General features: G+C 42.5%; 1 protein-coding gene across 1 annotated transcript; it reads left to right on the forward strand.

Annotated features, from left to right (window-relative positions):
• The first annotated feature begins 37,631 nt into the window (after positions 1-37,631).
• Positions 37,632-100,297, forward strand: LOC142141213 (retinol dehydrogenase 16-like). Its single transcript, XM_075199435.1, has 5 exons — positions 37,632-37,964; positions 62,855-63,178; positions 85,980-86,238; positions 98,450-98,613; positions 99,806-100,297. The coding sequence occupies exons 2-5, from the start codon at positions 62,866-62,868 to the stop codon at positions 99,994-99,996; spliced, it is 927 nt and encodes a 308-aa protein (XP_075055536.1). The 5' UTR covers positions 37,632-37,964; positions 62,855-62,865; the 3' UTR covers positions 99,997-100,297.
• The last annotated feature ends 43,882 nt before the right edge of the window (positions 100,298-144,179 follow it).

Raw genomic sequence — 144,179 nt, forward strand, 5'->3', positions numbered from 1 at the left:
TGTTTAGGACAAAGTAAGAAAAAAAATAATAATTGGAGCCAAGTTCCTTGGGGTGTTTCTTAGATGAATGATTAAAGTCCACAATCTGCACACAGATGTTTTGGGTATGCTTGGTATTTGAACTCATGACTGCAGTTTTGTGAGTCCAAAGGGCTAACCACTAAGCTACCTGTGAGATTCCGACTTTATATGTCTTTTGTATGAATAATGAAGAGTACGATTAACTATCACTTTCCTGTGTAGCACGCATGCTGTATTGTTGCTCTTCTCCCTGGCTGTATTGTAAGAGAAGTTGTACCATGACGTTATCCTTACGAATACAGTAAAGTAATAACAGACAGAGAGAACTACACCCAGCATACAGAACAAAATAAGTGGTACTGTGCATTTATCCTTACATATACAGTGGAATAATAACAGATATTGCAACTTACACCCAGCATACAGAATAAAAAAAGTGGTGCTAGACAGTTGTCTGTATACAGGATAAAAACACATACTGAGAATTACACCCAGCAAACAGCAAAAGAGAAGTAGTACTATGTATTTGTATATACAAACAAGATAACAACAGATACTGAGAACTACATTGTTATGGAAACATCTATAAGTCAGTGTCAGTTGTGCTCTCAGTGTGTAAATGTCGCCCACATGGTAATGATTCAGGAAATGCTTTTTGCAGGAGGTTTATAAGGCTCAGTGGGGCCTAGTCAGACGGGTGCTATGTTTTTGTTGTCTCTCTGTCCTAGTAAATCTTTATGGTAAAATTATTTCCCAATTGTAATTCACTGAAATAAAGACGTCACCACAAAACGTATGTAAGCATTAGCTCCATACATGACATACACTATTACACGTGGCATCCAGCTATTGATCCTCCATTTTATCCGTCCACAACTCTCAGACATGGGAGTGCCACACGGGGTAACCATCCACCGAAACCCTCAATACGGGGTAGACCATCCACTGAATCCCTCAACACTGTGTAACCCATCCACTAAATCCCTCAACACTGTGTAACCCATCCACTGAATCCCTCAACACTGTGTAACCAATTAACCGAATCCCTCAGCACTCACAGCTCTAACAGAACTATACTGCCCAAAATCTTGTGTATAAGGGCACATTTTATTGAACTTATTTTTATATGTAAAATAAGAGAAAATGGGTGGGAGGAGAGGCAGAGGACAAGACCCAGAGAAACATTACATCCCCTATTTTCTATGTTATGACTCCACATGAATGGTCAGCAGGGGCAGGAGTGGTAGTAGGTTAGGGTGGTTATTTCCTGCTGTGACATGATAAACAATTCACTGTAGACCACCTGAGTAAGCACAGCCTGCAGGAAACATTGCACGACAAATGGCTGCTTATCACATGTCTCTTCCATCAGCCAAGACCCAGTAGAGAGCAATCCGGTCCTTTCAACTCACTTCTCCCCTACACTTCTCTTGGTTCTCTCAATATTCCCTCTCTGGGGTCTCTCTCTAGTCCCCCTCTTCGGGCTCTCGCTATTCCCCCTGCACTCCTCTTGGGACCCTATATTCTCCTCTTTACCCCTCTTAAGTTTCTCTCCTCCCCTCCTTTCTCTCTCCCTCTTACCCCTGTAGATTGTCCCTCTTTGAATTTCTCCCCTACTCCTGTCTGCTTCTGTCTTTCCCCTGCTCTCAGATACAGCTGTCTCTCCCTGGTCATCATTCCCATGTGTTTAATTACTAACTGACTGTACAGCAAACAATTCGTTTTGAAGGTGAGGTGAGGACAGAGAGAGCAGAGGGAATTTAAGGACAGGGAAGAACAGGAATAGAGGAGGCTTATACAGGAAGGGCAAGAATTTAACAAAGTACTAACATAATAAAGCATGTGTCAAAGTCGTATAATTGGATGAACGAAAGTATATTGGTTTAATATTGGTTTGCCGTGCGTATTGCGAAGCGTACGCCACGTGTTACGTGACGTGGTGCGTTCGCATGGTAAAATACGCACGCACACACTCGCATTACAACAGTTAGTTATTTATATAATTTCATATTGGTTCTGTTATACTGTAATTCAGGAGCAGATAGTATTCGGTTTATTATTAGTCTATATGTATATATATATATAAATATATATATATATATATATATATATGTTGATTATATGTACATTGTAGTGTTATTAAAGGTTTAGGTAATAGGAAAGGTGTCATGCCTGATATCATATTGAAGCCCTAATCATCAGCAGCTGTCCGGTGCAGTCGGCGAAGAGATCGCACATTGCATACTTTAGTTATTGATATTAGAGAGTAAAACCTTTGTATGATACTGGCTATGAAAAGGAGCAGACCCCCTGGAGAGAAGACCCCCACCTTTGGATTCCTTATATTGAATCAACCTATTACCTGTCTGGCCTGGACCCACCCAACGTCTGGACCTATAGAAACAATCTACGTCATCTCTATTGTTCACAATAAAACACTGATTGTATATATATTAGCTGCATCTCACTGGGGCCTCAGTCAACTCTGACACAATATTCTATACAGCATATTGTCCATCGGGTCCGGTGATTGCGCAGCGTGCGCAAGCGATTGCATTTGGTATGTACTTATCTTTTGGTATTGGCTGTGCTGTACTGTACTTTATCATGATATAATAATGTATTGAATTGTTGACTATTTACATCTGTTAAAAATAAATCACTTTGTGCTTTGGACACACATTCAATTGATTGGGCAATGCTTATTTTAAAACGATAGAATTACTTTAATAATATGGGGGCTCGTGAGTTAGGAATTACGTTACCGGCAGGTATGCAACGCTTACGATATTCGGTTCCTCAACAAAGGGTGGATGGACGGACGCATCGTATAAAGCAGGAAAGAACGTAATACGTCTAATACCTGTGGTTCACTGTGTGTTGCGAAACCGAATGTCCGTTGTTGCATAGACTGAAGGAACGCTAATTAGAATCTAGGGACAAGAAAGAAAAATGTTTCTTTTTATTGTCGTTTTAATGGTTTAAAATGTATTGCATTGCTGTGCGTATGTGTACTTCCTGCTGTGCGTACGCAAACTTCCGGTAGATTTGCCACGTGGTTGAACAATTGTTTTGATAGTTATTATACATGCATAGTATAATTACTTGTGAAAGCCTCTGAGACATTATTACTGTTGTTGGGAACTTTTGATTTTCTGCGCAGAAAAGGTGTATAGTGTGTGATGTTGTAACGTAGATACACTGTTTTATTGTTGAGGTGCTCAGTTGCTGTCTGACGAGGCGGATTGCCCAACTGAAGGACGGTATACAGGGCAGGTATACCGAATGCGAAAACGAAGTTTTCGCAAAAGCGCTACCAATAGATCGCAAGGTTTGCTAATAATTAGTATTGGTAGGCAGTGCGATCCGGTCGCACCGTTAGTGCGAATTGGTGAAGCAGCTAGGAGGAATTATACTGGAAAGGCAGGTTGATTGTATCGACTTTGCGCTCCCAGCGATAATAAACTCAGCAGATTTTTGTGGTTTAGCCAGGGTATCGAGGAGCTGATAGCCCTTGGGGCCCACAGTGATATTTCTGTATTAGGGACCCTCGCCAAGGGCGAGAAAAGCGAGTGAACGCGGCTAACAGGAAATACGTTCACCGAGGATTATAGATCTCTAGCGGTGGGTATAGCAACAGAGTTGAAATTATTTGGTGGAAAGAACAGAGCATTGCGGTGTGTCTGTGTTTCACATTTGGCCGGAAGGAACAGAGCATTGCGGTGTGTCTGTGTTCCGGGTAGAAAGTATATTGTGCAACATGGGTGCTAGGCATACGCTAGAGATTGCCAGTTTACTGCCTAAGGAAGGTCTTATTGAGTCAGCGAGGTTTCTCATGTGTGCAAAATATGGTGCATACGCAACTGTGTATTGTGACACGTGGGTCGAAATGACCAAAGAATGTGATAGGCCTTTCCCAACAACAGGGAGTTTTAATGCAGAGGTGCTAAATACCGTAAAAGATAAAGTACGGTTGATTAAGTCAACGAAAGTGAGAAATGCACATAATCATTGTTTAAAATCGTGGCAAATGGAAGGTAACACGTGGCAGAGCAGCGAACGCACAGCGGAAGTGAGTGTAAGGAAAAACACGTGTTCAGCGGAAGTAAGCGTACCGGAAACAAGCATTCCGGAAGTGTGCGTTGCAAAGCGTGGCGAACTGAGCGCAAACACGCCCCCGATAAATTCGGTCGGGGCGGGAAGTACAGCCAATACCTAAAATGTAAAAACTGTAACTAGTAACTTGTATGTTGTTTTAAGTAACGTTAAAGGTAATGTTTTCAGGACAAAGAAGAGGAACGGTCCCACCAGCAGGGGCAGCTGCTGAAAGTGGTGAGAATAATGAAAAGGTTAACACAGGGGGAGACATCCATTGTACTGCAGCAGCAATTTCAGCAACTAGTTTCAGTGATTTTGGCAGACTTACATCCAATCTGCACAGCAGCAGTTCCCAATGGGAAAGCAGACAGGAATAGTGATGTTCCCTTAAAACATGTAGCAAAGCATGATCCATGCACTAGGTCTATAACATTTTCAATTTTGTCTGATTTCCCTGATCCTAGGAAAGATTTCACCAAATGTCAGCAGTTTATTAGATATTATGGTAATGTGTATGAGCCAACTAATAAAGATTGGCGAGTATTATTGAAGGCCTGTCTTCCTCTCAATACTGATATACAAAAGTTCATTAATGATTGTATGTTGGAGGAGGATGAATCCTTAACCGAGGATAATCACACAGTTGGCCATATATTTCCCAGTGATAGTGGACTGGAGTAAAATTTTTAGTATCCAGCAAAAAGATAGTGAAAATGCAACAGACTACTTTTGCAGGGCTCTGATGGAGATGGTCAAATATACTGGGGTACCAGACATAAAAGATAATGAAGATTACAGAGAGGTTGCTGTTCACGTTCTAATGGATGGACTCAGGGAAAACTTGAAAAAAAGGGGCAAACTTCATTACCATACTGGAGAGGAAGTACTGTAAGTGTTCTCAGGGAGTCAGCTATAGAACATGATAGAAGTATGAATAAACAGAAAGAGACACTAAGTGATAGGGTAATGATTGTAAGTATCCCAGCACTAGAGGGACTGCACACACGACCACCAGCATACAACCCACATAATAAGAAACATAGAAAAATCAGGTGTTTTAAGTGTAACGAAGAAGGCCATTTCGCAAGAGATTGTAAAAAAGAAGAGAAACAACATGAGTTGAGAAAGTGTTTTAGATGCACTAAAATAGGACACCAAGCACAGGACTGTACAATGACAAGAGCGGAAGCAAAGGGACTTGGCCCATCTAAGGGGGAATCACATAGACACCCACAGAGACGGCGCACACAAGTCTCGGAGACTTCTCAACAGTTTCCTGTGCACCTCATAGCAGCCAATTCCTGGGGGAGAAATATAGCCGACCCTAGAGTTAATCTGTGGTGAGCATTAAGGAGCAAAATGTAGAAAGAAACTTATTTTTTTAAAGTAATCTTTGTTGATTTTGTTTGTTCGTTTTATGTTGTCACATGTTTGTTTTCCTAAATCACTAGCCGACGGCAAAGAATAGAAATGTTTGTTTTGTTTGCTGTTTTAAGATAACTATCTTGTTTTTCTTTTCACAGATAAAGGGGACACAAAATAAGTATAGACAAGTGTTTAAAAGGGGTGAGATAGAGAAATAGAAGAATTACTCTTGAAAGACTAATTAACAATAGACAATTGGAACCCTCTTTTGTTTTAGGCTGCAGTGACTCATGATAATTTGTTTGGCTGAGAATCATTATCCAACAATGAAGTATGTACATACTTTGCTCCAAAATATCGTTTTATGTATCTCAGAGAAAATATGAGTCACTAAGAGTACATTTTTCACATTTCTCTATTATAAGTTAGAAAAGTCCGTTGAAAAGGTATGTAGTCAATGAGATACCGAGTTCTTAATGAACAAATGACGGACGACACTGGATTGCACTGTTAAGAACCCCTAGTCAAGTATGGGGAGGGGTCATAGTTAGCAAATAGCTAAGGGGAACAGTGGAATGAATACAGCCATTTCCCCATAGAGTCAGAGTCTAATCCAGCTGTCATTTTGTTGTAAAAAAATCTCCCTTTCTACATGTATGTTTGTATTCAAACCTTTGTATTCCCATCATTCATTGCTTTCCTATTTCTCATTCTTTACACAAACGCTAGTCTCTCTCCCTCCCTCTCTCTCTCTCCCTCTCTCTCTCTCCCTCTCTCTCTCTCTCCCTCTCTCTCTCTCTCTCCCTCTCTCTCCCGCTCCCTCTCTCTCTCTCTCTCTCTCTCTCTCTACCTCTCTCTCCCTCTCTCTCTCTGCTCTGGTAGAGATAAAATCAGACAGTCTCAACAATGGGGCTAAAACATATTTTTATGTTTTTACATAAGACAAATTCAGAGATACACACACTAGATTGACATAAGTCACAGAAACAGTCAGGGGTTTTGTTTTCATGTGTATAGAAACTGCTGATTTTTAAGCAGAAAGGTTCTGTTGTGGAAATATGATTCATGTTTTATAGATTGCATATCTGTTTTGTTTTTTGTTTTTTTGTTGTTTTGGTTCGTGCCTCCTGTACAAAAATGTGCCTTTTTATGGATGCACAAAGGGTGGAGACAGGAGATTGCTAGAGGATAGGCATACAGATATGCATCTCTGTGTAGAACATTGGAGTAGGATTTTTACCACAAGATACGACATAATGTGAAACCCTAGAAAATGTAGAATTTTCATGTTTTATAATTTTCACTGTTAGACAGGCATGTACTGGATACTGTTATATTTGAAGAAAGTGTTATAGAAAGAGACCTCTTTGCCTTTCCCACTTAGTCAAGTAGCTGAATATGAGGTACTGAGAATGACGTGAGTTGGCAGAGGGAAAATCGATTGATATACATTGGTCTTTAGCATTTTTCTAGTCTAGAGGGCGATGTTGAGGTGACTGAGAAATCGTTTTATAGCAATACCAGCACATGATTAGGACACTACATAGAGGACTTTATACAGTGACACAGTTACCAACTGAAGTAGCTGCTAGTAAGGTCCACACTTACACGCACAACCATACATGGCTGTCACACCAGGGAGAACATAGCTGTCAAATAGACAGCAGGGTTTTATGTGACAGCTAACAAATCTATGTTTTGTTTTGTTTTTCGTTGTATTGTTTTAGTTTTAAGAAAGGTGAACACACACACACGTGCACACATACACATATTGGTTAATATAGGAAGATTTGTGTTACCTGAAGGATAAACTGTCTGGAAGGTGAAGAGATGTGGTGAGGAGTCTGGTGGACTCTGGAGAGATGGACAAGGTAGACCAATAGAGCCATCCCATATCCCTCCTGCTGATGGGTTTTCCTCCAGGTAGAACAAATACACGTCATCCAATTACCACCATGCAGGATCCTCAAGTATACACAGGTGTACCAATGAAATATGTCTGGGTAGAGGTGTATTGAAATGTGTCTAATGTATTACTGTATCATACTCAAAGCTTTTGTTATTTAATGTGATAGTCCTAGAGTTATAATAGATGATAGGGTATTCATGTTATTGATAATAGATGTATAATGTATGAGTAGTGGTAACAAATCACATACTTTCAATTAGCCATGAACCAGTGTGAACATAAAGTAGTGGTACTCGGTAGAATGAATTGAATAGAATAAGAGTTGGAACTTGATTGAAGTGCCACTAGTCCTTTCCCGCTACCAAAAGATCACTCCTGGGCAGACTCCTAACCTGTCAGTTTTTGAAATGTTCTTGACCCCTCGTGAGATGAGATTGTAACTGGGAGGCTAGGTTAGACTTTGAGAGAAGGTAAATAGCGAGACAGTAACCAAGAACGTCCAAAACACTGTTTCCTGAAAGATCACACTAACTGTCAGGATGTTGGATCAGGAGAGTAAGTTGTGGAGCAGAAATTTCTTAAGCTTAGGTTATTTGCCAGACAGGTACCAGGTGTAGGCTACCAGCCTCACGGCTTCAAGGGTAGCAGAGACACACTGGTGCCCATACCACCCACTGCAGAAGGGCCAACACTCAGAGAAGGGTCTAAGGGCACTCATGAGTCTGTACTGGAAGGCCTCGGATGCAGTTAGTAGCACCTGAGCCAAAGGCTAAGACTGTTGTCCAGAATGAAGTTGTAGTTTTTCCTGTTTTGTGTTCTCTCATTTCATTCTCTTCTCAGGGTGGTTAATTCTTTTAATTATTAGCAGGTGACAGAGACTGGTTCGGGTAGTGATAAGGAGGTAGTGGGGAGGAAGAAGTTAGTAGCATAATCAGTCCAGCCAATTACTCTATTCAATTCAGGGGTAAAAGAAAATTTGGAAACCTTGGAGCTTGGAGAAAGTGCGAGGGGCTATTGTCTGAGTAGCATTACGTCCGTAAGTACGGCGACCCCATAGTTAAAAAAAAAGGAGACACACCCAGCGATGCCAGTCCAGTAATATTCGGACTTGAGCAGGCATCCTTGAGAATGATTATCATTTTTGGGAGGGTAAGGTTTTAGACCAAACAAAGTGCTGGGCGTGCTCACGCATGCCTCAGTGATTATATCAAGTAGGATTAGTTCTCTTTCCACTAAATATTCTTGAGGTACCCGAACTATGGGTGGGAGGTCACTAGGGGAAAAAGTAGGACACCTAGGTCCCTTAGTCTGAAGTCTCCCAATGCTTTACAAGCCGATCACTGTTAAATCTGAGTATTGGGAGACTGGGAAGAACGAACAGACAATAGCCCGCCCACAAGTGTTGATGAAAAGAACGGGTGACATTATTAGATGTGTGTATATTAACGCAAGCTGAAAGAGATTGCATATGACATTATTGATAGACATAGGATGATGCTATTGATGAACATGAAGTGTTTAAATATATTCTGAGCTTAAAGACATGCGTTGGACAGAAGAACCTGTTAAACTTGAAGAACTGTAGTAGAGAATTCTGTATAGCTGATACACGTTCTACTGTACCATGTACCTTTCCAAATAATGTATTAAGTGTTTTATTGCACCCTTGAAGGGCATACAAAAGGTTATCTCCAAGCTCCAGAAGTGTACAGTTTATAGTAAAAGAAGAAGTCGTTTAGAGGATTAAGACTCTCTCTTATGATAACTTGTTTAGATCTACAAACAGCATGGACATACACCAAGGGGGATTTGTATTGCATAACAATGAAACGTGGTACTGAGATCCTGCTTATAACATCTTTAAGGTGATAGTTTATTGTATTATCAAAGGGTGGACTGTCAAAGTCGTATAATTGGATGAACGAAAGTATATTGGTTTAATATTGGTTTGCCGTGCGTATTGCGAAGCGTACGCCACGTGTTACGTGACGTGGTGCGTTCGCATGGTAAAATACGCACGCACACACTCGCATTACAACAGTTAGTTATTTATATAATTTCATATTGGTTCTGTTATACTGTAATTCAGGAGCAGATAGTATTCGGTTTATTATTAGTCTATATGTATATATATATATATATATAGAAATATATATATATATATATATATGTTGATTATATGTACATTGTAGTGTTATTAAAGGTTTAGGTAATAGGAAAGGTGTCATGCCTGATATCATATTGAAGCCCTAATCATCAGCAGCTGTCCGGTGCAGTCGGCGAAGAGATCGCACATTGCATACTTTAGTTATTGATATTAGAGAGTAAAACCTTTGTATGATACTGGCTATGAAAAGGAGCAGACCCCCTGGAGAGAAGACCCCCACCTTTGGATTCCTTAGATTGAATCAACCTATTACCTGTCTGGCCTGGACCCACCCAACGTCTGGACCTATAGAAACAATCTACGTCATCTCTATTGTTCACAATGAAACACTGATTGTATATATATTAGCTGCATCTCACTGGGGCCTCATTCAACTCTGACACAATATTCTATACAGAATATTGTCCATCGGGTCCGGTGATTGCGCAGCGTGCGCAAGCGATTGCATTTGGTATGTACTTATCTTTTGGTATTGGCTGTGCTGTACTGTACTTTATCATGATATAATAATGTATTGAATTGTTGACTATTTACATCTGTTAAAAATAAATCACTTTGTGCTTTGGACACACATTCAATTGATTGGGCAATGCTTATTTTAAAACGATAGAATTACTTTAATACATGCAACATCGCTATAAGCAGTACTACAGTCATGGCCAAAAGTTTTGAGTAACACAAATATTAGTATTCACAAAGTTTGCTGCTTCACTGTTTTTAGATGTTTTTGTCAGATGTTGCTATGGTATACTGGCGTAAAATTACAAGCATTTCATAAGTGTCAAAGGCTTTTATTGACAATTACATTAAGTTTATGCAAATAGTTTTTTGGAGTGAACATCAGTAGGTTTAACCATTGTATCATGATTGCTATGCATAATCAGTGGGGAGAGGTGAAGCTGGGTGTGTCAGTAATGTCAGTAATATGCCTGTAATATCCCTGTCAGTAATATCCCTGTCAGTAATATGCAAAAGAGCTGGATGGTGGGGTGAAGGAATGGAGAAGGGGAGTTAAAGGTGAGAGCAGAGAGTCGCAGTTTATGTGATTTTGGGTGTCTAGAAAGAATGGTTTATATAATATTCAACTATTGTTCGACCTCATAATAATCTGTCCAAGATGACTCTGTGCAGGGCAGCCAAGAGGAATTTGAGGCCCTGGTACAGAAACTTTTTTGCAATCCATAGATGTAAACGGAAAGGCCGGAAGAGGGTGAGGCCACAGTTTTGGGGGCTTGGTCAACTTGGGGCATGGCTGCGTCACTTTAAACATGACATATTGGGGGCGATTCAATTAGACAAAAAAATATGTGCAATGTGTCTCCGGAACGACCATGGAGACACCTTGCACGTATATTTGTAGTTAAATATCCGCTTGTGCCCCATAGAGGTGTGAGCAAAATGAACAGATGTTTTTACTGTACTATAGGTGAATATAAGCAGCAGCTATGTTCTTGAATCTCCCCCATTATCTATTAAAAGAGTGCTCCTCTCACCTACCTGTTATTGCAGCTTTCACAACTGGACTGGACTGGATTCTTGTATGCATCCTGGAATGTTGGGACCTGTTTGAAAAATGTGTAGGTACATGAAATATTGAAAACGGGGCAATAAGTGAACACAGTACATGACACAAATAATGCAGTATATAATACATACATTAGAATAAAACATTACATTTATCATGCCACCCCCAAGCCACATCACACCAAACACCAGCAATATCACGGCAAACCACCCAGGCATATCATTACCCACCCACAGGCACACCATTAACCCCCCCAGGCACATCATTAACCCCTCAAATACATAATTAACCCACCCCAGGCAAATCATTAACCGCCCCCCCAAGGCACATCATAACCCCACCCAAATACACCATTAATCCCCCCAGATACATCATTAACCCACCCCCAAAAACATCATCATCATTACCCCCCCCAGGCACATCATTACCCGCCAAATACATCATTTACCCTCTCAACACATCAATACCCCCCCAGGCACTTTATTAACCCCACCCCCCTCATAAAAAGAATTTGGAAAAAAAAAATTATTTTAGAAATAAAAATACCTTACTTGCCAGTGGACCGGGCCCCCTGGCAGCCTCGGGCCCAGGTAATCTGTACTCACTCCCCCTCGGCGCCCGTGACCATGTGTTTTGGAAGCTTTTAGGTGTGTTATATATGATAGCTGTAATATGTTTCATGCAGTAAATTAACCAAACACTGTTAATTGTGGCAGTTAGAGAAAGGAGATTTGCGTTTTTTCCAACTAGATGTGATTTGGCATTTGACTGCATTCTAGATAGCACTATTTATTTATCACACATCCGGTTGTACCCACTTTTTATTATCTTCCCAAGATACACAAATCCCTCACTTCACCTATTGGGCATCCCATAGTATCGGGTTCAGGATCCCTTAGCACGCATTTGTCACATTTTGTCAATTCGTTCTTGCAAGACCTAGCTGTCTCTCTAAGATCTCATATGAAAGACACCATGCAAATTTTGAGATTACTTTGGGATGTATTATAAAAACCTTCCTACCATTTTGTCAAAATTGATGATACCTGCCAGCAGTTGGCGCTACTGAGTACTGAAGCGCAGAGTCTAACACGCCCCTGGTTATCACCAGGATCCCCCGCAAGGAGGTATGGACTTTGCTGCAAGGGACGTGCAGGTCGCAGCCCCCAGTATCAGTCAGCTGGCGAGGTAACAATTGAGGCAGCGGTGACAGCCCACCAGGATGCAGGATGGAAGAGTAGTCTGCAAGCCGGGTCAAAACCAGAGGAACGGATATAGCAAAATCAGAAGCAGGAGAATGGTCAGGAAGCCGGGTCAATACCAAATATCACTCTAAGCCAGAATCAAGAACCATAGGAGAAGTCAGGAACAAGCCGGGGTCAGAATCCAACACAGGAACAAACGCTGGAGCAAGGCTGAAGACCAAATACTCTGGCACTAGACATGTGTCAGAGGCTGCTTTATATACCCTGATGTGCCTCCTGATTGGGTTAGGGACATTTTGGCGGTAAGACATGCTGGCTGCAGACAGGTGAGCAGAGATAGCGTCCTGTTGCTAGGCAACAGGACGTGGTTGCTGAGAAGGTGCAGGCGTCCGTCTCCTGCACCAAGTGTCAGTACGGAGACGGCGCCTGACAATATGGCAGCATTATATCCAAACATTACACATGGAAAAGTATGTGTAAGTGACTGGAAGGTGATCATATAACAGTTTTTCATTGCCAGACTTGAATAAGACTAGATTCACAGTGCACGTGCAGTTATCCAGGATGTGGCAATAAATACAGGCACCAGCAACAACGATACCCCCCCTTTAAGAAGTCACTATAGTGACCTAATGCATTGGGCCGCCCCCTAGTTCCAGACAGCACAGAGGAAACAGGAAGTTATGCATGCATTCCACAGTGGAATGCACTCAGGGTTTCTTACTATCAGCAGAACAGAGTTTTCACCACCTCTCTCTGGAAATGCAACAGGAACTCTTAACAGCACCTGGGTGGCTGGGACTGGAGTAAATGGCGACAACTGTGGGGCCTCAACATCTTGGGAGTGGAGGCAGACATGCTGCCAACAAGGGGGCTTGCTGCTGCGTCCTTTACTACACGCAGAGGTCTCTCCCCACACCAACTCTCACATCTCAAGAGGAGCTGCTAGCTAGAAATTGCGCCCGCTACCTCCCATAGTTCACTGTGGAGGTACCCTAATAAATTTGTTTGGGCCCAAGGCTGGTGAGGCCCCACTCTGCTGTTGGGCCCCTTACTGCTGTACTCCCTGTACCTTCCTGATGGCGGCCCTGGCTAGCAGCATCGCTTCAATACCACTACACCATATAAATACACAGGATTGTTTATACACTGTCCCTTAGATACGTGAATCACAATACCTCATGTTCTATTTAATCTTTTTAGCATTCAATCAGCCTCTTGTGTGTTTATGTGAAATTTGGAAGGTTTTGGCAACCTGTAAATCTACAGCTGCTCCAGCTGTATGTTTTAGAGAGTTCCTTTGAAAGACAAGTGAAAGAAATTACAAGTTTTTGTAGAAAAGCGATATCCTGAGGGGATTTTAGAGGGAAAGGGTTAAAGTTTTTTTCAAAGTACAATATGAAGTCAGAGAGCATTAAGAGGATAATATGGAAAAATTATCTCTTATTAAAACAAGATTATGTTCTAAAGACGTTAAACTACATAGTTCAGATGCCTTGTTTCCATGCCTTAACCATTACCAGCATGTTATTTCTTATTACTTTACAGCATGTAATAACCGCATGGACACCATATATAACTTGGCAATAGGTCACAGTTTATTTTTATTTAAATGAAAGTAAAGTCTAAGATTTTTGCGGCGAGAGCAGAGCAGTCAGCAATCAAATGCAAAGCTAAGCAGTGTACTGTCATACAATTGCCCACTGATCCTAGGAGTAAACTCCTTTACGATTGATTGGTGTCAAATCGGGCTAACAAGGTAACTGCGCCCCTCCTAGACTCGACATTGGTGCCCGCTCAAAGCCTGTCAAGGGGGTCCTCAACTCAGAAGGACCAAGAGTCATGATTCTTCAGAAGGGGCAGTGACCCCAGCCATACCGGTAACACCATATGCTTATTTGCTGCTGACTGCCCGCTCTTCTACCAAAGCTGAGACTTCCTAAGGAAATCACAGTCCGCCACTCAGTGACCTCACTGCCGTACCCAGATGCGCAAACAATTGCTCAATAAACATCACTATTCACTCTTTATTCAAATGCACTCCGTCTTGCCAAAATAGGTGCCCTTTATCCACCCTTATTAAAAAGGTGAGTAACAGACATATCCCCTAGTTCCCTTATGATTCGCCCCATGGACCTGTTGAATTTCCTAAGGATGATGCCCATTATTTTTATTAGGGAGCAGCGACCTTCAGGAGATTCGGGGAATCATATTGGACCAGAGCAAGGTAATTGATGGCAATTGAGCCTGAATGATCCATAAGTCTGCCCTTATAGCAATCAGTAGGTCTAGCGACTTAACCTTACCTAGGTCGTTCCCTCCGAGGTGTATTACTAATATGTCCGGGGACTCGTGGTTCTTAGCTTCATCCTCTAAGAGGAGAATAAGCAACTACCATTTAAGCCCCTCCTCCTGACCCTGATGTTAACAGGAAGGGGAAAGGAATAGTGTCTGGCTGCCCAGTACACAAAAAATAGACCCATGATACAAATCTTGATCTTTGAGGGGCTGGAACCTAGGGAAAAGCAGATAAAGCTCTGTCATACAGCTAAATTCATGGCTGTGTTTTCCATACGTGCCCCCATAAGCGGTGAGCCGCTTCAGTAAGCCGAATCTTTACAGGCGAAGGGCATCTCGGGGGTGGGGGTTGGGAAGGGGCGGCGGGGCCACGGTAACCCAAACAAAGGTGAAAACCCATAGAAATCCCAGAGGCACACCACTAATCAAGACTTTATCCGAGGGGAAAAAAGGGGGGAAAGTACCTTCGTGCCCCCACTAAAAAGCGACAAACAGCATAGCCCTGGGTTATTGGCTGAGGTATAGGAGATGTTCACGGTTGGGGCCTAATGTAGCCCTTGCAGGCTGCGGATTTTCAGTGCCCAAGAAGCTCCTGTCTCGGCTGCAGCGGTAGCTGCCCCAATTCTGAACAAAGGGATGCTGTAATGTTTAGGGTCCAAACCTATTCGAGCCAGGAGAGCTTCATAAGTGCGTTAAATTTAAATTTTGTTAGGGGAGAGCTATCGGCATGCATCATCCAGATGTCCCCCCTGGGGGCGCACACTTGCCCATCGTGCGCATAAGGACACTGGGCATATACTTGGGTCATCCCGGGCAGGCAAAAACAGCCACTGTCCCTTACCAAATTGATCCATCTTGAACTTAACAACTGTACAAGACAAATGGAATCAGTGCTCATCATGTTCCTAGCTAAAAGAGCAGCACCATATCGTTCCCTAGACTGTGCAACTAACTAGCACACACGAAATGCTCCATGAAAAGCGAGGGAGGGTTTTCGTATGCATCGGATGTTATAGCTAGCAACAAACTAATGATTTGTTTAAGAAGGTGTTACGAGCCGCGGCAGTGCCCAGCCGCCGCGACTCACTCACCCGCGTCCCGGCCGTCGCCATGGCGACCGGGACGTCATTTCCGGCCATAACCCGGCCGTTGCCGGGGCAACCAGCAGACGCTTCAGAGCTGCGTCCCGGCAATAGGAGGAAGCCGGGCGCAGCGATTCTACAGCCTGTGGGCTAATTAATAGGGGCAGATCATGGGAGGCAATTACAGGCATTAGCCTGCAACTGTGCAGGCCAGGGACAAGCCCTGATTGGCTCTATTAGTGACTGCTCTATTAACCTGCAGGAGTGTGTTCAACCTGTGATTGGTTCAGCTGGGTATTTAAGGCAATGAGGTCTGCTGCCTCATTGCCGGTTATAGCTTCTGTGCTCCAGTCTGCTGACCTGCTTGTTCCAGTTCCTGTATCCTGTATCTACGTTTGACGTCCCGTGTATGACCCTTGGCTTCGTATTGGACTTCGCTTGTGTTTCCTGTGACCCTGATCCTTGGCTTGTTTACCCGTTCTGCTACTTTGCCTGTGACCTCTGACCTCAGCTTGTTCATCATTACTGTTACCTGCTGCCGGCCTTTGACCTCTGCGTGGACCTGACTCTTCTTGCCTGGGTTCTCCCCAGCCGGTACACACTTCACGACCCTCTGTCAGTCTGCAGCCCAGTCTGTCCCCACCATCAGGGGCTCCAGTGAACACCTGACTGGCAGAGTAGACTCCGGGTTGTGTTGTGCCGGCTGGAGGGGTTCCTAACATTATAACCGGCCACTCACGGAGACAAGATTAGGATGGATGCAAGTGGATCCACACCGTCTCCGGCACAAACCCTAGCAGGCCATGTTGAGTCTTTGTATCAGATGATGCAGGGATTGGCTGAGCGTATGTCTGTTCAAGAAGAAGCCACAAAAGCTTCACAATCTCCTCCAGATCCCATCTGTGAGCCCAAAATGAATTTACCGGATCGGTTCTCCGGAAATAGAACCTTGTTTCGGAACTTCAGGGAGAGCTGCAAGCTCTATTTTCGGATGAGACCCCGCTCCTCCGGTTCAGAGCAGCAACGAGTTGGGATTATTATTTCCCTTCTACAGGGTGACCCCCAGTCTTGGGCGTTTTCTTTGCCACAGACCAGTCCGGCCATGCAGTCCGTAGACTCCTTCTTTGAGGCATTGGGTTTACTGTACGATGACCCGGATCGAGTGGCCTCCGCGGAAGCTCACCTACGGTCCTTGAAACAAGGCAGACGGTCGGCAGAAGAATACTGCGCGGAATTCCGTAGATGGTCACCTGACAGTGGATGGAACGACCCTGCCTTACGTAGTCAGTTCCGTGTCGGCTTATCTGAACAGATTAAAGATTCGCTAGTGCAATACCCGTCTCCTAGCTCTCTGGAGGATCTGATGCACCTCTCCATTAAAATTGACAGGAGATATAAAGAGCGGAAAACTGAAAAGGAAACGTCATCACCTCCATCCGCCTTCGTTCCTATCTCCCAGGATGGTGAGGAACCAATGCAATTGGGAGCATACCGTCTTTCCTCTGAGGAGAGAGACAGGAGACGGTCACAAGGCTTATGTTTATATTGTGGCGCAAGAGGCCACTTCTCCCGTTCTTGCCCAAACAAGTCGGGAAACGAGCATGCCTAAGGAACGAGGGGAGAGTTCACTTAGGTCTACAAATTGTCTCCCAGAAAAATGCACTATTGGTCCCTGCACAGCTCACGTTCAGTGCTCGTTCTACGAAACTATCAGCCTTCATTGACAGTGGAGCTGCTGGCAACTTCCTTGACATCGAGTTTGCCCGCTCTGCTGGGATTCCGCGGATTAAACTCCAATCTGCCATTACGGTATGTGGCTTAGATGGTAGTCCGTTGCCAGGAGGCAAGATTACTTGGGAGACCCCACCACTACAGTTGAACGTTGGCGCTCTCCATTCGGAATCCATAGTCTTACGTCTTATCGAATGTCCATCGGTTCCTTTAATTCTGGGCCACCCTTGGCTATCCTGCCATAACCCCGTCATGGATTGGGCAAAAGGAGAAATTGTCCAGTGGAGCCCCCATTGTACACAGTCTTGCTTGACACTACCTCTACGTATTATTCAGTCTATTCCGGAGCAGCTCCCTTCTCAGTATCATGACTACTGGGATGTTTTCTCCAAAAAGGCTGCTGACACACTACCACCGCACCGCAATTTCGACTGTGCCATTGAGCTCATTCCGGGCTCTAAATTACCCAAGGGACGATTGTATCCTCTCTCCGGTCCAGAGACCAAATCCATGCAGGAGTATATTGACGAAAACTTGGAGAAGGGCTTCATCAGGCCATCCAAGTCCCCAGTAGGAGCAGGGTGTTTCTTTGTACCCAAGAAGGACGGTGGACTCAGACCCTGTATCGACTATCGAGGGCTGAACCTTATTACGGTTAAGAACACCTACCCCCTTCCCCTCATCTCCGTTCTTTTTGATCAATTAAGAGGAGCGACTATCTTCACAAAAATTGATCTTCGTGGAGCCTATAATCTCATACGTATTAGAGCAGGTGATGAGTGGAAGACGGCGTTCAACACGCTCTCGGGCCATTACGAATACCTGGTCATGCCGTTTGGCCTGAGTAATGCTCCTGCCGTATTTCAGGATTTGATTAATGAGGTGTTACGTGAGTTCCTGGGAAACTTTGTTGTTGTTTACCTTGATGACATCCTCATATATTCAAAATCGTTGTCTGCGCACCAGGGTCATGTCAGACAAATCCTACAGAAATTACGGGAACATCACCTCTACGCGAAACTCGAGAAATGCGAGTTCGAGGTCCAGAAGGTATCCTTCCTCGGTTATCTAATCTCCTCAGAAGGTTTCTCCATGGACCCAACCAAGGTCCAAGCAATTCTGGATTGGATTCAACCGAATAACCTCAAGGCGGTCCAGAGATTCCTGGGATTCGCCAATTACTACAGGAGGTTTATTGGCGGCTTTGCTGATATCGTGGCTCCTATTGTCACCTTGACCCGCAAAGGAGGTGATCCAACTGTTTGGTCACAACAGGCAATAAATGCATTCAAAACCCTGAAGAAAGCTTTTGTGTCTGCTCAGGTTCTCAGACATCCGGATCCTAGGATACCGTTTGTTCTTGAGGTAGATGCTTCGGACGTCGGTGCTGGGGCTGTCTTGTCACAAAAAGACCCCCAGACCCACCGCTTACATCCATGTGCCTTTTTTTCCCGTCAGTTCTCATCAGCGGAAACCAACTATGACGTGGGAAACCGAGAATTGCTGGCAATTAAATGGGCCTTTGAGGAATGGCGACACTGGTTGGAAGGCGCTGCACACCAGATCTCCGTTATAACGGATCATAAGAACTTACAGTATATACAGTCAGCCAAACGTCTGAACCCCCGACAGGCTCGGTGGTCGCTGTTCTTCACTCGGTTCAACTTTATTATCACCTATCGTCCTGGTTCCAAAAATATTCAAGCGGACGCCCTGTCTAGAAGTTTCCTGGCACATCATGCTCCGGTCACCTGCTCAGAGCCTATTGTTCCTGTGTCTATGATTCATGCCGCATTAACTCAAGATTTGAGCTGTACCTTACAAAGGTTCCAGAGGTTGGCTCCTGATAACACTCCGGCAGGATGTTTGTTTGTCCCAGTTCATCTAAGGAAGACAGTCCTTGCTGAGGCACACAACAGTCGGACTGCTGGGCATCCTGGAGTCTACAAAACACTGGAAATCCTTTCCCGTACTGTATGGTGGCCGTCTCTGTCTGCTGACGTCAAGAGTCACGTCCGGTCCTGTGAAGTTTGTGCCAGGAACAAAGTTCCCAGGACTCGCCCGGTAGGTCAGTTAGTTCCGTTGGCCGCCCCTGGTAAACCCTGGACCCATCTGTCCATGGACTTTATAGTCGATCTGCCACCCTCTGCGGGACACAATACCATTTGGGTCGTGGTAGACCGGTTCAGCAAGATGGCACATTTCATTCCACTCACTAGGCTGCCTACTGCTCGAGATTTGGCAGTTTTGTTCATTCAACACATTTTCCGCCTCCATGGACTCCCTACAGACATCGTCTCCGATCGGGGTTCCCAGTTCATAGCGCAGTTCTGGAGATCATTCTGTACCCTCCTGGGAATCAAGGTCAGTTTATCATCTGCATACCACCCTCAGTCAAATGGGCAGACTGAAAGGGTTAACCAGTCCTTGGAGAAGTTCTTGCGATGCTACATATCAGAGTTCCATGACAACTGGTCCTCCTTGTTGCCCTGGGCAGAATTTGCCTGTAACAACTCCTGTCACTCATCCACGAAAACCTCTCCGTTCTTTTGCAATTATGGTTTCCACCCCAGATCTAACTCTTTGTATTCACTCCAGTCCGTTGGTATCCAGGAGATCCGTTCCACTGCCAGGGATCTCAGAGTTGTCTGGAAGAAAGTACATTCATCTTTAAAACATGCCTCACTTATTGCAAAAAAAATTTCGGACCGACACCGTACCCCCTGCTCCCTTAAGGTTGGCCAGAAAGTCTGGCTGTCTACAAAAAATATCAGGCTCAGACAACCTTGCAAGAAATTGGGCCCTAAGTTCATCGGGCCGTTTCTTATCATCAAGCAGGTGAACTCCGTCGCATTTAGGTTAAAAATTCCAGGCTCGTTAAGAATTCCAAACACCTTTCATTGTTCTCTATTGAAGCCAGTGCTTTATCCTGGTCAAGCCCAGTCTTCAAGTGTGCCTAGGAGAGGTCCCAGTGGGCCACAAAAATTCGTGATTCAAAAGGTCCTTGATTCTAAAAATGTTCAAGGACAGGTGCATTTCCTTATACAATGGAGGGATCGCGGATTAGAAGAGCGATCTTGGGTTCCGCGGAGACAACTCCATGCCCCAAAGAAACTGAAGGAGTTCTTCAAAAAATTCCCTAGGAAACCAGGATGTCGGGGTCCCTCGACCCCTCCTCAAGGGGGGGGTACTGTTACGAGCCGCGGCAGTGCCCAGCCGCCGCGACTCACTCACCCGCGTCCTGGCCGTCGCCATGGCGACCGGGACGTCATTTCCGGCCATAACCCGGCCGTTGCCGGGGCAACCAGCAGACGCTTCAGAGCTGCGTCCCGGCAATAGGAGGAAGCCGGGCGCAGCGATTCTACAGCCTGTGGGCTAATTAATAGGGGCAGATCATGGGAGGCAATTACAGGCATTAGCCTGCAACTGTGCAGGCCAGGGACAAGCCCTGATTGGCTCTATTAGTGACTGCTCTATTAACCTGCAGGAGTGTGTTCAACCTGTGATTGGTTCAGCTGGGTATTTAAGGCAATGAGGTCTGCTGCCTCATTGCCGGTTATAGCTTCTGTGCTCCAGTCTGCTGACCTGCTTGTTCCAGTTCCTGTATCCTGTATCTACGTTTGACGTCCCGTGTATGACCCTTGGCTTCGTATTGGACTTCGCTTGTGTTTCCTGTGACCCTGATCCTTGGCTTGTTTACCCGTTCTGCTACTTTGCCTGTGACCTCTGACCTCAGCTTGTTCATCATTACTGTTACCTGCTGCCGGCCTTTGACCTCTGCGTGGACCTGACTCTTCTTGCCTGGGTTCTCCCCAGCCGGTACACACTTCACGACCCTCTGTCAGTCTGCAGCCCAGTCTGTCCCCACCATCAGGGGCTCCAGTGAACACCTGACTGGCAGAGTAGACTCCGGGTTGTGTTGTGCCGGCTGGAGGGGTTCCTAACAGAAGGTTTTTATTAACAGGTCTTCTTTTATCCTGAACTGTCGGGCGAACCTTTGCTCAGCCTTTAAGGGCTTTGGAAATGAGGAATTATTTTGGGGGATCTATCCTATTGTGTAAACGTGACATGAAAGAAATGCCCGCTAGGGCTGGGGACATAGATGTGTTAGACGTCCCATTTTTATATTTGGACCACATAAACTCAAAAATATTGTCTTGTTGTTGCTGAAGTGTGAACACTCTGTTGCCTATGAAGTTTACCCACTGACACCAGGCTGCTCGGTATACCCCTCTTGGTGCTGCTGGCCAATGATGACTCCGCGAGTCCCCTTATGCCGGCTCCACCATCTGCCAAACATAAGGACAGGGGACTCCAATCAGGTGAGCCTGAGTAGCTAGCTCTCTAAATAGGCGCCAATTGCAGCACGAAAGGGCGTCGCTCGGAATGTAATATCGTGGGTAAGACAACATAAAACTATTTTCTGTACCAAGTTGACTGCTGGCAAAAAGATGGCGCTTTGACTGTTGATTGCTTGCACTACCCCGAGGTTGTCGCACCAAAAATTGAAGATTAAGGGCTAAGTTGGGAATTGCTGGGGTAGACCATATGCGAACTCCTTTAAAATTCTGTAGAAATTCCAGCTCTTCAAAATACACAGGAGTGCAGCCTATTTAGACTTGCCGTAGCCAACTGCAGCTTCCTGCAAAATATTCTGCCCATAGGGATGACCCTGCAGGCAAAATTATAGGATCCTCAGAGGGACTAAAGAGCAACGAAGAGGGCTCGATGTAGATGACAGAACTTCCTCTATTAAATCCGATAGCTTCTTGACCTTATTGATGGGTAGCCTACAGCACCCGCCTGTGGTGTTAATCTCGATCCCCAAGTAAGACAAATGGGTTGTAGGCCCCTCTGTCTTATTTTGTGCAATGGGTACTACTATGGCCAGGAGCAAAGCCTTGGCGGATGATAGCACATCCGCGCACGCCAAGGATAATGCAGAACCCATAAACAAAAAAATCTTCTAGATAGTGTGCTATCCCATGGTGGTCCATACCTGCCTGGGGACACCACTGCAGGAAGGAGCTAAACATGTCAAAGAATGCGCATGAGATCGAGCAAGCCATGGAAAGACACATATCTATATAGAAACCGTCAGGTAGCCTAAATCCCAACAACTGAAATGATTCGGGTGAAGAGGCATAAGCCAAAAAGCGGATTCAATATCCAGTTTCGTCAACAAACAATGGTTTGACTAGTGTAAGGGCCTCGTCAAAAGATTGATAACTACTGAGCTATTTCTGACCTCGATAACATCATTAACCGAGCCTCCTTGTGGGTGGGAAAGATGTGGTATTAGACAAAAAATTTCCTTTAGTCTTTTTCGGAACTACACCTACAGGGAAAATTACTAAATTATCTATTGGTGGCGATTTAAAAGGACCAACCAATGCGTCCCAAGCTAACTTCCTTACAAACCTTCTCTAGAAAGATATCCGGTAACAGCTAGACAGATCTAAGGTTTTTCGAAGTGACCGCCGGTAATTCTTTACACGTGGGGATTCAGAAGCCGGATCAAAAGCCTTGTTCCAGAAAAGAGAGACTGGGACACATTGGGGAAAAACTAAGCTCCCTATTGAGTACTGGGATATTAATGGGTAAGGGGCCTTACCCAGTGACCCTCGGGGTGCTTTGACCTCTACCAGCATTCACTGTACCTCTAAGGCTAACTTTAGCCGTGTGGGCTCTGCAGCAGATCGATCACGCATATTGATGTTTGTATGATTCCCCCTGTAAGCATGTGGTGGAGTTAAATGTAAAACAGGGGTTCCTGGAGCTACGGGGAGGGCCACGCCTCCCCCTTGTTGGAAACCTGGTCTCCAAGGTTGTCTGGGCATCAGTTACACTAGGTCGCATCAGGGCCATCCAGTTCTCTACATCTTTATATGCAAAAGGAATTATAAGCTGGTCCGTAATACTCCCTCTGAAACTCTCATAGTATCTCCACCAGATTGTTGGCCTGTTGCAAATAGTCATTTCGGTGATAAGATGTAAGCAGCGCCACACATCTATTTTTGCCTGTGTTCTAGTCTCGAGGTAACATCCCGGGAACATACAGAAACCTGCCAGTAAGGGAAGCAACAAAACGCTTCTTTACCTATACCTCCTTTGGCACAGGCTGCTATGGATTCCTCTCTAGACTTTTCCGTGAGCAATAACATATCTACGAAATAACCCTTACATATCTTAATCCTTATGCTAGAGCGAATGGAGGTGAGAAGTACTGTGTTTTTGCATTTTACTAAGGGTCTGCCCAGCTGTACAGGGGCAGTCGTATCTAATGTTTACTTTGCACTTCTGAAGCCTCCAAAATGCTCATTCAATATTTTCATCAGCTTGCGTGGTCCATGTTCTGATTCTGATGAGCCATCACTAAATGTTGATCTAGGTGGGAAGAGTGTTTGTGCAGATAAAAATAACTTGAGAGTCATGCTCATCGATTTGACCCGATTGAGCCTCTGCAGCTGCTTCTTGCGCTGTCGAAGACGCCACTGGTGGGGTTGGATGAGTATTCTCCCCAGACTGGGCCCGAACCTGATTTCGGAATTGGGAGCAAAGCTGAAACAAAGGCAACATTATGCAAGCCTTGAGCAACTGTTAAGGGTGTACTTTGTAGATTCCGTGCATGGGGGGGATATTTATCTGAAGTGGTCCGGGACAGGGGTGTGGGCACATGTATCACTATAAAACCCGGGCCGGGGGTGTATTGAATCAGGTATGGGGACTAGGGGTGGGTGTCGGTAGGGTTTGAGATAAGGCTGAAACCATCTTGTTGAGGGAGGCCTGGATGTGTCCCCAAATGAAGGGTGGGAATGGGGGGGGAGGGGCTGATCAGGTGTATGAGGGGAGCCCATCCCTTGAACTGCTACGAGTGTTATAGGGGAGGGTGCAGGGAAAGGGTTGGGGCGTCCCTCTAAATTGGGACTCAAGTGAGAATAATAGCAGGATGTCAAAAGTGAGGCACATGATTGGTGGTGAGCAAGTGGATGGCAAGAATGAACTAGCCAAAAGCATCATGCAAAAGGAATGGGCTTGGGGGGTGAAGGGGGTTGGGCACCTAACAGTTCCATCCTCAAGTTTCTGTGTGCTAATGGGGGTGGCAATTAGAACAAACTAACCTTGTCCCCTTTGACTCATTAAAAGGAGAGGAATGGGTAGTGGCTCTAGACCCCCTTATTAATCAGGATGGTATTACATTATTCCTTAACAACCCACTATTATGTTCAGAAAGAATAAAAACCTAAAAAATCTGTTGGCTCCCAGTTTTTTTTAAACCTAAAACGGAAACAAACTAGTAACAGTTACAATCAAGGGGCTTTCTAGAGAAACCAAAAGGTAATTTTAAGTGTGGTAAATTAAGATAAGCAACATGTCACTATATAATAAAATAAGGAAGTTATTTCCCAGGTATCAGAGGATTTTTTTCAGATTTTTGGTTTCCACAATTGTAATACAACATATGCTATATATGTACTGCAGTGTCCTTGAGGGCTGCTGTAAGTCGAGAGGACAACTAGACCCTTATGAACTAGATTTATGGAACATAGGCTGATTATTAATAAACTTGAGGCCCCCAGTGTCTCTAGACACTTTAATGAAAAACATGATGCAACTTATATTAATCTCACTGTCCTAATTGTGGAATCTATTAATCCCACTGCAAGGAGAGGTGACAGATTCAGGATTCTCTGTGAGACAGATATTCTGAATATTTAAATTACGCACACTGTTACCGTAAGGGGTAAATTAAACTTTAGAATTCAATTCTAGGTAACCTAACATTTAAACCTGTCGGTTGAATCTATTTGAGCTTTATCATGGATACAGAAAAATAGGTTAAATAGCATGTGACCGTGTGAGGGGAGTAGGTACCATCTCCAGGGGTAGATAGTGATGAACAGCAGCAATAAGTTACTTGAATGCATGGTTTTCGTTTTAACTGGCCTCAACCAGTTTTATTAGCACAATCAAAGAAAACAAAACATAAATAAAAACCTTGTCAGCCTGGCACTTACTTAAACATTTGTGGAAACCCTCCTGTGCAGGACCTTATGTCCCACACACAAATCACATACATTAACAAAGTTGCTCACCACAGCAAAGCCTCTCAGGAGGCATTCAACCACCTCCCCAGCACTGAGACCCAGATTAAAGCAGACCTGAAACATTTTAACAGGCATGCTTCAGGTGCAGCTCCTAATCAATCTGCTGTGAGCCTGCAGATCAGAAGACCCGGACTGGGCCTTTGTATGGAGCCCAACTTGCTCTCTCCATACAAAACACCAGGGACCCTTATTGTTTTTTCCTGAAGCCGAACACTCTTTCTTCATATACATATCAATCTCCCTGGGTTTAAAAGCATGTAAGTCAGACAACCTGGGACATGAATACTTGCCATTCAAACCAGTGACTCTGTTACAAGTAGAATACCATATCTGTTTTATGACCACAGTGATATCAGGTGTACCGTACGTAATCAATATAAATATAGAAACTAGAGTGCACACCAAGATAGATATGAGTAGAAATAAATTTAGCTCTTATGCTTATTTTGATCAATTTTTTTGAGGGAAAAGGTGGTTGAATAATTGGAGTATTTTTGGGTTGGAATAGTATATACCATTGGTAGATATAATCTACTGCTAATTTGGTATAACCTGATATAGTGTTATAATATTGTAATAAATGTAATTGAAAGAATGGATCTCTCATAAGGTTTACTAGGCGGATTAGGGCGTATAATGTTAAATTAGATATCCTGAGTTTGCATCCCCCGTGGGATTGTTGCCTCTTCAACAATTCAGAATTTAAATAGGAAATTTGTTATTTTTAATACTTGATTGTATGTTATATGATTTATGATGGTTTTAGATAACACATCGGGTAATGTTTGGGAGTATTGTTAGTGAGTACGTGGTGGCTGCCATGAGGGTTAGTGTCAAGACAGAGGGAAAAAGCTCTATCAGTAACTGAAAACTCACAGCTAGAGAGAATCAGCAGGGGGATCCCCACCGTCAGGGGTACCCCCAAAGTAATACCACCACACAAGACACAGGTTGGCACAACAGGGAGAAAGGCAGTGAGAGAGTCTTAAAGCCCCTTCCTACAAGAACCCAAAGGAGTAGTCTTCTTGGAAAGATCCCCATACCATGGGGGCAGGGCCGGACTGGCACTTCTGGCAAATGCCAGAAGGGCCGGTGGCTAGATGGGCCGGCTGACACTTCTCCTGGCTTTCTAATGGCTGGCTCCTCTCCCAGGAACCAGCCACCTCCGTTGCGCTGGATCAATCTGCACTGTGCCCTGTAATGTGGACACAGTTTGCAGATTTTTATTTCTATGAATGAGGGAGCAGATTGCGCGTGGGCGCCATGATTTTTGCGGGGGGGGGGGGTGGTGCCACGATTTTTGCAAGGGGGGGGAGTTGTCAGGAGTGTGAGAGAGCCAGGGTGGAATGAGTGCATTAAGAGGACAGAGAGCCAGGGGGAAAAGGGGGTGCTGGAGGAGGGGTGACAGAGCCAGGGGGAAAAGGGGGTGCTGGAAGAGGACAGAGAGCCAGGGGGAAAAGGGAGTGCTGGAAGAGGGGTGAGAGCCAGGGGGAAAAGGGGGTGCTGGAAGTGGGGTGACAGAGCCAGGGGGAAAAGGGGGTGCTGGTAGTGGAGTGACAGAGCCAGGGGGAAAAGGGGTGCTGGAGGTGGGGTGAGAGCCAGGGGGAAAGGGGGTGCTGGAAGAGGGGTGAGAGCCAGGGGGAAAGGGGGTGCTGGAAGAGGGGTGACAGAGCCAGGGGGAAAAGGTGTGCTGGAAGAGGGGTGACAGAGCCAGGGGGAAAAGGGGTGCTAGAAGAGGGGTGACAGAGCCAGGGGGAAAAGGGGGTGCTGGATGAGGGGTGACAGAGCCAGGGGGAAAAGGGGGTGCTGGATGAGGGATGACAGCCAGGGGGAAAGGGGTGCAGGAAGAGGGGTGAGAGGGACAAAGGATAAGATGGTGCAGGGGCATAGCTAAAAGAAAGTGTAAAGGGAGAGACATCTTAAGAATGGGAATGTCAGGGATGCAGCCATCATAAAACACAAGTAGTAATGAAGAATGGGAATGCACAGAGGGGACAAGTGTTAAAAAAAAAAATCAAGCCTTCATACTCCATTCAGGTATATTTTCTATACCCCCACTTCTAAATTTCCACTTCGACCACTGCCCTTGACTCCTGCTCCCGACTGGCTGTGTGAGCTGACAGCTGCTGATCCCTCCTCGCCCAGCGCGCCCAGTAGAAGAACAGAACACAGGATGTCATATTCAGGTAAGTTCATATATTTTCTCGTGTCCAATGTGTTTTTTCACCATCCTTTCTTGAACTGCGGGCACTACTGTGTATCCAATGATGTTTAAAACACTATGTATTGCTCATTATTGCGCTGTGATGTTTCTTGCATATTTATCTGTACAGAGATTTTTAATTAAGAGGAAAAAACGCTGCTTGTCATACATTTTATCTGTGATTGTGTCAATATATCTATTTTTCTTTGCATTGTAAATGGGGTATTAAGCTGCTCCCGGGACTCAAACTCTCAGTATCTAATGTGCTGTACCAATTTTTATTTGTGAATGAATATTTGTCTGGTCACTACTATTGATTTGGGGGCACTACTGTATGGCATACTGTTATTTGGGGGCACTACTGTATGACATAATGTAATTTGTGGGCACTATTGTGGCATAATATGATTTGTGGGCACAATTGTGGCATAATATGATTTGGGGGCACTACTGTATGGTATATGATTTGGGGCACTACTATGCCATAATATGATTTGTGGGCACTACTGCATGGCCAAATATGAATTGAGGGTAATATTATGTGGCATAATATGACCTGAGGGCACTGCGATGTGACATAATATGAACTGGGGGCACTACGGTGTGGCATAATATGAACTTCTGCCAAAGGCAAGTCTCTCATTGTTGAATATGACGGGAGCCCAAAGAAGTTGCTGTACCGGGACCCAAAATTCCTGTTGTCGGCGTTGCCTGTGAGTCAAGGGGATAGACGTCTCCAGGTAAATAATCTAAATGTTTCCTATCTAATCAAACTGATGGATCACATCCAATTATCTCTCACCCACCTCCTTTACCCCCCTTAATTTATATACTGTGTTACTTAAAATGACTAGAAAAGACGCATATCCAGTTACTGTAGTAAAAAAAATATTTTTCTCTGACATTTTGCTGTAGATGGAAATACTTTTAATGCGGCCGTGTGGGTTCAAATGATCGTTCAATAGTTATGGTTTTTTTCTGATATATTTGTTTTATTTCATGTGGAATGATTCATGAAAATTCTGCCATTACTATTTAATTGAGGGAAAAGGGTACCTGTTACCTATATGTGTGTAAGTATTCTGTTGTTGCTATTTTGTGGGAGATTTGAAAATAGCAAAACATTGGTTTCCTACAGTGGCGCCTGTATAATTGGTGGTATTTCTGTAGTATGGGGTGACGTAGTGGTGGCAATGATGTAGTGTGTTTGGGGCTTAGTATTGCTAATAAGTAGGAGAGAGTATTGCTGTAATGTGGGGGGTGATGACGGTTGCTGTAATGTGGGGAGTGATGCTGGTTGCTGTAATGTGGGGGGTGATGCTGGTTGCTGTAATGTGGGGGTGATGCTGGTTGCTGTAATGTGGGAGTGATGCTGGTTGCTGTAATGTGGGAGTGATGCTGGTTGCTGTAATGTGGGAGTGATGCCGGTTGCTGTAATGTGGGGGTGATGCTGGTTGCTGTAATGTGGGAGTGATGCTGGTTGCTGTAATGTGGGAGTGATGCTGGTTGCTGTAATGTGGGAGTGATGCTGGTTGCTGTAATGTGGGGGTGATGCTGGTTGCTGTAATGTGGGAGGTGATGCCGGTTGCTGTAATGTGGGGGGTGACGACGGTTGCTGTAATGTGGGGGTGATGCGGGTTGCTGTAATGTGGGGGGTGATGCCGGTTGCTGTAATGTGGGAGTGATGCTGGTTGCAGTAATGTGGGGGTGATGCCGGTTGCTGTAATGTGGGGGGTGATGCTGGTTGCTGTAATGTGGGAGTGATGCTGGTTGCTGTAATGTGGGGGTGATGCTGGTTGCTGTAATGTGGGAGTGATGCTGGTTGCAGTAATGTGGGAGTGATGCTGGTTGCTGTAAAGTGGGGGGTGATGCCGGTTGCTGTAATGTGGGGGTGATGCTGGTTGCTGTAATGTGGGGAGGGGGTAATTCTGGTTGCTGTAATGTGGGGGGTGACAATGGTTGCTGTAATGTGGGAGTGATGCTGGTTGCTGTAATGTGGGGGGTGACAATGGTTGCTGTAATGTGGGAGTGATGCTGGTTGCTGTAATGTGGGGGGGGGCTAATGCTGGTTGCTGTAATGTTGGGGGTGACGACGGTTGCTGTAATGTGGGAGTGATGCTGGTTGCTGTAATGTGGGGAAGGGGGGGTAATACTGGCTGCTGTAATGTGGGTGGGTATTGCTGCAGTATGAGTGTGTGTGGGGGGTTTTTAACTGCTGTAATTTTAGTACAAATAATGTATTGTCATGGTATTTATTGATGTAATATGGGTGCTAACAATGTAATGTTGAGGGTCATTAGGAGAAATAAATACCCTCCCCCCCACACATACACTCATACTACATCATGTTGTACTGCACCAGCAACTTACACTACCCCAGCATCAGTGTGCAACAATATAGTGCATAAAGCCCACAACACGTGGGCCTGTGTGCTTTAAAAGCCAGGGCTGATTTTTAGTCCCAGTCCGGCCATGCATGGGGGAGGATCACTGCATGGTGCAGTGAGGGTAATTGGAAGTGCAGCTGTAAGGGAGAAGATTGCATAGCAGAGGAGTCCCTGGTGAGTGAGGTGGAGGTCCTGCAAATCTGAGAATTTCTGCAACTGGGTGAGCTGAATCAATTTTGAAGAGCCAGTGTGATGCACCTGTGGTCTATGTCTGTGGACTACTGCTCCCAGCAGAAGCTGGTATGTAACATGCTGTCAGTTTATAAGTACTGTGCAGGAATGTGATGAGAGGCAATAGCAATAGCATCTGCTGAACAAAAGATGTTTAAAAAATGTACACTTTTGAAACCGTTATGCTTTTCTGTACTGGAGGAAGAGAAGTTAATGAAGTTTGTTTCCTGTTTTAAACTGAGATGGTATTGAGCTCTATATTATTGTTATTGCACCACACACACACTAGTGTCCATTAGAGATGAGCGCACTCGGATTTTGTGAATCCGAGCCCACCCGAACCTTTCCGATCCGAGTCGGATCCGAGACAGATCCGGGTATTGGCGCCAAATGAAAACTTGAAACCGAGGCTCTGAGTCATAATCCCGCTGTCGGATCTCGCGATACTCGGATACTATAAATTCCCCGCTAGTCGCCGCCATCTTCACTCGGGCATTGATCAGGGTAGAGGGAGGGTGTGTTAGGTGGTCCTCTGTCCTGGTAGATCTCGTGCTGTGCTGTTTAGTTCTGTGCTGTGCTGTTTAGTTCTGTGCTGTGCTGTGTTCTGCAGTATCAGTCCAGTGGTGCTATATGCTGTGCTCTGTCAATTTTGAGTTCAGTGGTGCTGCTGGGTCCTGTGCTGTGTCCTGTTCAGTCCAGTGGTCCTGTGTCCTGTGCTCTGTGCTTCTAAGGGCATAGTTATTTCCCCATTATTCCCAAGTGTTTAAAAAATTACAAAAAAGTTATAAAAACAGACTAAAAAAAAATAAATAATTATAACTAAATTTGCAAAACCAATCCAGCAGTATAAGTCCATTGGTACTGTCTGCAATATTACCAAGTTCACACATTCTGCAGTATCTACATATAATGGAGACCAAAAATTTGGAGGATAAAGTAGGGAAAGATCCAGACACACTTCCTCCTAATGCTGAAGCTGCTGCCACTAGTCATGACATAGACGATGAAATGCCATCAACGTCGTCTTCCAAGCCCGATGCCCAATCACCTAGTACAGGGCATGTAAAATCCAAACAGCCCAAGTTAAGTAAAAGTAGCAAAAAGAGAAATTTAAAATCATCAGCGGAGAAACGTAAAGTTGCCAATATGCCATTTACGACACGGAGTGGCAAGGAACAGCTTAGGCCCTGGCCCGTGTTCATGACTAGTGGTCCAGCTTCACCCAAGGATCTAAGCCCTCATCCTCCCCCCCCCTACAAAAAATTTAAGAGAGTTATGCTGTCAGCAACAACAACAAAACAGCAAAGAACTCTGCCTTCTAAACAGATGACATCACAAATCCCCAAGGCGAGTCCAAGGGTGTTGTTGGTTGTGAACCCTGACCTTCCCATCACTGTACGGGAAGAGGTGACTCCATCCAGCATTTGCAGCACGCCCTTTGCATATGCTGGAAGGATCACCCACAGTCCAGTTACAGATTTGGCTAATGAAGGTGTGAATGTTGTACACCGGGAGGAGGATATTGATGTAGCTGGCACTGAGGAGGATGTTGATGATTATGATGCAGACAGATACCAAATTGCATTTCTCAATTTCTATTTATATTTTAGATTATATAACAGCTAAATAGTTTTCTATTTTACTCCTAGTGGAGAGGGGATCTGATGCAGACAGATACCAAACTGCCTTTGTCCATTTCTTTGTATATTTGAATTTCTAGTTCTACAGTCTATGCAGGCTGCTTTTTTTATATTCAACTACAAGTGTAGGGTGGGGGGGGGGGGGGGCATAGATAGCCACCAAAGTAATGTGGTCCATTTGATTTCACTTTCTAGCTCCACAGTCTGTGCAGCCTGGTTTTTTTATCTTCATAGTATTTACAAGCCTTGCAATCTAAATTAACTAGAGGTAGTGACGTGGTAGAACTCCAAAAGGCAGTTTGGAAGCCCCTGTACAAACTGGCTCTATTTTACCTGAGTTGTCCCCCCTCCAGTGTGTACTCGGAAAGAGTTTTTAGTGCAGCGGGGAACCTGGTCAGTGAGCGGAGAAGGAGGTTGCTTCCTCACAACGTTGAAAAAATGATGTTTATAAAAATAAATAATCAATTCCTCAATGAAGTACAGCACTGCCCTCCAGATAGTACAGAGGGACCAGTGGTTGTGGAGTCCAGCGGGGACGAATTGATGATGTGTGAGGAGGAGGAAGTACACACTGTAGGGGGAGAGGAATCAGAGGTTGAGGATGAGGACGACATCTTTCCTCAGTAGAGCCTGTTTAGTTTGTACAGGGAGAGATGAATTGTTTTTTTGGTGTGGGGGCCCGAACAAACCAATCATTTCAGCCACAGTTGTTTGGTAGGCCCTGTCGCTGAAATGATTGGTTTGTTAAAGTGTGCATGTCCTATTTCAACAACATAAGGGTGGGTGGGAGGGCCCAAGGACAATTCCATCTTGCAACTATTTTTTTGGCATTATGTGACCATTCACCAGTCGTTTGCCATGTTCAAAAAGTAAAAAAAAATGCAAACAAATTCAATAAATTAAATCAAAAGTTAAATGCCCTGTCATTATTTAAAACAAGAGGTTTTGACGTGCTAGAATTAGTGTAGTGTTAAGATGTTATAAACACTACACTTGGAACTTGGAGGAGGTATTGTGGCCCCGGTATCAAATTGTATACCGGGGCCACCCCACTACGCAGTCCAGATACTTGTTTGGTGGAATTCTGACAAGTTGAGGGTGTATTTATTTATTGTGGCCCCGGTATCAAATTGTATACCGGGGCCACCCCACTACGCAGTCCAGATACTTGTTTGGTGGATTTCTGACCAGTTAAGGGTGTATTTATTTTATTGTGGCCCCGGTATCAATTTGTGTACCGGGGCCACCCCACTACGCAGTCCAGATACTTGTTTGGTGGAATTCTGACCAGTTGAGGGTTTTATTATTATATTGTGGGGACCACTCTATACCACACTACCACTCTATACCACTCTATTTAATACTTTAATTCTATTTAATACTTTAATTCTATTACTAATTCCCATAAAGAGGAACTGTCGCTTCTATTTAATACTTTAATTCTATTAGTAGTTACCATAAAGAGGAACAAATTAAACAAATTTTACCAAAAGTATAATATGACTTACAAACACTACACTTAAAAGATGGAGCCTTTAAATGAAAAAGTCACTCTTCATTGCACGACTATCTGCAACAGGGACAGTTTTTTGGTTTACAAAGTCAACCAATAACACTTCGACCCTGTCTGTCTTTAACATACTTGATGGGATCTCAATGATGAATGCTCTGTACCATGGTTGGAGGAGGTACCAAATTGGGTACCGGGGCCACTCCACTACGCAGTCCAGATCCTTTTTTTTTGGAATTCAGACCCGTGGAGGTTTTTTTATTATATTGTAGGGACCACTCCTCTACGCAGTCCAGATACATTTATTGGTGTGATTCATACAAGTTCAGGGTTTTTAATTTATATTGTGATGACCCACTCCTCTACGCAGTCCAGGTACATTTTTTGGTGCGATTCATATCAGTTGATGGTTTTCTTATTATATATATTGTGTTGACCACTCCTCTACGCAGTCCAGATACATTTTTTGGTGCGATTCATACAAGTTCAGGGTTTTTAATTTATATTGTGGTGACCCACTCCTCTACGCAGTCCAGGTACATTATTCGGTGCGATTCATACCAGTTGATGGTTTTCTTATTATATTGTGGTGACCACTCCTCTACGCAGTCCAGATACATTTTTTGGTGCGATTCAGACCAGTTGATGGTTTTCTTATTATATTGTGGTGACCACTCCACTACGCAGTCCAGAAAGATACCTCGTTGCAACGTTTAATAACTATATTGTGAGGTGTTCAGAATACACTGTAAATTAGTGGAAATGCTTGTTATTGAATGTTATTTAGGTTAATAATAGCATAGGAGTGAAAATAAGCCCAAAAACTTGATTTTTGAACTTTTTATGCTTTTTTCAAAAAAAATCAGAATCCAAAACCTTAAATCCGAACCAAAACCTTTCGGCAGGTGTTTTGCAATATAAATCCGAACACAAAACATCACGAAAATCCGAATCTAAAACACAAAACACGAGACACCAAAAGTCGCCGGTGCACATCCCTAGTGTCCATGAATGTGTTAAACACCCATTTATTCAGGGGGGTCCTCTAGTATTGGTTGCCGTACCCACCAGCTAGCCAGGGTAACAAGGACTGCATATAAATGCAGCTAAGGCGACTAGGGGCACCTTTCACAGTTTAAGGCAGCGGTTCCTAAAGTGTGCGCCGTGGCCCCCAGGGGTGCTGCAGTGCTGTCTCAGGGGTACTGCGGCCAGGAAGTGAAAACAAAAACAAAAGAAAAATACTTACCAATCCGGCGGCGCCAGGGACCCAGCATCCTCCCTCCTCGCTTCTCACTGAATGTCGGGCGTGACGTTATCACACCCGACATTCAGTGACAAGCGGCAGGAGAGAGGAGGATGCTGGGTCCAGGGCGCCGCCGGATTGGTAAGTGTTTTTTGTTTGTTTATTTTTTTTCTCATCCTGGCCCTGGGATGCAGAGAGGGCAGAGTGAGGGGATGCAGAGGGGGCAGAGATAGGGAATGCAGAGGGGGCATAGTGAGTGGATGTAGAGGGGGCAGAGTGTGTGGATGCAGGGGCACAGAGTGTGTGGATGCAGGGGCACAGAGTGTGTGTGTGCAGGGGCACAGAGTGAGTGGATGCAGGGGCACAGAGTAAGTGGATGCAGGGGCACAGAGTGTGTGGAGATGAAGGAGGGCACAGTGTGAGTTAACTAACTTATTCTTTGACAGAAATATAATTGAAAAAATATATAAAAATATTATTTTCCTTTGTACTTATGTGTATTATTTTTGCATACAACTAAATAAGTATTTCTGTCCTGACCTAAATACTTTTTACGTTTTTTTGACCCAACTACTTATAAAACGGGATTGCTCAGTAATTAATTTGGAGGGGTGCCTTCAAAAAATTATGGAGACTCTAAGGGTGCCGTGAACTGAAAAAGTTTAGGAACCACTGGTATAAGTAGACACCTTTGGAAACTAATAGGGAATTGTGACTGTGCAGAAGTTGCCAGGTGGGATGGTACACCATGATGCTAAGTATCATTATATGTCCGTGCATAATGATAGACACCCACTGCCTATAAATATTGTCTCACATGTATGTATTGCCCATTGTAGATTAAGCTGCTAATAGTTCCATATGCAGACTTAACCTGAATAATTGACTTTGATTTAACCCCACTATCCTTAACCTTTTTTCTCTGTTTCTGAGCTTACCTCTGCCTGCTGATTTTGTACTGTCATTATTCTAGATGAAAAGGATGCGTAGTCATAGGAATTGGGTCAACAGAAGGGGATTTAGGGTCTTATATTACACATGTAAATCATATTAATCATCATATTGATGATATATCAGCACTGCCTTATTGCATGTGACACTTTTGTGTGTTTAAAGCGATATTTTGTGCTTCTCTGCTAATGTGTGAATAGAAGCTACAAAATGCATTCCATAAAAATACAGAATGAGACCTGCTCACCATCAATTTAGAGCACAACTTCTCTATCACTTTTGCTCATCCACATGAGCAGCCATCTTGCTCCGCAAACCCATGCACTTTTGGTAGAAATCAATGTACACATTGCCACACAAGAGGATTTAGAGCTGTGCATTTGTCGTTTTTTTTGGCGGGGGGGGGGGGGGGGGGGTGAACTCTAGAAGCACAGATACCAGAGCATGTCTGAAAAATGGTTCAATAAATGTAGGTTTTAGACTAGATAAGGCTCTGCAGACTTTATGCTGCACAAAGCAATGCACAATTGTTTTAGTTGTGAAGGAGCCACAATTTTTGTGCCCCTAGTAGTGTTAGTAGTCGCATTTCTTGCATGACTGGTACTGTAGTTACACTTCTGATTTTGCAACTGACAAAAGAATGAGCATACCATATATGGAACACTAACTCAATGGGATATGCTTAATGTGGAACTAAAAGGAATCGCAGGCGAAGCAATGGCGCCGAAGAGGGATAAGGGAGGATGGTCGCTAGGTGGTCCAATGCAAGTGGCATGAAGAAAGGGGGCAGACAACAAAGTCAGTACTATTTTGTTACACCTGAGCAGTGCAGGTAGCCACTCAGGGAAAGAAGGGGGCGAGACAGGAGGCAGGACAAGGTGAGGGTAGTTAAAGGAGAGGGGGAAGGAAGTTTATTATACATAGTTTTTCAGTCACCCACCCACCCATCCCCTACAGTTCATGCAGGTATTTCTTTAAAAATCAATAAATAAAAAGAAAATGTAAAATATAAAAATATATATTATATATTAACCACCCGATATGTGTAATCTTTGTTAGTGGTTGACACGTAATGTTGTTGTCATTGTATGCTTTGTTGCGGTGCCTACATGTAAGGCAGAACACGTCCTATTTTTCCAGATGGAACTGGAAAAATGTGGTAAATTTTATGAGCCTTGCATGCCGCTTGTCTGCCAAATACAAGTTTGTAAGTGTTTAATGAAACTGTTTAATAAAACCAAAATAATTTTGCCAAATACTTGTCTCAGAGTATTTCTCTATTAGCTCACTGCATGAGACGCCGGTTGGTCGGCCTATATTCCTTATCCATATTTTGCTGTAGGTTGACACCATATTGTCTTTCCTTGAATGTCAATACAGCTCTGGTTAATCAGTAATTGGCATGTTTAAACAACTCTGTTTACCCAGACACACCTACACCTTACTTTTCAAGCAGTTTTTTTTATAGTGGAGCAGGCAGATTTTTTTCTTGCTATATTCATTACAAAGGCACATGGGGGCCCACGGACATGCAGGGTCCTTTCTGCCCTCTACAAGCGAAGTAGCAACACAAGTTATATTTATGTTTGGAAGGAAAGATGAGCAGCCTGGCACTCATTGTATTCAGTGTTATGTAACATACAGCCAGATTGCTATGCAAGTCAGACAGGGGCGAACGCAGGATTTAGAAGGGGGGGTTTCCGCCCCCCCCCCCCCCCCCCCCCGGAAAAAAAAAAAAACATTGCGAGAGCAGCTCCATTTCGGTGAGTCTGAATTCTACAGCAGCCGCGGTGCTGTCAAGCAGCATCTGCGGCAGTGCTGTATTATACTACAATACAGCACTGCCGCGGACGCTTCTTTGACAGCGCCACGGCTACTGTACAGTACCGTTGGTTCGCGGAGGGGAGGGGTTTCTGGAGAACCAGAACCCCCCCCCCCTGCGTGCGCCACTGTCAGACTAAGGCACACTGAGCTCAGGAATCTGTTTTATCAGTCACTGGTGTACTGTTATCCACGACTGTGAATTGTGGGTTAGAATCCATATGAGATAACGTATCAAGTAAGCAAACTGCTACAAGTTAGTGTTTTGGTTTTCCTTTAGTCTGATTTTCTGCAGAATACAAACCTCCCCTTTTATTACGTTCTTTTATTGCTTGTGAAGAACTGGCAGCTGTAACTGGAGAAAGCAGATGCAGCAGCATTCATGTATTGTGCAGATGGAATAGGAGTGAGGACATAAATATATTCTGAGACCAGATTTGATATTAGCTGAACACTGCTGTCAACAGAGGTAAGGAAAGATCCTTTCAAGCCATGGTTACATCATGGCAATAATTTTAGCTTGATGTATCAACTCTTCTTATAAGAAGATGGCCACTAAAGATTGATTATCCACAGGGCCAGTGCAAAGTTTCTTCTTGCCCTAGGCAAAGCTTCAGCCTATCGCCCCCTCCTCTCCCCAATTCCCACATTCTAGACCATCACACACATGGCGTTTCCTAAATAAAAATAGTAAATCTTTCCCCCTCCTGGCTGGCTGGCAAGGCTGCAGTCCAGATACACTGATGTCTAGATGTACAGATGTCTGTCGCAGAATGCTGTCCAGGCATTACTGCTGCCCAGAAGCAGACACAGGATTTCTAAAGGGGAGGTTCCAAATTATAGATTTCAGAACAAAGCAAAGAAAACTTGACATCACTCATCTGTCACATACTGACATGTGCGCCGCTGCCCACCAACTTTACTCACAACCGCCTCCTGCCCACTAGCAATTTTTATACATGTCACCCGTACCCATCAGCTTTTGTCACACATGCCTCATCTATTCCACCAGCTTTTCTCACCTGCCCCCTGCCCTCTAGCTTTTCTCTCATATACACCCCTGCTCTAGGGGCCCTAGCCAGCTTTTTTCACACGTGCCCTCCCTCCCCAACTGCTTTTCTCACATGCTCTCTTGCCCACAAGATTTCAATAAATAACTAGCTTAATGCCACTTCCCCCTTGTTTCCGCTAGCATGGTGGCTTAGTGGTTAGCACTTCTGCCTCACAGCACTGAGGTCATGAGTTTGATTCCCGACCATGACCTTATCTGTGTGGTTTGTATGTTCTCCACGTGTTTGCATGGGTTTCCTCCGGGTGCTCCGGTTTCCTCCAAAAACATACTAGTAGGTTAATTAGCTGCTATTAAATTGCCCTTAATCCCTCTTGGTCTGTGTGTATGTTAGGAAGTTTAGACTGTAAGCTCCAATGGGGCAGGGACTGATGTGAGTGAGTTCTGTGTACAGTGCTGCAGAATTAGTGGCGTTATATCAGTAAATAGATGATGATAAAGCAGTGGCGACCAGAAGCTGTTTTTTTGTGCAACTTTAACTAATGAAATGTTGAAAGCATAGCGCAGATTAGTTGATGTGGGTTATTGTACTTTTACACCCCCAAACATGTCTCTTTACTATTAGAAAACCATATTCCATATTATAAGTCTATTATTTAATTCATTCTATAGTTTAAAGCAGAATGTGCAGTACATGGTTGTTGCTATTAAATTTGTTTTTACCTATTTAAAACAAAACAATACATGCATGATAACTACACAAATAACACAGCATTCTTATCATTGTGTACAGAAATCCTAGATTGATCTGCTTTCCTATGATTAGCTTAGTTGCAAGAACAGACTTTGAATGAGCAGAGAGAGGATTTCACAAGTGCTTAGTGAACTAATTATTTTTATGAGGGCTACCCAATATAAACATCTAAAATGCCATGTAAATATTTTAATATAAAGTAAAGCAGAAAATGTGTTTTAAATGTAGCACTTGGGGCCTATGCTATGTTTACTGAACTGATGTATGTCTGTAGGTATATTTGTAAATAAGTTCTCATCTCAGTCTCAGGCACATTTTCTCCAAATGAACCTTGGTTAGAGTCCTTAAAGTGACAGTTTGTACGAATTCTACAAGGGCTTGACTCAGGAAACCTTTGTCCGTCTCGTTGTGTGTAGGTATACAGTGAAGGCAAAGGCACAACTAACTGGGGCTAAAGCCTCCTTGAACATTTATTAAGGCATGGCATAAAATAGAGTAAGACAGGAAGGATTAGTACTAGAAATGCTCACACCCGAACTTAGCAGATCTGAGTACCGAGCCGAGCCTGCTCGGTACTTTCGCTCGTCCTCAGATTTGAAAACGAGGCAAAATGTCATCGTTACTTCGTCGGAACACGAGAGTTTTGGATTCCATAAGTACGGTCCTCCACGGCAATTCAGCGCCATTTCACAGAGGGACACAGAAGGGGTAGCACAGTTCTTGGCAGTCTCTAGAGCAGTTGGGCAGCGTCCTAGGTAGAAAAGAAAGAGGAGGGGTAGTAGTGTTCTTCAAAGTCTCCAGTGACATTAAGGAGAGCTCCATTGCTCCATTGCTAATTGTCATTGCTTACATAGAATTAATAGGTCTGTCAGAATTGGTGTTCTAAATCTGCAGTCACAAAATGTACTGTGTTATATAGGTAACACACTAAGAGGAGAGCTCCATTGCTCCATTGCTAATTGTCATTGGCTGAAATACAAATAATAGGGCTGGCAGTCTTGGTGTAAATCTGCAGTCAAATTGTACGGTGTTATATAGGTTACACACAAAGAGGAGAGCTCCACTGCTCCATTGCTAATTGGCATTGCTGAAATACAAAAAATAGGGCTGGCAGTCTTGGTGCAAATCTGCAGTTACATTGTACTGTGTTATATAGGTTACATAAAAAGAGGAGAGCTCCATTGCTAATTGCCATTGCTGAAATAGAAATACTAGGGCTGGCAGGCTTGGTCTTCTGAATTTGCAGTCAAATTGTACGGTGTTATATAGGTTACACACAAAGAGAAGAGCTCCATTGCTCCATTGCTAATTGTCATTGCTGAAATAGAAATACTAATGCTGGCAAGCTTGGTCTTCTGAATTTGCAGTCAAATTGTATGGTGTTATATAGGTAACACACTAAGAGGAGAGCTCCATTGCTCCATTGCTAATTGTCATTGCTGAAATTGAAATACTAGGGCTGGCAAGCTTGGTCTTTTGAATTTGCAGTCAAATTGTACGGTGTTATCAAAATGGGTGCACAGCACTACATAGAAGAGCAGGAGCACCAAGCAGCCGCTGGCACCATTCATGATGATAGTAATCCCTCTACGTCATCTGGTAAAGCCTATGTTAAAGTGCATAGTGTTTGTAAGTCAGGAAAACAAAAATGTAAAAAAACACCTTTCACCTTGGTCAAGAAAAAAGACCTGTAATCCAGGCAAAGTTATTTGCAGAAAAAAATAAAATTGCCAACATGCCATTCTACAAACGCAGTGGCAAGGTAAGAATGAGACCTTCGCCTTTCTCTATAAGTGCTAGTTCTGCAACTGTCACTGAGGCATCTTCTTGTACGGTCAGTCGTGACAAAGCAAGACCTTGTAATTCGAAAAAAGTGGTGTCCATATACTTTTACATGTATAAGCCGAGCTAGAAGAAAACTGTAAGGCATTAGAGGAAAATGTATGTTCAGATTCAGAAATGACACAAATCCCTGAGGAGAGTCTATCCATGAGTGCTATGTGTAATCCTGACCATTCTGATAGTGTACCCATAAAGAAGGTCCATTCAGCATTTCTGCAGATGTGTGCATGAACAGCCCAAGTATAGCCGGTGATATACAAATTGAGGATGCCACTTTGGAATTGCAACAGGATGAGGGGGATATTTGTGTAGCCGACGAGCACGCTAATGAAGATGAAGATGTTGATGAGGATGATGTTGTTTGTGTAAGTCCTGTACGGGTGGAGCCAGTTCTTGCACGTGATAAGAAGAAGGTCATTGTCATGCCTAGACATAAGACCAAAAAATCCACCTCTTATGTGTGGAAATATTTTTACCCAAATCCTGACAACATTTGTCTAGCCATTTTTTGGGTATGTAAAGCCACAGTCAGTCGAGGTAGGGACATTAACCATCTAGGAACCTCATCCATTTTACGCCATTTAAAGCGAGTTCATGGCAAGCTGTTGAGAAAATTGGAAACTTCTGCTAAAAAAATAACAAGCAGTCCATCATCAGCTAGATCCCTTCTGCTAGATGCTGACACCTGCAATCTACACACACAACACCGTCCTCATCAATATCCTCAGTAGCGATTTGAGTTAGTCCTGCATCCAAGTTAGTAAGGCTAGATGACTCCTACACTATCCTGGATTCCCCCGAAGAATTCTTGAGCGCTAGTCCCACTGCCGCCGCTGCTGCTGCTGCTGGGGATGAATCTTCATTCCAGAAGCAGACCAAGAAAAAGACTACTAGTAGTTTACAACAATTGACTGTTAAAAAATCCTTTGCAAGAGGAAGCAAGTATGAAAGCTGTCACCCAGTTGCAAAGAGGATCATAGACGCCATTTTGACTATGCTAGTATTAGATCTGCATCCAATATCCACTATTAATGCAGCTGGCTTTAGACAGTTACTTGAGGTCTTGTGTCCCCGTTACCAAATTCCATCATGACACCATTTCACCAGAAAAGTTATTCCTCACCTCTAACAGAAGTTTCGTAAAAATTTAATTATTGGACTACAAAAATGCCATTCTTCACACTGTACATTTAACCACAGATATGTGCACAAGCGGAACTGGGCAATCTAAAGATTATATGACTGTAACAGCCCACTGGGTTGGTGATTTGCCTTCACCAGCAGGAACATGTACCCAAGTACGTCACATTTGTCAGAGGCAGGCTACTCTGTGTGTCACTGGCTTCACTAAGAGGCATACAACTGACAATCTGTTACAAAAACTAAGGGATGTCATTGCAACATGGCCTATCCCGCTTGCACTCTCCTCAGGATATGTCATTTCTGATAAACGCCACCAATATTGTCAGAGCATTACAGCTGGGTGAATTCCATCATATTCCAATAAACTTGGTGGTGCAGAGCTTTTTAAAAAAAATGACAGGGACGTGCAGGAGATGCTGTTTGTAGCCCGTAAAATATCTGGATATTTCCAGCATTCGGCAACAGCATGTAGGAGATTGCAGCAGCTACAAGAGCAATTTAATTTGCCCTGCCACCAACTGAAGCAAGAGGAGGGGACAAGGTGGAATTCTACCCTGTACAGTGGCGCACCCAGGGGGGTTTCTGGGTCTCCAGAAACCCCTCCTCTCCGCTAATTAAGTGCTTCTTTGACAGCGTCGCGGTTGCTGTATAGTACAGTGCTGCTGAAACTGAGCTGCTGCGCATGCGTGGGTGCATGCGCAGCAGCTCTCTCGCGGGTTGTTTTTTTTTGGGTGGGGGGGACAATTCCATCTTGCACCACTTTAACCTTTCAGCTACCGCTGTATGCCAATGTTACCTACATGTGCTATATACTGTTGTGTACTTGGCAAAAATCTTAGTCATCCATTGATGATGCAGATGACTCAGCACAACATTTTGACATCTGGTCTTGTCTACTGTAAAAGAATTGACCAGAATTAGTGACACCTCTGCTGTAAATCCACCTGATCCTACTATCAACTATCAACATTCAAAGAATGGTGAGGATTATTTTTAATTTTTTTGAACGATATAAAGACAACAGTTTTATTAACAAAGAACAAAGTTGCTTGCAGAAGTAATGTAAGCATGGATGTCTAAAATTGACGTGTATATGTATTCCACTTTGCTGCTGTTTCATCAAGTGTTTGTAATCTGCACTTTACATCAAAGGTACCTAACTATATTATAATTTTGTGGGAATTGGGGCTGATTGGAAGCTCAGTGATGAAGTTGCTTTTTGCTGTAATCACAATGGCTCTTTTTTTAGTGCATTGTCTAGCACCCTGGATTGGTCTGGGTCTGATAAAAGCATGCATCCCGGGGTCAGTGCTCGGCACCATGCATTAGCTGTAGAATTACCACAGTTATCCAAGAAAAAGGTGGAGCGATCTAATGGACCATAACTGGTTTCATGATCCAAGGACAATTCCATCTTGCACCACTTTTCTTTTCTGCCACTGATGTTTGCCAATGTTTCCTAGATGTGCTAGGAACTGCCGTGTGTTTCACTTATTGCTCTGTCGCTTAGCACCCAGCCAGGTCGCTGCAGTCTTTGTTTGAAAATATATGAAAATAATTTTGTGACCTGTGAGATGGTCAAAATTGACTGCAAATTACTTGAAATTAGTGTTGAGGTTAATAATAATGTAGGGGGGAAAAAAGCAAAATTATGCAATTTTAGAAAAAAATATGGATTTTAGAAACAAAATAGGGATCCAAAACCAAAACCAAAACCAAAAAAACCGCAAGGGCGGTTTTGCCAAAACCAAAACCAAAACCAAAACACAAAGTTAATCCCGATCCAAAACCAAAAACCAAAACCAGAACACGGGGGTCAGTGAACATCTCTACTTAGAAGAAGGGATAACAGATACTGGCTATGGATACTGGTAGCAGTATTACTATACTACTGAGTCAACAGATGCAGTTCATATTATGCCACACTTTATTTATTTATTATGTGACCACAATTAATTCTATATTGTAAGTTTGCGAGCAGGGCCTTCTTACCTCTCTGTCTGTTTGTATTATCCTGTATTGTTTTATTACTGTGTTTGTTCCCAATTGTAAAGTACTATGGAATTTCCTGGCGCTATATAGATAAATGTTGATAATGATGTTTATGATATTATGCCACACTGTAGTGCCCCCAGTTCATATTATGCTACACAGTAGTGCCCACAGTTCATATTATGCCCAATTGCATATATAAATATACACATTATCATTAAACACATATATTAATAAAACATATGCTGTTGTAAATGGACCGTGCCTGTGCTCCAACATTAATGCGGCTGTGCATTAGGCATTCGTGAGTGCCTTGGCACATGCGGCACATCCTGTGTGCACACCTATGCCTGTGGCTCACTAGTAAGTGCATCCTCACTCTCACACCACATGTGATCTACTGGCAATCCACCTTCTCTAAATAGCTTGACAAACATGCATAAACTAACAGTTAGTATATCATTAGATTTGCAAAATCAGTGAGCTCAAATAAGGTGATGCCAGTGGTGTGTTGATGACTGTGACCCAGCCTTTAATTGAGCAGTGAAGCAGTCCATGAGCACAGAATAATACTGTTTCTGGTGATAGCTATTCACTAGCCTTTCAGGTAAAATGTGTGATTTAGACTGTGCAGGAACTGTCCAAGACAGCGAAATGGACCTTAACCAAGTGGAGTAGTTTGTGGCTACTGGTCCACTATCAGTGTGTTGCAAAATGCAGACCCCTGGTTAGGAAAGACAAGGCAGTCTCTCTCAACAGCACAATGTTTAGTAATAGTAGTTCAAAGAGTTACTCACACTGCCCCCAGGGTGCTGCAACACCCAATTTAACTTGGCTGGAACATTTTCAGTTACGCCAGGAAAATACCGTCAGCAGATGAACACTCTCAGCCGGTGTGTTTACATTAACATGAAATTATGGGGAGAAATGCCAATTGTTTTTTTGGGCGCTCAGATCAAATCTTTTAGCTCTAAGACAAGCAATAGTAAGTATCACATATATTGCCTGCATTAAACCGTGCATACTCCACCTCTTTGACTCCCCTAAATCATTTGTTGTAGTGAACCTTTTGTTTAACCTGTTCTGTGCATGCGCAGAATGAATTTGCAGAGGATACGCTCAAAAAAGCCAGTTACGTGCCTCATGCCCTAAGAGAGATGGAATGACTGAAGTAGACATAGCAGTCAGTGACTTTGGCTAGGTAGTGTTATCCACCCAACTGTTTTTCAATTTGGAATTGGCCTTCTAATTTTATTCTTTCCAAATTCCTATATTACATAATGAATTAAAAAAAGATGGTCACCAGTATGATGCTTGTGGTTCTCATATTGCCTCTAAAATTTGAACATTCAGAATAAATGTCCTCAATTAGAGTTAGGCATACGTCTGTTTTGGTGGCAATGAATATACTCCTTTACGTACTGCTTATGCACAACAAAATGCATTTGTATCTAGATTTGTGTGCAACGTAAATGTGCGACCCCTTACGAATGGAGTGGCAGAACTGAGGCAATCATCAGTTCATTACTGTAAAGTTGTATAGCTATAATTATAGCACGCCCCTTGGAGATGCAACAAAATTAGACCTAATTAGACATAGATACATGCCCAGATATATTTAATTTAGCTACTGGAGGGCTGGTGCAAAGATATTCATTGCACCATCTAGCTTATTCTGATTGGCTGATTGCATGCTGACCCCTCCAGCTGAGAGTTAAATCATTAGCGCAGTAGTTATCTCATTTCAAATGGTGGCATTAGTCACATTACTTAATTATATTTCCAATTGGACTGATAGAAAGAGGATTTCCCATTTCATTTTTAAAGGGGTAAAAGACGGATGTGGACGTTTCTGTATTATACTACATCTTATATGGAAACAGGAACCTTCACATTTATTAATTACTGTCTTGACACTATACTCTTGTGTACATGACATATATTTATATGTCTCGGGCCCAACTACTCGGGACTTACTACTCCACCACTTGATCCAAGTATGTACTGATGACTTTTCCAAAGTCCAAGCAGTGACACAGTGGGGCATCACCCAACAAACCACCCATCATTAGGAGACCATCCCCACCATATAGGGAGGAGAGCAAGACGACCAGCACGAGAATGCTCCTATCCATCCCATCCACAGGTACCCAGCATAACAGCATCTTTAGAAAAGTGAAACTAATCGGTGGAAGTGTCAGTGCATATCAGCAAAGCAACACAAGGCTAATTATTGTCTAGACCAGTGTTTCTCAAACCCAGTACTCAGGACCCCTAACATGTTTTCCACGTGATAAGGGAAATAATTATGCTACCTGGGGATCTGTTACAATATGTCAGTCAGCAATGAATACTAAGGCAAGTAGATATGGAAAACATGCACTATTAGGGGTCCTGAGGATCAAGTTTAAGAACCACTGGTTTAGACCATTCAGCACTCAGAAGACAGAATCTGGTCAGCAAAGAAATGGAGCAGTGAGTCAATAGCCCATTCTAACATCCTTGACTCACTGCTGCTCCCGTCACATTTGCTCTCAATGCAGAATAAGATGATCAATGAACTGAACACTTTCCTAAACTGGGAGCTACTGATTTGATAGAGAAGAAACCAGAGAATCAAATTCTAAGAGCCTGCAGGGCTACTTTCCCAAGAGGAATTCTTCAAAGTCAATCTGCCTGCAATATACAGAGGGTCTGATTCAAAAAAGAACTTGTGAGAAAATCACCCCCTTAGCTGGTATGGTGGTTATCCTCTGTGGGATTCAACTCACTCGGGAGGACCAGAATATATAAAAAATAAGGCTTTATTACAACAACATAATATCATAAGACGTTCACAAGATACAGGGTAAATGGTAACATATACCCTCCAGCAGCCTCTTGCAGTCAGCATTCCAAAGTAACAATCTTAGTATCCTTCAGAGTCATATCCTCCCACATTATTAGTGCTACCATTTAGCTAGACAGTTTCTGTGTCACCAAGCTTGGGCTACTAGCTCTCATAATCCCTGTCCTGGTAGGGTTTCCTCTGGCGGTATTACAATGCCTGGGCCAGAGTCAGTTGTGCAGGTGTTACATGCACCAGGATCCTCCAAGATAGAATGAATCTATTGACATTCTGCTCTCCTTATATTCCTGGCTGTCTACACAGGGAGTAGTGTCAAGATGTCCCAAACCTCCTTCTTTCAGCAGGGGTCTATCAGTGGACACTTAAATTATTTAACTGTAAGATATACTGTCTCTCTTACCTTGATTATATAATGGAATGGCTTGACGGAACTGCCTATTTGGCTGGATACATTTAAGAAAAGGTTACAATATTACATCAAAGAATAACATGACTCTTCACGCTTGCATGAAACATTAAAACATTTGACACATTGTATCTGCAGCGGTACACAGTCTAAGTCTGAGATACACTTTGATACAATAACATTTCTATTGATACATAATACTTTTTCCAATGCTATTTCAGCCAGTATAGTGCTGTGGAGACACATTGCCGATCATCTGACCTACTTACCACTCAGATTACCTGTTGACCTAGATCATTAACTTGGACTGCAAGCTAACTATCTGTCACGGGCACTAGGAGTCTTTACCCAGGTATCACCAGATGATGGACTTACCAGAGCAGAATAGGTGGTAATATGGTACTCTGGTAGCGGGGTGATCACGGAACAGGAGACAGCAGATGGTAAGAGAATGCTCGTGGAAAGTCTATGACTAGCAGCACTGGTAATATATAGATAACTGTACACGAGGAACTGGATGGACAAGGAAACGTGAGGGTAGTCAGTGGTCTGCGGGTAGCAAGTTGTACCACTGCTATAGTGAGGAGGAATGTCCAGAAGTAACGAGGAGGTGATGAGAGTCAGCGGTCTGCGTATAGCAAGTTGTACCGCTGTCTAGGTGAGGGAATGGAATCCAGGTGAAGGTATCCGGGAAGTCAGTGGTCTGTGTTAGCAAGTTGTACCACTGCTATGTGAAAGGATACTGGAAACTGGTGACTCAGGAAACAGGGAACAGTGGTCTGCCTCTAGCAAGTTGTACCACTGAAATATATATGTGAGGAGGAGCACGGGGAGATAAATGCAATGCAGAGTATACACGGGCACACTGAACTTGATCCCACGATGATATGCACAAAATAGTAATAACTGAGCAGCACTGCACAAATATACAAAGTCACAAGAACTATCCAGGCTAAAAGGTAACACAGTCAAATGATGGCAATAGTCTCAGTGGATAGGAAACTCCAGAGGAGAACAACTCAGTCCAGCTAGATATGCAATACACCAGCACAGTCAATGAGAAGTATGCATACCGTGGTTCAGGAGAGCAGGCTGTCAGAAAGGAGTGTAGGGATACCTGAACGGCTGGAGGCCGGCAGGATACGAAGTCCCAGGAGGGTGGAAGCGGTAACCAAGTAGGTGCAGCGCACAGTAGGTAGACCAGCAAGGATATAAACAATACTCAGGAAGCAGTAGTATATAGAACTGGACACCCTGAGAGCACAGGAGAGTAGAGGCGGTCTAGCCGAGATGAAAGCAGCGGAGCGTTGATCCGATGCAGACAGGCGAGTTGACACAAGCGGGAACACTGTAAAAGCACGGGACAGCGGATCGGCTGGCTGCAGACACGAGGAGTACTGGAGGGTTGCAGTGGACTGGAAACTGTAGATACACGGAGGCAGCGGATAGGAATCAGCTGGTGCAGTCACGATGAAACACGGGAGAGTAGAGGTGAGCAGGATATTGTAGATACACGGAGGCAGCGGATAGGAATCAGCTGGTGCAGTCACGATGAAACACGGGAGAGTTGAGATAAGCAGGATACTGTAGATACACGGAGGCAGCTAATAGGAATCATCTGGAGCAGTCACGATGAAACACGGGAGAGTAGAGGTGAGCAGGATATTATAGATACACGGAGGCAGCGGATAGGAATCAGCTGGTGCAGTCACGATGAAACACGGGAGAGTAGAGGTGAGCAGGATATTGTAGATACACGGAGGCAGCGGATAGGAATCAGCTGGTGCAGTCACGATGAAACACGGGAGAGTTGAGATAAGCAGGATACTGTAGATACACGGAGGCAGCTAATAGGAATCATCTGGAGCAGTCACGATGAAAGACGGGAGAGTAGAGGTGAGCAGGATATTATAGATACACGGAGACAGCGGATAGGAATCAGCTGGTGCAGTCACGATGAAACACGGGAGAGTTGAGATAAGCAGGATACTGTAGATACACGGAGGCAGCGGATAGGAATCAGCTGGAGCAGTCACGATGAAACACAGGAGAGTTGAAGTGGACTGGAAACTGTAGAAGCACAGAGGCAGCGGATAGGAATCAGCTGGTGCAGTCACGATGAAACACAGGAGAGTTGAAGTGGTCTGGAAACCACAAACGAACAACAGGAATCAGCAGGAGCTGAATACACGAGGAAACACAGGAACACCTTCAGAGGCTCATGGGGAATGAGATTCCAAGATCAGGCAACGAGGTATTGAACACAGGTGCTTTAAATAGGGAGTGTTGCCTGATCAGCCAATTAACTAAAAAGAACATGTACTGAAGGATTGAAAAGTAGGGAAAGATCAAGAACCACTTCCTCCTAATGCTGAAGCTGCTGCCACTAATCATGACATAGACGATGAAATACCATCAACGTCGTCTGCCAAGGCCGATGCCCAATCTCCTAGTACAGGACATGTAAAATCCAAAAACCCAAAGTTGACTTAAATTTCCAAAAAAAGAAAATTAAAAACATCTGAGGAGAAACGAAAACTTGCCAATATGCCATTTACGACACAGAGTGGCAAGGAACGGCTTAGGCCCTGGCCCGTGTTCAGTACTACTGGTTCAGCTTCACCCAAGGATCTAAGCCCTCCTCCACCCCCCCTCTCAAAAAAATTGAAGAGAGTTATGCTGTCAGCAACAACAACAAAACAGCAAACAACTCTGTCTTCTAAATAGATGACATCACAAATCCCCAAGGCGAGTCCAAGGGTGTTGGTGGTTTATAAGCCTGACCTTCCCATCACTGTATGGGAAGAGGTGACTCCATCCACCATTTGCAGCACACCCTCTGCATATGCTGGATGGATCACCCACAGTGTAGATCCAGATTTGGATAATCAAGGTGTCAATGTTGTACACCGGGAAGAGGCTATTGATGTAGCTGGCGCTGTGGAGGAACTTGATGATGAGGATGCTGATGTGGTTATTGTAAATGAGGCACCAGGGGGGGAAAACAGCTGTTGTCCATGGGATGAAAAAGCCCATCGTCATGCCTGGTCAGAAGACCAAAAAATGCACCTCTTCGGTCTGGAGTTATTTTTATCCAAATCCTGACAACAAATGTATGGCCATATGTAGCTTATGTAAAGCTCAAATAAGCAGGGGTAAGGATCTTGGCCACCTAGGGACATCCTATCATTTCAGCCACAGTAGTTTGGTAGGCCCTGTCGCTGAAATGATTGGTTTGTTAAAGTGTGTATGTCCTATTTCAACAACATCAGGGTGGGTGGGAGGGCCCAAGGACAATACCATCTTGCAACTCTTTTTTTGGCATTATGTGCTCTTTGGGGCCTAGTACTATCTCCATCAGAGATATTCCTGCAGGCCATGTCACCGGCACAGCTATGTTGGTGATAGACGTGCGCTGCATACTCTGTCTGATTTAGCAGAAGCTAGGCATTGCCCTTGATAATCAAATAGGCTTTCCGTGATATTACATTGTCAGGGATTAGGCTAAACAGAGTGTCATGGTATTTGAGATCCTTACCTTACCTACACACAGCGTATACAGCGCTGCTATTTGTTCTATCATATTAATGTTTAGATAGGGTCTCTACATATTAACACACTCCGCTTGCTCACATCACCCAGTGAAGCAAGCGCTATATAAGTGCCAACTTTTATACACGTTAGGCAGCGTCTTTAACGAGAATACAGTATCTATATAATTGTGAGTGCTTTAAGATCTTACATGACCTTTAATCAGGCCACTTTAATCGCTGCTCTATTACAGATCTCTGTACAGTGATCATCATGCATATTTTTGCAGAACCAATTTAAATATATAAACAGGGTCTCCTAGAATACGTACTATTTTATTTAAAGGAGTATTAAGGGGCATTACACTCTAATAAAGAGACTCATCATTTCTGAATAAAAAAAATGCTCTAATTCTTGTTAAGTTCCCAAAAAGAGGAACTGCCATTTCTATTACTACGTTCATTCTATTTGTAGTTCCCAAAAAGAGGAACTGCCATTTCTATTGATATTTTCATTCTATATGTAGTTCCCAAAAAGAGGAACTGCCATTTCTATTGATATTTTCATTCTATATGTAGTTCCCAAAAAGAGGAACTGCCATTTCTATTGATATTTTCATTCTATATGTAGTTCTTAAAAAGAGGAACTGCCATTTCTATTGATATTTTCATTTTATATGTAGTTCCCAAAAAGAGGAACTGCCATTTCTATTGATATTTTCATTCTATATGTAGTTCCCAAAAAGAGGAACTGTCATTTCTATTGCTATTTTCATTCTATATGTAGTTCCCAAAAAGAGGAACTGCCATTTCTATTTATATTTTCATTCTATATGTAGTTCCCAAAAAGAGGAACTGCCATTTCTATTGATATTTTCATTCTATATGTAGTTCCCAAAAAGAGGAACTGCCATTTCTATTACTACTTTCTTTCTTTCTGTATTTCCAAAAAAGACGAACTGCCATTTCTATTGCTACGTTTTGTTTTTTTGTAGTTCCAAAAAAAAATAACTGCGGCCTTAACTGCTATCTTGGTGTTAGACGTGCATCCGGTGTCCGCCATCTGTGCAGTGGTACTCAGACCAGTTGAGGGTTTTATATTGTGGCCCCAGTACCAAATTGGGTACCGGGGCCACTCCACTACGCAGTCTAGATAGATGCGTATCAGATATTAAACTACATTCAATGTTGGGGCCAAATCCAAAATTAATTAAAATGACCTGTCATCGTCAAAAACAAGAGGTATTGACGCTTTAGAACTACACCCTGTATATGCTGCAGAGGATGTAGGATCAGCCATCTGTAGAATGAAATTCAGACCAGTTGAGGGTTTTATATTGTGGCCCCGGTACCAAATTGTGTACCGGGGCCACTACACTACGCAGTCCAGACGAGTTGACACAAGCGGGAACACTGTAAAAGCACGGGACAGCGGATCGGCTGGCTGCAGACACGAGGAGTACTGGAGGGTTGCAGTGGACTGGAAACTGTAGATACACGGAGGCAGCGGATAGGAATCAGCTGGTGCAGTCACGATGAAACACGGGAGAGTAGAGGTGAGCAGGATATTGTAGATACACGGAGGCAGCGGATAGGAATCAGCTGGTGCAGTCACGATGAAACACGGGAGAGTTGAGATAAGCAGGATACTGTAGATACACGGAGGCAGCTAATAGGAATCAGCTGGAGCAGTCACGATGAAACACGGGAGAGTAGAGGTGAGCAGGATATTATAGATACACGGAGACAGCGGATAGGAATCAGCTGGTGCAGTCACGATGAAACACGGGAGAGTTGAGATAAGCAGGATACTGTAGATACACGGAGGCAGCGGATAGGAATCAGCTGGAGCAGTCACGATGAAACACAGGAGAGTTGAAGTGGACTGGAAACTGTAGAAGCACAGAGGCAGCGGATAGGAATCAGCTGGTGCAGTCACGATGAAACACAGGAGAGTTGAAGTGGTCTGGAAACCACAAACGAACAACAGGAATCAGCAGGAGCTGAATACACGAGGAAACACAGGAACACCTTCAGAGGCTCATGGGGAATGAGACTCCAAGATCAGGCAACGAGGTATTGAACACAGGTGCTTTAAATAGGGAGTGTTGCCTGATCAGCCAATTAACTAAAAAGAACATGTACTGAAGGATTGAAAAGTAGGGAAAGATCAAGAACCACTTCCTCCTAATGCTGAAGCTGCTGCCACTAATCATGACATAGACGATGAAATACCATCAACGTCGTCTGCCAAGGCCGATGCCCAATCTCCTAGTACAGGACATGTAAAATCCAAAAACCCAAAGTTGACTTAAATTTCCAAAAAAAGAAAATTAAAAACATCTGAGGAGAAACGAAAACTTGCCAATATGCCATTTACGACACGGAGTGGCAAGGAACGGCTTAGGCCCTGGCCCGTGTTCAGTACTACTGGTTCAGCTTCACCCAAGGATCTAAGCCCTCCTCCACCCCCCCTCTCAAAAAAATTGAAGAGAGTTATGCTGTCAGCAACAACAACAAAACAGCAAACAACTCTGTCTTCTAAATAGATGACATCACAAATCCCCAAGGCGAGTCCAAGGGTGTTGGTGGTTTATAAGCCTGACCTTCCCATCACTGTATGGGAAGAGGTGACTCCATCCACCATTTGCAGCACACCCTCTGCATATGCTGGATGGATCACCCACAGTGTAGATCCAGATTTGGATAATCAAGGTGTCAATGTTGTACACCGGGAAGAGGCTATTGATGTAGCTGGCGCTGTGGAGGAACTTGATGATGAGGATGCTGATGTGGTTATTGTAAATGAGGCACCAGGGGGGGAAAACAGCTGTTGTCCATGGGATGAAAAAGCCCATCGTCATGCCTGGTCAGAAGACCAAAAAATGCACCTCTTCGGTCTGGAGTTATTTTTATCCAAATCCTGACAACAAATGTATGGCCATATGTAGCTTATGTAAAGCTCAAATAAGCAGGGGTAAGGATCTTGGCCACCTAGGGACATCCTATCATTTCAGCCACAGTAGTTTGGTAGGCCCTGTCGCTGAAATGATTGGTTTGTTAAAGTGTGTATGTCCTATTTCAACAACATCAGGGTGGGTGGGAGGGCCCAAGGACAATACCATCTTGCAACTCTTTTTTTGGCATTATGTGCTCTTTGGGGCCTAGTACTATCTCCATCAGAGATATTCCTGCAGGCCATGTCACCGGCACAGCTATGTTGGTGATAGACGTGCGCTGCATACTCTGTCTGATTTAGCAGAAGCTAGGCATTGCCCTTGATAATCAAATAGGCTTTCCGTGATATTACATTGTCAGGGATTAGGCTAAACAGAGTGTCATGGTATTTGAGATCCTTACCTTACCTACACACAGCGTATACAGCGCTGCTATTTGTTCTATCATATTAATGTTTAGATAGGGTCTCTACATATTAACACACTCCGCTTGCTCACATCACCCAGTGAAGCAAGCGCTATATAAGTGCCAACTTTTATACACGTTAGGCAGCGTCTTTAACGAGAATACAGTATCTATATAATTGTGAGTGCTTTAAGATCTTACATGACCTTTAATCAGGCCACTTTAATCGCTGCTCTATTACAGATCTCTGTACAGTGATCATCATGCATATTTTTGCAGAACCAATTTAAATATATAAACAGGGTCTCCTAGAATACGTACTATTTTATTTAAAGGAGTATTAAGGGGCATTACACTCTAATAAAGAGACTCATAATTTCTGAATAAAAAAAATGCTCTAATTCTTGTTAAGTTCCCAAAAAGAGGAACTGCCATTTCTATTACTACGTTCATTCTATTTGTAGTTCCCAAAAAGAGGAACTGCCATTTCTATTGATATTTTCATTCTATATGTAGTTCCCAAAAAGAGGAACTGCCATTTCTATTGATATTTTCATTCTATATGTAGTTCCCAAAAAGAGGAACTGTCATTTCTATTGCTATTTTCATTCTATATGTAGTTCCCAAAAAGAGGAACTGCCATTTCTATTTATATTTTCATTCTATATGTAGTTCCCAAAAAGAGGAACTGCCATTTCTATTGATATTTTCATTCTATATGTAGTTCCCAAAAAGAGGAACTGCCATTTCTATTACTACTTTCTTTCTTTCTGTATTTCCAAAAAAGACGAACTGCCATTTCTATTGCTACGTTTTGTTTTTTTGTAGTTCCAAAAAAAAATAACTGCGGCCTTAACTGCTATCTTGGTGTTAGACGTGCATCCGGTGTCCGCCATCTGTGCAGTGGTACTCAGACCAGTTGAGGGTTTTATATTGTGGCCCCAGTACCAAATTGGGTACCGGGGCCACTCCACTACGCAGTCTAGATAGATGCGTATCAGATATTAAACTACATTCAATGTTGGGGCCAAATCCAAAATTAATTAAAATGACCTGTCATCGTCAAAAACAAGAGGTATTGACGCTTTAGAACTACACCCTGTATATGCTGCAGAGGATGTAGGATCAGCCATCTGTAGAATGAAATTCAGACCAGTTGAGGGTTTTATATTGTGGCCCCGGTACCAAATTGTGTACCGGGGCCACTACACTACGCAGTCCAGACGAGTTGACACAAGCGGGAACACTGTAAAAGCACGGGACAGCGGATCGGCTGGCTGCAGACACGAGGAGTACTGGAGGGTTGCAGTGGACTGGAAACTGTAGATACACGGAGGCAGCGGATAGGAATCAGCTGGTGCAGTCACGATGAAACACGGGAGAGTAGAGGTGAGCAGGATATTGTAGATACACGGAGGCAGCGGATAGGAATCAGCTGGTGCAGTCACGATGAAACACGGGAGAGTTGAGATAAGCAGGATACTGTAGATACACGGAGGCAGCTAATAGGAATCAGCTGGAGCAGTCACGATGAAACACGGGAGAGTAGAGGTGAGCAGGATATTATAGATACACGGAGACAGCGGATAGGAATCAGCTGGTGCAGTCACGATGAAACACGGGAGAGTTGAGATAAGCAGGATACTGTAGATACACGGAGGCAGCGGATAGGAATCAGCTGGAGCAGTCACGATGAAACACAGGAGAGTTGAAGTTGACTGGAAACTGTAGAAGCACAGAGGCAGCGGATAGGAATCAGCTGGTGCAGTCACGATGAAACACAGGAGAGTTGAAGTGGTCTGGAAACCACAAACGAACAACAGGAATCAGCAGGAGCTGAATACACGAGGAAACACAGGAACACCTTCAGAGGCTCATGGGGAATGAGACTCCAAGATCAGGCAACGAGGTATTGAACACAGGTGCTTTAAATAGGGAGTGTTGCCTGATCAGCCAATTAACTAAAAAGAACATGTACTGAAGGATTGAAAAGTAGGGAAAGATCAAGAACCACTTCCTCCTAATGCTGAAGCTGCTGCCACTAATCATGACATAGACGATGAAATACCATCAACGTCGTCTGCCAAGGCCGATGCCCAATCTCCTAGTACAGGACATGTAAAATCCAAAAACCCAAAGTTGACTTAAATTTCCAAAAAAAGAAAATTAAAAACATCTGAGGAGAAACGAAAACTTGCCAATATGCCATTTACGACACGGAGTGGCAAGGAACGGCTTAGGCCCTGGCCCGTGTTCAGTACTACTGGTTCAGCTTCACCCAAGGATCTAAGCCCTCCTCCACCCCCCCTCTCAAAAAAATTGAAGAGAGTTATGCTGTCAGCAACAACAACAAAACAGCAAACAACTCTGTCTTCTAAATAGATGACATCACAAATCCCCAAGGCGAGTCCAAGGGTGTTGGTGGTTTATAAGCCTGACCTTCCCATCACTGTATGGGAAGAGGTGACTCCATCCACCATTTGCAGCACACCCTCTGCATATGCTGGATGGATCACCCACAGTGTAGATCCAGATTTGGATAATCAAGGTGTCAATGTTGTACACCGGGAAGAGGCTATTGATGTAGCTGGCGCTGTGGAGGAACTTGATGATGAGGATGCTGATGTGGTTATTGTAAATGAGGCACCAGGGGGGGAAAACAGCTGTTGTCCATGGGATGAAAAAGCCCATCGTCATGCCTGGTCAGAAGACCAAAAAATGCACCTCTTCGGTCTGGAGTTATTTTTATCCAAATCCTGACAACAAATGTATGGCCATATGTAGCTTATGTAAAGCTCAAATAAGCAGGGGTAAGGATCTTGGCCACCTAGGGACATCCTATCATTTCAGCCACAGTAGTTTGGTAGGCCCTGTCGCTGAAATGATTGGTTTGTTAAAGTGTGTATGTCCTATTTCAACAACATCAGGGTGGGTGGGAGGGCCCAAGGACAATACCATCTTGCAACTCTTTTTTTGGCATTATGTGCTCTTTGGGGCCTAGTACTATCTCCATCAGAGATATTCCTGCAGGCCATGTCACCGGCACAGCTATGTTGGTGATAGACGTGCGCTGCATACTCTGTCTGATTTAGCAGAAGCTAGGCATTGCCCTTGATAATCAAATAGGCTTTCCGTGATATTACATTGTCAGGGATTAGGCTAAACAGAGTGTCATGGTATTTGAGATCCTTACCTTACCTACACACAGCGTATACAGCGCTGCTATTTGTTCTATCATATTAATGTTTAGATAGGGTCTCTACATATTAACACACTCCGCTTGCTCACATCACCCAGTGAAGCAAGCGCTATATAAGTGCCAACTTTTATACACGTTAGGCAGCGTCTTTAACGAGAATACAGTATCTATATAATTGTGAGTGCTTTAAGATCTTACATGACCTTTAATCAGGCCACTTTAATCGCTGCTCTATTACAGATCTCTGTACAGTGATCATCATGCATATTTTTGCAGAACCAATTTAAATATATAAACAGGGTCTCCTAGAATACGTACTATTTTATTTAAAGGAGTATTAAGGGGCATTACACTCTAATAAAGAGACTCATCATTTCTGAATAAAAAAAATGCTCTAATTCTTGTTAAGTTCCCAAAAAGAGGAACTGCCATTTCTATTACTACGTTCATTCTATTTGTAGTTCCCAAAAAGAGGAACTGCCATTTCTATTGATATTTTCATTCTATATGTAGTTCCCAAAAAGAGGAACTGCCATTTCTATTGATATTTTCATTCTATATGTAGTTCCCAAAAAGAGGAACTGCCATTTCTATTGATATTTTCATTCTATATGTAGTTCCCAAAAAGAGGAACTGCCATTTCTATTGATATTTTCATTCTATATGTAGTTCTTAAAAAGAGGAACTGCCATTTCTATTGATATTTTCATTTTATATGTATTTCCAAAAAAGACGAACTGCCATTTCTATTGCTACGTTTTGTTTTTTTGTAGTTCCAAAAAAAAATAACTGCGGCCTTAACTGCTATATTGGTGTTAGACGTGCATCCGGTGTCCGCCATCTGTGCAGTGGTATTCAGACCAGTTGAGGGTTTTATATTGTGGCCCCAGTACCAAATTGGGTACCGGGGCCACTCCACTACGCAGTCCAGATAGATGCGTATCAGATATTAAACTACATTCAATGTTGGGGCCAAATCCAAAATTAATTAAAATGACCTGTCATCGTCAAAAACAAGAGGTATTGACGCTTTAGAACTACACCCTGTATATGCTGCAGAGGATGTAGGATCAGCCATCTGTAGAATGAAATTCAGACCAGTTGAGGGTTTTATATTGTGGCCCCGGTACCAAATTGTGTACCGGGGCCACTACACTACGCAGTCCAGATAGCTTTGCAGTGGAATTGAGACCAGTTAAGGGTTTTTTTATTGTGGCCCCGGTATCCAAATTGCATACCGGGGCCACTACACTACACAGTCCAGATAGCTGTGCAGTGGAATTGAGACCAGTTAAGGGTTTTTTTTATTGTGGCCCCGGTACCAAATTGGGTATCGGGGCCACTTCACTACGCAGTCCAGAAAGCTACCTCGGTCCAACGTTTTGGACTAAAAACAATATTGTGAGGTGTGAGGTGTTCCAAATACACTGGAAATTAGTGGAAATGATTGTTATTGAATGTTATTGAGGTTAATAACAGCGTAGGAGTGAAAAACAAACAAAAAACTAGATTTTAGCACTTTTTATGCTTTTTTAAAAATAAATCCGAACCCAAAACCCTAAATCAGAACCAAAACCTTTCGTCAGGTGTTTTGCCAAAACAAATCAGAACCCAAAACCTCAAGCTAATCAGAACCCAAAACCCAAAACACTAAAAGTGACCGGTGCACACCCTTAATTTAAATACAATGTCATTACAGTCCCTGTTGGTGTAATGGTCAAGCGTCCGAATACTTTTGTCCAATTAGTGTATAAAATCACAAAAGAACACATGAAAATAAAAAACCTATTCATTTAATGTCACCTTTTAATATTATAGTCATTAATGAAAAAACATTTAAAAAAAAAGGGGAAAAAATGGGGGTCCATAAAATACATTTATGATGATGTTATAAATGTCTACTGTACATAAAATGCATTTTTACAGTTGCTCCTGATTGCAAACACGTGTTCAAACATGCATACACAGTCATCATCACTGGTAATTGGCACTTATACCAGACCTGTAGCTGGTGCAAGTGTTATGACTGAACAATACGTACCTGAGATGCCCAAAGCTTAATCGGACGCTGCTGTGCATGCTTGAGCTTGGCACGCCCTTACTGTAAATTGGCTACATGCATATGCTCATTCTTATCCCCTTTCTGCCTCTGAAATCGTAGTCTGTAGTAAGGGTTCTTTGCACCAGAGGATGAATTGGACATTGCTGCATTCTCTGGCATGTGGTTAATTCTTGGGCATGAGAAGTGTGATTTTATACAAAATACAGCATGGGCAGCACAGTGGCCTAGTGGTTAGCACTTCTGCCTCACAGCATTGGGGTCATGAGTTCAATTCCCGATCATGGCCTTATCTGTGTGGAGTTTGTATGTTCTCCCTGAGTTTGCGTGGGTTTTCTCCAGGTGCTCCAGTTTCCTCCCACACTCCAAAAACATACTGGTAGGTTAATTGGCTGCCTTTCAAAATTGACCTTAGTCTGTCTGTCTGTCTGTCTGTATGTGTGAGTGTGTGTCTATATTAGGGAATTTAGACTGTAAGCTCCAATGGGGCAGGGACTGATGTAAATGAGTTCTCTGTACAGCGCTGCAGAATTAGTGGCGCTATAGAAATAAATGATGATGATGATGTATCAGCATTTAAGTGCTTTAATGAATCAGACCCAGAAGCACATTTGCTGTATTTGTGGATATACTGCCATCTTGTGGTCAAATAGGAATTAACAGTAAATGACTCCAAAAGTGATACTACTTAGAAGATGTTTCCTTATTTTCCTGGTTGATGATCAGTTGATTTTCTAACCAATTAAAAACCATTCTATAACACAAGCAACTCAAATAACCTGCAGAGTATAGCTAAGCTATAGCCTCTCCACAGGTTACACACTATTTTACCAGAGAGTATAAATGGAGCTGCCACTATAATTGCATGTTCCAATGGAACAGAGTCACTGAGTCCAACTATGGCACTAAAAGGAAATATTTCAACTCTTCAAAATCTCATCACAGAACTAAACTGAAACTTCTCAAAAAAGTTTGCTTCAGTTTCAGAAAGACACAAACAGAGTCTACCTCAGCAGAGAGTTAGAAGACCTAAAATATAACAATAACGATTTCAAAATATGAAGAATGCCTTAACAAGAAAAGAATAAGAAAACTGCCAAAGAATGTAACCCAAAAAAGATTATGGGCCTGAGTCATTAAGGCAAAAAAGGAGTAAATGTTCTCCGGGACAAACTATGTTATAATGCAAGGGGTGAAAATTAGTTTATTATTTTGCACATAAGTTAATAACTGGCTGTTTTTTCATCCAGCACACAAATACTTGCTAGCTTTATTATTACACTGAAATTTAATGTTTATCTAGGACATATCCTACCCCAGCTATAAATCTGTCCCCACATTTTAAATTTACCTCCCCCTTAAATGCAACATGGTTTTGCCCAGGTGCAAATGTTACTACTTTTTATGCTTTGCTCTCCTTAATGACTCAGGCCCTACATATCTACAATGTATATTTGCAGCACTTGTTTGTGTAGCACTTATTTGAGTCAGGAGGAGCCAGAAGCATCACCATCAGTGAACCGCAAGAGATAGGCCAGTCAGTGCCGTGTTCTACTTGCCCGCCGTAGAGGAAGAACAGCGTTGTCTGTGATATAGCAAATACTTTGATATATTTTAACTTTTAGCATCTAATTATAAATCAGGTATTGTATATTTATATTGGTTATATATTTGCCACTCGCCCTCCTTCCTTCTTGCTCCTAGCTTCGCTCATATTCCTTCCCATCACCATTCCCTGCCACAGGTGTGCAAAATCTACTGTGCCTCCCTGCGCTGTGCCAGTGGCAGAGGATTTCACTCCCTGTTGTGTGTCTGCCAACAGTGCATAGAGCCACTCAGGGGCAAAGGGAACTGTGATGCTGCCTTCCTCTCTGAGCAGGAAGTGCAGACACAGCAAGACAAGGTCGACCCTGTGTTGAGGATGTGTGTTTATGTGGTGGTGGAATTGGTGTAGTGAAAAGGTAGTGTGAAACCTCTGCTGGTCGTGTGTTGAGCAGTCACTTGAATGTGGTACCTACTCGCTGTTCCTTCACTTCTGCTCTCGCTATGGCGTGGGTGTTTAAACACAATTAACATGGTGTGGACACCAGTGGTGTACAGTGTAATTGTCAAAGAACTGTTGGACACCAGACCAACTCATAGCAAAATTATTTTATTTTCCAATGCCTTCTCCTCCTGCACATATCATAACGCTTGCAATGGACATAGATTCAAACGCTAAACTCCTCCAGCACAGATCAAAAAGGTTACAAGCACAGCTTCTCAGCACATAAACTTCAGCAAATATTAAGATCTATATTACTCCTTTACTCCACCTGCACTTTACCTGCTTAAGTCCATTAAATATAACGACACCGTGACATAATTGGTGTTGCTGGGTGCAGTAGTTCCATACAATCTAGGAATACTCTCCCTCTGATAGGTGTCAGCACACAATGGGCATAATTCAGAAGTTTATGTTCACACTCCTCCAGTCCTCCAGGCAGCTTTCCATTCAAAGGCTCTCCATTCTGGGATATATATATATATAGTTCTCTCTCTTTCTCTCGCTCTGTCTCTCTCTCTCTCACACTCTCTCAGTCTCTCACCATCTTCCTCTCTCTCCTCTCCTCTCTCTCCTCCCTCTCACTCTCTTCTCTCACTCTTCTCTCCTCCCTCTCCTCCTCTCCACCCTCTCACTCTCTTCTTCTCTCTCATCTCTCTCTCTCTCCTCCCTCTCTCTTCCCTCCTCTCTTCTCTCCTGTCTCTCACATCTCTTTCTGACCCCTACCTCCTCCCTCTCTCTCTCTCATCCCCCACTCTCTTCTATCTCTCTCACACTCCTCCAGTCCTCCAGACAGCTTTCCATACCAATGCCTTCCACTCTGGGATATATATATATATATATATATATATATATATATATATATATATATATATATATATCTTACTTTCTCCTCTCCTCACCTTCCTCTCTCTCTCTCTCTCTCTCTCTCTCTCTCTCTCGCTCTATTTCTATCTCTTTCTCTCTTCTTTCTCTCCTCCCTCTCTCCCCCCTCATCTCTCTCTTCTCTCTCTCCTCTACCTCTAATCCCTCTCTCCTCCCTCTCTCCCACAGTCATGAGGAGATTTCACTTTAAAATAAAACAGAAAAAGAAATCCAATTGTATAGTGTATTCAAATGATAAGTTGTGTGTTAAAATATGTTTTTTTATCTGTATTTCCATTGCTGTAGGAATCTTCATCATGTGGGTCCCTCTGCTGGTGGTGTTGGGTTTGATCCTGCTGTACAGATGGTACAGACGGAGTCAGATACTGGAGAATCTTACAGATAAATATGTTTTCATCACCGGATGTGATTCTGGATTTGGGAATATGGTGGCGAGGAATCTGGACAGACGTGGAATGAAGGTTTTGGCTGCTTGTCTGACAGAGATAGGGGCTGAGGAATTGAGAAAGACCACATCAAGCAGACTGCAGATAGTAATCCTGGATGTCACTGACAGTCAGAGTGTAAGCTCTGCTGCAGAGTGGGTCAGTGATATTGTTCATGATAAAGGTTAGATATATGTATACACAAGCAGATGTTTTTACATTTTACAGAAATTAACCACATTATTAATTAATAATGTCATGATACATAATGCAAAATTATTCAGAAATATTCAAATGTTGTTGGATTAGTGTAACATTTTTGCCAGTCGACTTAAGTGTAGACATCCATAAATTTAAATAGTTACTGTATATGTCTAAATTGTTGCTGCACATGCATGGTCATATTGGAGCCATATTGCATATGCCACTTTTGTTCATTGCTGACATGTGTATGGTGGCACATACAGTCAAGTCCATAAATATTGGGACATTGACACAATTCTCATATTTTGGCCTCTATACACCACCACAATGGATTTGAAATGAAACAAACAAGATGTCCTTTAACTGCAGACTTTCAGCTTTAATTTGAGGGAATTTACATCCAAATCAGGTGAACAGTGTAGGAATTACAACAGTTTCTATATGTGCCTCCCACTTTTTAAGGGACCAAAAGTAATGGGACAAATTAAACAATCCGACATCAAACTTTCACTTTTTAATACTTTGTTGCAAATCCTTTGCAGTTAATTACAGCTTGAAGTCTGGAACGCAGAGACATCACCAGACGCTGGGTTTCAACCCTGGTGATGCTCTGCCAGGCCTTTACTGCAAATGTCTTCAGTTCCTGCTTGTTCTTGGGGCATTTTCCCTTCAGTTTTGTCTTCATCAAGTGAAATGCATGCTTAATAAGATTCAGGTCAGGTGATTGACTTGACCATTGCATAACATTCCACTTGTTAGCCTTAAAAACTCTTTGGTTGCTTTTGCAGTATGCTTCAGGTCATTGTCCATCTGTACTTCTGAAGCATTTGACTGAATATGAGCAGATAATATTGCCCAAAACACTTCGGAATTCATCCTGCTGCTTTTGTCAGCAGTTACATCATCAATAAATACAAGGGAACCAGTTCCATTGGCAGCCATACATGCCCACACCATGACACTACCACCACCATGCTTCACTGATGAGGTGGTATGTTTTGGATCATGAGCAGTTCCTTTCCTTTTCCATACTCTTCTCTTCCCATCACTCTGGTACAAGTTGATCTTTGTCTCATCTGTCCATAGGATCTTGTTCCAGAACTGTAATGGTTTTTTTTAGATGTTGTTTGCCAAACTCTAATCTGGTCTTCCTGTTTTTGTGGCTCACAAATGGTTTACATCTTGTGGTGAACCCTCTATATTCACTCTTGTGAAGTCTTCTCTTGATTGTTGACTTTGACACATATACACCTACCTCCTGGAGAGTGTTCTTGATTTGGCCAACTGTTGTGAATGGGTTTTTCTTCACCAGGAAAAAACATTCTTCTGTCATCCACCACAGTTGTTTTCCGCGGTCTTCTGGGTCTTTTGGTGTTGCTGCGCTCTTCGGTGTGCTCTTTCTTTTTAAGAATGTTCCAAACAGTTGATTTGGCCACACCTAATGTTTTTGCTATATCTCTGATGGGGTTGTTTTGATTTTTCAGCCTAATAATGGTTTGCTTCACTGATAGTGACACCTCTTTGGATCTCATATTGAGAGTCGACAGCAACAGATTCCAAATGCAAATATCGCAGCTAGAATCAGCTCCAGACCTTTTACCTGCTTAATTGATGATGAAATTACGAGGGAATAGCCCACACATGTCCATGAAATAGCTTTTGAGTTGATTGTCCCATTACTTTTGGTCCCTTAAAAAGTGGGAGGCACATATAGAAACCGGTGTAATTCCTACACAGTTAATTTGATTTGCATGTAAATACCCTCAAATTAAAGCTGAAAGTCTGCAGTTAAAGCACATCTTGTTAGTTTCATTTCAAATCCATTGTGGTGGTGTATAGAGCCCAAAATATAAGAATTGTGTCGATGTGCCAATATTTATGGACTTGACTGTATGTCAGGTGATACCCCTTGCTTCTAACTTCTTTTCTGCTTGGGAGTGGTACCTATGAGAGAATTGATAAGGAATATGAGGAAGGTTGTGAGTGTAGTTTCCCAACCATATAGGGGTATGGCAGGAGATGCTGGCAAGGAGATGTCAGATCTCATAAAGTGGTGATCAGCCAAGATAAAAATGAAAAAATTGGTGAGAAAATTTGTGGTATAAATTCCAGTACATAAAAATATCCGCACTAGATATGTGTTAAAGTATTGTTACTTTTGTACTGGTGTTAATGCGTCAAAGTATTAATCCCTCAAATAGGGGTGCACTCCCAGAACAATAGACGCTATCATAAATACAAAGGAGAAAAAAGTATTCTGATATTTGAGGCACTATTATTCTCTATACCAGTACAAGAACTATAGTCCTTTGTATTGTACAATTTTTTTAAAAACAAATTTTATTCTTCTTTCAATTTTATTATTATTTCAACTTGTTAAAATTCTATTCATATAACATGGTAATGATTTACAAAATATAGAGTATTAAAATAATAGTGATAAAGATATGAAAATTTGTGGTCCTGTTGGGACATAGTGGTCAGACATATTCAGCTGAAAAGCGGCACTGCAAGCCTTTTTAACAGTGATGGGATGTATCTGACAAAAAATTCAAACTTACATGTGTGATTTGAGTTGCACATATCTCAGTATAGATCACATTAAAAAATAGAAATATTCCTGCACATTAGGAAAACAAATGCATGTACCTATTCCATACTTGCCTACTTTGGAGCTCTCCCATCCGAGAGACCTTCCTGCTGCCTCCTGGGGCGTGTCAACAAGGATCTCGTCTTTAGGCCCCACTCTTTTCCTGAACCATACCAATTTCATTCCTATTACAGCAGGCGGCGGGGCCAGGATGACGCGATTAGCCCTGCTCCCACCCATTTTTGGCTGACTACTTAAGTAGACCAATAGTGGCTGGGGGAAGTTCAAATTGGTGGTTGAAGACAGACCGACAGTATAAACTAGGGGTGTGCACCGGGCACTTTTAGTGTTTTGGGTTTCGGGTTCTGATTAGCTTGAGGTTTTGGGTTGTGATTTGTTTTGCCAAAACACCTGATGAAAGGTTTTGGTTCTGATTTAGGGTTTTGGGTTCTGATTTATTTTTAAAAAAGCATAAAAAGCGCTAAAATCCACTTTTTGGGTTTTGTTTCACTCCTACGCTATTATTAACCTCAATAACATTCAATAACAATCATTTCCACTAATTTCCAGTCTATTCTGAACACCTCACAATATTGTTTTTAGTCCAAAATGTTGCACCGAAGGTAGCTTTCTGGACTGCGTAGTGGAGTGGGCCCGGTACCCAATTTGGTATCGGGGCCACAATACCTCCGCCTTCAAATGGTCTCAATTCCACTGCACAGCTGCCTGCTCCTACATCCTCTGCAGCATATACAGGGTGTAGTTCGAGCGTGTCAATACCTCTTGTTTTTGACAATGACAGGTCATTTTCATTAATTTAGGATTTGGCAGCAACAGTCAACGTTTTTTAATATCTGATACGCCTCGATCTGGACTGCGTAGTGGAGTGGCCCCGGTACCCAATTTGGTACCGGGGCCACAATACCTCCTCCCACTGGTCTAAATTCCACTGCACATATGGCTGCTCCTACATCCTCTGCAGCATATACAGGGTGTAGTTCGAGCATGTCAATACCTCTTGTTTTTGACAATGACAGGTCATTTTCATTAATTTAGGATTTGGCAGCAACATTGAACGTAGTTTAATATGTGATAAGCATCTATCTGGACTGCGTAGTGGAGTGGCCCCGGTACCCAGTTTGGTACCGGGGCCACAATATCTCCTCCAACCATGGTAAAGAGCATTCATCATTGAGATCCCATCAAGTATGTGAAATACAGACAGGGTTGAAGTGTTATTTGTTGACTTTGGGAACAAAAAAACTGTCCCTGTTGCAAATCTTCGTGCAATGAAGAGTGACTTTTTCATTTAAAGGCTCAAGCTTTCAAGTGTAGTGTTTATAAGTTATAAACACTACAGTAGTTCGAGCACGTCAATACCTCTTGTTTTTCATTATGACAGGGCATTCTACTTTTGGTTTAATTTGTTTAATTTGTTTTAATTTTGTTTTGCTTTGTGCTCATGTCAAACGACTGTTGAACGGTCACATAATGACAAAAAAAGAGTTGCAAGATGGAATTGTCCTTGGGCCCTCACACCCACCCTGATGTTGTTGAAATAGGACATGCGCACTTTAACAAACCAATAATTTCAGCGACAGGGCCTACCAAACAACTGTGGCTGAAATGATTGGTTTGTTTGGGCCCCCACAAAACGAGCTGGCAAAGAAAAAAAAAGGTGCAAGATGAAATTGTCCTTGGGCCCTCCCACCAAAAAAGCTATTCATCTCTCCCTGTACAAACTAAACAGGCTCTACTGAGGCAAGATGTCATCCTCATCCTCTGATTCCTCTACTCCTTCAGTGTATACTTCCTCCTCCTCACACATTATCAATTCGTCCCCGCTGGACTCCACAACCACAGGTCCCTCTGTACTATCTGGAGGGCAGTGCTGTACTTGATTGAGGAAATGATAATTCATTTTTATGTACATCATTTTTTCAACGTTCTGAGGAAGCAATCTACTTCGCCGCTCACTGACCAGGTTCCCCGCTGCACTAAAAACTCTTTCCGAGTACACACTGGAGGGGGGACAACTCAGGTAAAATAGAGCCAGTTTGTACAGGGGCTTCCAAACTGCCTTTTTTTCCTGCCAGTAACAATATGGACTGTCTGATATGTCTATTTGGATGGTGTCAGCAAAATAATCCTCCACCATTTTTTCTATTGTGACAGCATCCAATGCAGCGACAGTAGACATGACTGCAATGGTTAGCAGGTCCTTCAGTCCGGACCAGATGTTGTCTGCATCCCCGCCAGCGGGTCTTTTAGGAAAACTGAGCAGAGTGAACCAAACAGTAGCAAATGTTAAGAGGTTTATTATGATACCACACATGATATGATTCCTTCAACCTGTTCCATATATTTCACTAATATGCATATAACTTTAATATAAAACATATGTTTGTGCGAATGTATGGTAAAAGACCAAATACTGTTGCTGCCACGTGTAGTAGCTGCGTACGCCCTTTCACGCCGTAGCGTGCCCTTGTACGCCGTAGCGTACCGTACGCATCTTTTCAGACAAAGACAACCAAGTTTGCTCGATTTAAATTGAAATGACTTTATCCAATTTGCTGACTTCGACAGCTCCAACCTTTGATAGTGTAACAAACTATCACCCAATCACCGTTTCAAGTTCAGGATTATACAATACTTCTTCACAGACCATGATCTTGGTATCTGGTACCACCCTTTCAGTCTATTTCTCAGTGTTACTCCTATGAGACCGTTTTCCACACTTCAACACAGTAGGAACACATTTGACAACTAAACCAATTGCTAAGATGACACCCAGTATAAGGAGAAGGTGCTTACCTACACTAGCAACCATTTCCTGTACCCATTCCCCCAGACCAGAGAACCATTTCACAGGGTTCAACCATGAGAACCAACCTGCCACCTTTTCCCCGACCTCATATAACGAAGAATTATGGTTCTTTCGAAATTCCCATTTCAGTTGCAAAATTTCATCCATCTTCCGGTCTATAACCTCTTTAGGGTCATCCGTATTATTGGTGATGTACGTGCAACATTTGACACCGAACTGGGTGGCCAGTGTCACACAGTACCCACCAGTAATAGAGGTGAGATAATTTAGTACCAATCTATGTTGCACCAACTCCTTGTTGTACGCTTGTAGCTCCCTTCCAGTATACCTGAAAGTGTCATCATACATCTCGGTGATATTATCTATTAATTTAGCTAGGTCTTGGATATATTTAAAGTTTAATGTTCCCCGAGCGGTCCTGGTGAGAGCTAGGGCTACCATAACTTGAAAACCAGCAGTTTCACTAATCAATTTTGTAGCTATGGGTTCCTCACCAGGAATCATATTTCTCTTGCCACAGTGTTCATACTGTGTGTGTACGTATGGTGGTGATGTAGTCTTGTGAATACCAACCATTTCATCATGAGTAATAGTCATGATTTCAGGAACCAGTTTAGCTAAGAAGCACAGGCCCTTGGAACTCGGAGTCACCCAGGAATAAGCTTTCCTTCCACAAACAAAATACACGTCATCAGGGAGAACATAAGGAACAGTATGCCCATTAATTATATCACACAGAGTTTTGATAAAACTACCCATGCCTAGTGTCTCCATTTGCTCCAGACACGTGTCGGCATGGATGACATTCTTACAATTGTCTATAGAGACTTTTCCAATGGCTACTTTCTTATGTTTGGTTATACGCCCAAGTTTGTGACTTCCATCAACATTCCTACCTATTGGTGACCTTGTGAGTCTCCCTCTAAAATGAGAGTGGCGAGCCATTGTCTGATCTGATGGGTCAGCTTCCCAATTCTCCAGACGTTTTGCATGAGAGATATTTAGACACAGCAAAGATCTGTCTATGGAGTATTGTCGAAGCGTCAGACTAGGGGACCTAGTGTTATTGTACCTCCCGTCTATGGGCCTCCCACCCCTCAATTCGAGTACTTCGGATATGTTTAGAGGGAATGGCACTAGTCCTATATTATGCTGCCCTTGCGGCACGTGAGAGCACACCCAACACTCGGTTAGGTTTAGCACCTTACCCACCAGGGAGTGATAATCCTCCAAAGGATGCCTGCCTATATTCAGAGTACTGGGGGACTGGCATCGTTGGATGCATCTCTCTTCAACTAGGGAGTCGCAGAACTTGCAGATACAATACTCATCAGACAATAGCCCCTCACACTGCCTCCGAGTTCCTGAGCTAGCAGACCTTTTCATAACCCCTGGACCAAGCTTGATAATGGGCTGCTCTGAGTATTCTAATAACTTTTCCTCTGCCTCCATCTCATCCGTATCACTACCAGAACTCTCCTCCGTCCTCCATCCTCCTTCACAAAAATAGAATGTCCTAGAAAGAGTAAAAACAAAGAAAATTCTGGAACAAAACAAAAACAAAAACCGCCACTCCCTCGCTGGAAAGATAGTTCTGGGGCAACGTCTCTGGTTCAGGTGTCTCGACTGCAGGCTTTAGGTCTCCCGGAACAGACTCACAAGTGACAGATCTATGTCGTCGGTCTCAGTTTTATCTTGCACTTTCTCCGGATTATGGACTCTCCTGCAGTGGGTGGAATGGACCCAAGTGTCACTCTCTGCAACCTTCAGTGATGTAGTACTGGTCAGCAGCACTTGGTACGGGCCTTCCCAATGGTCTGTTAAACAACCTGAACGTAAGAAATTGCGGATCATAACATAGTCTCCAGGTTCAACATCATGACAGTTCGTTTCTGGCATACCAGGTGACAGCATTTTTAGTTTTTGTTGTTGTTGCTTTAGCTGTCTACTCATTCTTATAAGATATTGTACAGTCACTTCATTATTACACTTCAAGTCGTCTTGTGGACTCACGATCAAATGAGGTTGTCGTCCGAACCGTATCTCAATGGGGACAGATTAAGAGGAGGTCTAGGAGTGGTCCGAATGCTATGGAGGACCAATGGCAAAGCATCTGGCCATGCCAACCCAGTTTCAGCCATTACCTTACCAAGATTGTTCTTTATAGTACCATTTACTCTCTCCACCTTACCACTGGCTTGTGGTCGATAAGGGGTGTGAAGTCTGTTACCGATTCCCATGAGTTTACACATATTTTGGAAGATATCACCAGTAAATTGGGTACCCCTATCACTTTCAATGATTCTAGGGATACCGAACCTACACACAAAGTCTTGTACAATTTTCTTTGCAGTGAACACAGCAGTATTAGTGGCTGCCGGATATGCTTCTACCCAACCGGAAAACACATCAATACAAGCTAACACATACTTTAGATTCCTGTACGGTGGTAATTGGATATAGTCAATTTGTATTACCTGAAAAGGTCCGTCTGTAGGAGGGATGTGGGATGGTTCAGTTGGAATAGTTTTCCCGACATTTTTCCTCAAACAAGTAAGACATTGCCTTCTTACCAGACTGAGAGGAAAATCCGGGAGCACACCAGTATGCTCTCACCAGTTTGCACATACCTTCTTTACCCAGGTGAGTCAGGCCGTGTGCTGCTTCAGCCAGGCTTGGATAGTACGTTTAGGGAGCTACAGGCTTGCCTTGTCCATCCCTCCAGAGTCCTGAGGATTCTTGACCACATCCCTTCGCCTTCCAGACCGCCTTTTCCTGCAGGGAACACAAATCTTGCATTTCAATTAATTTCTGCATGTCTAATGTCTGAAAAACCATCATAGTCTCGGTCGATACAGTCATAGGTTGCCCTGCTGCCCATTTAGCAGCTTCGTCCACCCTGTTGTTTCCCAATGACACTGGGGGCTAGATTTACTAAACTGCGGGTTTGAAAAAGTGGAGATGTTGCCTATAGCAACCAAAAAGATTCTAGCTTTCATTTTGTAGAATGCACTAAATAAATGACAACTAGAATCTGATTGGTTGCTATAGGCAACATATCCACTTTTTCAAACCCGCCGTTTAGTAAATATACCCCTGGGTCTTCTTCAAAGGTATGGGCTTTGCACTTTATGACAGCTACTGTTCTGGGTAACTGTATCGCTGTCAGAAGTCCTTTTATGTGTTGTGAGTGTGCCACTGGCGTACCTGCTGCTGTCGTAAAGTTTCTAAGAAGCCAAAGGGCCCCAAAATCGTGCACTACCCCGAAGGCGTACTTAGAGTCAGTATCTATATTGGCTGATTTATCCTCTGCCAACTCACACGCTCTCCTTAGTGCTACTAGTTCCGCCACCTGGGCTGAGTGAGGTGGACCAAGGGGTTCAGCTTCTACCACATCCTGATCGTCTACAACAGCGTAACCAGTACATAGCTCTCCCGTCTCTGTCTGTCTATGACAACCACCGTCTGTATAAAACGTAAAATCTACATTTTCTAAGGGGGTGTCACGTATGTCTGGCCTTGCAGTAAAGGTCTGATTCAGGTGTTCCATACAGTCATGCGTGTCAGTTTTCTTGCTTAATTCATCATCAACCAGGGTCTCCTCACCTCCCACCCTTTGTGTCTCTAGAGACACATATGAAAGGTATGTAGCTGGATTTAAGGTGCTACATCGTTTGATGGTGATGTTTGAGAGTGCCATCAGGGCTAGTTCCCACTTTGTGAATCTAGCTGAAGAAACATGTCTGGTTTGGGCTGAATTTAACAGAGCTGATACGGCATGGGGTGTATAGACAGTTGAATTATGTCCTAATACTACGTCCTTGCTCTTACTTACCAGAAGAGCAGTTGCTGCTACACTTCTGAGACATGTTGGGAGTGATCTTGCCACATTGTCCAATTGTGCACTGTAGTATGCTACCGTTCTGCTAGCCTCACCATGTTTCTGTGTGAGGACACCTGCTGCACAACCATCAGCTTCTGTACAGTATAGCTTAAAAGGCTTTTCATAATCAGGTATTCCCAATGCAGGTGCTCTAGTCAGACTATCTTTAAGATTAAAGAACACTTGCTCTGACTCTTCTGTGTGTACGACACGTTCTGGTTTTGAGGAAGAGACTAGCTCCTGCAATGCTAATGCCAGAATAGAAAAACCTGGGATCCAGGATATACAGTATCCACACATCCCCAGGAAAGTACAAATCTGCTTCTGGCTCTGCGGCAGAGTCATGTGTTGTATGGCCTCAATTCTGTCGGTTGTCAGGTGTCTTAGCCCCTAAGTGAGGCAGTGTCCTAAGTATTTGACCTTAGTCTGACATGGCTGTAATTTATCCTTTGCCACCTTGTGCCCTGTTTGTGAAAGATGAAGCAACAACAATCATGTAAACATGACATAAAAGAATCAGAGCACAGCAACAAATCGTCCACATATTGAATTAGAACAGACCCATTGTGGGGTTGAAAGGATTGCAAACAGTCATGTAAGGCTTGGGAGAAAATACTGGGGCTGTCAATGAACCCCTGGGGTAGTCTGGTCCATGTGTATTGCACTCCCCGGTAGGAGAATGCAAAAAGGTATTGGCAGTCAGGGTGAAGAGGGACTGAGAAGAAAGCAGAACATAGATCAATGACAGTAAAGTGACTAGCAGACGGTGGAATCTGCATGAGGATGACAGCTGGATTCGGCACTACGGAGAATTGGCTCTCAACAACTTTATTAATTCCCCTTAAGTCCTGGACTAATCTATAGCCCCTCCCCCCACTTTTTTTCACAGGGAAAATGGGACTATTTGCTGTACTGGCTGTACGAATTAAAATCCTTTGTTGTAACAACCTTTCAATAACAGGCTATACCACTTGTTCCACCTCCGGTTTTAATGGATACTGTGGGATTTTTGGAGCTATCCTACCGCTTTTTAGATTGACCATGACAGGGGCTACGTTTGCCATCAGTCCAGTGTCCTGTCCATCTTTGGTCCATAGTGAACCTGGTATTTAAAGCAACATCCCCTTTACTTGAGATGGACTGTGTTCTATAACAGTAGAGTGTAACATTAACCTTTGAGGGGTGTCCAATATGTCCTGTACTTCATGAGCGACCTTCTCGGATATATCTAGGAACACACCATCTGAAGTACAGTATATGACACATCCCATCTTACATAACAAGTCTCTCCCTAGCAAGTTAGTAGGAGCCGCCGCAGCCAAGAGAAACGAATGCTTGGTATGCAGGGACCCGATAGTAACTTCAGCAGGTTTAGTTAGAGGATAATGTAACACTCTTCCCGTTACCCCCATAGCTGGAATAGTTTTACTGGTCACCTGTAGATTGAAAGGAGAGGTTATTACAGATCGGGCCGCCCCTGTATCTACAAGGAAAGTTTGTTTCCTACCAGCTATGTCAACTATCATTGTTGGTTCTTCACTCTGACTCTCAGTTAACCTCACTGGCTGTAGATTACAGGTATGACCTGACCCCTAGTGCTGACTATCATTTTCCCGCGCAATATTTGCTGTTATAATATGTGCGGGTAGATGTGAGTCTTCTATTCTATGTGAGTTCTTCCTTGGAGGATATCTATGTGTCCTACCTCTAGGGTTGTATCGGTCTTTTTTACAATCCCTCCTAACGTGTCCTTCTTCATTACAATTGAAACATCTGATCACTCTATGTTTCTTATGTGGGTTGTATGCTGGTGGTCATGTATGCATCCCCTCTAGAGCCTGCATACTCACCGTCATTAACCTATCACTTTTCTCCTCCTTCTTTCTGAAAAGGTTTTTGTCATGCTCCACAGCAGACTCCCTAATAGAATCTACTGTGATGCCTCTCCAATTAGGTAATGTGGTTTGTACTCTGGTTTTTAAATTTTCTCTAAGGTCATCCATTAATACTCCTACAGCTACCTCCCTATGATGTGGGTCCTCCCCTATGTTTGATATCCCAGTGAACCGTGTTATCGCTGCTATAGCTCTAATGAAGTAATATGCTGCTGTCTCACTATCTTTCTGCTTGATGGTGAAAATTTTACTCCAATTCGTTACTACCGGAAAATAGATGGCTAAATGTTTAACAATTTGTTCTATATTCTCTTGGTTAATCTCATCCGTCAAGGTGTCATCTTCCTCCAACGAACAATCTTTGATGAATTGTTGTACGTTCGTATTGGGAGGAAGACACGCCCTCAACACTACCCGCCAATCCTTATCGGTTGGTTCGTGTGCATTTCCTAAGTCTTTAACAAACTTCTGACATTTAGCCAACTCTTTTCTAGGATCTGGGAATTCAGTCATAATGGAACGTAATTCTGACCTAGTCCAAGGACAATGCATTGTAACATTTCTTAAAGGAACTACACCATCCTTATCCGGTTTCCCATTGGGAACTGATATTGTGCGGACTGGGTACGCACCCACTGGTTCACTGGTTTCAGAAGTGACTACCGGATCTGCTGTTTCAATATTTAGAACGCTTTCACTCCTAGTGATCACACTACTCTCACCTATCTCAGACATTGCTCCTTTCCCATACTTACACTGAACCTCTAGCATATTAACAGCATGAGCAATGGCCGAAATCACAGTGGGTTCATCTTCATCTTCTGATACACTTGTTTTAAACTGGCTTAAAACAGGATATAATTTAGCAATTTCTCTTTTTTCGGTTTTAATAACGGCTGTACTTACCCCTCCCGCCACATAAGGTGGCGGGGGCGCGCTTGCGCTGGGTACGCCACGCTTCTCAGCGGCTGCTTCCGCCCTGCGCGCGCTTTTAGTTACGCCTACTTCCGCTGTGTATTCGCTGCTCTGCCACGTGTTACCTTCCATTTGCCACAATTTTAAACAATCATTATGTCTATTTCTCTTTTTTGCTGACTTAATCAACCATACTTTATCTTTTACAGCATTTAGTACATCTGCATTAAAACTCCCTATTGTTGGGAAAGGCCTATCACAATCTTTGGTCATCTTGACCCACGTGTCGCAATACGCAGTTGCGTATGCACCATATTTCTTACACATGAGAAATCTCGCTGAACCAATAGGACCTTCCTTAGGCAGTACACTGGCCATCTCTAGCGTATGCTTAGCACCCATGTTGAAAAACACCAATCTATGCAGAACACTTTCAACAATTTGCTACAAACACTCTACCGCTAGATATCTCTTACTGGCCGTGGACGTATTTGCTCAAGCCGCGTCCACTCGCTTCCTCTTGTACTAAACAAGGACCCCTAACATAGACAATATCACTGTGGGACCCAAGGGCTATCAGCTCCTCGATACCCTGGCTAAACCACAAAAATCTGTTGAGTTTATTATAACTGGGAGAACAAAGTCGATACAATCAACCAGCCTTTCCAATATAATTCCTCCTAGCTGCTTCACCAATTCGCACTAACGGTTGTCGTGCGGTTAGATCGCACTGCCTACCAATACTAGTTATTAGCAAACCTTGCGATCTATTGGTAGCGCTTTGCGAAAACCCGGTTTTCGCCTTCGGTATACCTGCCCTGTATACCGTCCTTCAGTTGGGCAATCCGCCTCGTCAGACAGCAACTGAGCACAATGAATAGTAAACAGTGTATCTACGTTACAAAATCACACACTATACACCTTTTCTGCGCAGAAAATTAAAAGTTCCCAACAATAGTAATAATGTCTCAGAGGCTTTCACAAGTAATTATACTATACACATATAATAACTATCAAAACGATTGTTTAACCACGTGGTAAATCTACCGGAAGTTCGCGTACGCACAGCAGGAAATACACATACGCTAAGCAATGCAATACAGTTAAAACGCACAATGACAGTAAAAAGAAACAGTTTTCTCTTTTGTCCCTAGGTTCTAGTTAGCGTGCCCTAGACAATGCAAAACGGACATTCAGTTTCACAACACAGAGTAAAATTCAGGTTTTGAACACATTGCGTTCTTACCCGTATATGACGCGTCTCCACCCTTTGTTGCGGAACCGAAATCCGTTGTTCTTGCGTATCGTCCGGCAACGAAACCTCCAAAGCTGACGAGCCCCCAAATTGTTAAATGCGTATTGTCACTAACCAATAACGATTGTCGAACCTCGATTTGTGTTTCCAACGCACAAAGATTTATTCGCAAAAAGTAGTATAATATATTCAAGCAAAGTGATAATAAGTACAGCCTTTACTTATCGCAGGCGCTCTGGATCCAGTGTGCAGTCATTCAATCCTGAAGTCTGGGGACAAGATGTCTGAACACTAGATGAGAAGCTGCTGCTTATATGCACACAGAAATACAGTAATACAATGGAGATGGTATAGCTTGCTACTATTGGTCCAGGTTTCAGGAAGGTCCAAGGAGTTGTCATCATTGGCTAGTTCATACTAAAGAATCCAAAGGAGGGGATCATCTCTCCAGGGGGGTATGCTCTGCTCTTCCCGCCAAGATTCCTTAGTCTTAAGTAGTCCATAATTCCCTATCATTCATAACTTGCGTATGTACTCTGCGATTCATTCACAGAGTGCAAGCCGTAGCGTGCCCTTGTACGCCGTAGCGTACCGCACGCATCTTTTCAGACAAAGACAACCACGTTTGCTCGATTTTAATTGAAATGACTTTATCCAATTTGCTGACTTCGACAAAGGTTATTCAGGTGACGCCAAGATCCTTACCCCTGCTTATTTGAGCTTTACATAAGCTACATATGGCCATACATTTGTTGTCCGGATTTGGATAAAAATAACTCCAGACCGAAGAGGTGCATTTTTTGGTCTTCTGACCAGGCATAACGATGGGCTTTTTCATCCCATGGACATCAGCTGTTTCCCCCCCTGGTGCCTCATTTACAATAACCACATCAGCATCCTCATCATCAAGTTCCTCCACAGCGCCAGCTACATCAATAGCCTCCTCCCGGTGTACAACAATGACACCTTGAATATCCAAATCTGGATCTACACTGTGGGTGATCCTTCCAGCATATGCAGAGGATGTGCTGCAAATGGTGGATGGAGTCTCCTCTTCCCGTACAGTGATGGAAAGGTCAGGCTTCTCAACCACCAACACCCTTGGACTCGCCTTGGGGATTTGTGATGTCATCTATTTAGAAGGCAGAGTTGTTTGCTGTTTTGTTGTTGTTGCGGACAGCATAACTCTCTTAAATTTTTTTTGAGAGGGGGGAGGAGGAGGGCTTAGATCCTTGGGTGAAGCTGAACCACTAGTCCTGAACACGGGCCAGGGCCTAAGCTGTTCCTTGCCACTCCGTGTCGTAAATGGCATATTGACAAGTTTTCGTTTCTCCTCAGATGTTTTTAATTTTCTTTTTTTGGAAATTTTAGTCAACTTTGGGTTTTTGGATTTTACATGCCCTGTACTAGGAGATTGGGCATCGGCCTTGGCAGACGACGTTGATGGTATTTCATCGTCATGACTAGTGGCAGCAGCTTCAGCATTAGGAGGAAGTGGTTCTTGATCTTTCCCTACTTTATCCTCCAAATTTTGGTACTCCATTATATGCAGCACAAGAGAGCGTACCCCTAAACCACACACACTCGGCAAAGCCTTTACAAATTATCTGCGGCACAGGAGAGTACCACTGGACTGTAGTTATACAGCAGTATCTATTTTTAGTGACAGCTGCAAGAGTGAACGTAGTGTGACTTTGAATTAAAATAGTACTACCTATTTTTTGTGACAGCTGCAAGAGTGAACGTAGTGTGACTTTGAATTGAAATAGTACTACCTATTTTTTGTGACAGCTGCAAGAGTGAACGTAGTGTGACTTTGAATTGAAATAGTTCTACCTATTTTTTTCAACCTAATTTTTTTATTTTTTTTTTCAATTGTTTTTGGATAATTTTTTTATAATTTATTTTTTTATAATTTTTTTTTAGAACTTTTTTATAGTTTTTTTATAAATCTTTTATAACTTTGGAATAATTTAGAAATAACAATGCCCTTAGCAGAACAGAGCACAGGACACAGCACCACTGGACTGAGCAGGACAGAGCACAGGACACAGCACCACTGGACTGAGCAGATCACAGCACAGCACAGCACAGCTCAGACAGCACAGCACGAGAAATAGCAGGACAGAGGACCACCTAACACACCCTCCCTCTTCCCTGATTAATGCCCGAGTGATGATGGCGGCGGCAAGCGGGGAATTTAAAGGATCCGAGTATCGCGAGATCCGACAGCGGGATTATGAGTCAGAGCCTCGTTTTAAGTTTCAGAATCGGCGTGAATACCCGGACAGTGCTCGCATCTGACTCGGATCCGCATTGTAAACAAGTGATACCAACTGCTCTTTCCCCACAAGTGTCTGTTTCAGTTCTAGCTGAGTTACAGGTACCATGTGAGTAGAAAAGAGCTGAGTTGATGCTGCACATTTATGGTAATTTGCAGAATGGTGATTACTAAATTATATTTATTAAGCTATACATCTCCTGAACAATAGTAGGAGATGCAACATATAATACCAGCCAGTGGTTGAAGTAGAAATTAGGAAGTGGTGGTATGAAACATGTAATGGGAATGTAAGTGAATGGAATTTTATAGTTTTACAATAAAGGCAGTAGGAGAAGTGACGGTATGGCATACCACTCTATACACCCCCACTTCCACCACTGATGCTAGTGAGATTGTTATACTGCAATCAAGTAATATGACTGAAATACTGTTACACTTTTCTCATTATGTCACTCATTCAGTGTTTTAGGTGCCCCCTAATCCTTGGCACCCTATGTGACCTCCTAGGGTAACCTAATGGTAGCACTGGTCCTGACCATAAGATGCAGAGCCATAGGAATATACAAATATACAATTTAGTAAAGGCTCTCCTTTACTCTGAGCTTGAAAGGTTTATATATTAGAATAGACGCTTAGAGGCAAAACAGGATTTTTTGCCAATAATAAGGATTATTTAATCATTTTGCCCAGGTTTACGGATGACAAAATCAGATTAATATTTGAAATATGCTTTATTTTTTTTATGTTTAAAATGTTGGGTTTTTTTAGTCTTTTTTATTATCTATTTAACTTTTTTTTTTTATTAGTGGAACTGAAAGCCCAAATCTGAACATTCAGTTCTCCTGACAAACTGGTTCAGTTCTCTAGCACATCTGCAGAGACCGTCCCAGTGAAGCATTAAGTTAACCCTTACCACTCTGGGTCAATATTGCTGAATATAGCTCAGCTGCCCCAGTGATTTTTTTTTGGAAAATTGTGTCAATAAGGGATTTTTTTTTCCGCCATTACAAGCAGCAATGATAAATCAGCCCTAGAAAGGGGCCTACTTAGTCTAGCTTTGGTAATATATGTTACTACTATTACCCACAGATGCAGCATGAGTCGTTTTTACAGTTGGTTCAATCCACCCAATGGTTAACTAATACAGTGGAGGGTCTCCATGCAGAAACCCTCCTCACTGCTCTGCAATCCTTCTTAAATTAGTATCTTTGCATTTTTGCTATTTTAAAATGGTGGCAGAGGGGGTGTATGCGAGTGGGGGGAACAATCACAAGCCACAATCTCTTAATTGCAGCTTGTGATTGGTCCCCCATCCCATATTTTTGGCTGGGGATGTGAGAGGAACCATTTTTCTTATGAAAATATAATTCACAATTCCACAGTTGTAGACCTCTGATCTGCCACTCGAAGTGCAAGAGGCCACAAGTGTTAGATGCATGCAGCTAAAGATATTCAGTTATTTGCATGAAATCCTTATCATCAGTCCTCTGCATTGACTTGCCCTCTACTACTGTTATGCAGTATGCACAGTCTTTGAGAAAACTTGAAGTTTCTAGGCAAAACTCTTGGTCGGCTTTCTCACAGCCTCCACACTCATTGCACTCCAGATTGCTGCTACCAGTTCCAATGATAGGAAAGGACCCCATCTTGGCCAGGTACAGTGTCTTGTTGTGCAGTTACCTGTGTTTCTCAGGGATGGTAATTAAAAATATTCTCCTTCAGTTGTGTGGAGATGTGCCTCGCGAATGAGGTACCCATGAAGAGGGTGAAGAAGGAAGAGGAAGGAAGCTACCCACCGTTAAGGTGTTTCAGCGGTGAGTATTCTTCTTCTTTACTTGCAGGTCCCGGTGGCAGCGGGCAGGGGAGCCAATCTGGGCTCACTTCCCGCTGCTGGCCAATCAGTGGCCCGGACAGGCGAGCCACTCCTAGCGCGCATCCGACCATTTGAACTTTAGGCACATCAAGAACCAGTCAGGGCTCGCGGTGATGTCCAATGGCGTCGCTAGATGGACGTTGCAGGAGCAGCAGCAGAAGAAAAGAAGATGCCATAAGAGAAGCCCACCAGAATGAAGAAAGAAGATGCCGGGATCAAGTCAGAGAAGAGCTCGCCGGCGGGGAGACCTTGTAGGGGCTAAGAGCACCTCCACCAAGAAGACAGCGGGGACACAAACGCCGAAGCAGAGAAGAGGCGTCGCCTGCTGGAGGGTCTAGAAGACCAGGGGGGGACGTCGGGGCAAGTTGAGAGACCTGTGCGGAGCAGGTTAGTATAAAGACTCAGTTAGGTCGGGCACAAGGCCCGGGGTAATTCAGGTATTAGGCCTGGGGCTCAGGAAGGGGGTACAAGGCCCGTCTGCAGATAGGACCTAGGTAGGGTTCTTTTGGGCACAAGGCCCCATAGTTAGAGACAGGAGGGCACAAAGCCCCATAGGTAGGGAGAGGGGGGCACAAGGCCCCAGTGATAGCATTTGGGCACAAGGCCCAACAGGTAGTTGTAGCAGGGCGCAAGACCCTTGGGTGCAGCAGGGCGCAATGCCCTTGAGTGTAGCAGGGCGCAAGGTCCTTCAGTGTAGAGAGGCGCATGCCTCTAAGTTAGTGGGGTGCTAGAATTCTGACAGAGTAGCAGGGCGGCAGTCCTGTAGTTGTGGAGAGGACATTGGGTCCTTGTGGTTTGAGAGACAGTAGGTCCTGGTGGTTAGCAGGGCAGTTGGCCCTTATAGCAGGTAGTAGGCTATAGGCCCTGATTTAGCAGAAAGCTATGTCCCTCGGTAGCATAGGGGACACTTGGTCACTTGATAGCTAAGTGGATAAGTTACTAAGAGTGACTTACAAAGCCCCTCTACCCATCCGAAAGGGCACCTAAAGTCGAGAGCCCCAAGACAAGGCGGGCTTAAACGCCGGTGCTCGGGCCATGGGCGGAGGCCTGTGGGGGTGACAGAGTTCCAGTAGACCCGGGCAGCCGAGCACATGTGAGTGGGAGGATTCCGTTCGAGGAGAAGAAAGGTACAGTGCGTCTCGTAGTGGTCCCTCAGGATTCGGTGAGTACCTGGGGTGTTGGGGAAGAAATTGTTCTACGTGCTTGGTCTCCCTTGTTTTGCAAGCATTGGTTGTCAGACAAGGTCTTCGGAAGACCCCTGCAAGTGAGAACCCCTGGAGCAGCAGGGATAGAGGGAGTCACCCTCGTAGCCCCGCTTCCGTGAGTATAGCACGGCGAGGGCTGTTCCCGTGGTGCACTCACCTTGTGGAGCTTCCCCTCCCATATTTTCCCCTTTTCCTTACAGCATAACAAGTTCCCGACACACGAGAACTGGGGCCCTATTTTCCCTGCTGCATTTTGGGCACTCGGACATCCCCCCCACCTGCTCATAGTTGCTCTCCCCTTTCACTCGAGTGGCACATTGTCCCTGAAGGCAGAGGGTGGCACAATGCCAGTCCTAAAACCTGTTTTCAATGTCTGAGAGGAAGAAAATGTACAGTACATGAACCTACTTTGCTGGGGCATATTCACCTCCCTCCCCAAATCCTCTATGTTCATATTTTCCCCATCATACTGCTACTGGCCATAAATCTTTGAAATACTTCTAAAAGGTTTTCCCTTGCAGCAGTCCACTTTGATACTAATGAAATACTGTAATTCACCACAGTCACGAAGTCTCATGCTTGATAAACCAAGTTGGTAGGCATCACCCTGAGGGGAATTTCTGTTGAGGTTGAAATATGCAGATGTAACACCTCCTCTGGTGTTGTTATTCAAACCTCCCAGTGACTGGATGTGTAGCCCGGCCCTATGACCCAGAGGAGACGCACCAGGAATGTTGCTCAGCAACATAAGGCTGGTGTGAGCTGAAAAGTGGTGTCTGAGGAGAGAGTGACAGCCAAGGACCCAGGACGGAGGGGACAAGGTCCTGGGATCCCCCTTGTAATCTGGGGAGCTGGTCCATCATATGCTGCCACTAGAAGCCATAGTACAACATCACAGACAGAATACTCATCACATGGGACAGATTTGAGAGTTAAATTACCTCAGAATGTGGCACAATAATAAAAAAGGAGAGGCAGCATACATTGAAGGGGCTGAGAGAGAAATATGTAAAGTGTCACCCCCACAGAGGAAGGTGTGAGGTGGCAGCTGAGCAGCACACAGGGAGCCCCTGTCCAACTCAGAGATATTACCCCCGCACAGGAGTGGTAAGAGACAATACCCCTGCAGAAGTGGGGTGAGAGACAATACTCCCGCAGAGGAGGGGTGAGAGGCAATACCCCCACAGAGAGGGTTGAGTGAACAGTACTGTGAGAGATGAGGGTGAGCTACCATTTTAAATGTGACTGCCCCATAATATTCTGTCCATGTAGCTGTTAAGAACTGTGCAGAGGGTCAGGAGATGTATAAATGAACTATATTTACTTTATCACTGCAACCATTTAAGAATTTTGCTGGAGTGAAAAAGGAGTGTAAAAAACACATTTATTTTGCAATATAGAGATGGTCTGGTACCCAAATTATTGAGATGTCTGATTGCACTGCACCACCAAGTGGTGTCCCAACATCTTCTAAGAGAGTTATTAAAACTTATCTGCATGTGCAGGCACCCTCTAGTCATGTATATGTATGCCCAGGAGCTAGCCAGGGCTAGAGAAGGAGATGCACTGCCTTAACCATGTACCTCAACACTACACAGTCACAGGGGGCTACAGAGATGTTGTTTCTTCTGGATGCACTAGATCAACAATACTGTGTCTCAAGTCGTAACCTTTCCTGGAGGCTCTCATACTTCCAGAAAATAATTATGCCCCCCATGTTTGGCAGCCATTTTGTAGCTCCTTTTACATCGGTGTACTGTGATGTATGCGCTTTTCACACATGCACCTGCCTATTGCTCTGGTTTGTTTCAGGCTAGCTCAGTTATTTCTTCCCTTTTCTCAGGCTCTGTGGAGTTTTAAGGGCCTCTCCACATACTAGTTTTAGTAGTTGAAATGACATAGGTCTAGTAGAGCAGTACAAACAGAGTTGTTGAAAGAATTGTCACCAGTCCCTCCAAAGTAAATCACACTCCTTTATTTTCTCCTTAAGCATTTTGCTTAGTTGCACATGGTAAATATAGTTGACAGTGGTTCATAGCAGTACATCAGAGCTGACATTTACTTGTCTTGGGAATTGATCCTCTGTCTCTTGACCTAGACTGTCTCTGTCAGGGGCTGAAAGCCCAGGGAGCAAAATTCAGCTCAGCAGCCTATTAAAAATATTTTTATGGAAAAATTTGCAGGTAGCCCAGTATCCCAGCCCAAAGTAGCCCAGTATGGGACTGGCCCAGGAGGTAGATACCCCTCTGCCCCCCCACCCAAGTCAGTCCTTGGTCTCTTTAACCAACACCTGGCCTCTCTCTTTCTCTGTTCAGGTGGGCAACACACTTCACAAGTACCTGGGCACTTTCTCCTTTTCTCAGTTTTCCTTTTTCTGCGTTCTCTTAGGAGTGTCAGAATTAGCACACTATCAGTGCCAGCATGCCCATCAGTACTCTCAGCTTCCACATGCCTTCACATCATCATCATCATCATCATCATGTATTTATATACCGCCAGCAAATTCCGTAGCGCTTTACAATTGGGAACAAACATTCAAAAACAATACTAGGTAATACATACAGACAGAGAGGGAAGAGAACCCTGCTTGCAAGCTTACAATCTATGGGATAGAGCTTACTGTAACTGGGAGATATCGGCTAGCTTGTGTCCCAAATACAGCACCCTGCCCCTGTGTCTCTTGACCTGCACTATCTCTTTCCCCATCACCTGGCCTCTCTCTCTCTCTCTGTTCAGGTGGGCAACACACTTCACAGGTAACTGGGCTCTTGTACCTTTACCTGGTTTTCCGTTCTCTTAGCAGTGTAAGCATTAGCGCACTATCAGTGCCACCATGGCCACTAGTACTTTCAGCTTCCACATGCCTCCACAAAGAGCTCACTGTAACCGGGAGATCTCAAGCTAGTTTGTGTCCCAAATACAGCTCACTGTCCCTTCAGTCAAAATCAGGCACGGGCTGACAACAAGCAGCCCGGGGGGCGCACAGGCGGCCACATCACATGACACGCGATGCGGCCGCGATGACGCGGCCGCATCGCGTGTCATGTGATGCGGCCGCCTGTGCTGCCCAAACAGCGGTCACTCTGAGCGGCCCAGATGCCCCCCGAGCCAGCCCGCCCTTGGTCAAAATGTAGGAAAATTCTGGAAGAGGATGCTACAGTGAACTTGAATGGAATTCCTCCGGAAGGCAACACGAATGTCAGGACAGGCTCATTTTCCTTTTCCTGGACATCAGAGCAGGTATTCCTGGTGAATCCTCTGATCCCGCCACCGATCGCATGACACCCCGGTGGCGGCACTTTTGATTAAATTAAGCTAAGGGGCCCCGATCTATTAAGTAATGGTGAGTCAAATGTGTGCTACAAACAAGTGCCCTTCTCAATCATTCCCAGTTTTAAAGATTGGCCTGTTATAGATAATTATACAGTTGGGCTATATTCCCTCCGTCTATTCATGATGGCAGTACACCTAGAGATTAAAAGTATGTAATATCTTCTTATATCCTTTTCCTAATTGCTGCTTTCCAACACCCTTTTGATTTTGAATTTGCTTTCAATGTTTTTTGATTCTCATCAGAGAGCTTTGTTTAAAACAAAATAATCAATTAGTTATGCGACTAAGACAACTGATTACACTGGGGTTTATTTAAGTATATCTTTTAAAAATGACAACTGTTTTACATAAGTATTCATGAATTTTGTTTTCTGATTTTTATTTAACATTCCAAAGTATTTTTTGCTAATCAGAGGTATTCCCAAATAGATCCATATGTGAAAATGCCAAAGAAGTGGGATACGTTTTATAACCAATTTGTTAATAAACCGGGAGTAATTTATTCCATTTTCATGATATAAACTCTTTGGTTCATGACATTATATTAATCTATGATATTAATGTGTTAATCTTAACTTTGATGGATTATTGGTGCAATTTTACACATACATTGCAATTCACTGTCAAGACTAGAGATATTTGAATGTCCAGAAACAAGAAATTCCAAATTCTACAACATTTCTTGAAGTTTATCTGATCTCCACTATCTTTTATACAGGACTGTGGGGTGTGGTGAATAATGCAGGGATAGCTATCCCTACTGCTCCCAATGAGTGGCTGACCAAAGAGGACTTTATAAAAATATTGAACGTGAACCTACTGGGAACGATAGATGTTACACTCAAGTTGCTGCCCCTGATCCGCAGAGCCCAGGGTCGAGTGGTCAACATTTCAAGCGTTTGTGGGAGATTAGCGCTCTGTGGAGGTGGATACTGCATCTCTAAATATGGAGTGGAATCATTCTCGGACAGTCTCCGGTAAGTAATATTTATATCTATAACAGAATACACAATATTATTAAATAAACATTTATGAAAATTGATTGAATAACTATTTAGAGAGAGTGGTGTTGCCATAGAACTGAGTTGTCTGTTTCCGTTTTGTAAATTGCACTGGAAAAATAACAGCTAAAATCTAATTTCTGTGGGCAATGTCTTCTTTTCTATACAGCAACTTGTAGAACAGTTTTAATAAGTGTCCCTCATTGTGCAAATAGTAAAGTGCTGTCATTTATCTAATTTAATCTAGATTATGTATGGGTGCTAGGGGTTATTGCACATATTTGCACCACGTTAATTAAAAGCCCTACAACTGTCTTAAAGTGAAGTCAGACCCAAAAATCAATCTTGATAGTAATCATAACTTGTTGGAGACACTTACAGTATCGTCTGCAAAATGTCAATACTGGTCCATTGTTGAGCATTATCTGGAGGGGAATTATAAAGCGCACCAGGGTGAACATTTAGAGTTGGACGCTTTTCCTCCCGAACATTAGCAGGAAAAATTACACGCATGAAAAACCACATTACTGTGCATTTCTTCAATCATGATACTTCCAGCTTTACTACACTACAGAAGCATTTTCAAATAATATAGCAGCCACACTAATGTATTTAGTACAATCAATTGGAGGGACACTTCAAAATCAGCCGTTGGATCATTCATGATTTCATCATTGCCCCACCCTCCAGCATCCATAAGATGTGTGGCACTTAACAGGTATATATGTGTCCGCATCTAGGTCTACATCAGTCACAATTAAATGAACATGCCCTTAATGTACTTGGCCTACACTCGCCTGCCCCTTCCCACCCCCATTCCGCTTCTCCATTCGTAAGCGGTTGTAGTGTAAGATGCAATAAAACCTGCATACATATATACGCATACACATTTATTGTGCACATGAACAGTACAGACATACGTATTTTATGCAAATAATGTACATCCAACTTTACACAGGTCTGTTTGGGCTGGTTTTCACAATGGCAGGGAGAGCTCTTTTAAATAGGGTTTCCAGCACATACTGTATGCTACATGTATGTAAACACCTAATTGAAATGAATGACCTATTGAGATGAATAGGACAAGCTTCACACACTAAAGAAATAATTTGATAAATAATTATAATTAGACAACATGCCCCCCAAATTCCTCAACCAGGTTCAACGCTAGATAGCTTGGGTCGATTGCAACTAAAACAGGATGATCATGAGTATAGGAAGGCTGTATTATAGTAAAAACCAGCTGCAGGCAGGATAAACAACCTGTACTGGTTCCCAATAATACAGAAAGATCCCCCAGCACACTGCTATAGCCAGCAAAAGACCTGACATTTCTACTGTAAATAAAAATGCAAAAGTCTTAGTTGCACACATTTGCAAATGTATGTTAAAGCCACTAAGCCTGCTAATAGGGTGGTCCTAACTCTAAACAATGAGAGTCCCATATATTTGGGCCATACATATATGTGTTTTTAAATTGAGAGTAAGTACATAAAATGCTCATAACACCTGATAATGCATAGTTGTGAGTTCAATTGTGCAAAGGGGGCTATGACTAGAGATGGTCACTGACCCCCGTGTTTTGGTTTTGGATTCGGTTTTGGATCTGGATTACCGTCGTGTTTTGGTTTTGGTTTTGGTTTTGCAAAACCGCCATTGCGTGTTTTGGTTTTGGTTTTGGTTTTGTTTGGTTTTGTTTTGCTATTTTTTGGGAAAATCCATGTTTTTGGGCCTAAATTAACCCAATTTAGTGCTCCAACTGTTTTAGAGACAAGTAATCTAATTGTTGAGGTAATAAATCATCCAAAAAAACAGTTTAATTCTTCGTTGGTAGGCCTATTCTACACACAAAACAGATTGTCTTCCTCTCCATCTATGCATATTGGCAATGCAGCCATCGTCTTTGAATGTATATTACACCCTACACTTATAGTTAAATATGTAAAGAAATGGAAAAAGCCAGTTTGGTTTCTGTCTCTCAAGGCCCCCCTCCACTTGTATAAAATAGCAAAAAATTCAGCCATTATAGACTGTACAATATTAATTGACATGGAGAAAGCCAGTTTGGTTTCTGTCTCTCTAGGCCCCCCTCCACTTGTATAAAATACTAAAAAATTCAGCCATTATAGACTGTACAATATTAATTGACATGGAGAAAGCCAGTTTGGTTTCTGTCTCTCTAGGCCCCCCTCCACTTGTATAAAATACTAAAAAATTCAGCCATTATAGACTGTACAATATTATGAAAAATGGACAAAGCCAGTTTAGGGTCACTCTGTCTATGACACCCTACCCTTAAGGATAAATTGCCCTAACAGCAGCCTTTCAAGATGGTATGTGATATGGAAATGCCACAAGTCCCTTTCCTCTTTGGGGGTAGATTGCACCCTACACTTACATAGAAAGTTTTAAAAAGATGTTATCGGCATCATCTTCAGCTTCATCCTCACCCTCATCAGTGTGTACGTCATCATCACAGACTATCAATTCATCGCCGCTTGAATCCGCCATTAGAGAACAGTCAGTGCTTGGATGTCTTGGATGGTGAAGGCCTTCCTCGTGGAAGATGTAGTTCATTTTTATAAACATCATTTTCTCCACATTTTTGGGAAGTAACCTTCTACGACGATCACTGACTAAGTTCCCTGCGGTGCTGAACACTCGTTCAGAGTACACACTGGAGGGTGGGCAGCTTAGGTATTGCAAAGCAAGTTTGTACATGGGTTTCCAAATGGCCTGCTTTTCTTCCCAGTAAGGAAAGGGACTGTCTGACATTTCCATATCAACTACCTCTTGAAAGTAATCCTCCACCATCCTTTGCATGTTTATACTCATATTGGATGGACTTATGGGCAAAGTGACACATTTTTTTGAAAAATCCTTCAAACCAGCCCAGATGTTAAATTGTTCTCGTCTGCCCCCTGTGTCTTCCCTGCTTCTTTTTTGGAAATTTAATTTTTTACGAGCAACAGCTTGAGAAAGTGAAGGAGGACACGTCGTCAAGCCGAGGCCCAGTTCAGCGGCCAACTTGCTGAGCAATAGCTCCTTGCAAAAGTTCACATCTCGCTCATTTACAAGTAAAGACTCAATGTAGGTTTTAAACCTTGGATCAAGCACAGTGGCCAAAACGTACTGATCCGAGTTCAAGATCTTAATAACTCGAGGATCATTGTGAAGCGAATTAAGTACTTGATCGACAAGGCCAACATACTTTGCTGAATTGCTTGCTTTCAGCTCCTCCTTCATTTTCTCAAGCTGCTTTTCCAATAGTCTAATTAAAGGAATGACTTGGCTCAAACTAGCAGAGTCTGCACTGACCTCACATGTCACAACTTCAAATGGTTTCAGCACCTTGCACAGCACTGAAAGGATTCCCCACTGTGCAAGAGTGAAATACATCCCCCCTCCTTTCCCAATGTCATGACTTGTGCAATATGCTTGGATGGCTTTGCGCTGTTCCTCCATCCTCTGAAGCATGTACAGGGTGGAATTCCACCGAGTTACCACCTCTTGCTTAAGTTGGTGGCAGGGCAAGTTAAACTGCTCTTGGAGCTGCTGTAATCTCCTACATGCTGTGGCTGAATGCCTGAAATGGCCTGAAATTTTACGGGCCACCGAAAGCATCTCCTGCACCTCACGGTTATTTCGTAGGAAGCTCTGCACCACCAAGTTGATGGTGTGAGCAAAACAGGGAATATGTTGGAAATCACCCAGCTGTAATGCTCGCACTATATTGTTGGCGTTATCTGAAATGACATACCCTGGGGAGAGTCCGAGTGGTATAAGCCATGCATCAATCACATCTCTCAGTTTGCGTAACAAATTGTCAGCCGTATGCCTGTTAGTGAAGCCGGTGATACAAAGAGTGGCCTGCCTGTGACAAATGTTACGTAGTGGTGTACATGCTGCTGCTGTTCCTGCTGGTGAAGGTGAATGACCAACCCAGTGGGCTGTCACAGTCATATAGTCTTTGGTTTGGCCACTTCCACTTGTCCACATATCTGTGGTTAAGTGAACAGTGGGCAGAATGGCATTTTTCAGCGCAATCTCTACATTTTTACACACTTTTTGGTATAGTTGTGGAATAGCTTTACGGGAGAAATGGTGTCGCGATGGAATTCTGTAACGCGGACACAAAACCTCAATTAACTGTGAAAAACCAGCTGCGTTTATTGTGGAGATTGGACGCAGATCTAACACTAACATTGCAGCCATGGCGTCTGTGATTCGCTTGGCGACTGGGTGACTGCTGTCATATTTGCTTCCCCTCGCAAATGATTGTTTCACAGTTAATTGCTGAAATGTAGGACTGCTCATTTTATTCACCTGCCTCTGGGATGACGATTCACCCCCAGCAGCAGCAACAGCAGCAGCAGGACTAACGCTTTCTTCAGAGGAATCAATAATAGTGCCGGAGTCATCCAGCCTTAAGTGGGATGCCGGGCTAACTCCGAGCGCTACTGAGGATATTGATGAGGATGGTGTGGTGGGTGTATTTTGTAGCCGTCGGTATGTCGGTGAGCGGAGGGTCTTAGCTGATGAGGGAGTGCTTGTATTCTTTTGGGAAGAACTTTCAGCTTTTCCCAACACTTTGCCATGAACTCTCGTTAAATGGCGTAACATAGACGAGGTTCCAAGATGGTTAAGGTCCCTCCCTCGACTGACTGTGGCTTCACATACACTACAAATGGCTATACAATTGTTGTCTGGATTTGGGTAGAAATAATTCCACACATAAGAAGTGGATTTTTTTGTTTTATGCCCAGGCATGACAATGGCCTTTTTCTTGTCACGTGCCAGAACTGCTGCCACTGGTGCAGGACTTACACAAACAACCTCATCCTCATCAACATCCTCATTAGCGCCCTCGTCGCCTACACAAATCTCCCCCTCATCCTCTTCTAATTCCAAAGTGGCATCCTCAATTTGGGTATCACCGGCTACACTCGGGCTATTAAGGCACACATCAGCAGAATGCTCACGATTAGACATCCCACTGTTGGATGGACTCTCCACAGGGATTGTTGTCATTTGTGAATCAGAGCAAATATTCTCCTGTAATGCCTCACTGGTATCTTGCAGCTCAGCTTTGACGCGTAACAGTAGTTGTGCACCAATTGTAGCCTGGGTAACTTTTTGGGATCTGCCACTAATAGCCAAAGGTGAAGGCCTCATTCTCTCTTTGCCACTGCGTGTGTAGAATGGCATGCTTGCAATTTTTTTTTTATCGTCACTTAACTTTTGCTCAGTTACACTTCTTTTTCGCTTCAATACAGTAAAAATTTTTTTTGGTTTTTGTTTTTTGCACTAATTTGAAAACACTCTGTTGTTTGACATCGCCTTGGCCAGATGACGTACTGGGAACACTAACATCAGGACTGGTGACAGAACCTGGTTGCTCATTTAGATCATATGTGGACTGCTTTGAATCCATTCTGAGCGCAAACCACTGAGGAGTGCTAAAAATTATTGAGTAGATACTGCTGACAGATATGACTTTTGACAGCCAGAAATATTAATGCACAATTAGGGAGGACACCCCAAAAACACTGAGGAGTGCTAAAAATTATTGAGTAGATACTGCTGACAGATATGACTTTTGACAGCCAGAAATATTAATGCACAATTAGGGAGGACACCCCAAAAACACTGAGGAGTGCTAAAAATTATTGAGTAGATACTGCTGACAGATATGACTTTTGACAGCCAGAAATATTAATGCACAATTAGGGAGGACACCCCAAAAACACTGAGGAGTGCTAAAAATTATTGAGTAGATACTGCTGACAGATATGACTTTTGACAGCCAGAAATATTAATGCACAATTAGGGAGGACACCCCAAAAACACTGAGGTGTGCTAAAAATTATTGAGTAGATACTGCTGACAGATATGACTTTTGACAGCCAGAAATATTAATGCACAATTAGGGAGGACACCCCAAAAACACTGAGGAGTGCTAAAAATTATTGAGTAGATACTGCTGACAGATATGACTTTTGACAGCCAGAAATATTAATGCACAATTAGGGAGGACACCCCAAAAACACTGAGGAGTGCTAAAAATTATTGAGTAGATACTGCTGACAGATATGACTTTTGACAGCCAGAAATATTAATGCACAATTAGGGAGGACACCCCAAAAACACTGAGGAGTGCTAAAAATTATTGAGTAGATACTGCTGACAGATATGACTTTTGACAGCCAGAAATATTAATGCACAATTAGGGAGGACACCCCAAAAACACTGAGGAGTGCTAAAAATTATTGAGTAGATACTGCTGACAGATATGACTTTTGACAGCCAGAAATATTAATGCACAATTAGGGAGGACACCCCAAAAACACTGAGGAGTGCTAAAAATTATTGAGTAGATACTGCTGACAGATATGACTTTTGACAGCCAGAAATATTAATGCACAATTAGGGAGGACACCCCAAAAACACTGAGGTGTGCTAAAAATTATTGAGTAGATACTGCTGACAGATATGACTTTTGACAGCCAGAAATATTAATGCACAATTAGGGAGGACACCCCAAAAACACTGAGGAGTGCTAAAAATTATTGAGTAGATACTGCTGACAGATATGACTTTTGACAGCCAGAAATATTAATGCACAATTAGGGAGGACACCCCAAAAACACTGAGGAGTGCTAAAAATTATTGAGTAGATACTGCTGACAGATATGACTTTTGACAGCCAGAAATATTAATGCACAATTAGGGAGGACACCCCAAAAACACTGAGGTGTGCTACAAATTATTTAGTAGATACTGCTGACAGATATGACTTTTGACAGCCAGAAATATTAATGCACAATTAGGGAGGACACCCCAAAAACACTGAGGAGTGCTAAAAATTATTGAGTAGATACTGCTGACAGATATGACTTTTGACAGCCAGAAATATTAATGCACAATTAGGGAGGACACCCCAAAAACACTGAGGTGTGCTACAAATTATTTAGTAGATACTGCTGACAGATATGACTTTTGACAGCCAGAAATATTAATGCACAATTATGGGGGACACCCCAAAAGCGCTGGGGAGTGCCAAATATGAAGAAAAAATAATAAACCTCTATCCTCCTCTCTGCACTAGCGATTTTGGTTAGAGCAATTGCAAGAACAATATGGTATTCTCTGTCCCTGCTCTAATTAGCCTATGACTACACCCTGCTCTCTCCCTCTGTCAAATGGCGATGGATTGCTGTGGAGGCGTGTATTTATAAAGTTGAAGTATCGCGAGAACCGAGTCCCGAGATCCGACGACGTCACAATGACGATCGGCCTCGATTTGGATTCGGAATGGGCGGGAGAGTACCGAGCTGCTCAGCTCGGTACTCGGATACCCAAAGTTCGGGTGGGTTCGGTTCTCGGAGAACCGGACCCGCCCATCTCTAGCTATGACTCATCCCCTGAATGTTGTTGCTAGCTGCAACTCTTATCAGGCCGCTTCCTCCTGCATCCCGGACGTCACTTCCGGGAGCTCCTGGCCACTTCTACAATCAGCACAGTGTCCCAGCATCTGTGGCAGCCGTGCGCAAATAGAATAAATTAATTAAACACATCCTGGGGGGCCAGTTATGACACCAAGCCCCTAACTCCTGATTGGTCAATTCTTGTTCTTAAGGCTGAGAGGGCTTATCCTCCATGCCGGTTATAGCATTGGTGAATTTACTGACCTGTTCTGTGCTCCTGTGGATACTTTGCCGAATTATTGATTGACTCCTGTTGTGACCCCTGGTTTGTTTCTGGACCCTGTGTGTACTCTGATTGCCCTGAACTTTGGTCTGTTCTTTGGATATCCCTGCTCGCTGCCAGCCCTGACCCTTTGGCCTGTTCCTGACTACTCTGACTGCTACGGACCCCTGAATTGGCCTGTGCGTGACCATCGGCTCCAAATTTGGCTACCGCCTCCTATCTACCTGCTACGGTATTGCATATAAACTTCCACTACACTAAGGGGTAAATTTATCAAGCTGCAGGTTTGAAAAAGTGAAGTTGTTGCCTATAGCAACCAATCAGATTCTAGCTGTCATTTTGTAGAATGTGCTAAATAAATGATAACTAGAATCTGATTGGTTGCTATAGGCAACATCTCCACTTTTTTTAAACCCACATCTTGATAACATTTTTCCCCTAAGAATTAAGACCCATCCAAAACGTGTTTTTGTCCAATAGTTTGATGCGCATCATCATCATCATCATCATCTATTTATATAGCGCCAGCAAATTCCGTAGCGGTTTACAATTGGAACAAACACAGTAATAAAACACTCTGGATAATACAGACAAACAGAGAGGTAAGAAGGCCTTGCTTGCAAGTTTACAATCAATGGGACAATGTGAGTTTAATACATGAAGGTAAGTGCTACATTTTGCATATTGGTCAAACCACAATGCAGAGGTAAAAAGTGCTTAGTGGGATATATGATCCAGTCACACAGAAATGTTGGTCAAAGGGTGATCTAGGGAAGTTCAGAGGGTAGTTGAGGAATTCTTTAAAGCTTGATAGAAAATATTGGGACACAAGTTCTGTGTGAAGAAATTATTACTCAATAATCAAATTATATGTTTATTATCCACTTGTTTCTGCCTTTGCAGTTACCATTATATATTTATTATGTGTTAATTTTTATTGTGGTGCTACCTGTCAAATTAGATGAATTACAGAAATTGAGAGAAAAGAATTAGCTTTAATATGGTGCACTAACAGTCTCTGAATGTCATTTTTTCTTATTTAAAATAAAAACAGTGAAATAACAAAGTGTTATTGTGAATTAAAGTGATATTAAAATCTGAGTGTACCTTATAATACCTTTATTTGTATTGTTCCTAATAAATTGCTTTTGAGATAGTTTTATCTGTTGTCTTTCAAATATTTATAACTGTTGTCTGGATTTTGTTACACTTAAGGGTAGATTTACTAAACCTTTTAAAGTGGAGATGGAGATGTTGACCATAGCAACCAATCAGTTTCTATCAATCATTTATCTAGTACATTGTAGAAAATGATGACCGGAATATGGTTGCTATGGGCAACACCTCCACTTTTAATTTTTAGAAGTTTTAGTACATCTACCCCTTAGTATCAAAGTTATATTCAAATTGAAACAGTATTAAGGTAATACAGTTTCAATTTGAGTATCACTTAGATACTAGGGGGTAAATTTACGAGTTTCCGGCAGTATGAAAAGTGGAGATATTGCCTATAACAAATTAACCCCTAAGTCTCACAAAAATGTGTTAGAAAGAGTAGTTTGGAAGCAGAATTTTAACGTGGAATGTTAATGGGGATGTTGAAATCAACCATGATGATGGTGAGGATGTCAGAAGATAAGAAATGAGGGAGCCATGCAGAGAAATGTTCAAGAAATTGTTGGTGTGGTCCAGGGAGGGCGATAGAGCACAGCAACTTGCATAGAAAATGGATTAAAAATCCGAATAGCATGCACTTCAAAAGATGTGAACATGATTGACGGGACATTTGGTAAAACTGTGAATGTGCAATGTGGGGAGATAAAAAGGTCCAACCCCACCTCCTTGTCTGCCTGCAGGTCTGTAGTTGTGGGTGAAATGGAGGTGTCCAATTGTGTAAGCCATGTTTTTGTTATTGCCAGAAGGTTTAGGTTGCTTGAGAGGAAGACGTCTTGCAGTTAACTTTGTTACAAACAGAGCGTGCATTCCAAAGGGCAAATTTAAAGGACTTTGAAAAAGACGGGAGACAGGTGATGTGTCTGAGATTAGCTGGATTCCTGTAGTGTTCTGATTAGAGATGCTCACTGATCCCCGTGAAGTGGTTTTGAATCTGGATTAGCTTCGTGTTTTGGTTTTGGCAAAACCGCCCTCGTGTTTTGGTTTTGGTTTTGGATCCGTATTTTTTTCGAAAAATTGAAAATCGTGATTCTGAACATACATTTTCCTCTAATGCATTACTGTTTTCTTCCAGCTCGGCTTTTACACGTAAAAGTATTTGGGCACCACTTTTGGAGTCCGAATGACAAGGTCTTGCTTGTTCATGACTGACCTTACAGGAAGATGCCTCAGTAACAGTTGCAGAACTCGCACTCATAGAGAAAGGCGAAGGCCTCATTCTTTCTTCGCCACTACGTGTGTAGAATGGCATGTTAGAAATTTTATTTTTTTATGCATATAACTTTGCCTGGAGTACAGGTCTTTTTTTCTTGACCAAGGTAGAAGGTGTTTTTTTACATTTTTGTTTCCCTGACTTAAAAACACTATGTACTTTTACATAGGCTTTACCAGATGACGTAGAGGGATTACTATCATCATGACTGGTGGCAGCAGCTGCTTGGTGCTCCTACTCTTCTGTGTACTGCTGTGAATCCATTTTGATAACACCATACACTTTGACTGCAAATTCAGAAGAAAAGCCTGTCAGGCCTAGTATTTGTATTTCAGCAATGTCAATTAGCAATGGAGCAATGGAGCTCTTCTCTTTGTGTGTAACCTATATAACACTGTACAATTTGACAAAAAGTCTGAAGAAAAGCCTGTAAGGCCTACTATTTGTATTTCAGCAATGACAATTAGCAATGGAGCTCTCCTCTTTGTGTGTTACCTATATAACACAGTAGCCATGTATTACCTGTAGAATTACCTCCCTTATCCAAGAAACAGGTGGAGCAGTTGTAAAAAATGTTTCCTAGATGTGGTTGGAACTGTCGTGTGTTTGAGTCATTGCTCTGTCGCTTACCATCCAGTCAGATTGCTGCAGTATTTGGCTGAAAGTGTATGAAAAGCATATTGTGACCTGGGAGATGGTCAAAATTGAATGTAAAATTGAATGGAAATGACTGCAAATTAGTGTTAGTGCGGTTAATAATAATGTATGTACAAAATAATACCTAAATTATGTTATTTTAGCCCAAAAATGGAATTTTTTAACAAATTGCAAAACAAAACCAAACAAAACCAAAACCAAAACATGCAAGGGTGGTTTTGCCAAAACCAAACCAAAACATGAAGGTAATCCAGATCCAAAACCAAAACACGGGGGTCAGTGAGCATCTCTAGTTAACACTGATGTTATATGTCATGACTATCTCGATCACCTGACCAAATAGAGCATTTATGGGAATTTCTGGAACAATGCCTGAGACAGCATTTTTCACCACCATCAACCAGGAGTCAGTTAAGTGACTTACTCTTGCACAAAACCTCATAATTGGTTCATTCAATTCCAGATAGTATGCAGGATGTACCAGCACTAATGAGTTTATATTCATGTTTCAGTTTTCCAGTCCAATACCTGTAATACCTGTAGCAATTCACATGCTTACACCATGTGACCAGGTTGCAGTCTAATGTTTAATGGATTGGTACACTTGGTGTACTATTAATGTTTTCAAAACTACACGACAGGTACACTAAAAGAATGTATTATTTACAGTGTCTTTAAGTAGTAGACTTTGTCCCTTATTTTGATTTTCCTGTCCTAACCAACCTTACTTGCCTAATAAAAGTATCTCTTAAACTCTGAAAGTTCTCTTTATTTTCAATTAAATTAATTTCCTCCCATTCCCGGTTACAGGACTTTTTTCAGGCTGCACCCACTCTATGGAATTCCCTCCCTCGCACAATAAGACTCTCCTCTGGTCTACAAACTTTCAAGCGTTCTCTGAAAACCTACCTCTTTAGACAAGCTTATAATATTCCTCAACCACCCTCTTAACCTCACTACCTTAGCCTATTACCGCCTGTTACACAATATCACACAAGACAACTAACCCCTGACCAACATTGTTGTGTGATAGGATCATTTAGCCTATGAGTCACTTTTACCTTTGCAGCCTGGCTGGGCCAAAATGCAAAATGTAGACTTAACCTAATGTGTCAATCTCCCATTGTCCAATAGATTGTAAGCTTGAGAGCAGGGCCTTCTCACCTCTTTGTCTGTTTTACCCAGTTTGTTTATTAGTTTATTATGTTTTTATGTCCCCAATTGTAAAGCGCTACGGAATATGTTGGCGCTATATAAATAAATGATGATGATGATTTCCTCTTTCATCGGCCATGAGTGAATCTTAAGTTATCAAAAATATTAATCACATCCTATTGTCAATTAAAAAATAATAATTGGCGATTAATGAAGATAGAGGTCCCTCTTAGTGCTATGAATCTCACTGCATTCTTTAAATATTTCTGTATCTTACAGCCGCGAGATGGCCTCATTCGGTGTGAAGGTCTGTGTCGTGGAACCTGGCTACTTCAAAACACCAATTACTAATTCAGACGTATTGGTAGGATATTTAGAAAAAGTTTGGGAGAAGGCCCCAGAAGACATCCGCAGGAGTTATGGGCAAGAAAACTATGATGCATGTAAGTGTTCTTTAAACATGTATATCCTGGTGATGCTCATTTTGAAATTGAATTTACGAAGAGGGAAAATACTTTGATTCACCCAGTTCTGTAATGTCTTACACCTACTTCATTATAGGTCACATACACACCAGAAAATATGCGGACACTCAGCGCATTTAGTTTGGCTCAAAAGAGCAAATGTCACTACTTTACACAACATGTGTACACACCAACTTTTCTCTTTTGTAAAATTCCTCTGTGTAGATGATTTGTGTAGCATTTAAAGAAACTACAGGACCAGTTGCAATTTGTGTACCTGAAAAAGTTAAAATGTAATTTTAAAATCCTCCCCGCTATCACTTTTGGACCACTCCCTTAAGTATAACTGTTACTAAAACACTACACGCACAAGCGATAAAATAAGTCATGAGAATGAGGGAATATTGGGGCTGTCTTTATTTGTTATGTTACATTTGCTCCTTTTTTATTATATTAGTAGGTTTGCTCCTACATATGTGCTTTCCCATATAACTTGTATCTGAATGGTGCAAATGATATCCCAATGAAAGTATACTATAGCACCCCAGCAGTTAACACCATGTTGATTCATTAATCCATGTGTAATAGCCATAGAAATGGGTGCAATAGCACAAACAAGCAGATGATGTCACAAAACAGCACCTAGGCTGACGACACACAGTTTTGCATCTTTTTAATGGACCTTTATTGAGTTTACAATTCAAAATTGCACATATAATGCTGCACTAGTATTTTAATCTCTGTGGTGCCAGGTGCAGGACACACACCCGTGGAAGGGGGGATCCCATATGTATCACTATCTGCAGGAGGAAGTGGTTTCTCTAAGCTACAATCAAAAACAGTCCACAGATTTTTAATTATTACAGCCAAAGACAGCAGACTGTAACTTTTAAGCTACTACACCAAAGTAGGGGTGAATATTTATTAAATACTGAGTGTCTGGAGGGCATATTCTTAACAAGTTATTCAGCTTTCAGCTGTATTTTGCTAAATGCATATAGTACCTTGTGTATGTGTCCTGATCTGATACAGGCTCAGTTCACTTATGGAGGGAGTGTAGACAAAACACGTAGATATTATCAACACCTTGTATGAACAACATGTCAATCTATCTCATTTTTTAAACCCCATTATGATTCCCATGTTTCTAATTTACTCTTTGTTGTCACAGATCGCAACAGATTTCTTACAGGACTTGAAAAGTTAAACCCAAAGATTCAACAAGTCACAGATTGTATAGAGCATGCTCTGACTGCTGTCTACCCACAGACACGCTACTCTGCTGGCTGGGATGCCAAACTCTTCTTTCTACCTCTTTCCTACTGCCCAACTGCATTAGCAGATTTGATCCTAACACAATAAAATAATCTGAAAGGCACAAAATGCTAGTTTGTCAAAAAAATATAAAAAATATCTCTAGCCTGGACTCAGGACACCAATCTCTGATGTTTAAGGACTCAATCCGTCAAATCCTGGTATGATGTACTCCTGGCCTCATGTAGCTGTCAGTACATGGGTGGAACTGGTTATAATAAGAATGGACAACTCCTTTGCAGTCAATAAATAATGATAAATCCAGATAAAACAATGTTCTTTATTCCATACAGGAAAAAACTTTGACATCAAACAGCACAATCCTGTAAAATAAACAGTTCTTATGAAATTACATATTTCAGAAATTAATGTATACACCAGCACATATAACACAAGTCCACAATGATTTAAAATTAGCTTATTGTGAACATTAATAAAACATCAATACATCCTGGCCAAAGACCTGTGTGTCACCTGACACTAAAATGTGGCCATATAGAGCCTCTTGTTGACCTGATACTAATATTTGCTTCTGTTCCTTACTTTGTCACAAAGAAAGATGATTATGCACCAGTTTATACTTTCCATTTTTTTTTATCTCCTCCAGCTCATGGACATCAAGTTCTTTAATGCTACAGCTAAATCACCATCCCTGCATACAGATGACCGTGTGTCTGTAAGATGTTTTTGACCTCCAGCCATTCTTTATAGTATATGCCAATTCATTTATTTTGTTATCTTCAATGATACCTATTTGATAGGAAGGAAAAATAAGTGATTCTCTGGTGTGTGGGTGAAAAGTTTATTAGGCTTGGCTTATCACTGTCCTACTCAGTGCTGGAAGTGGGGCAGTATGTGCCGATGTGGCATACTGGCACATCTTCTCTCCACTTCATTTAAGCTGCACACATGCTGTGTTACCCTTGCAGAGCAGTGTGCATAAGACTTGCAGCCGTAGTTGTATGATTCGTTCCCCCTCTCTCTCTTACCCTATGTGTCTGTTCTCCCTGCCCTCCCTGTGTCCGTCCTCCCTGACATCCCTGTGTGCATCTGTGACTGACAAGTCAAGTGGGGCGTGATGGTATTTTCTTAATATAATAAGGGAGGGGAGAGGGGTTTGTCTTCATGTAGTGAGGAGGGTTTCTCTTAATGTAATGAGGGAAGGGGAGGTTCTTAATGTAATTAGGGAAGAGGGGTTTTGTCTGAATGTAATGAGGGAAGGGGCTGTGGGTTTGTGTTAATGTAATGAGAATGGGAGTTGGCCTAGTAATTTAATGGTGGACTGTGGGTGGGGGCTAAGTTTGGGGAGAAGGAGGGCTATTTATTAAATGTGATAATGAATTATTTAATGTCAGGGATGGTGGAGGAAAATAGGTATATTATTAAAAGTAAATCCTATTAATCTATTACTATGGATGTTTTGAGGGAGAGAAATAGATGTATTTATTAAATAGGAATACTATTTTAAATGTAAAATACTATTTAATTTTGGGGCTATTTATTAAATGTTTATGCTATTAAATTAACATCTAGGCTGGTTAGAGGGAAATAGGTCTATTTATTAACAGAGAATACAGATTCTGAGTGTCTGGCGCTCAACTATGGCATGCAGCCTCTCGTATGTATTAGGAACTCCACCATACAATTCCAAAACAGATCTCAATAATAATATATAGATGTTACATACATGAAGCGCTTCCTTCCCTTGCACCTGAGGATATATCCACAATGGTTGAATGATGTTCTATTGCAGATAATATCTATACATAAAACATAACTGCACATAGCATAATACAGTAATGATAAAAAGTAAAACATGGAGATTCTCTATGGGGAAGTGCGTTGCTTCATATAGGAATACACCATCAAACCCAGTGTTGACACCGCCATTTCACACCCCAAAGGGTTTGCACTTACAAGATGTATGTTAGATGTGCGCCCCAAACAAGGTATATATGGTGAAATCTCCTACATCTTGATTCCCACAGACCATGGAAATAGATGTATTTATTAAATAGGAATATTATTTTAAATGTAAAATACTATTTAATTTTGGGGCTATTTATTAAATGTTTATGCTATTAAATTAACATCTAGGCTGGTTAGAGGGAAATAGGTCTATTTATTAAGTGTGAATATTGTTAATTTTATGTAAATTAATAGGGATGGTTGCAGGAAGGGAGGCCTAATTAGAAAACATGGATGTTATTGATTTAACGGCGGGGCTTGTTGGGGTTTTCCATATTTCATGTACCTGCCTTCCGAATAGGGCACCAACATTCCAGTACCCAGATAAACAGTAACTGAGCATAACACACGAGCAGCCGCAGGTAGTGTAAACTAGTAACATACTAATAAAAGAAATAACTATTTTTCTTTTTAATAACCTAACATTTGACTTTGTCTCAGCTGGTGTCAGAACCCTATATTTAGCATTATGTCATTTTGGATTAAATGAAAAATAAAATAAAAAAAAATATTGGAAAACCTAAAACATATGTTGTTGAATTCACTAGTGAGACGGAAATATAGGAGCAGAGGTATAGATAGAAGGGAGCAGGGGAGTAAGGGACTGAGTGATAGAAGCAGGGGATAAGTAAGAGGGTGAGAGTAGCAGGGAGTAAGGGACAGAGAAGAGGAGGCCGAGAGAGATAGAGGGAGTTACCTTGGATGATGAAAGGTGCACATAGGCAGTGGACAGATAATAGATAAGGGAAAGCTGAAGGGTCACAAGGAAGACAAAAGGGAGAGGTGAAGAAACACAGAATTGGTGGATGACACACGGTGGGTAGCTATGCATTATTTAATGTTTTACATTATACTATATACTGTAAAAATGCGTCTAAAATTAATTTTAGATGCATTTTATTTTATAGCCTTTCATTTCAAATTTCCATACCTGCATTTCTAAATTCCCACTTCGACCACTGGTCCTACTGTATCCCCTAGCATTTAGTCTTTTGTAATGCTTTTATGATACTGAGAAATGTGATTTTGCTAAGCTGACGCCATCTTGTTGCCTTATAGCCATTTTGTTCTCTTATAGCTTAAAGACAGATTAGATACAGCTGGTTTGTAGGAGTTATTCATTGTTTGCAGGAGACTGTGCTTATAACCTTTGATATAGCAGATAGTGATAAAACAACTCCTGGGGGGGAGTTGTGTGAAAATGAAAGAATGTAGCAAGATCTGTTTAAAATGAAGCATGAGTGGCTAAAACCTTTTGGGGCGTAGTTTTCTGTCATACGTGATTTATGCTATATAGATATCGACTTGTAACAAATAAAGCAGAGCTAATTGTACATGCAAACCATGCAGTGTATTTAATTTTCGTCCCAGATGCTGTCAGGCTATTCTGCAAAAGGGGCATCCAGTGCACAGAACCCACAGAACCGGACATCCAGTTCTATTGTGAAATAAGTGACATATAACACTTGCGAGTGCACTGTGTATTTTCTCCCTCCCTTTCCTTTTTTCCTTCCTGAAGAAATCCATAGTTAGAAGACAAAAAAGAAGCACAAGAGGCCCCAGAGCCTCTCATGTTCACTGATATATGTGAGGATCTGACATCAGGACATGCAGCGGGTGCAAGACGGTTGTCGACTCATTAACCATCTATTAATATCAGCTAGAAGAGGGATCATGACTTGCTATTGGTGGGGGATGGGTTGTTCTATGTATCCAGTTTTAGGCATCCCTATTCATATGTTCTGTTAGAAGGGTGTATGTGTGTAAGTACCCATTAAAAGCGACAGCAAGAATGTGATCTCTGATAGGTAGTGTTAGGGCAAATGATGAATAAAAAGATGGGAAATGAGAAATGTGATTTTGCTAAGCTGATGCCATCTTGTTGCCTTATAGCCATTTTGTTCTATTATAGCTTAAAGACAGATTAGATACAGCTAGTTTTTAGGAGTTATTCATTATTTGCAGAAGACTGTGCTTATAACCTTAGATATAGCAGATGGTGATAAAACAACTTTCCCCCTGGGGAGTATTCCTGTGTGAAAATGAAAGAATGTAGCAAGATCTGTTTAAAATGAAGCATGAGTGGTTAAAACCTTTTGGGGCATAGTTTTCTGTAATACGTGATTTTTGCTATATAGGTATCGACTTGTAATAAATAAAGCAGAGCTAATTGTACACGCAAAACATGCAGTGTATTTAATTCTCTCCAGCTGATGAGCTCATAACTGATAAACTGACACTTACAGGTGAACAATCTGATGTAGATTCGACAATACATTTTTTCCCTAGAACAGTTTCTTTTAGTTCTCCGAGAACTGAGCCCACATGAATTTCGCTGGTCCGAGTACCGAGCCGCTCGGTACTTTTGCCTGCCCTTTGAAGTGGGAACGAGGCAAAACGTCATTGCTGCATCCTCAGATCTTGAAAGTTTTTGGTTCTGTAAGTACCGTCCTCCACGGAGATCCTGTGCCATTTCACAGAGAGACACAGAAGGGGTAGCAGGTTTGTTGGCAGTCTCCAGTGCAGTTGAAATACAAAGAATCATCATTAATGAAAGAGAAAGAGGAGGGGTGTCAGTGCTCCAGTGATATTGTACTGTGACATAGCTCACACAGAAACAGAAGAGGTGGCAGTTTTCAGTGCTGAAAGCAAAATTGTAATAATAGGACTGGCAATGTAATTAAAAGTTTCCAGTGACATTGTACTGTGCCATAGCTCACCCAGAAACAGGAGAGGTGGCTGTGTTCAGTGCTAAAAGCAAAATTGTAATAATAGAGCTGGCAGTGTTATTAAAAGTCTACTGTCACATTTGTACTGTGTCATCAAATTGGATTCACATCAGTCCACAGAAAACCAGGAGCACCAAGCAGCTACTGGCACCAGTCATGCTGATAGTAATCCCTCTATGTCATCCGCTAAAGTCTTTGTTAAATTGCATAGTGTTTTAAAGTCAGGGAAACAAAAATGTAAAAAAGCACCTTTTACCTTGGTAAAGAAAAAACTAGGGATGAGCGCACTCGGATTTCTGAAATCCGAGCCCACCCGAACGTTGCGGATCCGAGTCGGATCCGAGACAGATCCGGGTATTGGCGCCAAATTCAAAAGTGAAACTGAGGCTCTGACTCATAATCCCGTTGTCGGATCTCGCGATACTCGGATCCTATAAATTCCCCGCTAGTCGCCGCCATCTTCATTCGGGCATTGATCAGGGTAGAGGGAGGGTGTGTTAGGTGGTCCTCTGTGCTGTTTAGTTCTGTGCTGTTTAGTTCTGTGCTGTTTAGTTCTGTGCTGTTTAGTGCTGTGCTGTGCTGTGCTGTTTAGTGCTGTGCTGTGCTGTGCTGTGCTGTGCTGTTTAGTGCTGTGCTGTGCTGTGCTGTTTAGTGCTGTGCTGTGCTGTGCTGTGCTGTGCTGTGCTGTGCTGTGTTCTGCAGTATCAGTCCAGTGGTGCTGTGTGCTGTGCTCTGTCCTTCTGAGGTCAGTGGTGCTGCTGGGTCCTGTGCTGTGTCCTGTTCAGTCCAGTGGTGCTGTGTCCTGTGCTCTGTGCTTCTAAGGGCATAGTTATTTCCCCAATATTCCCCTGTGTTTAAAAAAATAAAAAAAAGTTTTTTTAAAAAATACCAAAAACTACTTTAATATTTTTTAATTACCACAAAATTTTCACAACCAATCCTGCAGTATAAGCCCATTGGTACTGCAATATTACCAAGTTCACACATTCAGCAGTAAAAGTCCAGTGGTACTGCAATATTACAAAGTTTACACATTCTGCAGTATCAGTCCAGTGGTGCTGTGTCCTGTGCTCTGTCCTGCTGAGTTCCGTAGTGCTGCTGGGTCCTGTGCCGTGTCCTGTTCAGTCCAGTGGTGCTGTGTCCTGTGCTCTGTGCTTCTAAGGGCATAGTTATTTCCCCATTATTCCCAAGTTTTTAAAAAATAAAAAAAAAGTAAAAAATAATAAAAAATTTAAAAAAAAAAAAATATATAATAATTATAACCAAATTTGCAAAACCAATCCAGCATTATAAGTCCATTGGTACTGCAATATTACCAAGTTCACACATTCTGCAGTATCAGTCCAGTGGTGCTGTGTCCTGTGCTCTGTCCTGCTGAGTTCCGTAGTGCTGCTGGGTCCTGTGCCGTGTCCTGTTCAGTCCAGTGGTGCTGTGTCCTGTGCTCTGTGCTTCTAAGGGCATAGTTATTTCCCCACTATTCCCAAGTTTTTTAAAAATAAAAAAAAAGTAAAAAAAAATAAAAAATTAAAATAAATAAATAAATATAATAATTATAACCAAATTTGCAAAACCAATCCAGCATTATAAGTCCATTGGTACTGCAATATTACCAAGTTCACACATTCTGCAGTATCAGTCCAGTGGTGCTGTGTCCTGTGCTCTGTCCTGCTGAGTTCCGTAGTGCTGCTGGGTCCTGTGCCGTGTCCTGTTCAGTCCAGTGGTGCTGTGTCCTGTGCTCTGTGCTTCTAAGGGCATAGTTATTTCCCCACTATTCCCAAGTTTTTTAAAAATAAAAAAAAAGTAAAAAAAAATAAAAAATTAAAAAAAACAAAAATATATAATAATTATAACCAAATTTGCAAAACCAATCCAGCAGTATAAGTCCATTGGTACTGCAATATTACCAAGTTCACACATTCTGCAGTATCTTGTGCTACATATAATGGAGACCAAAAATTTGGAGGATAAAGTAGGGAAAGATCAAGACCCACTTCCTCCTAATGCTGAAGCTGCTGCCACTAGTCATGACATAGACGATGAAATGCCATCAACGTCGTCTTCCAAGCCCGATGCCCAATCTCGTAGTACCGGGCATGTAAAATCCAAAAAGCCCAAGTTAAGAAAAAGTAGCAAAAAGAGAAACTTAAAATCATCTGAGGAGAAACGTAAAGTTGCCAATATGCCATTTACGACACGGAGTGGCAAGGAACGGCTTAGGCCCTGGCCCGTGTTCATGACTAGTGGTTCAGCTTCACCCACGGATCTTAGCCCTCCTCCTCCTCCCCCCCCCTACAAAAAATTGAAGAGAGTTATGCTGTCAGCAACAAAACAGCAAACAACTCTGCCTTCTAAAGAGAAATTATCACAAATCCCCAAGGCGAGTCCAAGGGTGTTGGTGGTTGTCAAGCCTGACCTTCCCATCACTGTACGGGAAGAGGTGGCTCGGGAGGAGGCTATTGATGATGTAGCTGGCGCTGTGGAGGAACTTGATGATGAGGATGGTGATGTGGTTATTGTAAATGAGGCACCAGGGGGGGAAACAGCTGATGTCCATGGGATGAAAAAGCCCATCGTCATGCCTGGTCAGAAGACCAAAAAATGCACCTCTTCGGTCTGGAGTTATTTTTATCCAAATCCAGACAACCAATGTATGGCAATATGTAGCTTATGTAAAGCTCAAATAAGCAGGGGTAAGGATCTTGCCCACCTAGGAACATCCTCCCTTATACGTCACCTGAATAACCTTCATAGTTCAGTGGTTAGTTCAGGAACTGGGGCTAGGACCCTCATCGGTACAGGGACACCTAAATCCCGTGGTCCAGTTGGATACACACCAGCAACACCCTCCTCGTCAACTTCCTCCACAATCTCCATCAGATTCAGTCCTGCAGCCCAAGTCAGCAGCCAGACTGAGTCCTCCTCAATACGGGATTCATCCGAGGAATCCTGCAGCGGTACGCCTACTACTGCCACTGCTGCTGTTGCTGCTGTTAGTCGGTCATCTTCCCAGAGGGGAAGTCGTAAGACCGCTAAGTCTTTCACCAAACAATTGACCGTCCAACAGTCGTTTGCCATGACCACCAAATACGATAGTAGTCACCCTATTGCAAAGCGTATAACTGCGGCTGTAACTGCAATGTTGGTGTTAGACGTGCGCCCGGTGTCCGCCATCAGTGGAGTGGGATTTAGAGGGTTGATGGAGGTATTGTGTCCCCGGTACCAAATCCCCTCGAGATTCCACTTCACTAGGCAGGCGATACCAAAAATGTACAGAGAAGTACGATCAAGTGTCCTCAGTGCTCTTAAAAATGCGGTTGTACCCACTGTCCACTTAACCACGGACATGTGGACAAGTGGTTCTGGGCAAACGAAGGACTATATGACTGTGACAGCCCACTGGGTAGATGCATCCCCTTCCGCAGCAACAGCAACAGCTGCATCAGTAGCAGCATCTACAAAATGGCTGCTCATGCAAAGGCAGGCAACATTGTGCATTACAGGCTTTAATAAGAGGCACAACGCTGACAACATATTAGAGAAAATGAGGGAAATTATCTCCCAGTGGCTTACCCCACTTAGACTCTCATGGGGATTTGTGGTGTCAGACAATGCCAGTAACATTGTGCGGGCATTAAATATGGGCAATTTCCAGCACGTCCCATGTTTTGCCCACACCATTAATTTGGTGGTGCAGCATTACCTCAAGAGTGACAGGGGTGTGCAGGAGATGCTTGCGGTGGCCCGCAAAATTGCTGGACACTTTCGGCATTCAGCCAGTGCCTACCGCAGACTAGAGGCACATCAAAAAAGCTTGAACCTGCCCTGCCATCACCTCAAACAAGAGGTTGTGACGCGCTGGAACTCCACCCTCTATATGCTGCAGAGGATGGAGGAGCAGCAAAAGGCCATTCAGGCCTACACAGCCACCTACGACATAGGCAAAGGAGTGGGGATGCGCCTGAGTCAAGCGCAGTGGAGACTGATTTCCGTGTTGTGCAAGGTTCTGCAGCCATTTGAACTTGCCACACGAGAAGTCAGTTCCGACACTGCCAGCTTGAGTCAGGTCATTCCCCTGATCAGGCTGTTGCAGAAGCAGCTGGAGAAAGTGAGGGAGGAGCTGGTAAGCCATTGCGATTACAGCAAGCATGTAGCTCTTGTGGATGTAGCCCTTCGTACGCTTTGCCAGGATCCGAGGGTGGTCACTCTTTTAAAGTCAGAGGAATACATTCTGGCCACCGTGCTCGATCCTCGGTTTAAAGCGTATGTTGTGTCTCTGTTTCCGGCGGACACAAATCTACAGCGGTGCAAAGACCTGCTGGTCAGGAGATTGTCCTCTGAAGAGGACCGTGACATGCCAACAGCTCCACCCTCATTTTCTTCCACATCTATGGCTGCGAGGAAAAAGCTCAGTTTTCCCAAAAGAGGCACTGGCGGGGATGCTGATAACATCTGGTCCGGACTGAAGGACCTGCCAACCATTGCAGACATGTCTACTCTCGCTGCATTGGATGCTGTCACAATAGAAAAAATTGTGGATGATTACTTTGCTGACACCATCCAAGTAGACATGTCAGACAGTCCATATTGTTACTGGCAGGAAAAAAAGGCAGTTTGGAAGCCCCTGTACAAACTGGCTCTATTTTACCTGAGTTGTCCCCCCTCCAGTGTGTACTCGGAAAGAGTTTTTAGTGCAGCGGGGAACCTGGTCAGTGAGTGGTGAAGGAGGTTGCTTCCTCAGAACTAGAGATGGTCACTGACCCCCGTGTTTTGGTTTTGGATTCGGTTTTGGATCTGGATTACCGTCGTGTTTTGGTTTTGGTTTTGGTTTTGCAAAACCGCCATTGCGTGTTTTGGTTTTGGTTTTGGTTTTGTTTGGTTTTGTTTTGCTATTTTTTGGGAAAATCCATGTTTTTGGGCCTAAATTAACCCAATTTAGTGCTCCAACTGTTTTAGAGACAAGTAATCTAATTGTTGAGGTAATAAATCATCCAAAAAAACAGTTTAATTCTTCGTTGGTAGGCCTATTCTACACACAAAACAGATTGTCTTCCTCTCCATCTATGCATATTGGCAATGCAGCCATCGTCTTTGAATGTATATTACACCCTACACTTATAGTTAAATATGTAAAGAAATGGAAAAAGCCAGTTTGTACTCGGAAAGAGTTTTTAGTGCAGCGGGGAACCTGGTCAGTGAGCGGCGAAGGAGGTTGCTTCCTCACAACGTTGAAAAAATGATGTTTATAAAAATGAATAATCAATTCCTCAATGAAGTACAGCACTGCCCTCCAGATACTACAGAGGGACCTGTGGTTGTGGAGTCCAGCGGGGACGAATTGATAATGTGTGATGAGGAGGAAGTACACACTGTAGGGGGAGAGGAATCAGAGGTTGAGGATGAGGACGACATCTTGCCTCAGTAGAGCCTGTTTAGTCTGTACAGGGAGAGATGAATAGCTTTTTTGGTGTGGGGGCCCAAACAAACCAATCATTTCAGTCAAAGTTGTTTGGTAGGCCCTGTCGCTGAAATGATTGGTTTGTTAAAGTGTGCATGTCCTATTTCAACAACAGACCTCTCAACTGCAGCTCATCCCTCCTCTGCGGGGATAATGTCTCCTGTGCTCTGACACGTCACTCTGTGTACTCTCAGCCTCAGGATCTGACACTACAGCTACCATGCCTCTTGTAGCAGCCCTCACTCCAGGGCCTCTTCCATGTGCAGTGTCCCCCTCTCTCTTGGGTTCACTATAGTGGCATGGAGTTCTCCCCCTCATCCAGGGCACACATTCCTTGCCCTGGCTCAGTCACCACGCTCAGACTTCCAGGCAATGCTGGGGGAGCCTGGGAGCTTCCACCCCAGGTCCCCAGCTACAACTCTCCTCTCCTGTGTCTTCTCTCTCTTTCTGACACTTTAAAGATCGTGCCTTTAAATGAAAAAGTCAGTCTTCATTGCACGACTATGTGCAAGTGCAACAGGGACATTTTTTTGGGTTTACAAAGTCAAACAATAACACTACGACCCTGTCTGTCTGGGGTCTGTCAATGACGAATTGTCTGGAGCATGTTTGGAGGAGGTATTGTGGCCCCGGTATCAAATTGGGTACCGGGGCCACCCCACTATGCAGTCCAGATACTTGTTTGGTGGAATTCCGACACGTGGAGGGTTTTTAAATTATATTGTGGCCTCGGTACCAAATTGTGTACCGGGGCCACCACACTACGCAGTCAAGATACTTGTTTGGTGGAATTCAGACCAGTTGAGGGTTTTATTATTATATTGTGTGGACCACTCTATCTATACCACACTACAACTCTATACCACTCTATTTCCTACTTTAATTCTATTTAATTCTATTTCCTACTTTAATTCTATTACTAATTAATTACCATAAAGAGGAACAAAAAAAACCAATTTTACCAAAAGTATAATATGACTTAGACTTACAAACACTACACTTTAAAGATCGTGCCTTTAAATGAAAAAGTCAGTCTTCATTGCACGACTATGTGCAACAGGGACATTTTTTTGGGTTTACAAAGTCAAACAATAACACTACGACCCTGTCTGTCTGGGGTCTGTCAATGACGAATTGTCTGGAGCATGTTTGGAGGAGGTATTGTGGCCCCGGTATCAAATTGGGTACCGGGGCCACCCCACTATGCAGTCCAGATACTTGTTTGGTGGAATTCCGACACGTGGAGGGTTTTTAAATTATATTGTGGCCTCGGTACCAAATTGTGTACCGGGGCCACCACACTACGCAGTCAAGATAGATAGATGCGTATTGCGTATCATAGATAAAGTACATTCAGTGGTGTGGGGCAAATTGAAAAATATTCCAAATGCACTGACATTATCAAAAACAAGAGGTTGTCACACGCTAAAACTCCAACATGTATATGATGGAGAGGATGGAGGAGCAGCCGTATGTGTAGTGTAATGCAGATCTGTTGAAGGTTTTTTATATATTTTATTGTGGTGCCCAGTGCCCACTCCTCTACGCAGTCCAGATACATTTATTGGTGCGAATCATAAAAGTTCAGGGTTTTTAATATATATTGTGGTGACCCACTCCTCTACGCAGTCCAGGTACATTTATTGGTGCGAATCATAAAAGTTCAGGGTTTTTAATATATATTGTGGTGACCCACTCCTCTACGCAGTCCAGGTACATTTATTGGTGCGAATCATAAAAGTTCAGGGTTTTTAATAGATATTGTGGTGACCCACTCCTCTACGCAGTCCAGATACATTTATTGGTGCGAATCATAAAAGTTCAGGGTTTTTAATATATATTGTGGTGACCCACTCCTCTACGCAGTCCAGGTACATTTATTGGTGCGAATCATAAAAGTTCAGGGTTTTTAATATATATTGTGGTGACCCACTCCTCTACGCAGTCCAGGTACATTTATTGGTGCGAATCATAAAAGTTCAGGGTTTTTAATAGATATTGTGGTGACCCACTCCTCTACGCAGTCCAGGTACATTTATTGGTGCGAATCATAAAAGTTCAGGGTTTTTAATATATATTGTGGTGACCCACTCCTCTACGCAGTCCAGGTACATTTATTGGTGCGATTCATAAAAGTTCAGGGTTTTTAATATATATTGTGGTGACCCACTCCTCTACGCAGTCCAGGTACATTTATTGGTGCGAATCATAAAAGTTCAGGGTTTTTAATAGATATTGGGGTGACCCACTCCTCTACGCAGTCCAGGTACAATTATTGGTGCGAATCATAAAAGTTCAGGGTTTTTAAGATATTGTGGTGACCCACTCCTCTACGCAGTCCAGGTACAATTATTGGTGCGAATCATAAAAGTTCAGGGTTTTTAAGATATTGTGGTGACCCACTCCTCTACGCAGTCCAGGTACAATTATTGGTGCGAATCATAAAAGTTCAGGGTTTTTAAGATATTGTGGTGACCCACTCCTCTACGCAGTCCAGGTACAATTATTGGTGCGAATCATAAAAGTTCAGGGTTTTTAAGATATTGTGGTGACCCACTCCTCTACGCAGTCCAGGTACAATTATTGGTGCGAATCATAAAAGTTCAGGGTTTTTAATATATATTGTGGTGACCCACTCCTCTACGCAGTCCAGAAAGATACCTTGTTGCAACGTTTTGGACTAATAACTATATTGTGAGGTGTTCAGAATACACTGTAAATTAGTGGAAATGCTTGTTATTGAATGTTATTGAGGTTAATAATAGCCTAGGAGTGAAAATAAGCCCAAAAACTTGATTTTTAAACTTTTTATGTTTTTTTCAAAAAAAATCCGAATCCAATACCTTAAATCCGAACCGAGACCTTTCGTCAAGTGTTTTGCGAGACAAATCCGAACCTCAAAAATAACGAAAATCCGGATCCAAAACACAAAACACGAGACCTCAAAAGTCGCCGCTGCACATCCCTAGAAAAAACACCTGTAATCCAGGCAAAGTTAAGTGCTGAAAAAAATAAGAGTGCCAACATGCCATTCTACACAAGCAGTGGCAAGGAAAGAATCAGGCCTTCGCCTTTCTCTATGAGTGCTAGTTTTCAAATGTCATTGAGCCATCTTCTTGTAAGGTCAGTCATGATGATACATGACCTTGACATTCTGACTCAAAAACTGGTGCCCAAATACTTTTACATTTAAAAGCCGAGCTGGAAGAAAACAGTAAAGCATTAGAAGAAACAGTATGTTCAGATTCAGAATCAACACAAATCCCTGAGGAGAGTCTATCCACGAGTGCTAGGTGTAAGCCTGACCTTTCTGATACTATACTCATAAAGAAGCTTCCTTTTAGAATTTATGCAGATGTGTGGATGAGCAGCCCAAGTATAGCCAGTCATACACAAATTAAGGATGTCACTTTGGAATTGCAACAGGATGAGGTGGATATTTGTGTAGCTGACGACGGCGCTAATGAGGATGTTGATGAGGATGATGTTGTTTGTGTAAGTCCTCTACTGCTGCTAGCATTCATTAGTAACTGAGATGCCCAAATCTTGATTTGGATGTGGTTGCGTGCTCTTGAGTTTGGCACTCCCTTACAGTAAACTGACTACGGCAAAATGCACCTTCCCCACCCTGTTCACTTCCCAAAATTGTAGGCTGTAGAAAGTGTCCTTTGTGTTCAAAGACGGAGTAGTCATGGCAGGGTTTACTGGCACATGGTCCGGTTTTGAGCAGAGTGATTTTGCGTATGATGCGCTCAAAATCAGCAGATACGTGCCTTGATGAAGCAGGTCCCAAATATCTAGGCTAAAGGTGCATTTGAAACAGACTGGCGGAAATGCCCCAGGTAGTCAGATTGCAGTTTAATAAAGCATACCTTTTCTACTAGTGTAACACCCTGGAGGAATGGAGTGACTACAATGCAAGGACTTAACTTCTTTTTCTTCAATGCTGTTCTTCCTCCTTCCTCGCAATTTAGATTCGGTTGGTATGAGAATGAATATGGGGGACAGAGGGGCAATAGTACTGATAGGACTTTACTCACTCCCAACTCAATAGCCGACTGCAGAACCTTTAACCTTTTATTCCTGGATCAAAGAGGTTAAGGTAGAAAATGGCAACATGGCAATAATACATTTGATACACAATAGTTAGACAATGAATATAGCATAGACAATTCCCGAAACAGTATGCTGGGTATTTAAACAGACATTTCCAATAACAGCATACTTGCCAACATTTTGAAGCTCCCCTTCAGGAGTTCCCGAAGAGACTTTGGGCAGATGGGGTGAGGTTTATGGAATTGTGTCATTTTGGCCCCGCCATAATGTCGTGATCCCCTGAACATCTCATCTCATCTTCTCTTGTTCTCATCTTTGCAACTGTGCCTGTATTTTTTAAAAGTATGTAATAGGACTTTGTTACTTGCTTAACCTGTGTTTAGTTGCTGCTCATTGAACCAATTTTATGACTCTGGCCTGACTCTCATATAACCTGAGTAAGCCCAATAGTTCCCCCTCCCTGCTCTGATCAGCTGTCCAATTAGCACAGATGTAACTTATTTTAAAATCAGCCTCACTGTAACTGACCATTTAGTCTGGGTGAGATGTATGTTGGGGCAGACATGTGTTTTGTACACTAAGGGCCTGAGTCATTAAGGGACACATACTGAGCGCATCGTGCAGTTGTTCGCAATGGCTCATAAACCGGCTCTGCATACTCCCGGAGTCAGCAAGGTGCGGGTCACAAGATACGTGTGGTGTTGGCTATGGGTGTAGGTTCACTCTTCTCTACTAGACATTGCAGGATGCGTAAAATACGTATGTGGAATATGAAATCTCAAAAGAACGCACCGGAAAAAAAAATTAATTAATGTTACCTATCAATAATATAGTTGTTTATAATTAATAATTGAAACTGTTGAAAAACATTTATTAGGCTGTCTTTAACGTCTACTGTATATAAAATAAACTTTTACAGTTACTCCTGAATGCAGACACATGTTATAGCTGCATACGTTACTGACCCAGGGCTTAGACTAGACCCTTAGCTGATGCAAGAGATACGGATACCCCCTTGTTGCAATAAACTTGGAAGCCTTCTTGAGCACTTCAGAGTGGAAAGGTGGGTGAAATACACAGCCAAGAATACAAAAGGATAATTGTCTATTAATGCCTGAAAAAAATACAAATCGACACTATGGGGCGTATTCAATTGTTGCTCCGGGCGCCGCCGGAACGAGCGCGTTAAACCTATTACCGTTTATACAGTAATATTAAGCGTAATTACCGTTCATACGGTAATTTACTCGCTCAATTTCAGCTCGCTGCTCAGGGAGCTGCGAGCTGAAATTGAGCGAGTAATTACCGTATAAACGGTAATAGCTTTAACGCGCTCGTTCCGGCGGTGCCCGGAGCAACAATTGAATACTCCCCTATGGGTCTAATTGAACATCCTCAAGTACAAATCGTAAATATTTCCTAACCAGTGCCGAAACCCCTCGTGAATGCGTTGAATGTACAGAGTGATAAGCCCACCCCATCCAAGCCTTTTTTAGGGCCAGAAAATGACCCCCCACCTGGTGAGTCTCAACCAGGCACGCAATGTTAGGATTATACTTTTTTGTTTGTACCCGGATTACAAGAACAGTCCCGCCATTACTTAGGCAAGCCTTGATGGTCTGGAGTATAATGAGTAAGACAATAGAGTCTGAGGGCATTGATCCTCCTAACTCCTATGTGTGTGTTAATTCTGCCCTGCCTGAAATCTTTAAGTTGAAGCAGTTTCCTCAGTTGCGAGCCGCAGGGATTGTCTCCCTCGGCCAAGTATATGTTAATGGAACCCTTGAATATTTTGCTCAGTTACAGACAGAATTCTCCATAACTGCTTTTTTTAATACCTACCTTCAGCTCCGACATGCATTAATGGCACAGTTTGGCAGAATCCCCCTTGTTTTTAGACTAGACCCCCTCTGTTCGCTTCTTAGGCAGATGGGTTCCACAAAAATTATATCCATACTGTATGTTAACGTTCTCTCTCATCTTATTATTGTTTATTTATAGGGATTACGCTTGAGCTGGGAGATGGATTAAGGTCCTATCACCGATGAGAATTGGGGCTCTATGTTGGACAGTCCCAGAAAGGCTACCCCCTGTACCCGCTATAGACATATTCAGTTATATCTCCTGCACAGGTGAAAGGCTAGCTGCTGTTTGTCCGAAATGTGGGGGTGGCCCTGCTACCTTCTGGCACCTGTTATGGAACTGTCCTGTAGTCGAGAACTTTTGGTCACTGGTGGTGTCGGGCATACAAGATACTAGGGTTGAGATTCCACTCTTGTTTCCTAAGACATGTGTATTTGGTCTGGGAGTTGATCTAATTCTGGGGAGAAACAAGACTAGATATGTTCGCAATCTCCTGGCCTTAGCCAAAGTCATTATTGCTAAAACATAGATGGCTCAGGAGGGACCTAAATTTGATAGTTGGGTGGCCCTGCCCAACGAGGCTGTGAGACATGAAAGGTTTACGTATGAATCCCGAAATGCTATGCCAAGATACTACAAGATTTGGGCTAGTTGGGCATAGTCAAGATATGCAGTGCAGTCTTTGGCTGCAGATTTTGATCCTGGTTGAGAATCGCTTTATTTACTATTTTTGTCCTTTCACAAAATGGATTCCTAGCTCCTAATTGTTGCTGATCAGAGACGTTTACTCTGCAACTGTTATGTGGTTACCTTCCTTCCCCTAAGGCAGAGGAGACAGTTGAAATAGAGGGATATAAGTCATTTACTACATTGCATTTTTGATCTGTGGAAAGTAATCTACTATGCATTGCTTGTCATAATTGACTTTTTCGGTGCATTTACCAGATGTGATTTCAAGTGTTTATCGGGAATAGGTTATGTGTTTGTTTAATAAATTTGTGGATGAGAGCTTGTAGGTGGCCAGGTGATGGTCTAAGAGAGGGAAATGAAGAAACTCAAAACTGAAGAAAGTCTGGATAAAACAGGATTAAAGCAGTGGCCATCACAATGAGCAGAAGAGTCAGTCTACTGGGAAAGATCAAGAGAGGAGGTTAGACATAGAGAGACCTGTTTCTGTTATTGCCAGAAGTTTGAGGTTGTTGAAGAGGAAGAGGTCAGAGATGCAGGTTAGTTTGTACCAAGCAAAGAATTCAATAGGGCACATTAAAAGATTTTGAAAGTGGTGTGTTTGAGGGTTGTTGGATTTCTGAATCAGAATGATGTGTATTAGGTGGGGGCCAGATTAGGTGACATATCACCAGCTAGAGGTTATTACAGCTAAGGTATGAAGACCGGAAAATGTTCATGAGTGCTAATTAGAGGTGAGTGGAGCACTAAGAGTGCAATATGAATAAATGGTTGTGAATCAGGAGGTGTAAAGGATGTTGTAATTTGAACATTAATGCCATGGAAAGATAGTAATAAAAATGATTGGTTAACATTGTGAGTTTTGATAGATTTAGAAAATATGTGGTAACGGACTAAGGTAAATAAAGAAAGTAGAGATAAATGAGGTTCTCCAGGCTCGAGGTGCACTGAAGGTGCCTCTCCATCTCCTTTGAGGGTACAGCCTACCTAAAGGCAGAAAGAGGTGAGATTCCAACCAGGATGAGACCCAGAGAAACTGGATGCTTTAAAAAGGAGATTAAGGGGTATATTTACTAAACTGTGAGTATGAAAAAGTGGAGATGTTGCCTATAGCAACTATTCAGATTCTAGCTGTCATTTTGTAGAATGCACTAAATAAATGAAAGCTAGAATCTGATTGGTTGCTATAGGCAACATCTCCACTTTCCAAACCCACAGTTTAGTAAATCTAGCCCTAAGTCTTTATTGGAGGAAAGCAGATTAGGAAAGAACACATTGTATATAACTATTAATATTTCTAATTATCTGCTTAACAGGGTACTCTCTATATTTTCAATAAGATATATCTTGCTTCCTATTTGGCTACATAAATCACTTTAAAAAAGACAAATGATGCTAATCTTTTAAATGAAAGTTTTTTCGCAATATTTCTTACAACTATAACATTCAAATATTCTCTAACAAATAGATGCTAGGCACATTTATGGACCTTTTGCCCTTTGCTCCCCAGAATATCTAAAAATATATTTTCATTCAAGTCTATTACTATGATTTCTATGTGCATAACTCTTCTTGTCGCTAATTATAGTTCATTGTAAACTAGGTTAGTACCTTTGTCCAATCACTGTAGTATGAAATTCTCAGAAATGTAATTGTTTTCTGAAATACATCCAAGTAGTTGCAGTTTCAGAATCAGCTCTGAGAGACTTCTCAGACTGCTTCTTTATTTATACCTAAGCTTGAGCAATAACTGGTTAATAACAAAGTACATATAAGGAAATATCTTTTAGTTTAACAAATCTTTCTTTGCAACAGTAAGTACATATAAGGCAACATCTTTTATCCAGTGCTGCGAAAATATCTTTCAGGCCGTTGTTTTTAAGTCTTGCATCCTGCAATTGTCTCTGGTCCATGGGAAACACTTGTTTTCTTCACTCTTATGTCAAGGGCGTTGTTCTCACATCTGTAGTTATAGCTTTTTAAGGAATTTCACACATATATTTGTACCTTTAATAACTATTCATTGCTTATACTATCAGTTGTTATATTCGACAATAAGGAGTGAGCTTGAGTTGTATTTTTTTATGTATTGCACCACTGATCTGCTTAGTTCAGTCTGATATAGGTGGCACACATCGGTTGGCTTGAAGCCTCCTATTCCCAGTCGGTTGGTTTGTATAGAATTATCTTGTGGCAATTCAGGCATCCCGTTGATGTAGAATTGAACCAGTCATGAATGTTAATGTTTTGTTTAATTGTGTTGATATTCACTGGCGTGATCTCTATCCTAGCTCATTTTCTTATAGTCTATCTATCTTCTAGCCTTACTGACTGAAATTCCTATTTTCACCAATGTTTTGTCACTAGTTTCCTTTTCCTGTTCTATTCTCTGGCTAACTCTGATCCATTCCTTAATTCCTTAGCTGTTCCTGCTCACTGTCTGTCAGTCTGATATTTACTTTTACTGATTGCTATTATGCCTACTGTCTCATTGTAATTATGCTGCCTAGCATACTGACCAATCATTGATATCTGACTGACCAACTGACAGGGTTTTAAAAACATATTGACAATAGTTATTAATTAATTGAATATTAGACAATATTTTAACTAGCTGACAGTTATTGTTTTTATTTATCTTTCTGTATCTAGTTCTTATTCATACTAATGATCCTATATTCCCTCTGTCTTTCCTTCAAACCTGTTCTTTTTTCATTACTATTTTTCTCTCTTCTCTCTGTGCACAGCTGTAGTGTACAGATCTGACATCTTCCCTTTCTTATGGCGGAAAGTATCTGACAGTTAATCAGCACCTTTGGCCACGTCCCTGTTTCTAATTGTCATGGATTTAAAGAAACATCTCCTAAATTGCAGGGCATTACACATATAAATTTAACAGGTTAAATTGTCTAGGCAGTGAAATGAGAAATGCAAATTCTAGATATAACAGATGAACATTGTTGCTTGTAGTCCTTGGGTATTTTTAATTGTTTGTTCCACTATGTTGTTTAACTGTGATGTCCCTCCACTTCGGAAGTCATCCCTGAGGAGGATATTGTCATTCCATCTATCCCCAGCAACTGCACTGTTTACAGAAAACAGGCCACATATGAGCAGAATGGTAAGCTGATCAGAGATACAAGTGCTGAAAACTAGGGCTAATAAGAACAAAAAGTCAGGACATAATTAAATTGAGCTTAATATGACTATGCATATATATATATATATATATATATATATATATATATATATATATATATATATATATATATATATATATATATATATATATATATATATATATACATACACACACACACATATACATATACATATAAGGACATACAGTAATATTATTGAAAAACAGTGCCATAACATACACAGGAGTAAAAACAGAGACTGATAACTCACGAACTTATGTGTCACTGAGTTGTGGGAGGCTGAATCATGAACAGATCTTTAAAAGTGGTAATAATGTGTAACAGTCCAAAATTAGCATTTTTATATGTGTCACTACTGCTACCAGCAAGCTCTGGCAGCCATAAACCACTTGGGCATGCTGGTGCTTGTAAAACTACAAGTGCCAGCGTATCCATGACTGCCAGAGCATACTGGTGCTTGTAGAACTACAAGTTCCAGTATGCCTTGAAATCCATGGCCCACTGAGACCTGTAGTGCCATGTTAGAAAATACAATAAAGTTCATTAAGACCCGAAGTTGAGTCAGAGCGGCTTTGTCAAGCTCAAGTGTTTGCGTCAGGAAACTGTATTATTGATTAGATAGTGTGACAGGATGGACCTCCTATGCCACCTTGTCCATGTTGCTGGGGACCGGCTGGGCTTGCCGTGCCATCAAACTCTTTCTTTATCCCAAATTGTGCCCCTCTATCCACAGGAGAAGGGGCCCTGCTGGCACCACTAGGCTCCTTCACCGGCACCTAGGACCGGTTCCATCAGAATAACTCTTGCTGCTATAGTACCCCCTTGTTGGGCACCTGGGCTGGTACACCTGACCTCTTGTCTTCAGATCAGGGTTGCTGTTGATGGTTCCCCCTGGACTATCATACTGGCCAGTGCTGCAGTGTAGAGGCAAACTGTTGGTACTGGATTCTGGGTCCCAACCTCAGAACAGCTGGATAATGGATTAGATTGGACTAGGCATCAAAGCAGGGTTTTGAAACAGTGACATTTTATTAGCTCAAGCTGTCCTAATAAGGACAGTTATACTAGCCTGTGGTACTAGTGATCTCCAGAAAGATAGATTAATACTACATTACATGGTCAAACAGTCCGCTTTTTATACAGATTTACAGAGATATTCTGTCAGGAGGGAATCCAGCCTCCTGCCCCTCTAACCAATCCAGGTGCTTCATGCAGTGTGCACATAAATTAGCCTGGAGGGGTTTAACACCTTTTTATATTGCTGCTAGTGTCTGATGTTTCATATTGAATGTTTACCTTTAGGATATAACATTTTCTCTAATCTTGCTTTTGACGCAATTTAAATTGCAAAGTTCAAATCAATCTGTGGTCACTTGCATCCTGAGTCGTCATCATCATCATCATCATTTATTTATTTAGCGCCACTGATTCCGCAGCGATGTACAGAGAAATCATTCACATCAGTCCCTGCCCTGCTGGAGCTTACAGTCTAAATTCCCTAACATACACACAGACAGACATAGAGAGAGAAACTAGGGTCAAATTTTTTTTTATTTTTTTTTTATAGCAGCCAATTAACCTACCAGTATGTTTTTTTGGAGTGTGGGAGGAAACCGGAGCACCCGGAGGAAACCCACGCAAACACAGGGAGAACATACAAACTCCACACAGATAAGGCCATGGTCGGGAATTGAACTCATGACCCCAGCGCTGTGAGGCAGATGTGCTAACCACTTTGCCACCGTGCTGCCCACTGAGTCTTACAGACATAGGAAGTCTACCAGAATTCTAGTTACCCCTCTTGTGCTTTCAGGCTCAGCAGATGTCTTGGTCACTCAGCGATGAAAATGTCTAATTAACATGAGATTATCTGTCTCAAAACAGTTGCAAAACACATCCCCCTCCACACAAATGCTTACTTGGGATTTCTTATAGAAAAGTTACAAAACCCAAACATGACATACTGTCTCAGAAATTAATATCTCAGAAATCAGTTAATTTCTAATACATAGTGTCAAAAATCAGTACACTTGCAATGATATAAATTGGCGCACTGCACTAATAATTTAAATATATTTATAAAATAAGTTATATTTTGAAGTTAACAGATCATGGATCGATGCAAGTTTATTACAAAAGATATTTCATTCCAAAGTCACAGAAAAAGGGAAGGAAGGGTAGTGGAGATCTGTGGGTAAGGTTGAAGTGATTGGAAGTATGAAGATGAATGGAATGTTATAGGGTGGAATGAGGAGCATGAGCAGATAATGGGGATTTCACCAGGCCCAGGGTTGAATGAGATGTTGCCAGCATCCATGAGAAGAAGCAGGACAAAAAAGAGCACGTGAGGATGATATGTGAGTGTGAAATTTATTTCTGCTAATGAAGGCTGGTGAGTGTGGTGAGTACAGGAAACAAAACAGTTTATGGGTGCAGACTAGCAAGGAGAGAAGCTGGAGAGGAAAGAGGAGTTTGGAGAGAAGTGTGATGAAAGTGAGTGCAGGTGCATTGTGGATTGTTGTGAGAGATGTGGCTAGGGTAGGTAATGAGAGAGCAGGGAGGAACAATTAATTTGAGCTGTGCAGGGCAAAGGAGTGGGTGGAGGATACAGTAACACTGTTTGGCAGTCTGTGCAGATTTGATATGTGGTCCAGGATGCTGATAGTTATTATTATTATTAATTATTATTTTTTTATTTATAGGGCGACACTAGGTGTCCGTAGCACTGTACAGGGACAAACGAGATTACAATATGTGGTGAGACAGCACAGTACAGTAAACAATAATCACAATAACTTAGTGAGCTCAAAGCACAGCTAGAGGGGCGGAGGAGGGGAGAGGGGAAGGTCCGCCAATGACGGAGTCCAAGAGGGAAGGCATGGATGACAGGGAGACCCCTAGAGGGGAGAGGAGGGAGCGAGAGGGGACGCGGGATAGAGGGTCCTCAAGGAGGAGGGCTAAGTAGCTGGAGAGCAGAGTTAACAGTGGTGAAGACAGGAGGAGAGAATACCCTGCTCAAAGGAGCGTACAATCTAAGGGGTGGGGTAGACAGACAAAGAGACACGGGGGAGAGATGGAGGAACAGAGGATAAGGATAAGGGGGGAGGAAGAGGCAGAAGAAAAGGTAGGAAGTTAAGTGGGAGACTAGAAGGTTTTAAGAAAAAGGTGGGTTTTTAAAGCCCATTTGAAACTGGACAGATTAGGGGAAGTTCTGATGAAGGGAGGGAGCTTGTTCCAGTGGAGGGGGTAGCACGGGCGAAGTCTTGGATACGCAAGTGGGAGGAGGTGATCAGGGGGGAAGAGAGGCGACGGTCATTGGCAGAACGGAGAGGGCGGTATGGAGCATGAATAGAGAGGAGGGTGGAGATGTAGGGTGCAGTGGAGTTGGCGAGGGCCTTGTATGTAAGAGTGAGGAGCTTGAACAGGATTCTGTAGGGGAAGGGGAGCCAGTGAAGGGATTGGTAGAGGGGGGAAACAGAAGAGGAGCGGCGAGAAAGGAAGATGAGCCTAGCGGCTGCGTTAAGTGCAGATCGAAGGGGAGCGAGATGAGAGTGGGGGAGGCCAGTAAGGAGGAGGTTACAGTAGTCCATGCGGGAGATAATCAGAGAGTGAATAAGACATATGGTGGCATCTTGGGAGAGGAAGGGCCGGATGCGAGCGATGTTACGCAGCTGGAAGCGGCAGGATTTAGCAAGAGAGAGAATGTGGGGGCCAAAGGAGAGAGAGGAGTCGAGGATGACACTGAGGCAGCGAAGTTGGGGGACAGGGGAGATAGAGGTGTTGTCGACAGTGATAGAGAGGTCAGAAGGGGGCGAGGTGTGAGGGGGAGGAAAGACTATGAGTTCAGTTTTGGCGAGGTTAAGTTTGAGGAATCGAGAGGACATCCAGGAGGAGATGGCAGAGAGGCAGGCGGACACCCTAGAGAGGAGGGAGCGAGAGAGATCAGGAGAGGAGAGGTAAAGTTGAGTGTCATCAGCTTAGAGGTGGTAATTGAGGCCGTAGGAGCTGATGAGTTCACCCAGGGAAGAGGTGTATAGAGAGAAGAGTAAGGGTCCTAAAACAGAGCCCTGAGGGACCCCGACTGGAAGGGTGGACGGGGGGAGAGACCCAGAGGTGGTGACGGAGAAGGAACGGTCAGAAAGGTAAGAGGTGAACCAGGACAGGACAGGGCCGGAGAGGCCAAAGGACTGGAGGGTGTGGAGGAGAAGGGGGTGGTCCACGGTGTCGAAGGCTGCTGAGAGATCAAGGATAAGAAGGGAGAAGTGGCCCCTGGATTTAGCAGAGAGGAGATCATTGGTGACTTTAGCCAGGGCAGTTTCAGTAGAGTGAAGGGGGTGGATACCAGACTGGAGAGGATCAAGGAGGGAGTGTTCAGAAAGGTAGGAGGAGAGACGGCTGCAGACGAGCCTCTCGAGAATTTTGGAGGCAAAGGGGAGAAGAGATATGGGACGATAGTTAGAGGGAGAAGTGGGGTCAAGATTAGGTTTCTTTAGAATGGGGATACAAGAGCATGTTTGAAGGAGGAGGGGAAGATGCTGGTGGAGAGGGAAAGATTAAAGAGGTGAGTGAGGTGGGAGCAGGTGGGGGGGGAAAGGGAGCGAAGAAGATGGGAGGGGATGGGATCCAGGGAACAGGTAGAGGGGGGGGAGGATGAAATGAGAGAGTGGACTTCCTCGTCCGTGGTGGGGCGGAAGGAGTGGAGGGGTAGGTGGCTAGGGGGGAGGACGGAAAAGTGGGGGGGGTGGATGAGAGAGTGGAGGAGGAGATTTCAAGTCGGAGGGCCTCAATTTTAGAGGAGAAAAATGAGGTGAAGTCAGAGGCGGTCAGGGAGGAGGGGGTGGGAGGAGGGGGTGGGGCCATGAGAGTGCTGAAGGTGGCGAAGAGATGGCGGGGGTTAGAGGATTGGGAAGAGATGAGGGACTTAAAGAAAGATTGTTTAGCGAGTGAGAGGGCAGAGCTGTAGGATGCAAGGATGAATTTAAAGTGGAGGAAGTCAGCCAGGGAGCGGGATTTTCTCCAGTGGCGTTCAGCGGTACGGGAGCATTTTTGGAGGAAGCGGGTAAATTTGGAGTGCCAGGGTTGGGGTTTGGAGCAGCGAGGGTGGATGGAGTGGGCAGGGGCGACCGCGTCCAGAGCAGAGGTGAGGGTGTGATTGTAGAGGGAGACCGCCTGGTTGGGGCAGGCCAGGGAGGAAAGGAGAGTAAGGAGGGTATCGAGAGAGGAGGACAGAGATGCCGGGTTAAGGGCGTCGAGGTTGCGTCTGGACAGAGTAGGTTTGGGCAGGGGGAGGGGAGCAGGAAAGGAGGAGAGAGAGGAGTGGAAATGGTGATCGGATAGAGGAAAGGGAGAGATGGAGAAGTCAGAGAGACTACATAGGTAGGAGAAGACCAGATCAAGGGAGTGACCAAGGCAGTGGGTAGAGTAGGAGGTCCATTGGGTAAGACCAAGGGAGGAAGAAAGGGTGAATAATTTGCTGGAAGCAGGGTTGGTGGGATTGTCCATGGGGAAGTTAAAGTCGCCGAGGATGATGGAGGGGAGGTCGGAGGAGAGGTGGTGAGGAAGCCAGGCAGCAAAGTTGTCAAGGAAGAGGGAGGTGGGGCCAGGGGGGCGGTAGATGACAGTGACACGGAGATGGATGGGGTAGAAGAGGCGGATGGAGTGGGCTTCAATGGAGGAGAAGGAGAGGGAGGGTTCAGGGGGAATGACACGAAAAGTACAGGTGGAGGAGAGGAGGAGGCCAACTCCACCGCCTGGGCGGGCACCAGGCCTGGCGGAGTGGGTGAAGGAGAGGCCACCATAGGAGAGGGCAGCGGGGGAGGTGGTGTCAGAATCGGAGAGCCAGGTTTCAGTAATGTACAGGTAGAGGAAGAGAGGATAGAGAGAAAATGTGTATTCGAAGGCACTCCGCGATGTCAATAATATATTAAAATATCTATATTTTATTTGGTATGCTTTAAAAAGAATCCCTCCTAATTGAATAGCGAAATATTAAAACCAAAGTGATTAAAGTGAATTAAAATAGCAAAATAAATTGCTATACCTCGCTACTTGATATAAGTATGTACAGCTGTTCAATATATAGTATAGTGATCACTCCTATATTAGACCAGTCTAACAGTTGAATATCACTCCAAATCAAAATTGGTTTAAGTATATATAGTGTAAACTGGACTGAATGTCATGTAATCTTGTTGGCAACAGTGTGTGGATGAACTTAATTGGAATCTCTGGCAGTTATTTAATCGATCTGATGTCCCAATAGTCCTTTGAAATAACTTTATTTATCAATGAAAGGATATTTTAAGATAATGAGAGCTCCATATAAATCTGAGACACATTCTCAATATTATTTCACTAATCCACATACACACTATTGTATAGAGCTCAGTAAGGACTTGAGCTTTTGTATAAATTTATAATAGGATTACTAGGATTTGAATAAGGTCTCTGCCTAGCAATTGTTTGGCTTAGTTTTATAATCCAACACCCTACTGCCCTAGTAGTTCCACTCGTGTATTTGATTGTTCAATTACTCTGTTATCAGACAGAATATTTATAATAGGATTACTAGGATTTGAATAAGGTCTCTGCCTAGCAATTGTTTGCCTTAGTTTTATAATCCGACACCCTCCTGCCCCAGTAGTTCCATTCATATATTTGGTTGTTCAATTACTCTGTTATCAGACAGGCATCTGATGTGTATGTTAAAGCTCCTTCTAAAATGGAAGCCTGCCGTTTTTACAGTCCTACACACACACACATTCATGCTCTTATCTAATGCTATTATTAAATATAGGCAAAATAGCAAGGAGTGATTAGACACAGTAGCAGGGTAAACGTTTCGCTACATGCTTTTTCAAGGCAATCCGAAATGAAGAGGAATGAGAATATTTATGCAGTTCACCACGCCCACTTGTATGACGTGTCATGGTCTGATAGGCAGCAGCTCCGTGTCTCATGATTTCCATGATTGATGGTTAGGTTAACATATCCCTTGTTAGAGTTAGTATTAGCCCGCCCCCGAGAGTTGGTGATTGGTAAATCCGTGTGTCAGGCTGTCAGCATGTAAACAAACAGTATATAGATACTGAGTTATAACTTGCCATGTCTGTTTCCTCTGAAATTGTACCTCAATCTAAACAAAGATTCATTCCCCGTGTAATACGGTAAGTATGTAGTGACAATCATTTCATGTAATTTCCCCCACGAATTCCCAATGAGACCTTTTCCATGGCAAAGGCCAATAGTTGTTTAGGATTGCCTTCATGATATAATAAAAAGTGTTTTGCCACAGTTGTCAAAGGTTTGAATTTGTCTCTATTCCGAGAAGCATTTTTAATATTATTTACATGTTCTAAGAGGCGTTTCTTAAACAGCCTACTTGTCATGCCTATATATTGCAACTTGCACGGGCACGTTAGGCAGTATATTACGCCTATGGAGTTGCAATTCAGAAATTCTGTTATTTGCCAGATTTTAGAATACCGGTCAGTGTATTCTTTGGTTTTAATGCAGTATTCACACGCTTTACATGTGCCACATTTGAAAAATCCTGTAGTTGTCTTCGGAATCTTTCTGTTGGAACTAAAGTGACTGTGCACTAATTGATCTTTAAGATTCTTGGATCTTCTACAGGTCATAGAGACCTTGTTATCCAGAAACTGCTTAAGATCTTCATCTAATAGCAATACATCCCAATGTTTCTGGAAGATCTCTGAAATTTCCTTCCATTCATTACAAAATGACCCAATCATTCTGACTCCAGAGTTCTGAGCTCTCTCTTTTGTAGATAGATAAATTAATGATTCTCTATTTGTTTCTTGGACCGAGTGTACTGCTTTCCGTATGATTTTGTTGCTATATCCCCGCCGTTTTAGTCTCATCTGCAATTCCTGAGACCTGATCTGAAAAGTATTCTCATCTGAACAGTTATGTTTGGTCCTAAGAAGTTCACCCTTAGGGAGACCTCAAAGGACAGGGGGAAAGTGTGAGCTGGTGTAATGTAATAGGCTATTGGTAGCTGTAGATTTTGTATAGATATCAGTACATAATCTACCATCGCTATTAATTTGTATTTTTAGGTCAAGAAAATTGATGGTATTTTGGTGTATATCTGAAGTCAATATTAAATTGAGGTTGTTATTGTTCAGAATTCCCGTGAATTCATTAAATAAATTCTCCTGACCATCCCATAATATTAAAATGTCATCTATATAACAAAGCCATAATAATATATGGCTAGTGTACTTCTCATTGACATCGTTAAATACATGTTGTTGCTCCCGCCAGCCAAGAAAGATATTAGCATACGTCGGTGCACAAGATGTGCCCATAGCGGTTCCTCTGGTCTGCAAATAAAATTTGTCATCAAATAGAAAATAGTTCTTTGTCAAAACAAAATCAAGAAGTTCAATTAGGAATGTATTGAAATCACTCTGGGTCTTCATGTCCAGAAAATGTTGGACTGCCAAGATACCAAATTGATGTAATATATTAGTATACAGGGATTCTACATCAAGGGATGCCAGCATGGTTTCACTATTTACTGATAAATCATTGATCTTAGATAGTACATCCAAAGTATCTCTTGTATACGAGGGTAAACTCGTTACAAATTCACGTAAATGTTGGTCTACAAATTGACTGGCTTTTTCAGTTAAGCTACCAACCCCCGAGACTATAGGTCTCCCTGGTGGAACTTTATCATTCTTATGAATTTTCGGTAGAGCATAAAGAGTTGGAATTCTTGGGTTTTCTACCTCAAGAAAATCAAAGTCCATTTTTGATATTATTCCATTATGGAAAGCTCGTTTTATTAAATTCATATACATTGTAAGAAAATTTGCAGTGGGGTTAAAGATAAGTCTTTTATAACATAAGGGATCATCCAATTGGCGATATATCTTAGCCTTATACGTTGATACTGGCCATAGGACAACATTCCCCCCTTTATCAGAGGGTTTGATCACTATGTCCTTCCAAGATTCTAAATCCCTTAGAGCATTCCTCTCTTGTACTGTGAGATTACATTTAGATTGTGGATATTTAAATTTACTCATTCATTTATCAAGATCCCTTGACACTAGATCTCTGTATATTCTGACTTGTGGGCATATTGACAGGTCAGGAGAAAATTTAGATTTTTTTCTTGAGTTGTAAATTGACAGTATTGCTATCCGTTGGTAAGCACTGACCAGAGTTGGTATCCAATTCCTGTAAAATCTGTAAGGCCTGTCTATCCTCTTCAGTTTCTAGACTGAGTACTTGTGTGGTAGCATCATTTGTATCTGAATTGAATCTCTCTTTATTGCTAAAGAATTTTTTAAGGAGAATTTTTCTAGAAAATAATGTAAGGTCTTTCTCCCATTCAAATCTATTGAACGTTTTCGTTGGAGAAAATGTTAAGCCCTTACTAAGTACTTGAATATGTGTAGTATCAAGTAATCTATCTGACAAATTTATAATTCTCAAAGTATCCTCCATTATCTCTGTCGTCTGTTGTTCCTCCGAAATGTTTGGGGGCCTTCTAATCCTTCCATTTGTTTCCTCTTTTTGTCTTTGGATTTTGCCCCGGCCCCTTCGTATTGGTTTGTTTGTACATGGCTCCCTCCTTCTATATCTCTTGAACCTCGTCCTAAAAAATCCCTAGATTGAAATATATGGTCTCTATTTCTAGGAGAGGTTTCAGGTGTCTCACCTTCAGATGATTCTATTTCAGAGGTGCTGAATGAGGTGGTGGGTCTTTGAGACTTGCGAGAATCCCATTTAAATATTTTATTTTGGGCATAATCATTTTTGTCACGTATAAATTTTGTACGTTTTTTTCTCCATAATAAATTTGTCATATTCATCTAAGTCTTCCTTAATTTTTTCATAAGCTTTCTCAAAATGGTCTAATCCTTCAAACTCCTTCAATTTGTCTCCTAATCTGGCAAGATCTCTTGTATACTGTTCTAACAGTAGGTTGTCATGTTTCAACAATACGTTAATTAAATTAGTAGAACATTTTGTCAAAATAGATTCCCACTCTTTTTTGAGATCTGGTGTGGCTAATTCGAAGGCCGGATACAATCTCGGTCTCAGACCTCTTGGAATCATTTTTTGTTTGATGTAATTGTTAAACATTGTTTTATTCCAATGCACTTTAGTTTGTTTGAACAATAAATTTTTTAATTCCATTAAATAATCTGACCAACCTCTGTTATAATTTCCTTCTAGAGAATTGCCATCAAGAAAATCAATTTCAGTATCTCGTAACCATTTTTCTTGTCTGAGACTCAATTCTTGGTTAATAATAAACAATGCCATTGTGTATAATATGAGCAAAAAATGTATAATCAGAGGGGGATATGATAATCCAATAATAGAAAACTGCCTGTGCTAGTGGAGAAAGATAGTGATAAAATCACTATAGTGACATAATTGCTAAAGAAAATACCACTGCACTAGGTATCGCTATTCCAGTATCATTCAGTAATGGCAAGAAGGTTAAGGGAGTTGGATAAAAAGAAGTCGTGGATAGCAGTGAGTTTGTTACGGACTGATCTAGCATTCCAGAGGGCGCATGAGAAAGGGGGAGAGGAGAGGGGGGAGATGGGGATGAGGTTAGCAAGATGGGCAGTGTGCGGGGGAGGGTGTGGAGGAGCGGGAGAGGTAGGGCGGGGGGAGAGTATGGGTATGGAACGAGAGCAGGGAGGCATAGTAGGGTGAGAGAAGGGAGGGTGTAAAAGCGGGTGGAGGGAGGAGGAAGGAAGAACAGGGGCGAAAGGGATGAGGTCGGTTAGAGAGGCCTAGTATGACGGAGCAGAGAAAAGGCAAGGAGGGCTAGGGATGCAAAAACAGAAAGTAGGGCAAGGGAGGCAAGGAGTAACAGAACAGCGAGATAAAGAGGACAGAGAATAACAGGAAGAAAAATAACAGGGAGACAAGAGCAATGTGGAATACAATATCAATGTGGAATACAATAGCAATGTGGAATACAATAGCAATGTGGAATACAATAGCAATGTGGAAGACAGTAACAAAGTTAGGACGTGGAAGGTATTGAACAACAGGCCAGAGAGATAATAAGGACAATGAAACAGGTAAGAGTAAGAGAGGTAAAAATAGTAACAGGTAAGTGTAAAATCAGGATAAAAAACAAAACAAAATAATGGCAGGTAAAGTAATATCAGGTAAAAATAATAATATAAAAAATATCAGGTAAAAATAATAACAGGTGAAGATAAAATCCGGTAGAATAGTAACAGGTATTTGTTTTTGGTAAAGATAGTTGTATTTGGTAAAGATAGTTGGTACGAATAAGACAGGTAAGAATAAGACAGGTAAAAATAGTAACAGGTAAGTGTAAAATCAGGACAAAAAACAAAACAAAATAATGGCAGGTAAAGTAATATCAGGTAAAAATAATAATATAAAAAATACCAGGTAAAAATAATAACAGGTGAAGATAAAATCCGGGAGAATAGTAACAGGTATTTGTTTTTGGTAAAGGTATTTGTATTTGGTAAAGATAGTTGGGCTCATTGGGACCAACATCCAAGCAGAGATGGCAACTGAAATCACAGTTGAGCTCAGTGACCAGTTGAACAGATATGGAAAAAACAAAAATCATGTAGGAGTGGTGAGATAGAAGAAGATATGTGGTATGAGAGTGAAGAGAGTTTAGGGATTGCATAGGTGTAGCAGATTCTAGCAGTCGAGGGCAGAGTGAGTAATTAGTGACACATAAAATTCAATAGAAATAGCAAAGCTTTATATTAAACAAAGGTAAATAACAGAAATTGTGCACATGGGAGAAGGTTGTGAAATAGGAAGTTCTAATGCGTTGAACATGAAGTCACAAAGACAATAAAAAGTAAAGGTAAGAACATTGTCAATGAGCAGGTTTATGAATCATAGTTCGAAAAAAGTTCAATAGTGAGTCACTAGACTGTGCACACGTCAGGTTAAGCAGGTAGAAGGTAACAGGACTCATTTGGATTTTGTCCTCTTATAGGAGAATTTTCAGGTAGAATGTTTCCCTCTTGTGTAACAAAAAACAAACAAGCCTAGATTCCAATCTACACCTGATATTTTCCAAACTGCTAAGAAAGTTCAGTATTTACCTATGATTATGGATGTCTTAGATGAGCAGGGAATCAATGCCATATTGTTCCAGTGTACATTATAAGACTAAGGGACCTAATTATTATTAACATTCCCTTCGTGGCAACAAGCACATTTTTTCTTTGTATTATTGATTTAAATGGTTTACCATTACATCATTACTCACTATAAGACAGAAAATATGATAGCAAAATTGGGTTCCAATAGTAAATATATAGAGAAGAGACAAGGTGAGGGTGGGCGGTAGGATAAGGGAAAGGTGGGTACTACAGGTAATATCAGCCTGGGTAGGAATAGGTTAAGAGGCTCCAATTTGAGTTGTGAGCTTTAGTGAATTTAAGAGTCTAGGGGATTTTTAACCGTGTAAAATAGGAAATTATTAAAGAGTGTTACAGCTGTAATAAGAAGACAATGTGTTTTCAACAGAGGATGTACATCCTTGATTCTGGTATTATTTCTGAGATTCAATAAATGTCAATTGTAGCCACACATGTCCATAGACATGTTCTCTATAATGGAGATAGTGTATGGCAGATAAGGTTTTCAAGAGCTGGTATTCAGGGGTGTTGAGAAGCTGTCCAGTGTTTGGTTATAAGGCTTTTAGCAGCTGATAGAATAAGGAACATCAGTGTTTATTTAATTCTTTAATTTAATCATTCCTGGAGGGGGTAAAACAGAACAAAAGCCATGGATTTTTATTTACAGGAGTTTCAACCATTGAGTCCAAAAGGGATTGTACTTTATCCCAGTAAGGGAAGATCCGAAGGCGGGTCCACCATATGTGGAGAAAAGTACACATGAGACCGCTCTAGGTAGACTTACCCCCAGAGAGGTGCAGAGTCTAATGGTAGAGAGGTATACACCAGGGATCCCCACAAGGGAATATGGATTTAGCTGCTCTCTAGCCGCATGTGCAGAGTCTACCATTAGACTCTGCACCTCTCTGGGGGTAAGTCTATCTAGAGCGGGGCTTCGGGGCCTATTCCAAACTCTGGCTCCTTGACAGTAAGATCTGACAACTTAGAAGAGACGCAGGTGCTTTAAATAGACAAAGGTGACAGGCAGTTAGCCAATCAAGAGAATTCAGGAAGTTTTGAAAAGACCAGGTGTGCGCATGCTCTGTTCAGACCAGCAAGCGAATGTAGGGAGTGAGAGCCAAGGGAAACAGGTAAGAACAGTGACCAAAATGTAGGTTAGCTGGTACAATGTGTTACAGCTATACCCTCCTTCATCTCCTCCCAACATCTTCATCTGGAACGGGACCCAGGTCTCTCTCCACTCTCTCTCATAATGACTTTGATATATATTTTAGAGAGTCAAGTATTAAGCCATTGTCAGGATTCCCAATATGAAGACCACTGAGAGAGCGGAAGTGGAATGAAGTGATTTATTTATAACACAGGTTACACAGATTTAGAATGCAATAAATGGTAAGGCAACAAGTACAAGTCAGCAGGGTATGGCAGGTATAGCATGGATAACTCAGCAAGCCACAGATGCAAGGTTTGGTTCAGAGGCTGGAGAAGCAGGATAAACCACAGGTGTCAGAGGTTAAAGCAAGATGGTCCACCACGATACCAGGGAAAAAGCAGGAGGGAAATCACAATATTAGTAGGTCAGGGGTCACAGGAAGAATCGCCAAAACAGAGGGATAAGCAAAGATCAATGCCAGGAAATCAATCAGGAATCATACGCAGGAAAACCAGCAGTATTTAAGGCAACAGATGGAAAGTCAAAGACTGCTGGGTGAGGCAGTCTTTTAAAGGCCAGAGACAGGTGCTAAGCATCCCGGAGTAACGAACTTAACTTAGCAGCTAGGAGAACTTCTCCTAGCTTAGCAGCTAGGAGAACAGTCCAAGTACGGCATTGTTCCCTTTGGTGGAACAGCGGTAGTGCAGACTGGATACATATATGATAGAGTCCAGACATGTCCCTTGCAGACAAGATCAGGGGAAGGCACAGCAGCATCTAGATGCAGGGTTTCAGCCAGAGTCAGATCGTGACAGCCACATAGTATTGAATCACACTTTGCATTTGGTGGATCTGAGAGATTCATTGTTCTGGTGGGTGAGAGGCTAAGAAATGTTTTATTTGAATATATTCAAAGGGACGATGTGTCATTTCAGGACATTTTTATTGGATATTAAGAAGGGATATGAAATGCTCTTGTTCTATCATATCTGTTGCAAGTCAAAATGGTATATCAAATTAAATATTTAGTCTTTATACCAAATCAAGCAATTTTGTTGACCCAAGCAAAGCTAGCTGCTATTTGTGTGAGATGGGAGACTAAATAGTATAATTTGAAGTCAGGAAATCCCCTTCTGCATATCATAGGTTTTTGAAGGATTGCAGTTTAAATCCTTTAGGTCTAACATCCCACACAAATTTTATTGATGCTTTTGGGTTTTCAAGCATTGAGTATGGGATTGAGTAAAGGGTGTGGAATAGATTGAGCCATTTTGAAATAATGTAATATTTTACTGCTAAGATTATAAGAGAGTGTCAAGTATCTAGGTCAGCCTGTAGTTTAGAAAAGAGTGGGACGAAGTTTGCCTGGTATAGTTGGTTGCAGGTAGAGGTCATTAAAACTCCTATGTACCTTTTTTGCTGCCACTTCAAATTAAAATTGAAAAATAAACATTATTTTCCTTGAGGAGAAACATGACAGTGCATGCCCTCTTATTTGATATAGAGAAATCTCACTATATTTCTGCATGATGTTGTAGAGATTAGAAAGGGTGATTCTAGGTTGTGTGAGTTAGCAGGATATCATCCACGAATAGTGACATTTTGAATTACCATCTCCCATCTGCACCTCATGTAAATCTTGTGAGGATCTAATGACCACAGCTAGGGGTTCAATGACCAAGGTGATGTCCAGGGGAGGGGGATGAACAGCCCTGTCTTTAGCCGTTTCGGATGTTAGCCCTGTCTGAGGGAGTGCCATTAATCATTATCCATAAAAGATTTTATTACAAAAATATTTCTGTGGCAGCTAAACAATACTAGTCCAGAACAGTTAGGCTGGGTACACACTACAGAGTTTTCAGATGATTATCGGGCCAATCACACGATAAACGACCATTTTGCCCGATATTGCATTAGTGTGTATGCTCCAACGATGAACAATTGTCATTTGAAAGCGCATCATATCAATTAATTTGATTTTTAAACCAAAGTAAAAATCTTGCTCAAGAATGGAACAATGTTGTTCGAATTCTGCAGTGTGTATGCTCTTACGGCCAGCAGTGTCCATAGATCTCTATAGAGTGTGTCGAGCTATGTACTTTTCAGGTGATGGTTATGACAGATGAAGAGCACAGATCTGAAGGTAAATATTGTTAAACGTATTTAGCGTGTACACATGAATGGGTATGCTGATCAGGACTTTTCTTTTTTCGTTGGTAAAATCGTTAACGATATTGCATCGGGAGAAATTTTCTGTAGTGTGTACCCGGCCTTAGAGTTAACATACCACTTCCCTGGGCCACTGTTAGTAGTTGTGAGAACTTGCTGTAGTTAGAAGAGTAACTACAATGATAACCATCCCACTGGTTGTAAGAATACTTATTAAATTTGAAACTATAGATTTGATTCATGCTGTCACATTAAATAGGACAGACCTATTATTCTCAAAATATACTACTGTGAAAATCACCTGTCCAGTGAAGAAATGGAGAAACAAAGACATGTAACTTGTGGCTATGTGAAACCCCTCTGGTATCTGGTGTTGTGATGTGCGCACACTTACTGGGGGTATCCTGATGTTGCTTGGTACCCCACTTGCTGTTGCCCTCCTCTACTACTCAGGCTATGGCATAGGCATGGCATTCACCACCAGGGGGTCCCCTGAATACACAGGAATTTAATCACAGTTACAGTGGTGTGACCAGTAGTTGTGGTGCAGTGTAAGTGTACATAAATTTTGGGTGCCAGGCCATATCAGTTCAAAACAGAATCAAATTTTATTACACTCCTATTCCTTCAGTACAATAATCATAACAGTTGCAGACAAATTTTCTATAAGAACTCTAACTCCTCCAGCACACATTTAGCAGCAATAAAATATTTCTGGCAGTTCACATACCCGATGTTGCAGGTACCGTTCTTACTAGAGATGCTCAGTTTTCCTTAAACCAAACCCCCCTGAACATCACCAATCCAAGTACCGAGCCGAGTCGGATCCGTAGTTTCCCCACTTCCTCGGGTCTGAATAAAGGCAAAATGTCATTGTTGCATCGTCGGATCTCGCAGGTTTTGGATTCCATAAGTACCTCCCTCCCCAGGAGATCCAGCACCATTGCTCACACAGAAACATGGGTAGCAGTGTTCTTGCCATTCTCCATTCTCCAGTGACAATACTCAGTGCCATTGCTCACACAGAAACACAAGTAGCAGTGTTATTGTCCCTCTCCAGTCTCCAGTGCCATTGCTCAGTGCCATTGCTCATACAGAAATAGGAGGGGTAGCAGTGTTCTTGTCACCAGAAAAATTGTCTGTAAATGACTGGAAATTAATGTTATTGAGGTTAATAATGTAGGAACAAAAAGAAAGAGCCAAATTATGTGATTTTAGCATTTTTTAGCAATTTAAAAAAAAAAATACAGATCCAAACCCAAAATCAAAACATGTGAGGGTGGTTTTGCCAAAACACAAAGTTAAAACAGATCCAAACCCAAAACCAAAACACAAGGGTCAGTGAACATCCCTAGTTCTTACACAGTATCAGTCAGAGCTCATCATATACACAGTCAGACGGTAGGCATGGTTCAGAAGTTCTTGCACTATGGTGGTGCACACCATCCCCTACATTAGAGACCCTCCATTTCAACTTTAGCCACACTGTCTTTATGCAGTGATCCCCCCCCCCCCTCATGGTTTCCTACTGCAGCTGTACGGAATAGTTCCCCACTATACAGGGACCTCCCTTCAACTCTCTGCTGAGAACAACTGTTTAGGGAACACTACCAGATTATTTTCAGTATTACGTCTACTAGTTCTCAGGAATTCCTTCCTACAGACTTGTAATCACTCAATGTCTCACAGCAGAAAACTGTGAGTATTCTGAAAACACTTATGGCATGCTTACAAGTTTCCGGGAGAGGGGCGTGACTAGGGGGCGGGAGGGGGGCGGGGGCGGCCAAATGCGTCATTTTGGCTTGATTTACTTGCTGACTAGGGATTTCCTTCCCATGTTAGCATATACCCTGCCCTTCTGAGGGACCTCAACAGGAAAACATGTTCATAAACCCCATGTATATTACTGAAAATTGTCAGTTCATACTCAATGTGACGACTGTCCAATTCATTCTGCCTTGTCCCAGACATACAGACTATATGAAATATGTGAGTGTTATTTTTCTGTCATTTTATCTCTTTGTTTTCTAACAGTATTGCATATAATTTGTATATCAATCTAATTTTAGAACAATGAAGACTTATCTCTCCCTCTTCCCTTTTTTTCTCCAGTGTGTTTAAGCCTGAAATGCAAAGGTTGGAAAATGTTGCAACTTGAGATGTAAATTGTATCAGTGAAACCGGCAATATTGATCTGAAGCTATTTTTGACCATTAGGTCACTCAGCACATACTTTGTGTACTTTTGAAGCAATGTCCTTAATAGATGACCTATTGTAATAACATGGTTACGGAAGGAGCCCTATCTAGCACCAGTTGACCCAGGATTAAAAAAAATACCAAATTATAATGTGCCAGCATACATTTTCAATGACCTAACAGCATACTTACTGGGGCGTGACTGGAGGGTGGGAGGGGGCGGGATGAGGCCAATCACGTCATTTTGGCCCCGCCCCCGCAAAACCGTAATTTACATTGCGGGGCCAAAATGACGCGATTGGCCTCGTCCCGCCCCCTCCCGCCCTCCAAAATGGCGTGATTCACCGAGAATCGCGTCAAATGACGCGATTCTCGGTGAGATTGGGATGCGGGAGAAATGCCAGCTTGCCTGGGAGCCCAGGAGACTGACCCGAATTTCGGGAGCCTCCCGGACTTTCCGGGAGAGTTGGCATGTATGCCTAACAGACTGGTGCTTCTCATTATCAACATGCTCCAGTCACCCTTTCACTAGAGACATATGAAAATGAAACTCTCTCAGATTACGGTATACAAATCTGGGAAGACATAGTGGAGCTAATATCATCTGCAATGTCTTCCCTTCTACACTCAGACCTGGCACTAGGTTAAAGCTTTAAATACTTTAATGTCTCCATGCTGCTTTTTCATGCGTTTCACTAGTAACAGCATTTCCTAGAAACACTTATTTGACCAGACATACTGCTTTGCAGGTGTTAAAGCCAGCTTCTGAAGTTTCTTTAAATGTGGTGTCTAATGGTTAAAGGTAAGAAAGGAAGTAAAAATCCCATATCCATGAAATTGTTTGACTGTTATTTTGTGCTATGAGATCTTCGACAGTTTGTTTTGTATCAATAGACACAATGAAAGTAATTTACAAAGTGCAAAACCATGCTTTGCAAGCAGCTTTTGACCCACCGTTCTCAGTTTGCATAAGTTAACCTAGATTTTTGCCTGACCACATTGGTTTACAGAGCAAGAAGGCCACAATTGCAGAGAAGCAGGTTGTGTGTAGTGAAGGCATTACTAGTGATGTAGAGCGTAGGCTCAACAGTGTGCCCTATTTTGAGGAGCAATGCAGAAATGAGATTTAGTTTTGCTAAGTGAGACATTTATGAGATAAAGAATTGAAGATGCTGCTTTTTCAGGGGCATTCCTTCTCATGCAATGGGGAAAGCTGTTATTTACACCCCGCAGAATAAGCTGAATTAGCACAAATCTGAGCTGGTGCAGATCTGTCTCACGTTTACTCTTAACAGATCCCAATTTGTGCTTTCATGTTGCATTTTGACAGAGAAGCATATTTCAAGGCATGTGCCAAGCAATGATAAAAAGTAGAACACACACACAAAATTGCTACTTGTGACAAAACCAGTCCACTACCGCAGACACAGGGTGTTTCATGCCACCTGACACCACTGTGGTATTCGATGTGCTGACTCTTAGGTTCAGCAGTACAGCCTCTGTGCATTGTCAGTTACAACCTGCATCCATTCAATGTTGAAACTACCATTATTTGTTACTGTTGCCATTATTCATTAAACAACTTTTATACCATTATTTATCCTACCACTGGAATTCTCCAGTTAGAACTACATAGACCTGACAAAATAAACTGGGTGACTAATGGATTTTGTAGGAGTCAATAGATCGGAACCATCTTTAGTCCAAATAATGCAACAAAAACAGGCACAGATCAACTGTATACAATTTAAGTTGGATAAACTCCAGCAAATTATCACTCAACTCCTGAAGTTCAGCAGTGAGTGTGGACAATAACGTTAATTTATAGCATACTTAAAAAAAAACTAAATTCTGAACCAAACTCTCTCTCAAATTACCGCCCCATCTCTCAGCTCCCATGCCCCTCCAAGCTTCTCGAGAGAATAGCCTACACTCACCTCACACATTTTCTTACAGCAAACAACCTACTGGATTCTCTTCAGTCAGGCTTTCGCTCTCAACACTCCACAGAGACTCTGTGACCAAGGTTGTCAATGATTTGATCACAGCAAAAACTGAAGGCTATTACTCTCTCCTAATTCCCCTGAATCTCTCTGCTGCATTTGACACTGTTGAACACTCTCTCCTCATACAAACGCTACAATCCCTAGGTCTTGAAGGTATGGTGGTCGAGTACTGATGGGAATCCTTCCCTTACCTTGTCCTCCAGACACGAGTCAGGTTCTTTTCTGTTCGGATATCCGGTGGTCAGGAGATAAATACTTCAATGAAAGGGACAAGGATTGGTCAAACAACTTTGGTTTATTAAGAATGCGGTAAGGATAGTTTCGGTAAGACACCGCGCCACTGACCCCTTCAGCTCAATAGTAATGACAAAATAATGTGTCTGATCAGCATAGAGCACAATAGCATTTAACATATGACATACACCTGGTGAGTATAAGGCAGAATAACGATAACATCTTCAATGCACGTCTTCTAATAAGGCACACTGGTAATCACAGTTACTACTTTCACGTTAACAATATCTGACTGGTGATGATGCAAAAACCATCAATAATAACCCATCAAGACTCTTACGGTCACTACCGCGCCCACTAGAGGGCTACTTCTTATTCAGGTGTTTGGGGTACCGTGCTATTCCCTATGGGTCAGGCGCCACACTTTTAGCATCTACTGTTGAGTTTACTTGAATTGCAGCGGTACCACTAACACTGAATGTCACACCTTCAATATTAATAAATCAATTCTTAGGTAAATCACATAACATTAACATCCATCTCAACATTTGGTGCACCAATATTATCCCTGGTAGCATTACCATATTTTCCACTCAGTCCTGAGCTGACCTGTGCACAGGAATTTGGTAGTGTTCCAATGTCCTGCAGAGGTTTCCATCAAGGGTTAAGTATTATAGTAGAAAGCAGGGCTGTTGCTCATTTCAGCCACAAGATGGCACTGTTCTCTCAACAGTCAATGAATCTCTATGAGCACATGTGCTCTGCAACAGGGTATAATGTCCAGATATCAGCACACACACAGGATATAGGTGAAACGACCATCTTAATTGTTCCCTGCAGCCTGTGCAGAGGTATGATCCAGGGGGAAAGCCCTCACAATCCTTCCTTGTACAAGAATGCAATGTCAGTTTTGGATAGATTCTCTCATCACTCTTCCCTCTGACACTAGGGTGTGTGCAGTACACTGCAGGCTAGGGTTTTAACTTGAGACGTTACTGCAGTTAGTGGAGACTGTCTGTGGCACCCCGCTGCGTGTCCCCAGCTGTTCTCCGTCTGCTTTGCTGGCAATGTCACAGTTCTGGCAGCAGCTTATCTTCTCTCTGCTCGGCTGCACATCCTCCACCTTGTTCCTTCTACCATGCTGCTCTCTCTCTCTCTCCTCCTTCCTGCACATCCTCTTCCTGTTACTCCCCCAGCCAATCAGGGCCTTCATCCTCCTCCTGTCAATCACTCCTGGGCACAAGTTTTCAGGAGCACAATTAACCCCTTGTAGCCCTGCGTTTTAAAAGCGTTTATGCACTCCTCAGTGCTGTTCAACAGGGCTTTGGGGTACCACAAAGGCACTGTCCTATCCTGATTCTCATCCTACCTATCTAATCGCTCTTTCAGTGTTAATTTCTCTGGATCCACCTCTGCTCCGCTTCCTTTATCAGTTGGAGTACCACAAGGCTCAGTCCTAGGTCCTCAGCTATTCTCTATCTACACCACTTCTCTTGGAAAACTAATAAGCTCCTATGGATTTCAGTATCATCTGTATGTGGATGATACACAAATCTATCTATCCTCTCCTGATCTTTCACCATCTGTGTTGTCTCGCATTACTGCCTGTCTTTCTGCCATTTCATCTTGAATGTCTTCTCGACAACTCAAACTCAATCTTTCTAAAACTGAATTAATAATATTCCCACCCAAAAACAGAAGCTTCCTGCCTGACATATCTATTTCTGTTGATAACATGACCATAAATCCCACCCCGCAAGCTCGCTGCCTAGGTGTAATCCTAGACTCACAACTATCCTTTGTTCCCCACATTGACTCTATATCTAAATCATGTTACATACATCTAAAGAATATTTCCAGAATACGCACATATTTCACACAAGACACTGCAAAAACCTTAATTCATGCACTCATCATCTCCCGCATCGACTATTGCAATTCCCTCCTTACTGGTCTTCCAAAAGTCAGATTTGAACTCCTACTAACTATTTTGCACGCAGCGGCTAGATTGATTTTCCTTGCAAACCTTTCTTTCTCTATTGAGCCACTCTGTCAGTCTCTACATTGGCTGCCTGTATTTCAACGAATCCAATATAAAATTCTTCAACTAACATACAAGGCAGTTAACAAAATTGCACCGAAATACATCTCCTCACTTGTCTCAAAATATATCCCGACTCGACAACTCCGTTCTGCAAAAGATCTGTGTCTCTCTTCCACTCTCATCACATCCTCCCATTCCCAGTTACAGGACTTTTTTCGGAATATATATATATATAGAAGCCAATCCTCTTGTTCTCTCCTGCTGTACTGAATAATAATGACATTTTATAGGACATCGCAGCAGCACTGTTCCTAGTTCTGTGTTTTTTTGGCGACAGCTTTGTCCATGAGGCACAAAAATGCAGTATCAGTTTTATACCCTGAGTGGCTCCTTCACTTTGAAAATTCAGTGCAGCTGCTTTTCCTGTATATTTGCTTTGCCCATTCTACCTAAAGAACATAACCGCTCTCAGATACATAAATTATTTATTTGAGTGAAATTTGTTGTAAAGTATCAATTGTTTTATATTTATATGTCCAATTATCGTAAAAAACTTCCACACATATATTTTAGTCTGTTTTTATTGTTTTACAAATAGAGGTTAAAAAATAAATGTATTTTAGCACTTCTTATTAATAAATTTATCTTTGTAAATTATATTACACATACGTTACCACCATTTAACCCTATGTGTATGTATGTATATATTCGTGTGTGTGTGTTGTGTGTGTGTGTTCATCTTTGTGTGTTAGAATGTTTTTATTAGATTGGTCAAAATGCATCCAGAAGTATGGATCAGTCTAATTTTAGAACAATTAAAATCCACCCTTCTTTCCTCCAGTCTGTTTAAGACTGGAATGCCGGTTGATAACTGGTGTAACCTGAGATGGAGACTGTATCTGTGAAACAGTCAATATTAATCTAAAATTATGTGTGACCATTAATTAATTCACTCAGCAGCATCATCATTTATTTATATAGTGCCAGCAAATTCCGTAGCGCCATATAAATGGGGACAAACGTAGTAATAGACAAAGCTGGGTAATACAAACAAAGAGGTGAGAAGGCACAGACCTTATTTGGAGAAATATCCTTAATGAGGGACTTATATGAATGAAGAAGGAAAACAGACTTGTTCTAGCACCAGTTGACTAAAGAGTATAAACAAACAAAAGAAAAATCATAAACCTCTGATATTTGGTCAATATGCCAGTATGAGCTAGCAGGTTGTGAATGTGGCTGCTGACCTAACAGACTACTAGTTCTCATTTTTAACATGCTCCAGTCTCCCTTCCACTAGAGACATATGAAAGTGACACCTTCTCAGATTTCCAGCCTGGGAAGACATAGCAGAGCCACATTCTTTCACATTATCACCCCTATGGTCAGACTTAGCTCTAGGATAAAACTTTAACTACTGAAATGTCAGCTTTGCAATGCATTTCACTAGTAAAAAGATTTCCCATAAGCACTTATTTTACCTAACATACTGCTTTGCACTTGTTGAATCCAGTTTCTGAAGTTGCTTTAAATCATACTTGCCAACTCTCCCGGAAAGTCATTTGACGCGAATTCTCAGTGATTCACGCCTTTTTGGAGGGTGGTAGGGGGCGGGGCGAGGCCAATCGCGTCATTTTGGCCTTGCCCCGCCCCCTCCTGCCCTCCAGTCACGCCCCCTCTCCCGGAAACTGTTTTCGGGTGTTGGCAAGTATGCTTTAAATGTTATGGTGTCTAAACAGTTAAAGATAAGAAAGAGTGGGTAAAAAGCTAATTAGCAGGGAATTGTCTATTATTTTGAGCTAGGAGAGCCTCATCTTCTATCATAGAAGACAGGTTGTATTGTAGTAATAGAGACAGTAAAGGTCATTTGCAAAGTGCAAAACACCTGCTCCGCAATGCAAAAGCAGCTTTTGTCCCACTGTTTTTGATTTGCATAAATTGGCATAGATATTTGCCTCGTCACCAAGATTTATGGAGCAATAAGGTCACATTTGTGGAGGAGCAGCAGGGGAGGAGATGAGTGCAGTGAAGTCATTATTAGTGAACTACAGAGTAGTCTCAATGGTGTGCCATATTATGAGGAGCAAAGCAAAAATGAGAAATAATTTTGCAAAGATTTTTAAAATGAGCATGGTTGAAGATGGTATATATACAGGGGCGTTTTGCAAAGGGGCAGATAATTATTTAAACCCCAAAAAAGGATACGAATTTGCACCAGCTCTGATCCGTTGGAGGTTTGTCTCATTCTATATTTTTAATAGAATCCAATTTGCGCCTCCATGTTGAACCTGCCTGGAGTTTCTGAAGTATTGGTACTTTTTGTTTATTGTTCTGTACTGTTATACCCTGTATAGTCTACTGT

Source organism: Mixophyes fleayi, chromosome 2, assembly GCF_038048845.1.
Source record: "Mixophyes fleayi isolate aMixFle1 chromosome 2, aMixFle1.hap1, whole genome shotgun sequence".
NCBI classification, from domain to species: domain Eukaryota; kingdom Metazoa; phylum Chordata; class Amphibia; order Anura; family Limnodynastidae; genus Mixophyes; species Mixophyes fleayi.

Coding starts and splice junctions, on each gene's coding strand:
- LOC142141213 (XM_075199435.1), top strand. CDS start 62,866: ATGTGGGTCCCTCTGCTGGTGGTGTTGGGTTTGATCCTGCTGTACAGA. Junction 63,179..85,979: donor TGATATTGTTCATGATAAAG/GTTAGATATATG, acceptor TCTTTTATACAG/GACTGTGGGGTGTGGTGAAT. Junction 86,239..98,449: donor TCATTCTCGGACAGTCTCCG/GTAAGTAATATT, acceptor TGTATCTTACAG/CCGCGAGATGGCCTCATTCG.